The sequence below is a fragment of the Carassius carassius genome, chromosome 31 (genome assembly GCF_963082965.1).
Source record: "Carassius carassius chromosome 31, fCarCar2.1, whole genome shotgun sequence".
In the NCBI taxonomy this organism is placed as follows: Eukaryota; Metazoa; Chordata; class Actinopteri; order Cypriniformes; family Cyprinidae; genus Carassius; species Carassius carassius.
This window is the reverse complement of record NC_081785.1, coordinates 18,926,989-19,048,884: the sequence shown is the minus strand read 5'-3', so window position 1 is coordinate 19,048,884 and position 121,896 is coordinate 18,926,989. Positions and strand designations below refer to the sequence as shown.

Here is a 121,896-nt window from a genome sequence, read left to right as displayed (position 1 = left end):
GCAATATTGTAAGGCATTACTTTTAAAAGTAACTTTCCCCAACACTGCAAATAACCAACTGCATTTTATTTTTCAATTCGACAGGCACAATGCATTGTGACAGGGAAAATAAAAAAAAAAAATTTAAATAAAGTATTTTGCATACAGTTTTATAATTAAATTGTTAATCTGGATTTCATTTTTATAATTGAATTGATTTAATTAAAATCCCATCCATATTGGGCACCCTAGTATGTTCTTATTTCAAAGTTTCTCACTATTCATATACCACTTATAATGATCTTAATGTGATTTTCAGTAGATCAGTTTTTCAGTTCCCCTCAAATTCATAATTAGTCATTTCCTTCCTTTTCCATAGCACTTATTTATATATCTGTTAAAACCCCAAAAACTTGATGCTTTAAAAAAGCTTTTGATTGCCTTGAGAACTTACTGAATTACAAAAAAAAAAAATTCATCTAGTATTTTATTCATCTAGTATTTTACTTTATTTCAATTAAAGTTCACCCAAAATTTTGCTGAAAATATACTCACCCTCAGGCCATCAAATATATGGATGAGTTTGTTTCCTCATCACAACAGTTTTGGAGAAATGTAGGGTGCCATCAGAATGAGAGTCCAAACAGCTGATAGAAAGTAATCCACACAGTCTGTCAATTATCTTGTGAAGCAAAAAGCTGTGTGTTTGTGAGAAATAAATCCATCATTAAGGCATTTTAACTTTGTTCTGGCCAAAAATACAGATTTTAGTTAACAATAACAAAAATGGCTTTGAAATGCTGTTATCTAACAAATGAGATTCATACGCTTAAGTGTCCAAATACTTTCTGGGACCATTGCAAATACCCAGTAGGTTCATGGAGGGTATGACTAATGGTGGAATTTGCTCCTGTGAGCCCATTTGTAATACTTAACTGTGTGTGTCGGATCAAAACATGTCTAAACATACTCAAACAGTTAACATTGTAGGGGCTTGGAGATGGAAAAATTAACACTTCAAACATCTCTTAAACACCATTGATTCTTTTACAGAGCTGCTGGGCATCCGTGATTAGTGTTAGCTCCCACAATCTCCCATAAGATAACATTAAAATCACACCATAAAAATATAGTACAAATAAGCTGTAAAAAGAATGAAATAATATTAATATTTTTAATATTTATAAAAAAAATAATATAAATGATAATGTCATAAATATATTCTCTAATAATACCAATATTTTTCTTAAATCTGTATGGCCTGGGTTACTGAGTAAATACAATAAAAACATTTTTAAAATAAATAATTTCAAATCTTACTGGTGACCCAATATTTACAATATACCATTAAAAGGTACTTTAAAATAATATCCCGCAAAACTTGAATTTCCAGAATGTCGTTGCAAACTCAAAATAATTGTGTAATGCTACATCCACGCCACTAGGTGTCAGTGTAAGTCCATAAACAACATAGCCATTTTTGTGTAGTAGTTTACACTACTTTGTACAATAAGTGTACAAATTAGTCTTTGGCATCACTGTCTGACATTGCAATTGTTTTTTTTTCTGTAATGTTTTAACAAAATGTTATACTTGGACCTTCCAACAAGAAGTATACAGTAGATCTGTTGCTAGTTCTGTTTCATCATGACTTTAAAGACACATACAGTAGTAACTCTTTGGTTTGCATGCAGGTTCAAGGGGCATCCAGGCCCTGTTCTTGCAAGATGAGCTCCTAAAGGCCTGTCTTTCTCATCACCACTGGTTTCCCCACACACTACACGCACAGCCCCCCTGAAGAGACTGATGGCCCGCCTGGGGCCATCGCCATGGCAGCTATGCTTCAAGTACTCTGCAAAGAGCTGGTCATCGTGACGGATGGGCGTGCTTTGGAGATGAATCAGCACATCATGCAGGATGCTGTGGAGAAACGTGCCTCCATCATTGCTGATTTAGTGTTGTGGAGATATTCTTGGGTTATGCTAACCTGATGTGAAAGCGACACATTACTGTTTTATTGTATTTATTACATTTGTTTGGCTATGATTTGTGTTGATTTTGTAACAGGCGTAACAAAGACTGCAGTGCCAGTAATATGTTTCCAGAGTAATGGCCCTGACTCAGCACCTCACTTCCTGTGGTGTGATGGAGATCCCACTAAGCCCAGTGTAATTCCATCCACTGCTTTCTCATGTGCAGCATCCCAATTTGCCCACAGTAAACCCTAAAAGCATGCACTATTTTTGTGAAGAAAAACATACATTTGATTATGTAGCAGAATAATGGACATACCATTATTTTTTGGAGTTTTGGGACATACTACTTTGTCATAATTGCATCTTTAACAGACCACTCTGTCACTTAGTTACGTGCAACCCGTCACCATTTAAACTGCACTTTCAATCATGTTGTCACTGTCGGGAGAAAGCAGGCTGGATTCAGATGCGGGTAAACTCAAGGCTTTATTCACAAAGCGGGGACAGAGAAGATGAGTCACGTTTCACAGGTTTCACTCGCAGTGACAGGATGAACAGCAGATGAGTCACGTTTCACAGGTTTCACTCGCAGTGACAGGATGAACAGCAGATGCTACTAGGAGCTCTGGGCTTGTAAGAAATAGAGCAGAGAAATAAGCTAAACACACTGGAGCCTGAGGACTAGACACGACAGGGTGAGTACAAAGAGCTGCTAGATGATCGGAGCTATCGGTACGAATAACAACAGTCTGACAATAGACAGAGAAACACAGGGAATAATAAAGGGGAAAAAATTAGAAGGACATAGAGAACAGGTGGCGAGCAATTACGGTTAACAACGGGGAAACAAGGGAGGCGGGGAAAACACAAACAGGCAGACGCGGTGAGCTGTCAAACCATCCCAACACACACACACCCACACCAGAAAGACAGGTGATTAGCCCCGAGACCCGACAGTACCCCCCCTCCCAGGAGCGTCACCTGGCGCTCTAGGAAGGGGCCTACCTCGATGCCGCCGGAAGTCCTCAATCAACGAGCGGTCCAGAATGTCCCGGGCGGGCACCCAACACCTCTCTTCTGGACCATACCCCTCCCAGTCCACAAGATACTGAAACCCCCTGCCGCGGCGCCGCTCATCGAGTAATCTCTTAACCGTATAGGTAGGAGATCCATCCACAAGACGAGGGGGTGGGGGGGTGGGGCGACTGCAAGCAGGATTAAGGGGGAAAGAGAACACAGGTTTGACCCTGGAAACATGAAACACCGGGTGAACCCGACCAAGAGTAGGAGGGAGCTTGAGCCTGATCGCCACCGGATTAACCACCTTGGTGATGCGGAAAGGCCCAATGAATCTGGGTGCCAGCTTACGAGAAGGCGCCCGGAGAGGCAGATCCTTGGTAGAGAGCCAAACCCGTTGACCACACACATAGGTAGGAGGAGAGGACCGGCGACGATCAGCTGCAGCCTTGGTTCTGTCAGAGGCTTGGACCAAAATCCTCCTGACTCTCTCCCAGGTGCGACGGCAGCGCTGGACGAAAGCCAGGGCGGATGGAACCGCTGCGTCGGGTTCATGTGATGGGAACAGAGGTGGATTATAACCAATAGCACACTCAAAAGGGGACATACCTGACGCGGCCGCAGGAAGGGTGTTATGGGCGTATTCTGCCCAGGAGAGCTGCTGACACCAGGAACTCGGATTGTTGGATGCTAGACAGCGGAGCATTCTTCCTAGATCCTGGTTGGCCCGCTCACACTGCCCATTGGTCTGAGGATGAAAACCAGATGACAGACTAGCAGAGGCCCCAATCTGTCTACAAAATTCCCTCCAGAACCGGGAGACGAACTGGGGACCCCTATCTGAAACCACATCCACCGGTAACCCGTGGAGACGGAAGACGTGATCCACCACCAGTTGGGCGGTCTCCCGGGCGGAGGGTAGCTTGGGCAGGGGAATAAAATGTACCGCTTTGGAAAAGCGATCCACCACCGTGAGAACTACAGTGTTTCCCTTTGACGGAGGAAGCCCAGAGACGAAATCAAGGGCAATGTGTGACCAAGGATGGGAAGGGATAGGGAGAGGATGCAGTAGACCATCAGGAGGGCGATTGACAGGCTTACTTTGGGCACATGTGGGGCAGGCCAACACAAACTGTCTAACATCTGCGGCCATAGTAGGCCACCAAAAACGCTGTCGGATGGCAGACAACGTTGTCCGAATACCTGGATGGCAGACTAACCTGGATGAATGACCCCACTCAAGGACCTCAGAGCGCAGCGTAGCCGGCACCGGCAACCTGCCCGCCGGACACTCTCCCGGCACCTGCATCCCTCGACCGGCCTCCTCAACTCGCTGCTCGATACCCCACGAAAGAGCCCCGACCACCACCCCCTCAGGAAGGATGGCCTCGGCCGCAAACTCCCCCCCCGGAGCACCGAACAGGCGAGAGAGGGCATCAGGCTTGGTGTTCTTTGATCCCGGCCGGTACGAGAGGGTAAAGTTGAATCTGGCAAAGAAGAGCGCCCAGCGGGCCTGACGCGAGCTCAGCCTCTTGGCCGAACGGATGTACTCTAGGTTCTTGTGATCCGTCCAGACCAAGAAGGGCTGCGCTGACCCCTCCAACCAATGACGCCACTCACCCAAGGCCAATCGTACCGCCAGCAGCTCTCTGTTGCCGATGTCATAGTTACGTTCTGCAAGGCTGAGACGACGAGAGAAGAATGCACAAGGATGAACCTTCCCATCATGGAGGGAACGCTGAGATAGAACTGCGCCAACCCCAACGTCCGAAGCATCAACCTTGACAATGAACTGGGCCTCGGGATCTGGAACCATCAGAACAGGTGCAGAGACAAAACGGGACTTTAAAATGTCAAAGGCTACCTGCGCTTCCCGGTTCCACCTGAAGGACACCTTAGTGGAGGTTAAGGCTGTCAGCGGTGCAGCGATCTGACCAAAATTCCGGATGTAACGCCGGTAGAAGTTGGCAAAACCCAGGAAACGCTGCAGAGCCTTCCGGGAGTCAGGGACCGGCCACTGGGCAACAGCTTCAATCTTAGCAGGATCAGGCTTGATCCCCTCCGTAGAAATAATATGGCCAAGGAACGTAACAGACTCAGCGTGGAATTCGCACTTCTCCGCCTTGACAAACAACTGGTTCTCTAGTAACCGCTGGAGAACCCGTCTGACATGCTGGGTGTGTAATTGGAGAGAAGAAGAAAAAATCAAAATATCATCCAAATACACAAAGACAAATTGATTAATCATGTCACCCAACACGCTGTTGACGAGTCCCTGGAAAACGGCTGGAGCATTGGTCAGACCAAACGGAAGAACCAAGTACTCGTAGTGTCCCGAAGGGGTGTTAAATGCCGTCTTCCACTCATCCCCATCCCGAATGCGCACCAAGTGGTAGGCGTTGCGCAGGTCTAACTTGGTGAAGACCCGAGCTCCCTGTAATAATTCAAAAGCAGAAGACATTAAAGGTAGGGGGTACCTGTTCTTGATAGTAATGTCATTAAAACCTCTGTAATCAATACAAGGGCGCAGGGAGCCGTCCTTCTTCTGAACAAAGAAAAACCCTGCACCAGCGGGAGAGGAGGAATGGCGGATGAGCCCAGCCTGAAGTGACTCACGTATGTACTTGTCCATGGCCTCTCTCTCAGGACCTGAAAGGGAATATAAACGACCCTTAGGCGGAGAAGAGCCCGGGAGGAGATCAATGGCACAGTCGTAAGGGCGATGCGGAGGTAGCGAGGTGGCCCGGGCCTTACTGAAGACCGCCCGAAGATCATGGTACTCCGCCGGAACACAAGTCAGGTCAGAGGGATCCTCCTGAGGAACACAAGACACAGAGACAGGACAAAAAGCAGCACCCAAACATGACACGTGACAAGACTGACTCTAGGCTAAAACAGAATTACTGACCCAATCAATGTGGGGATTGTGCTTGTGCAACCATGGGTGTCCCAGAACTAAAGGAGCCATAGGGGAATCAATAATAAACAGTTCAATCCACTCATGATGACTGCCAGCAATATGGAGGTCTATCTTGGGAGTGACGTGGGTGATGGTGGTAAGGGGACGGCCAACTAACGACCATGCTGAAACGGGACTAACCAAAGGAACAAGCGGGATCTTCCAACGTTGAGCAGAGGCAGCATCAAGGAAGTTCCCCTCAGCCCCTGAGTCCACAAGGGCGAGTCCAGTGTGTGAATGACTCTGGAAGGAGAGTTGGCACGGCAGCTGAGTGCGTGTTGCAGGAGAGCTTGAGCTGAGAACCGTGCCCACCAGGACTCTCCGCCTCCCTGGTGGACCCTGGCCCTTTAATGGGCACTGAAGGGCGAAGTGGCCTCCCTTGCCGCAGTATAGACACGCCCCCGACGACAGACGCTCCTGCTTCTGCCGTGGTGTAAGCCGTAGATGACCCAACTGCATGGGCTCCTCCTCCGAGGGCTGTCGGCTGGCTGAACTGGCTGAAGAGGACTCTAGGTGGCGCCACGGGGCGGGTGTTTGCCGTTGTTTGCGGCGCCGGCTGAGACGACCCTCAATGCGGAGCGCGAGACTAATGAGCCTATCCAATTCCCGCGGGAGCTCTATGGCCGCGAGTTCATCCGAAATGGCGAAATCCAACCCCTCAAGAAAACGAGCGCGCAGCGCGCTCTCATTCCAGCCGCATGCCGCAGCTAAAGTCTGGAACTGGATAGCATAGTCAGTGACGGAGCTCCTCCCCTGAGACAGTCGTGATAACTGGGCCGCCGCTTCGTCACCCTGAGCAGAGCGATCAAACAATTTGGCCATCTCTAAACTGAAATCCGCGAAGGTGGCACAACAGGGAGCCCGCGATCTCCAAACGGCGATCCCCCATTCGCGGGCACGGCCCGAGAGGAGTGTAAGGACGTAAGCCACCTTGGTCTCTTCATTTGCGTAATGCCGGGGCTACAGAGAAAACACCAGCGAGGATTGGGAGAGAAACGCTTGACAGGCGATAGGATCGCCATCGTAGACCGGAGGATTGTTGGCATGGGGTTCGGACTCGTGTGACATACCGGTGTGAGGAACGGGCCCCCGGCTCGTTGCCTCTCGCTGAAGATCGTCCACCCGTGTGAGGAGTTTGGAGACTCGGGCACTGAGAACTTCCATCTTCCGCACATCCAGCGCGGTGGTGTTGAGCTGGGTGGCAGGCTGCCCGATCAACACTCCCTGTTGAGCGAGTAATTACGGTTAACAACGGGGAAACAAGGGAAACAAGGGAAACAAGGGAGGCGGGGAAAACACAAACAGGCAGACGCGGTGAGCTGTCAAACCATCCCAACACACACACACCCACACCAAAAAGACAGGTGATTAGCCCCGAGACCCGACAGTCACAGTTAACATCCTTTACAATTACACTTCATTTCCTATCGTATTGGAGAGAAATAAAAAGACACGTTGGTCTACCAGTCATGTGTCTTTAATGCCATGAACTCTCCTCATGTGTTTGCATGATGATGCATTTAAAAGTTAATGACCAAATGTATCTTTATAAAAGTTTCAAATTGTTGTTCTAGATGAGATATATTGCAGATAACATTTAATATAGTTTTTTTTCCCTCAGGTTAGATATTATTAAGAAAATACCATTACATAAACCTCTCTATACTTAATTGTGGGTCTTGCATATCTGCCATGTCTGTAGTTTTGTAACACTTTATATTCATGTTTGTAGTTCTAATCGAATCTGCATCCAGCAATATTAAGAGTGTGCATGGATCTGCACTTCAAATTGTTAATGGAAATAGTATACCATGAGGGTACCTTTTGGATACTCATTTTAACATAATACAATTTGGGACACACTCATTTTGAATTTTGAATACTATTAAAGAGGCCAATGATGCGATTTCAAGTTTTCCTTTTTCTTTGGAGTTTTACAAGCTGTTCGTGAATAGATAAGATCTAAAAGTCTCAGCAAAAGAAATATTCTATTTAAAAGTTAAGACTTGTCCAGGCCCTCCTAAAACAACTCATTTAATTAAACAGGCCCCCACATGTCTATGTCACTGTGTGGGACGATTTGCAAAACACAGCATAATTGTTCATGCAAAGACAGAAGGAGTAACTTTTATTCTCGCTGCATGGGAAGTCGTGGCAGTCGTAATGGTTAGAGAGTCGGACTCCCAATCGAAAGGTTGTGAGTTCGAGTCCCGGGCCGGCAGGAATTGTAGGTGGGGGGAGTGCATGTACAGTTCTCTCTCCACCTTCAATACCATGACTTAGGTGCCCTTGAGCAAGGCATCGAACCCCCAACTGCTCCCCGGGTGCCGCAGCATAAATGGCTGCCCACTGCTCCGGGTGTGTGTTCACAGTGTGTGTGTGTGTTCACTGCTCTGTGTGTGTGCACTTCGGATGGGTTAAATGCAGAGCACAAATTCTGAGTATGGGTCACCATACTTGGCTGAATGTCACGTCACTTCACTTCATTATTGCTGCTGCCGCCGTCATGTCGTGGAGATGCTGTGTTTTGTTGTGAAAGCGAAACTAGTTTGTTTGGCCTTCCAAAAGAGGACACGACTAGAAATCAGTGGTTAAGTTCCAGAACAGTTTAAACCAAATATTCATGTGTTCGCATTTTACGGAGGACTGTTTCCTGAACCTCTGAGAGTAGCCTACAGTGCCTGTTGTTCTGACTCACTGTAAGCCTGAAAGCACCTAATTATGTTTTCATATTTAAAGAATTTGCCACTGACTATTCAAACGTGAGTTTTGAGCAGTGTAGAATAGCACTTGTTTGTCGTTTCTCCGATCACAAATGCAGACATGGTTTTATGTTTATACAGCGGGGCGTGATGTGATGCAATGCAATGCATAAAAAGACAGTATAAGTCATTATAATTCATGATTATGTCCCCACTGGATGCCTCGTTTACAATAAGTTTTATCATTTTTAAGTTTTATCATTTCAGCAGGACGCAGCATCACACTATGGTAAGCAGTGGTGTATAAAGTACCTTAAAGTCATACTCAAGATAAAGTACTTTATGTGATATTTATTGTACTGGAATCTGCATCTGAAATAGCATGTATTTACACAGTTTATGTATCTCAGAGGGGACATGGATTAATTTAAACTGCATACAAAGATGTATAAAAATGTCTGTTTTGTTTTTAACAAAAAACGTTATACTGACATTTGAAATAATTTAAAACATAAAAAAAAATAGTCGAAATGTGAAATTAAAACCGCCAGTTAGGTGATAGCAAGTGTATGTTAATGAGTGAGTCATTGAGATTAAACCGATTCATTCAAACAGCTGATTCATTCAGAAACAAAGCATTTGACCTGATTCACTGAATCATTTATTCAACCGATTCGTTCAAAAAACTGATTCATTCAATAAGTTGCTCCATTGCTCAGAGATGCAAAACAGTGCTGTGACCTTAGGGGAAATGTATCGGAGTAAAAGTATACATTTTAATCAGGAAATGTAGTGGAGTAAAAGCTGGCTGAAATATAAAAACTCAAGTAAAGTACAGATACTCCCAAAAAATACTTAAGTACTGTAACAAAATATTTTTACTTTGTTTCATTACACCACTGATGGTAAGGGGCGTAACATTTCCGTCACAGCTTGAGGCATTCGGCCACAACGCACTGGATAGCTGGCCAATCAGAACACACCTCGCTTTTCAGAACGATGAGCTTTGTAAAAATTTACACGTTTCAGAAAGGCAGGGTTATAGAGGAGAAACAATAATGTAAAGTATTTGGAAAATATTGTTTTTTAACCTTAAACCGCATAAACACATTTAATTATACCAAATAATGTTCTTTTTTAGCAACGTCATATGACCCCTTTAAAGACAAATACATAGTATGTGAATTAGGTCTCATTACTGCTCTAAGATCCCACATAAGTAGTATGTTAAACAGAGCACATTATGCATCAATTAACATTTTAAGCAGTATTATTATAGTTCATGACTTCATCTGTACATAATTCATGAGTGATAACTGAATTCTGAAGACAAATATTTTTGTATGACGGCTGCTATACTGTATAACTGATCATTGGTATCTTGTCACTCGGTGGTCTCTTCTGTCTCAAATTTCATGGCCATTTATGTAGTTATTTGATGATTAGCCTAATAATAAAAGTGGTAATATAATGGTCAGGTAATCATTATCATAAAATAACTAATTTCAGGGTGATGTAGTTTTTTTATGATATTGACTGTGCATTATCCCTTACTTTCAGCATTGTTAAAGGAATATTGCAAATGCAATATCTTAAGCTCAATCAATAGCATTTGTGGCAAAATATTACCACAAAAAATCATAATGACTTGTCACACCTTTTAAAAAAATATATTAAAAAAATACAAGCAAAATTTGAGGTTACAGTGAGGCTGTGAAATGCATAAATGTGAAGCTTATCATTTTATAAAATCACTTATATTAATTATTCTTCTAAACTGTATATATTATTATTTAAACTTTAAACTCTTGTCAGTTTTACAGTCGTTTTAAAGATTAACATGTTATGTTACCACTATAACTAAATTTGTTAAATCAGATACTACTTTACACAGAAAAGGTTAAGTGATTGTGTCACACTAAAATAATTTGAACAAAGATATTGTTTAGATCCTGTCGCTAAGCTATTGAAATAGTGAATATTTTAATGTTCCTGAATAGGCTACATTCACTTTCATTTTATGTGTCTCACTGTAACAGACTGTTGCATTTCTTTAAAGATAATGATAGATAAGAAAATTAGTTCAACATTGTCACAAATGCTGTCGATTGAGCTTAACTACTGAATCTGAATTATTCCCTTTAATCAAAGAAAAAGATGTTAAAAAATTACTTTGTTAATTTGTTGCACAACTAGAAATGCAAGTTGATTGACAGTCCAGGTAATTTTATGCATTCAGGAAATTTACACATTGTGCCACATTATACATACTGGACTGCAGAAAGAAGGCTTGTATGCTATTCCAAACACAGCCAATGTCTTGTTTGCCATGTAGTTGAACTGAATTTTTTTATATGTATACTAAAAAGGTTTGACCACTTGGTGGCTATAGAGCGCAGCAGTCGGGCTACTGATGGGAAATACTACAACATGAGAGGGGTGAAAATCAACCATAGACAAACTCTTCACCACTGCCAGCAATATCACAGGCATCACTACCACAAACAACACAGCCAGAGCTTCAGTGTTTCAAACCACTGTGATTAACTTACACTAAAAAATGTTACTGTATAATAAAATAGAAGTAGTTTTTGATTGGATGGTTTTATCCAAACCTTCTCTGATGTAGTCAATGTCCTTATCTCTATAACTAACACAATGCTTAAATCGCCGAGTTTGTTCCCAATTGATGATACGTTCGTTGGCACCAGGGAGTGGCTTAATGAGATCTGTCAGCCCTTTGGTACAGGATTAATTGTGTGTGTGTGTGTGTGTGTGTGTGTGTGCAGGGATCAGGGATGGAGGTAATGAGCTTGGTATGGGCAAAGTCAAAGCAGCAGTTAAAGCATACATGCCTAATGAAAATCTGATTGGGTGTGACGTGGCAGCAGGTAAGCTCTCATCACAAAGAGACTGCATAATGTGCATTCATGCTTCCTGCTGGCTGGAAGAAAAAGGATGCTGGATCTCCAACATTTAATCAACATTTAGGCATGTTTACGAGTGAAATAGAATGGAAAATATTGAGAATAATAAGAAGAATACCTTAAAATTTACTTTTTGAATAATAGTTCATTTAGATACTATATTTGAATGAATTTTTCAGATTAAATTCAAGTTAAACGGTTAGTACACCCAAATATAAAAATTATGTAATTAATAACTCACCCTCATGTCGTTCCAAACCCGTGAGACCTCCGTTCATCTTCGGGATAAAGTTTAAGATATTTTAGATTTAGTCCGAGAGCTCTCAGTCCCTCCATTGAAGCTGTGTGTACGGTCTACTTTCCATGTCCAGAAAGGTAAGAAAAACATCATCAAAGTAGTCCATGTGACATCAGAGGGTCAGTTAGAATTTTTTGAAGCATCGAAAATATATTTTGGTCCAAAAATAGCAAAAACGACGACTTTATTCAGCATTGTCTTCTCTTCCGTGTCTGTTGTGAGCGTGTTCAACTGTAGTGATATCCGGTTCGCGAACGAATCATTTGATGTAACCGGATCTTCTTGAACCAGTTCACCAAATCGAACTGAATCGTTTGAAACGTTTCACGTCTCCAGTAAGCATTAGTGATGGGAAGTTCGGATCATTTTACCGACTCAGACTTTTGAGTCTCATTCAGCAAAATGAACGAATCCTTTTTCGAGTCATTTCGTTCATTTTAGCAAAATGTAATTAAAATGTTATGTGTTACTTCCCCAACACATCTAGTACTTACGCAAACGTTGATCACACTAAAAACAATACAAAACGAAAATGCTATAAGATACAGAAAAAAATATTAATTCTTTACCTGGGTCTTCAGTCTGTGATTAGCTCACCTCTTATCTGACAAGAAGTCTTCGGGTTTAAGTCCTTCCTTAATCACATGACAGCCACATACGCAAAACTAACACAGTCTTGAGCCGGAAAGAGAATTGATTAGTTCATCTCATGAGTCTTTCGGGTCTCGGGTCGAGTTTGACTCGTTCCTTAATCACGTGACAGCCCCATACGCTATTTCTGACATTTTCTGTTACTGTGTTTTTGTTACTGTTTGTTGAGGATCTGTGGTTTGTTATTATTTTATAAATAAATAAAATCCTGTTATAAATAAAATATTGATTAATTTGTCTTTTTGACTGTCTATCGGTAAATAAACACTAGGCTATATAATAATATAATAATCCAAGCTTACAATAAAAAGTTTGTATACTAGTTTGTTCATTTTTACTCCAATTTTGAGTTTGCTGGTATAATAATTGCTTTTCCTAGGCAGACTTGACATATTGGTGTAATATATGTATAAGAAGATTGCTCAAAAAAGGACATAATGACATACATGAAAAGCAAATAACATTTTGAATTTTAATTATTAATGTTAGTTTAAAACATTAAGGTTATGATAACTTCAGCTTTAACAGTTTTAACCCAGCTCAGAGTGAAGAGGATACTTCAGATCCTGGTGCGACTGCCAGTGCAGGGGCCATGTTTTGGGAAGACTTTGACGAGAGGGTAGCAAGCTTGAGGCCTTCTGCTACCTCTTCTAAGACCTCAGATGCTATAAAGGTGCAGGCCTACCTTGCAGAGCCACTCTTACCCCGCACATCAGACCCTCTGGCCTGGTGGAGGAGATGTTCACCAGTATACAAAAGCCTTTCTGAAGTCAAAGACAAGACTTTGCATTGTGGCCACATCTGTGCCATCTGAAAGAATTTTTCTAAAACTGGGCAGATTATCTCAGATAGAAGAAACAAAACTCAGCCCATCCAAGGTCAGGGAGCCTTTTTCTTTTTAATGCAAAATATAGTCACAGTGTGTTATTTATTTTAAAGCTTATTTATTTTTATTTATTTAGAAAAAGACTAGCTTGTTGTGCAATATTTTTGTTGTTGTTGTTGTTTTAAAGGTAATTTGTTATTGTTATTGTTTAGTATCTCTTTATTTTCATTTATTTTTTATTTAAATGGTTTTAAAATTATTTTGGGAATAGTTATCCTCTTTGATATAAAGTTTTTATTTTGGCACAAAAGTGTTATTTATTTTAAAACATATTCATTTTAAATTATAATATAAAAAAGCAAAGCTTGTTGTGCAATATTTAGTTTTTATTTTTGTATATTGTACTTTTAAAGTTCATTTGTTAAGGTTATTAGACCCTCTGGCTTTATTATCTTTTAATTTTAATTTCATTTTTAATTATTTACTTTTTTATTATTTTAATTTATTTTGGAATAGTTGTCCTCTTTGTTACAAAGCTTTTCTGGCACAAAAATAAACAATAAACAACAATTCAAAAGTATGTACACAGTGTTTTTAATGTTTATAAAGTGTCATATGTTACGAAAGTATGGTTTACACAGTCAGGGGTTTATCAGTCAGTAGGGCCCGTACGCCGACACCATGACCTATTCCAGTCGAGGCAACTCGGGCCCTCCCGGTCGGGCTATACAACCACGCCGCTCCTCCTCATCTGCCGGTAGGATTCACCATTCCAACGCTGTGAGCCCCTGTTGAGCATCGGCTCGAGCCCTACCGACCAGGCGCCTCTAACCACATAGTCCAGTACATGCAGCCGGTAGGGCCTACATTCCCAACTCTTAAGTCGCTCCCATTGGAGTACGTAGGCTCTTCTGGCCCGCCAACGAGATGACTTCTCAGAAAATAAAATCAGCCCCCACCAGTACTCAATGCTATTTTGGGGGGTGTCCTTAATCTGGCGGCTGTCCTCTTGTCCATTTGCTTTTTGGGGGGTACTCTAGGTTCGGGCCATTCCCGAGCTCAGAGCCCTTCCCCAGACAGCACGCCAAATACGCATACCATACCTTGGGAGGAGCGCGTCAGATATGCATAACATACCTTGGGAGGAGCGCGTCATATACTTAGCCTAATCAATCCCACAGTATAAATATCGCTGACTTACCTCTATCCATTGACGGTTAATCAGCATCCCTCCTCCACCCCATCTCCTCACTTCAAGTTCACTTTATAATTAGACGGGGAAGGGGGGTACTCTAGGTTCGGGCCATTCCTGAGCTCGGAGCCCTTCCCCGGACAGCACACCAAATACGCATACCATACCTAAGCTAATTATATGTAAGCGTGAACTCATGAAACCAATATCCCGGAGTAATTCATTTACTCAAACAGTACACTGACTGAACTGCTGTGAAGAGAGAACTGAAGATGAACACCGAGCCGAGCCAGATAATGAACAAAAGATTGACTCGTTCTCGAGTCAAGAACCATTTCTGTCCGACGCGTCCGATTTGAAAACCGAGGAGCTGATGATACTGCGCATGCTTGATTCAGCATGAAACAGACTGACACACAGAGTGTCAGAACCGAACTGATTCTTTTGGTGATTGATTCTGAACTGATTCTGTGCTAATGTTATGAGCGCGGGTAAAATGAAGGCTTTAATCAAGGGCAATCATAGCCAATGGCGTCATTACGTCGAGCACCATTTTCTTCAACCGGTTTATTAAATCGAACTGTCCGAAAGAACCGGTTCGCGGAAAAGAACCAAACTTCCCATCACTACTGGTGATCCGAAAACCGATGCAACCGGTTCTTGACTTGTGAACGAGTCAATCTTTCGTTCGTTATCTGGCTCGGCTCTGTGTTCATCTTCAGTTCTCTCTTCACAGCAGTTCAGTCAGTGTACTGTGAGTAAATGAATTACTCCGGGATATTGGTTTGTTTGAACTCAGAGGGAGTGTCAGCCATGTTAAAAAAGTTAACAGCTTAAGTCATTTATGGATTAATGCTTATTGGAGACTAGAACTGTTTCAAACTATTCAGTACTATTTGTTGAACTGGTTCAAGAAGATCCGGTTACATCGAATGATTCGGATATCACTAAACTGCATTTCTTTACATTTCCACAGAGACTGCATTTATCTAATAAAAAATACAGTTGTGAAAGAATATTACATTCTAAAATGACTCTTTTCAGGTTTCTTTAGTGTCACATGATCTTTCAGAAATCATACTGATATGCTGATTTGGTGTTCAGTTATTAATAGTGGTTCTTAATATTAATGTTGAAAACATGCTGCTTTATTTCTATTAACATAATACACACACACACACACACACACACACATATATATATATATATAAATATATATATATATATATATATATATATATATATATATATATATATATATATATATATATATATATATTAGGATTTTTAGATGAATATAAAGTTCAGTGAACATTATTTATTTGAAATCTTTAGTAACATTATAAATATATTTACTATCACCTTTAATCAGTTTAAAGCATCCTTGCTGAATAAAAGTATTTGTTTCTTTTTCATTTTTTTCTTGTTTTAGATCTTACCCCAGACTTTTGAATGGTAGTTCATAGTGAAAAATGCTGGATTAATGGCTGCTGAAAAATTAGCTTTGCAATTACAGGATTAAATAACATTTTAAAATGTATTACAAAACAGTTTCTTTCACTTGTAATAATATTTCACAATGTAACCATTTTTATTTTGATCAAATAAGTGTAAGCTTGGTGAGCATAGAGACTTCTTTCAAAAACATTTATTCCAAACTGTTTGATTGTTTGAGTGTATTATTGAGATGTCTAGAAAAGCTTGTATTTGCACCACAATGATTGTGTACCATGAACAATCTTTTCTTAGCATACTTAATGTCCACTTCCTGTGAAGTGTCCAGCTGTGGCTATGCTGTCGCCTGTGCCCTCTATGTTCTTAAACTCTGTCCAATACACTGGCGCTACCTCCAGGGGGGCTTGGGTCTGTCAGCCAGACCTGATCAATAGAGCACACTGTAGCCAAGGTAACACATTATCAAAAATAAAAGATGATGGCTGATGATTATGATGGCTAAATTCAGTCCTACATTACATTAAAGCATCTGTTCTTCTAAAAAAAGTATTGCATTGCAGTCTAAGGGTGTCTTTGGAAGTGTTTATGCATGTCACCTCATGATATTCACCTCACACTGTTAACTTTGTATCTCATTATATATATTTTTTAGTTGAAATCCACTGGTATAAAACTTGCAAGCGCGTCGCAGTGCTGCTTCCAGTCAACACTGGCCATTTTTATATTTGCGGTGATCTGCAGACCACTTCAGAACCTCTCCCAGTATACGATATAATTATCACGGCCACGACAGCGGGAACCGGCCCGTTAACCCTGTATTCACATTCCTTTCTGTTAGCCTAAATATTTTCTGGCCTCTGTGAAGTTTCTACTCAGTGGCTGCTATGGACTGATGATTTAATAATACTTTTCCTGTTTTTAAAGTTCCCACTCCCACATGTGGCTTAAAATAAAAGACCATTACCACTGAATGCATTACCAAAGATTAAAAACAAAAAGAAAATAAATAAAAAAATCCAGCTGCAAAGACAAAGATGACTTGATGTGGTGCTTTTATTCAAATAACAGGAGGAAGAGATGCTCCACATTTTGGTGAAATATGGCATCCGTAGCGGCAAAACGGCAAACCTAGGACTGGAGGTGGGTGGATTGACCTTTCACCCTTACCATTCTGACATCATACAGTGGCTTCGAAATCTCAATCTTGCTTCATGTCAGTGTAAAGTGCATCACGGACACGTCAGACAGCCACAGGAACCAAGACACACATCTGTGACCAGAGTCAGAGCCGACTCAAACTTTACATATTCTCACAGATGAATATGAGTATGGGAACGTAATCAAAAGGGCTGCCTTTGTTAAAAAATTTGCTAAAAAAAAACAAACAATTGATTTCAAGATATTACAAACATTGTGTCCATCAAACAAGGTAACTTACACATCCTACTGATTATTCAGTCAACAATATAGCAACTACGGTATTATAACAATATTAACAATTTATAACAATATTCAGTCAACTACAGACCGGTATCCCTTCTTCCATTCATTGCAAAGACACTTGAGCGAACTGTGTTCAACCAGTTTTCTATGTTCCTTGTACAGAACAACCTCCTGGACAGCAACCAATTTGGCTTCAAAAGTGGCCACTCAACTGAGACTGCTCTGCTCTCGGTTACTGAAGCCCTGTGACTAGCAAGAGCAACTTCAAAATCCTCGGTACTCATCTTACTGGACCTTTCTGCTGCTTTTGACACTGTTAATCACCAGATTCTCCTGTCCACCCTCAGAAAGATGGGCATCTCTGGAACAGCACTCCTGTGGGTTAAGTCCTACCTCTCTGACAGATCCTTCAGTGTGTCTTGGAGGGGCGATGTTTCAAAGTCACACCACCTTGCTACTGGGGTTCCTCAAGGCTCAGTACTTGGACCACTTCTCTTCTCCATCTACATGACATCATTAGGATCTGTCATTCAGAAGCATGGTTTTTCTTATCACTGCTACGCTGATGACACCCAACTCTACCTCTCATTCCAACCAGATGACCCGACAGTAGCTGCTCGCATTTCAGCCTGTCTGAGTGACATCTCTAGCTGGATGGTTGACCATCACCTTCAGCTTAACCTTACGAAGACAGAACTCCTGGTAATTCCAGCTAACCCATTGCTTCATCGCAACTTCTCTATACAGCTGGGCTCATCAACCATTACTCCTTCGAGGACAGCTAGAAACCTAGGAGTTGTGATGGATCATCAGTTAAGCTTCACAGACCACATTGCTACAACTACCCGGTCCTGCAGGTTTGCCTTATACAACATGAGGAAGATAAGACCCTTCCTGTCAGAGCAAGCAACCCAACTTCTTGTCCAAACTCTTGTTCTCTCCAGACTGGACTATTGTAATGCTCTCCTGGCGGGCCTTCCTGCATGTACTGTCAAGCCTCTGCAATTGATCCAGAATGCAGCAGCAAGGGTTGTCTTCAATGAGCCAAAAAAAGCTCACGTTACTCCTCTCCTCATCAGGTTACACTGGCTACCAGTAGCTGCTCGCATCAAATTCAAGGTACTGATGCTAGCCTACAAGACGACCACTGGCACGGCACCAACTTATCTAAAATCATTGGTTTAATCTTATGTGCCCTCCAGAAGTTTGCACTCTGCAAGTGAACGACGCCTTGTGGTACCATCCCAAAGAAGTTCAAAATCACTCTCACGGACCTTTTCCTGGACTGTGCCCAGCTGCTGGAATGACCTCCCAATCTCAATTCGTACAGCTGAGTCTTTACTCATTTTCAAGAAACATCTAAAGACTCATCTTTTTCGCCTGCACTTAACCAATTAACACTAGCACTTTTCCTTTTCTTGTCTTTTAATTTTATAAATAAAAAAAAATAATAATAATAATAAAAAAACCTACCTATGCGTTCTAAACTAGACTAACTGAGACTTGTCATGGCACTTGTATACTGTTGTTGTTCTCTTGTTGACCTGACTGCTTCTATTGTTCTCATTTGTAAGTCGCTTTGGATAAAAGCGTCTGCTAAATGATTAAATGTAAATGTAAATGTAAATGCAATATGGGGTTTAAAGCTGCGCTATGCAAGGTTTACTTAAAAATAATGAAATTCTATGATAAAGCCAGTACATAAAAATACTGTACTACAAATAATCTTAAAATTCAATATTTTTTTTTATTTCTGTCGGGTCAGATTCGGCGGGAACCAGGTTACGTCATGTCCGTGAGTATCCGGTTAGGCACTGCGTCGGACACTCCTAGGTAATGACTTCCTCTCCAGAAAAAGCAGGTTAGGTTGGAGCAGAGGGTGAACGGCGTAGGCAAACGCCTGGATTGTGATGGACTGGTGTAAGGATGGTAGGAACTGACGTAGATTCCGGAAGTGATCCGGGAATGGAGGAAGATAGAATTGAGGAAGATAGTGGGGGAAATTCAAATTTAGGGTGGAACATAGTTAAAACAAAGAAAAGAAAGAAAAGTCGTGATTTAATTTCAGACACAGAAAGCGATAAGGGAAGTCAACTGGCACAAAGGAAGAAGGAGGAATATAAAGTAATGATAAAGTTTGCTGCCGACTCTGTGAGTAATATCAACCCTTTGAAACTTACAAAAGCAATTAAAGAAAGTGTAGGGATTGTAGAGAATATAAAAACTATGAATGATGGAAGACTGTTGTTGTTTTGTAAAGATAGGAGGCAACAAAAAGCAGCTTTGGGAATTAAATCAATGATCGGACATTAAATAGAATGCTCAATTCCAGAAGAGAGAAACTGGATTAGTGGTGTAATATCTGGAATTCCTTTGGATGTTTCAGATGAGATGATTAAAAGAAGTGTAAAGGGAGCAGCAGTTAAGGAAGTCAAACGCTTGAAATGTTTCAGAAACAATGAGAAAACGGACAGTCTTTCAGTTATGTTGGCCTTTGATGAGTCCAAATGACCAGAAAGAGTATTTTTGGGATTTGTCAGCTATGGAGTCAGATTATACATTCCTCCTCCATTAAGGTGTTTCAAATGCCAAAAATATGGACATGTGGCTGCTGTATGTAGAGGCAAACAAAGATGGAGGGGATCATGAGTATGGTAAATGCGGACGAGGTAAAACCCCAAAATGCTGTAATTGTGGGGGGGGGGAGCACAGTGCAGCTTATGGAGGTTGTGAAGTAAGGAAAGATGCAATTAAGGTTCAAAACGTGAGAATGGAAGAAGGAATATCATATGCTGAAACACTTAAAAAAGTAAAACAAACCCCCAAAGGCATAGTAGAGGAGGCCCCTGTTAGCATACAACCACAACCAAGTAAGATGCCAACACCAAGTAAAGTAATTGAATTGTTTAATACAAAGTTTCAATCATAGCTTGTGTGGCAGAAGTGGTGAATTGTTCAGCGCAGACTGAAAGTAGATCTGAAAGGATTAAGATAATCATTAGAGCTGCAGAAAAATATTTGGAACTGGAGAACATAACAGTTGACATGATAAAAGAAAGACTCTTGACACAAGCAACAAACAGTCAGACATCATGTGGGGGCTAATAATGGCTTTTGTAATCTTGCAGGTGAATGCAAGAAGTTTAATTGCTAATGGGCAAGAATTTAAGCATTTTATAGCAAATTGTGATGTGTCCCCAGATATTTGTGTTCAGGAAACGTGGCTTAAACCACAGTTAAATTTTCATATTAGTGGGTATGAGGCAATTAGGAAAGACAGGAATAAAGGAAATGGTGGTGGAGTAGCAACTTTTATTAAAAAAGGTATAGGGTTTAGGAAAGTTGAAGATAATGAGTATGAGGCTGTGGTAGTGGATGTATGGGAAGGAAATCAGAGTATTAGGATAATTAATTTCTATAATCCATGTGATAAGCTAACTAAGGATATGATAGAAAATTTTGGAGGAATTGGGGATTTTAAAATGGTGTGGTGTGGGGATTTTAATGCTCATAGTACTCTATGGGGTAGTTCTAATACTGATGAAACACTATGGATTCTCTGCTGTGTTTGGAAGCTGACATAAGAAAGGCTCAGATAAAGAAGTTTTGGTAGGTGTCTTTCTTGATGTTGAAAAGGCTTATGATATGTTGTGGAAGGAGGGACTTTTAATTAAGCTGGATATGATGGGAATAAAAGGTCAAATGTATAACTGGGTTATGAACTTTCCGTTAAATAGAACCATTTAAGTCAGAGTGGGATGTGTGTATTCTCCGATTTATTCAATCGAGAATAGAACTCCTCAAGGGAGTGTCAGTAGTCCTATTTTGTTTAACTTAATGATCAATGACATCTTTTCTGAGATAGAACCTGGGATAGGGAAATCCTTATGCTGATGATGCTGCTATATGGAAAAGAGGTAGGAATGTTAAGTTTGTACAGGCAAAGGTTCAAAATGCTGTCAACTTGATAGAAAACTGGGCAAATAAATGGGGCTTTAGGCTCTCTATGGCAAAAACACAAGTAATTTGTTTTTCAAAAAAGAAGACAAACCCTACTATAGATATCAAAATGTATAGAGAAACATTGGAGCAGACATCAGTTGTTAGGTTTTTGGGAGTATGGATGGACTATAAAATTTTATTAAATTTTAGAGTACATGTACAGAGAATAATAGATAAATGTAAAAAAGTGATAAATATAATGAGATGTCTAGCTGGAGCTGAATGGGGAGCATATCGGCAATCACTCAAAAGTATTTACGTGGCACTAATTGGAGCAAATATAGATTATGGTAGCATGGTGTATAGTGCTGCCTCAAAAACTCAACTTGCTAAGATTGAGGCAATTCAGAATCAAGCATTAAGGATATGTTGTGGAGCAATAAGATCATCACCAGTGTCATCACTTAACATTGAGACAGGAGTAATGCCACTAGGAATGAGAAGGATTAAGTTAAGAATGAGATACTGGGCAAACATATAAGGTCAGTCAGAAAATCATCCAGTTAAGAATGTTTTAAGTGACTGTTGGGAATATAATCATTAAAAACTAACAAGTTTTGGATGGTTTATTAATGAGGAAGCAAGAGACATGGGGATTAGTGATTTTAATATTGCCACCAGTGTGGTTCTGCCAGCAATTCCTCCTTGGTTTTTTCCCATGCCTTCTATTGATATCCAGTTACACAAAGACAAACAAAATGCAGAGAATATCCTGCATAGCGTAACGGTACAAGATTACATAGATCATGTACATTATGGTGCCATCCAGATATATACTGATGGGTCAAAAGATCCAGACTCTGGTACAACATCTGCAGCAGTATTTATACCTCAATTTAAAGTCAACATTTTGGAAAAAACATCAAATCACATTTCAGTATTTACATCAGAATTAATAGCAATTATATTAGCATTACAGTGGGTTGACGAAGTTCAGCCAATCCTATCAGTTATATGCACAGACTCTCTATCTGCAATTGAAAGTCTTGCAAGTGGTATTTCTTTAGCTAGACACTTAATTTATGAAATATTAATGGTCTTTTTAGAACCAGACAACTGGGAATCACTATTCATTTTCTTTGGATACCGGCTTATATGGGGGTGGTAGGAAACGAAGTGGTGGATAGTTTAGACAGACAGACCATAAAATTTACTGAGATAAAAAGTATAATAGCAAAAGAAATTAGGAAGAAATGGCAGAAGGAGTGGGACAGTGGAAATAAGAGTAGACATTTATACAACATTCAAGGAACAGTTGGTTTTTGAAAGAAGAAACATTGGAAATAGGAGGAAGGATGTTTTAATTTCAAGAATGCGCATCGGCCATTGTCTATTAAATCAAATTATGGTCAAGATTGGGAAACACCAGACTGGATATTGTGACAAATGTAGTTAAGAAAATATGGAAACAGTAGAAAATGTATTATTAAAATGTGAGGCTTATGCAAGAGAAAGATTTAAATTATTTCAAGCATTAAGAGAAATGGAAATGGAAGTTTTTTCCATCCAAGCATTATTAGGTATTGGCCCAAAGCAATTTAAAATATCTTTATTAAATTAAATTAAATTAATTATTTAATTTCTTTAAAAAAACACTCATTTAATTAACATAATTTAGGTCACTACTACCATAACGTTATCCACACTCCAATCCAGTAGGTGGCGGGAATGCACCATTTAAGTTCGGTTTGCCAAATTGCTGTTAAACTTGAAAAGAAGAAGAAGAAGAGTATCCGGTTAGACAGCCACTCTAAATGGCGTATTGCAACAATAAATAGTGTTGTTTAGATTTTATCTGGTTTGCTAGATATCATTTAACATGAGAAGTAAAACTGCAAACCTGTGGAGTTTTGTGGGTTGTACTACTTACATATATTATATTCATTTAGGCTACCGTTCACGTTGTATTCTAAGGAGTTTTAATAAAAAAATATCATGGTATTACACAACAACTCTCGTGTATTGGGAAGTACAAGCAGCTGTTTTAGTTCAGATCCGTGTTACATAACACATTCATGTAATTTGGAAATTTGTATATTATCACTGACCTTTTTAGAGATAAATGTATTTCCCTCTTCCAAAGTTCAACCAAAATCAACACTGAAGAAGACCATCCCAAAATCCCTTAATCATTAAGTAAAATAAACTGCAGACTTTTAATAAGTCTGGCTCTGGTTACACCTGAAAGTTTTAAACATTTCTCTGGGACCGGATTAACATGCATGAAAATAAAATAAATAGGCCAATCTCTCAATTTCTTCAAAAAAAATTGTGCTGTATATATGTTTGGGAATCTGGATTTTATAATAATTAATCCCATATGTTTTTAGGCTTCCGTTTATGCACTTTTGTTTAATTTCACAGCAAAGAAAGAGCAGGCTTAGCTATATCAGAGACAGTTTATAATTACTGTTGTGCTATTTTTCACAAGCAACATATACATAGAATCTGCATGCAATTTGATTATCCATTGTAAACACAGTTTGAATGAGCAGGAATGAGAGAACATTTCTGTGGGTCTGTTTCTTTCAGTTCATGTCTAACTCCTGAGTCCTGGTATTACCTGTGATCACTTCCATCGTTAAAATGTAAACCCTGCACCAAACACTCATCACCTTTATTTACCTCAGCAGTTGTAGCAAAGAGAAGATCCGTGATTTCTGTAAGCAAGCAGCAATCACTTCTTCCTCATCTATTTTCCGAGGATATGAAATCACAGTAGGAAGCTGTCCAGGTTAAAATGGTCTGTTTGGAGGGTTTGACCCTTCACACCCACACTGTGTACCTTTTCTGCTTGTCAGATGTCTTTGTGCTCCATGTCTGTCCATGAAAAAGGTGAGTATAGGCAACAAAGATAACAACTTCATTGCTTTTGTTTTCTTAGAGAAAAGGTTCACCCCGAAATAAAACATCTATTACCATTTATTTCACCTTATCAATTTCAGTGTTCCAAACTTAACGACTTAAATTCTATCGGGGAACACAAAATTTCTTCTGTTATTTTCCATAAAATAAGAGCATATAGCAACCAGCAACTGTTAAAGGGGTCGTATGATGCAATTTAAATTTTTTATTTCTCTTTGTTACAAGCTATTGGTGCATAAAGAAGATCTGTAAAGTCACAAATCCAAAGAGATATTCTTTATAAAAGTTAAGACTTGTCCACACCCCCCGAAAAGGCTTGTTCTAACATGAGTCCAGCCCGGGGTCGTCACATGTGGTTGTCGCAAGCCCAACGGATGCTCCTACGTAGAATCAGCCAGCCGCGCCGTTTGTGTGATGCTGTTTCGTTGAGAAAGCGGAACTACTTTGTTTGGCCTTCCAAAAGAGGACACAACTAGAAATCATATTTATATCACATTTATAATGGGTTTTATGTTTATGTCTCTTCGCTCAGGCCGAACAGGGCATCACAATATGTTAAGGGGCGTAACATTTCCGTCACACGCTTGAGGTATTCGGCAAATAACAACACACTGGTTAGCTGGCCAATTAAAGCACACCTCGCTTTTCAGACCTCGCTTAGATGAGCCTTGTAAAAATCGATGCATTTCATAAGGCGGGCATAGAGGAGAAACAATAATGTACAGTATGTGGAAAATAATGTGTTTTTTTTAACCTTAAACCGCATAAACACATTTATTTACACCAAATAATGTTATTTTTAGCAGCATCATATGACCCCTTTATACACCAAAAAGAACATAAAAGCACCACAACAGTATCATCACATTTGTATTGTGCCTTGTTTCACATCAATGAACCAAACGCCACTGGTTCTCATGTTTTGTAACGAAATCTGACTTGCGAAGTTTGCATCTGAAAAAAAAAAAATTTGCAGTGATAACTTCAGACTATATTCATTAGGGTAAATTATGACAAAAATTTCCTTTTTGGGTTAAGTACAGTATTAAAGAAACTGGAAACCTATGAGGTTTGAAAGCAGGTGGTGTAGCAATCCCTGAGCATTACACCACGTAACAGTAGCATGCTAGTTTAGCAAAAGCATGAAATACTACTATTAAATTTTAGAACTAAATACTGGACTGCCTCTGACAAAGTCGAATAATGTTCAAACCAGTGCAAAATAAAAAAAAATATTATGCAGCTGTACATCTATGATGCTTCCTTTGTCCACTGAAGAGCCTGTAGCTAAACTGTACGATTTCCTTTGTATGGATAATTAATACAACAAAAATGTTCAAACATCAGTTTTGATCTGCTGCAAGAATGTCACTACTGAGGTACCTGTAACATTATCATTGGCGGCTGCAAGCTCGGTAGAGTTTGTGTTGAACCTTCCATGACTTTTTGAGCAACAGCATAAGACTCGAGTACAAGCTTCCTGAGCCTTCTGGATGCTCTTTTGGGCACTCTCACTGATGAAACAATAGAGCGCTGGATCCGCCACGCAGTTAAAACTAGTAAGCAACAGAGAGAAGTGGTAGTAGTTGAAAATGTTCTCAATGAAGTCGCAGTCCCGCTCAAATATGGTGCGTACCAGCAGAAAGATGTGGTATGGTGAGAAGCAAACCAGGAAGATGACAATGGTGCTGGTCACCAGGTACTTGATGCGAGTTTTCTGGGCAGTCTGTGTGCCTGCACTCTTGCCCACTGCTCGGAGGACTCGAAAGTACGACACAGAGAGGATTCCTAAAGGGAACAGGAAACCTATGTGAAAGCGGTAGTAGTTTATTGGGTACTCCCATGTCTTCATGGGGTAGTGCTCAAAGCACACAGATTGGTTGTTCTTGTCTCTGCTGAGCTCCTTGTGCCAGAAGAACACCACTCCTACTGCAAGCTCTTTGAGCCAGACCACCGCACTGACCAGCGATGCTGCTCGTACCGATCGGAATGCCTTGAAGTGGAAGGGGTGGACCACTGCCAGGTACCGGTCAATGGAGATACAACACAGAAAACCAATGCTGACATAGATGTTCTCGTAGAGCAGGAAACCACACAGTTGGCAGAGCCACTCAGAGCTGCTCCAGTTGTCCCCTTGGAAGATATACTTGAGCCAGAGGGGCAGGGAGGCCAGGTACAGCAGATCGGATATGGTCAGGTTTAACAAGTAGACCCCCAGCTCATTTCGGGCTTTCAGTTGCAGCCAGGCATGGTAGAGCGAGTAAGTATTGGCAGGAAGACCCACTAGCAGGACAAGGATGTACGCAACCGAAAACACGTACTGGTGAATCTCGTAGCTTATAGTGCAGTTTATTTGCTCCTCAGACATGTTCATCTTTCTAACCTCATGTTCACAGAGTCTAATTCAACAAGTGTAGGTATGTTTTTGTAATCAACTGAGGTCTCCAAGTAACATTCCATGGATTCTATGGGAAGCAAACAAAATAGGATTTCAAATGATTAGTGTGTCCAAATACCACCACAGTATTTATACAACCCAGAAAATGCCATGATAAACTACAACTTCCATTGAGATTCTGATTTACATTGGATGTTATGGAAAAGTGTAAAGGTTATCTTTAAAAAAAACTAAATCAAGCTTTTGATGTCTTTATGATACTTGTCAAAAACAGTTTGGGGTTTTTCTCCTTTCAAGCAGATGGAAGTTGTTATTCTGCATCCCTGAAAATGGCTTTTTCGGGATTTCATCAAGAGACTGCCGAGTAACAAAAGTGTAATTTAAACTGAACTATTTTAAGCATAGTGGAAGAGATATGAAGTTGAATAAAGTGTGAAACTCATCTACTGAATTTGAAATATGCCATATCCAATTGCACAATACGTCTTTTGCACTTGGCTTTGATACATGCGTAGGTGGTTTTCTTTTTTGCTGGGCAGTTAAACCATCTTGAACATCTTTTATATATCCTAATTCATGTCATGAATTTGAGGTAACATACGTTGCCCTTTTCAATTTGACTGTGGCCTGGTTCGCAGAATGTCTGGCTGATGAAGGAATGATAGCTATGATAGCTGGGACTGAGACCTTGAATGCAGTGAATACTGTGGAACAGATCAATAAAGCAGCGTGAACAACATGTTTCTTCACCTATCTATTAAATGCTTTCAAATGCATCCGAGTCATACACGCCCCCTTCAATAATACAAGAATTCAAGAACAGTGTATCAAGCTCAATTCAACCTGAAAAGCTGTTTGCCATAGAATTGCTTTTCTGTTCTCAGAGGTTAATTCAGATTATGTCTTCTGTAGGCTATTTGGAGCCAGCTTCAACATCTACCTTAAAGAGAGACTTCTCTCTAGAGTTGTCATTTCCCAATAAAACTATGGAGCTAATTTTCTCTATGAAACTTTGATTAAGTCTTATACTGTATATGATAATACAAGCGATTCACTTCCTGTTCAGAACAAGAAATTGTTTGGTCAGAGTAATCTAGCATTATGAGAGAGGCACTGTGTTGCAATGCTTTTAACCTGGAAAGGGGTGCTTTTAGGCGCAACACTTCGTCTCAATAGTCTAATAAATATATTAATCATTGCGAATTATTGTAACATAATTTTCTTTTTCTTTCAGCCAAACTGTACTATGATTGCGGTTACTGAACAACATAGAAACTAGAATTCGGTTGAAGTGTGCATCGGTCTACAACAGCTTCAAAACATGCCTCATCCAATCAGAATTCAAAGTCAGATCTGTTTTATAAAGCGCAAAACTTCACGTTGATTCATCATTTATGAAAACTGACAAATAGGCACAAGTAATATTACTGTTTATTATTAATGTAGTAGTCTATTGCTCTGCGCGACTCATTACCCCATTTGGAGTATGTAATTGATCACATCATGAAATTGGAACCTTATGGGTTAAACCATGTTCATTTATATTGGTAGCACATCTTAATAAACTTGTCAGAATGATTTCAGAGTAGCCTATGTTCGCTAGATTCGCACTTGTAGTAGCCTACTCTACGTAGCGTACTTGAGAAATGATACAATTAGAAATGATATAATTATTCTAAAAGTGTGTTATAAATAGCAGTTGGAAAGCTTTAAAATAGTAAGCAGCATCATTTGTTTGCCTAGTTAACTACACAAATATCATGATAACTAGGATATATTGTAGCAAAAATACCACAGTGATTATAATTTTTATTTTATAATAAATATAGGAACTCATATCATTTTTGATATTGTAATTCCTTATGTCCTACTGCCAATAAAAAAATATTATTAATTATTAATTAGTATGACAACAATTAGGCTACCTTTTCAGATATAGGAGAATATATACTATCAGATTTAATGAAAGTACATTACCTTAAACTTGTTGGTTTTAATCGTTCGCGACTCATTCGAAGGGTACTTCTCAATGTGATGAACATCATATCCTGAAGACAGCTCCACCGACTCTGTCATAGAGATTTGAATGCGATTCTCGCAGAAATAAAATAGCTCCCGGGTTTCCGGGGTTGTCGCGTCGGAAAATAGGGGGAAAAATTAATTGCGTCAGCAGTTTTTACGTGATGATGCGTGCAATTACTCAAAGCGAAACAATCATCTCAAGTGTCTTGGACACAGGATGTGTCTCGTATCCTATGACCTGCCTGCACAGAGAGCACGTTTGGCCATCACAGCTGCGCTCCGAGTCTGATAAACCGACATGAAACGCAGCTATAATGTCCGAAGTGCTGTCTAGGTTGGCAGTGCCACAGCATAATCGCCTCATTGTTCATCTGCCTTTTGGTAATAAGGGTAATTCTATATGTGACAGATGTAGAAGTAAACATTTAAGGTTTTTTTTTTTTTAGGTGAAATTGTTCACAGCGCCTGGACCGTGCGCAATGGAAAGGATGACAAACGCGTTTCGAAGTTACATTCCTTGAATACTCACACTTTGGTGTCCATAACGTTTTTAACGTTTGTGTGTGTGTGTGTGTGATTTACTTTAGATATGTCTGATATGACTATTATTTATCACAAATTTAAACTAGCATGAAGCAAATGTCCTATATTCCCCAGATTTTGTCCAAACTGTTACTGTATGCTTTCCTCAGTTACAAAAAAACGTCATAGAACTAATTTACTGAAACCTTAAACTCCAGACATTAAAAAAAAAAAAAAAACTTTATTACAAAGAGCAGTTTTTGGAAAACAGCTGTCTCTAAACAGGCTTCTATTATTCACAATAAACTTTACATTAAGTGTAAAAGGTTGTTAGGGTATCTACTCCTTACATTAAACACACAATATTTTACAGGTACTGATATATGTTCATGTGCAGTAGTGTATAAAAACAGTTGTATAACTAAAATCATTTAACCAGTAGTTGTGCACATTTAAACAGGACACTCTCCTTATGTTCACACACCCAATGTGAATTATGAATGCCTCAGCAGACCATAAGAAGTTGGAGATGGTGACACGAGATGGCAGAACAGCACAACTGACAGGGAAAAAAAGGCTGCTTGGTTGGTGACATGATTGAGGGATCCTGGGATTCCATAGGCTTTTTTACCTGCATGCCTCATTTAGGAGAAAAACATATGTATAATGAGACCACTCCATTCTTCCAACATCATCAGACTTAAGCATCAACCACGCAAAACAAAAAAGCAATTTTGGAAAAATTTAACACAAACACAAAAACAACCACAAAAAACAAGTGTCATTAGTTGGTCCAAGGACATTAATAAATAAACCAATAAAAGAACTTCTAGTCATTATAACAGTTGTGCAGTGTTATAAAATCAGTGTGTTAAGGAAAAACAAAACAAACACCAAACTGAGCTTCAATTTCTTTTAAGTACTACTCTAAATGCTTGTGTGAAACTGGGCAATATGTCCAGTAATCCAGATCCCCCCCAAAACCCATTCTCGATACATTCTTCCACCTTATATCATAAGGTGCTATCTTATTCTCATGTCCAACAGCTTTCTGTCTGTCTCTCTCTTTCTGGCTCAGTGTTGTGTACTTCTGAAAAGAGTCTGAGCCAAGCCCAGGTCCTACAAAAAATACATGGTCACCCACAAGAAGCAGAAAAGAGTAGATTGTTTGGTATGTCAGCAGGGAGTGAATGAGAGAGGCCACTTCCCATAATGGGTTCCTATGAGGCTGTCTCGGAGATGGACCTGTCCTGCGCCTCCTAAAGATGGATGCAGTCGCTACTCAGTAATTATCCTGGGAGTGGCTCCTAGCACACAGCCCAACGTTTGTTTTCCACATTCAGAATAGAACGTGAACTGGCCTGCCATGGAGCTGCGGAGAGCTGCAGAAATCAATGGCATTTGATTGGATACGAAGGGGAAAAATACATTCAAGTGCCCCATACATTCGTTTTCAGGTCAATATGAACATGTGCAAGACCCCCAAACACAACTGGTGCCTTTGAAGCACCTGGAGAGATGGAGAGAGGAAGGACATTACCAGTCTTCCCAGAGCTGCTTGGGGCCTTTATGTGTACAGTGTAGTTTCATACGTGTTTCTTTACAGAGACTGAGGTTCTACACACAGCCGTACTCATACCAAACAGTCTGAGGGTCATCGCTGGGGTCGGGAGAAGCAGGTTTACTGGTGGGCTGCTCCTTGGTGGTGTAGCTTAAGTTCGCAGTGTCTGCTTTCTTCAACAGAGGCGACTCTGCCTGCCTTTGCTCCCGAGGTTCCTCTTCCAAATCCTTCAGCCTTAATGCTGATACGGCTCGCACCGGAGTCACCATGGCCACCTCGCCTCGATGTGAAGCAGCTCGGGTTTGAGCAGGTCCAGAATGGACTGCTCCTGCCCTGCTGCTACCACTACCACTGTATTCCCGTTCAGCCTGCAGTGACACAGACGAAGAGTGCACTGGAGGCGGACTAGCCAGGGACAACTCATCTTTCGGTTGAGCGAGAGACAGACGGCGGGGGTCCACAGACACGTGCCCTGGGTCTCCGGGCAGCGGCGAAGAACCAGCCAGCCTAGCAGACATCGGTCTTTCTCTAGCGACTACACCAGACCTCCTCACCACCACATCATTTTGGCTGGGAGAACTTGCCTCGGTGCGGTAACTGTCCGGCCCATTGGAACGGAGGAGGTCTGCGGAGGCCAGGCTGAATGTACGGCTCAGGCTGGTGCTGCCGCTCACACTTCCGTGAGGACTGGACATCTGCGGAGGTGTGGAATGCAGTCCTGCTGCTCTGTTAGGAAGGGTTTGCGACTGAGAAGGAGGTGTTGAGGTCTCAGTGAGCCGAATGCTTGGTTTGACACTGTGTCCAGGTTTAGGGGCCCGACCATCTAGTTCTGGTGGAGTAGTCTTTATGGTTGGCGTGACATAATTGGTGGGGGTTTTAGCGTCATCTCGCAGAGGGACAGGTCGAGTAGATCTGGTGAAATAATCAGTCATCAGATCCTCTCGACTTCCTGTCTGCACCTGAAAGACATTTAAATCATCTTAAATATGTTTGCAAAACCATGTGGTTTTAACTGTGCACCGATTCCAGTATCACAATGGAAATCACTTGCAGGGTTCCCACACCACTTGTGATGCCTAGGACCCCCTCTTCTTGTAAGGAACTCCCTTTAGTATAACAAAAAATGCAGCTATACATTTCCATGTATATACTGCTTAAGAACAATATTAACTGCAATAATATGGAGCCTCGTTTTTATGACTTTTCCATTGTCATCATACAAAAGTGGAAATCTTATGCATTTGAAAAGTATTAGGAGAAATTATCAAATATTTAATGAAAATTGTATGGAAAATATGTAATTTATTCCAAATTTGACACGTGATATCAACCTCAGTTTGGCAACTAGCTGAAACTGTTGTCAGTGTCTCCATCATAAACGTTTCACACAGCACTCAAAGACATTATCTTAATAATCCCCAATTAGCAAACAAAATTCCATAGTGCAGGGTCAAACAGATCAAATATCAGGCATAATTTATTTAGGAGCATTAATGTCTTTTCTGATAATGAAATAAATTTATAAAGCTCCCTTTTCCTTTCCTCACTGCACAAGCATGCACCCAGAATTTTGATATGTTGAAAAAGATACATCGTAGAATGTGTATTTTCTCACATCAGATATCCTGTATGATTCACCACGCATTTTAAGATTCTTCTAATGATATGTTATTATTCATCAAAAGGTCAAACCATCAAACAAACAAGTCTGCCAAGAAGTGTTAAAACGTTGTTAGTGTTAAAACAACTTACAGTGGGTGGGGACAGGGCATTACTCTCCTGCAAGAACTCATGCAGGGTGACCATCTCACTGCCAGGAGAGGACGGCCGTCGAGAAGTGGGCCGCTGGGAAGAACGTGAAGCAGATGGGGCATTACAGGGTAGGGTAAAGCTACGAGGAATCAGAGACGACTGACTGAGACGTGAGCCTTCATGACCCAGTCCAAAGACATCGTCGCTTGACAGACTGGCAGATCGGCCCTGCAGGCAGTCCAGAGAACCTGGAGGAAGACAGGAAATTAAAACGTGAAATGTAAAATTTAAGAGTGTGAGATGTCATATTAATGGGCACATTAAAAGGTAGCTGATGGAGGACTGTGTGTGTCAATAGTGCTATTCACACAGTAAGTATAATCACTGTCAGCATTTACATGCATTAGCCTGTGTTTTTATTTCAAATCTAAATCTGAAAAGTGTCCTTCTCTCACAACCCAGAACATAAACATCAGACTTGACAAATTAGCCTCTGCTAAGTGCTGTTAGGCTTTTAGTTGACACTTTGCATGGTAATGGAATCTAATTTACTGCAGTGTGAAAGATCCTCTTTGTCACATTTTTTTAAATCATAATACTTTAATATTTTATAATAAAACCTATGAAATTTCTAATGGTTATAGGCTCCCTGCATGTTACCGTGTCACCCTATGGTTTAAACATATTTTTTCATCTTTTGTTAGCAAGCACCACAAACCATATAGCCACACCACACTGATTGTGAGAGAAAAACAAATGTCGCTAAGTGTGTGAACGGTCTTAAAGTTCGTTATAACTGTTTTCTCAGTCAGACTGATGACTAAATGACTGACATGTAAAGTTACTACACACACACACATATATATGTTTGTTTTTATGTGCCATTGTCGTGGCAATTGTCCATTTCAATTAAAGGTATGGTAATATTTATTTTCCTGCTGGAAAAGGTCTACATTCATACGGTCATTCAGGGTTGGCTGTAGATTGCAACAAAGAGGCAACACCCAAACTCAACTTAATACATTCATCAAATCCAGATGCTTTGATCACATGCAATCATAATGCACGTTCAGCATATATGTCCATTTAAGGTGCCTAACTATGCCCCCCCCCCGATGTGTTTTTAAGAATTTAATACAAATCATTTTCTAAGTAACCAGGACGTCTAAGAAAAGAACAACATTTTTGTTATCTTGCCCGGATGGACAAATAGATTTCCTGTTATCTCTCAGCTCATCAAAAAGAGAGACAGTCTAAAGAACACTCTTTAGTACAGTGAAGCAAATAATATTAATATTTAAGATAGAAATAAAATTTCCTCCACAGCCATTTATAGTGATTGTTTAATCTGAAATATACACTGGAATTGTATTTTCTGCATCATTACTCCAGTCTTCAGTGTCACATGATTCTTCAGAAATCATTCCAATATGCTGCTGCAGTTATGCTGTTCAATATTTTTGTGGAAACCATGATCATTTTTCTTTAGGATACTTTGATTACGAACAAAAATATTTTGCAACATTATAGGCCTACATACAGTATCTTCACGGTCACTTTTGGTCAATTTCATTTCCTGATGACTTTTTCTTTATAAATAAAATCTTACAGAGCATGAAATTTTGAACAGCAGTATTGTACCGCAATACAGACCATCCTAATCACAAAATTATTTAAACTCCTTAAATAATGAACAATCTGACCAGTTAAATAATTTATTATTTGATTAATTTAAATAAATGATTTATGATAAAATAACACTTGCTCAACAACACAGCGGTCTCTGCAGATGTTCTAGTAAAGACATTTGTTTCACTCTGAGAAACAATTATCATCTCAACAGTACTTGAGAGAGAGAAAGTGTGTGCAGGGGAAGTGGTTTCCATAGCTGGCTAATGAAGTGGCTATGCATGCATATGAAATAGACCACACACACACACACACACACACACACACACACACACACACACACACACACACACACACACCTTTGGAGCTGATGGGGGCATTGCTGCTGGAGGTGAATTCGGCAGAGCTTGGCCGGTGACCTGTAAAGGAAACCACATATCACATAGAAACGCAAAGAAATAAAGCGAGGCTGTAGAGGCAACATGTATTGATTTAGTTCATTCTCTTACCTGTGTTTCCATGGACACCGCTCCCAAAGCCAGCATCTGGGGAATGATGGCGCAAGACTTCCTCAGAGACCAATCCTGCAAATAAGAGAGTGTTGCCCAACAATGAGGCACTGAATATATCAGCATATACACAGCACTCTTAGTTTATCCCTCTTTCAACATTTCATAAAGACATCTGATTAATTAGTACCACTAATTATTACTAGCATTATCTGTATTTCACACAATTCGGTTTCCTTTTAAAGATAATCTCCTAGAACATTGTCACTATGGGACAAGATGGGCCTTTGGCTGCCTCAGTCTTCCTGTGTGCGTTTGTACGAACACAAATGCTTGTTTACGCAGTGCAGTAGTTATCTGAGAAAGCTTCAAGCACTTGAAAATAAACATTCATTTAGAATGAACGCTTTGTTATTACGCTGACAGTGACTTGATGAAATGAGCTTCGGGCTTTTTGGCTGGGAGGTGAGAGTCACCGAGAGGGTCAGTGGTGTTTAAAGCCGAAGCCCTCGTGTGTACATAGTGGTACATTACACATTATATTCTGGCTAACGGCTAAATAATTGAATGTGGCAGGGAAAACGCAACAAAATCACTTAATGAAAACTTCCAAGGACTGCACTTAAATATGGAAAAAGTAGAAAGGTCGACTGAGTATGTAAGGCCATTAAACTGTGTCTACCCTACAACTAGAAATCGATTTAAAAATTTGGCTAGTGTGATGCCGCTTTAAGGTCTATCTATGGCCTGCTATTCATTACCAAAGGAAAATTATTTCAACTCATCGCTCAATCTGAAAAATTACTGATGTTTATAGTAATTAAAACTGCGACTCCCAAGGCAGGCGTTCATCTAGCTAGAAAGCTAGTTCCATTTCAAAAGGATAATTTACAGAAGACAAATTAATAGCCCTAACAAACTTTTACTGAAGAACCAAAAACTTTTTAGACATTTTCTTTTATATTGTACACTACTTCTCAAGTCTGGGGTCAGAAACTTTTATTTATTTTTTTACTTAAACTTTTACTCAGAGAACATGTATCACATGTATCAAAAGCGACAGTTAAGGCATTAACAAACGTACAAAGTATTTATATTTCAAATAAACGCTATTTTTCAAATGTTCTATTCATCAAAGAATCCTGAAAAAATATATCTACAAAAATAATAAGCATATTAATTTACCTTTATTCCACACTGCTCTGTCCGTTCCCCTTTAGAAATGGGCTAATAATTTCCTGCTTTTATGAAGCCCCTCCCTCAGAAATAGGCGATGGGCTCTGATTGGTTAGCTACCCTAGTGTGTTGTGATTGGCCAAACCGCCTCAAGCATGCATCTAAACGTCCCGCCCCTCACCTCAGCAGCACGTGCTCCAGTTGTATTCTAAACGTCATTAATATCGCTTATCAATTTGAGCCCGATTCAGAAGCAGAGAATATTATCGAAGAGGACTGTGCAGAACCTGTGCAAGCATGGCTTTTAATGGTAGGCCTGTTTTTTGTTTGTTGTTGTCTCATACTTTTAGATACGCTGGTATTTGTAAATGCTGTAGCTTATGTTAGCTTTTAATATATGGTTTTATACTGATTAAAAGTCTAATACAGTACATTCTATTAGAATCATTAGAAGACAGATCATGATTTATATATGAACAGATTTTTATGTGCACCTCTAGTTTTCTCTTCCTTTTCTCTAAAGCAGCGCAGCATGACCTTGCCCACTTTGCATTTTTTTTTTTCAGAGGGTGAGGTTTATCTGGGTTTGTGAAGTCATGAACCCAGGAAGTAACTTCTGATAGTCCCTATGAGCCATTTTTGTAGGCATTCAACTGCCAGAATTTTAAAAGATGATATCTCTGTTTGCATTGAACTTTCAGCTTCATAACTTTGCAGATATTGTTTATGTTCAAAAAGCAACATTAAACACTAACTAAAGTTAAAAAAGTGAAATTGCAATCAACCAGCCCTTTAAGAGAATTCTGAAAAAAAAAAAAAAAAAAAGGCTTTTGACAAAAATCTTACCAAAAGCAAACTATTGAATGGTTGGTTATTGTATATAATTGTAAACTGTATAGAGCTGAAACAACGAATCGATTTAATCGATTAAAATCGATTATTAAAATAGTTGTCAACTAATTTAGTCATCGATTCGTTGCTAAATAACTTTTATTTCCCGTAAGCGGCTCATTTCGTGCATATTTCAAATCTGCGGTGACCAAAGTGTGGCAGTAATGAGCCACCGGAGGTTTTACTCAGCCAGTACAACAGGAGAAGTAGCGAATAGCCAATAGCTGGCCTTGTTTTATGTCACGTGCTTCCCGAACAGCGTCTCTGCAGCCATAGACATCATATGATGTCTATGTCTGCAGCATTCAGCGTGATGTGGAAGTACTTTACATTGAGCCTTTAAAAAAGAAGAGTAACCTGTAAACTCTGCACTACTGAACTGTTTAAGGGGACGTTCACATATCGCGTCTTTTGCGCGCTCAAGTTCGTTATTTCCAACACCGCACCGCATCGAGTTAAAAACATTTAAACTTTTCAGAATGCCACAAGCGCACCGCGGGTCATGTGACAAGAACTAACCAATCAGCTTCATCCTTTCCCGTAACAACGTTAAAAGCTCAGTCAAGATGAAAGGAACAGCTGATCATAGTTGTATATGGATTTCCATTTTGAAATAAATTTAGTAGCAGAGCTACTGCAAGCGATTTTTTGAGCTGCAAATCCATTTATCCTTTGCTGAAATTTCCGCGTCTTCAAGGAGAGAGCACGTCTTGGTTGCTTAGCAAAGACAGACGCCTCAGGAGCGCAACTGCCTGAGCGCTTTGGAAAGGAGGAGAAAGCGGTGCGCCTAGCGTTTTCCACGCGTTTTTAGGCGCGATTTGAGAGCGGCCCCTAAGACTTTCATTTGTGCAGATTCTCCAGTACAATGTTGTTTGCAAATGTTTAGTCGTAAAAGCTGATAACATTGCTTTTTAACAGTTAACATTTAAAGCTTTACAAACCTGTTCTGTGATCAGTTTGTCGTTTACCAGTTCAAAATTCAGTCGTGCAGCCTAATTATGACTGATTCTAATTATGAGCATATGTTGCTCTAAAACCTTTATATACCTTTCAGCATTCACAGAGCCTTCCAAAACATGCAAGCTGCCCATACCGTATGCACTTATGCACCCCCATACCATCAATGATGCTGGCTTTTGAACTGAACGCTGATAACATGCTGGAAGGTCTCCCTCCTCTTTAGCCCGGAGGACACGGCGTCCGTGATTTCCAACAAGAATGTCACATTTGGACTCGTCTGACCATAAAACACTATTCCACTTTGAAATATCATGTTACAGACCTGATATCAATTAACTTAATTAGTCACTAGATGTTCTCCCAGCTGAATCTTTTCAAAACTGCTTGCTTTTTTAGCCATTTGTTGCCCCGGTGCCAACTTTTTTGAGACCTGTAGCAGGCATTAAATTTTAAATGAGCTAATTAAGTGGATAAAAGTGTAAAATTTCTCAGTTTAAACATTTGCTACGTTATCTATGTTCTATTGTGAATAAAATATTGGCTCATGTGATTTGAAATTCATTTTAGTTTTCATAGTTTTCATTTTATTAAAATTTAAAAAAACGTCCCAACTTTTCCGGAATTCGGGTTGTATATATCCTATGTATATTAGTTGAAATGTTTTGTATATTTAAACTTTGATACAGAATATTAATTTCCAGGGGAACTATCCCTTTGTGTTGAGACCCAAAATATTCCTTTATTAGTGAAAACTAAAAGTCTGCTGCCATTTCAATACAATAAAACACTGGTAAATCATAAAGTGTCTCCGAAGATGAATAAATTTACTAGCAAACATGGTAGAATGAACATGGTTTGTCATTTGAGGCTCAAGGCTGCTGACATGTAGCCTACTAAACTGCATAATTTAGAGTTACCCTTTGGCCGGCGTCCTGGACGCATGCTAGAGGGCGACTTGTAGCCTGGTGCACTGTGGGAGTTGTAGCTCAGTGGAGTTGAACAGGTGGCTCCTGGCTCTTGGCCCCGCCACCGGACCAGTTCTTCATACCCGTTCATGCTCTCACTACTGCCCCCTACTGAGCGATAGCCCTCTCTTCCTCTCCCTCCACTGTCGTTCAACACTTAAACAAAATTATCAAGAGAAAAGGTCAGTATCTGCGAGTGCATACAAAACATGTGCAATGCAAGCGCTGCTGCTGGGCTCCAGTGACGCTGCAGGCACCTGCATAGGAGAAGGTGTCAGGGCAAAAGCACAAGCATGTGTTAGTAAAATAAATCAACTTCAAAAACACTTAAGCAGGAGTTAGACAGTTAAACGAGCATTCCAGGTTCAATACAAAGTCAAGCTCTATCAGCAGCATCTGTGACTCATACTTGGTTTCAGTTATACTCCTACACTGAATATTTATAGGGCAAGTGTTTTCTTATTAATTGTTATTTCATACAAAAATATGTTAGTTGAGATGTAAAGGTGACAAAATTGTCTTATTATGATCCATATAAATATTACAATTATATTCAACATCCAAAGGTCACTGGACTTGTCATGCAAAAGTTGAAAGATTGTACAAAAACTTGAATGATATTGAATCATATCTTAGGGAAGATGAAAATTTCATTAGTTTACTCACCCTCATGTTGTTCCAAACCTGTATGAATTACCTTCTACTCTCTGGTCTCCACTGACTTGAATGGTACCATCTCCATACTATGGAAGCCAAATACTACAAGCATCTGGTTTGGTTATCAACATTCTTCAAAATATCTTCTTTTGTGTTCAGTTGAAGGCAGAAACTCATACAGGTTTGGGTCAGGGTGAGTGAATGATTTTATCATTTTAAGTCTTGTGGCTATAGTCTAGACATAGCCACAAGTTCACATTTCAACATACAGTCTGGTGCAATGTCTTGCCCCACAGACACAGATATAACTGTAAACATGAATTTTGTTTGCTTTTACAAATTGAAGAACAAGTCATATTCTTTTTATTATTATTATTATTATTGAACTGACATCATGCCACAAATGCTATTGATAGAGTTCAACTTGTATTGCACCCCAAACATTCCTTCAAGCTTGACTGCTGTGGCCAAACTAAAACACCAGCTGGAACTCTCTGGTGCTCCGTGAGATTCTCTTTATTAGAGTCATGCTGGAAACGATCCCTCACATGATTTATAAAAGCAGAGTTTCTATGAAAAAGTCGTTTCTGTAACTGCCTGAAAAATCATCAAGAGTGGTTCTATATGTGTTCCTTTGGCTCAGTGGTAGAGCATTGCGTTAGCAGCACAAAAGGTTGTGGGTTTGATATAATGTGTAGCCTGAATGCACTGTAAGTCAGTTTGGATAAAATCGTCTGCTAAATGTATAAGTATATATAAATAAGAAGGGAAATTTTGCAAGCCAGACTCAAAGATGCATTGTCTGTATAAACATCATGACTCAATGTAGAGTACATTTACATTGAGTGACCTTGCAATTGGTAGAACACATTTCTCAATACATAGGTCACTTTTTCAAGAGTGTTTTGTTCTTTGTTCCACTTTTAATGTCAAAATGAAATGGGAAACGTCACAAACCAGACTTTAATGTGCATCATCTACTCTATATGAGCACCATGGCTCAATGCATCAAAATGCATGTGCTAAACTACTGATAAGAGTAATTCTAGATCATTTTTTAGGCTTTACATTTGCTAGGACATTTCTCAATACTCACTTTTTCCTAAACTCTTCACACATTTCTCCACACAAACTCTCAGCTTAGCACAGCAGTTAATTACATATCCACTAGGCACGAAAACTACCAAAACACTTCTCTCAAATCAACTTCTTCCAAAACTAGCAAATATAATTCAATATATTTCAGTATTTTAATTCTATAGAAATATTGCAAGCTGCTGCCTTTTCCAGTTTTGTATTCTGTCAGGTTTTGAACTTGGATTTTAAAAAGAATTTGTAAGCATGTGCAAAAATTGGTCTGTCTTCACTGTGTGAAGAGTTTTGTGGATAACTTGCTGATGTGTCTGGGTGCAACGTGTCGGAGTGCATGTGCAAACCACTAAGTTGCTTTTGCTCCTTTAAGCAACTCTATTTTCTTTTTTAATGACAGAAATGAGAAGGGGAAATGTCAAAAGTCAGACTCAAACACACATTGTCTATATGAGCATCATACTCTAACTCAATACCAAATTAGAACAAGCATTGTGTGTGTGTGCACCACATCTCAATATGCAAACTGCTAGGCTATTCTGAGTATTTCTGCATCATTTTTAGAATATATAAAACAAAATAGATGAGGAAATACAAAACCAGTCAAAGGAAAAAAAAGTTGTGAACATCCGTTTCACATCAGAAATAATTTTCGTTTTGGCATTGAGGTTTTCCTTCTGTATGTCGCACGATAAAGGCACTTTACATCTTCATGTAAATCTAAATACAATTAAGATACCTATTGCTGTCCTAAGAATGGTGATTATAGGACAAACCAACGTCCCGATCCCCAAGAATCGGTTTTGGAAGTAATGTGCCCTACATAAAAATCAATGGATCTCAGCCAAGTCTATCTGATTTGCATATAAACACTCCAAAACAGTCGCATGCACATAACACACAGTGGACTTACAGAGAAAGAGAGCAAACCTTAAGCAATTCAAGTTCACAAGCCACACATCAATACACACAGCATAAATCTAAGTTGTCACTTCTTTCTCATTTAATCTCTGTCTGTATGCATGCACTTCATTTGATTACTATTGACTGCAGGCAGCAACTGTGGTCACATCAGCCCACCTTATTCAGCGTGAGCAATATCACACACACATTTCTCAGGGCTTGAATTTCGTTTGGAAAATGGGGGGATTCCCCCTTTAGGTTGCTCTTATGGGGTGGGGTAATTTGAGGAAGGAGTTAGGGTCATTTTTAAACATACTTTTAACTACAATCCTCCAACAAAAAGGTTTCATCACCCAGTGTAACTGTTTTACAGTTTCTAATGTTGTTGATTCATATTTGTATTGTGAGGAAGATACTTAAAAAGAACTTTGATTTCAAACTCTGAATTGAATTTATTTTAACTAAAAAAAGACCAGTAAACAGTCAGTAATAAAATAAGAATAGATAAATGACAAGCAATGGCACAAACAAAAACAATATAAAGTTAGCTGTGTTTGTCAGGTAGGTATAAATTCAGAAATACCACAGAAACGAAAAAATATTTTTAACTTTAAAATAACACTGGTTGGTCTTCAATGTATAAATAAGCAGCAGGTTTATTTGGGTTGCTGTCTCTTTAAGACCTCGAGTACGGATCTAACTGTTATACAAGTGTTGTTTCCCAACTGTTTAGTATAAATCGACTGTTTACGTGAAGACTCATCGAGATGGGCATTTTGACAATTTTGAATGTATTTGACCGTTTACACTCAATGAGACGCAACACAACTTCATTCTGTAGTCACGCGCTCTCAAGATGCGCTCTATGTGCGCACGCTTTGGGTGCGAGCTCACAGAAAGAGGTCTCAAAGAGAGCGCGCAAGTACTGAATCGAGCACTTGAGTGTTTCCAATCGTAAGACTCAGAAGCACGTGCAAACGATGCACTATGTCAGCTGTCCCGAGCGTCTTTCATGCTGAAAGATTTGTGGGAATTTCCAGTTACAAGCGTGGAAACTGTGGGAATTCAAGCACCGCTGAAATTCAAGCCCCGTTTTTCATGGCAAGCACAAAGCTGACTGCATTTTGCTCGGTTAAATACACATTACTTACTGCAGGGTTGCATTCAGAGTCCAGCAGCCTGGTCCCAGAGCATTTATATGTCTTGCAAGGTGTGTGTTGTGCGAGTGTGTGTGTGTTTCTTCATTTTGATTTAGCACTGTGGGCCTGTGGTGGTGAGAGTGACAGGAAAATCTATTGTGTTTCTTTCTTTCAGCATTTAGATCAGAGTGATATTGGTACCTAATAAGACGAGCTTGATGCTTTTTTAAAAAGAAAAATTAATAATGGTCCATGGGAAGAGCAATGATGAGGTAAGCAGCTGTGATGATGATGGAAAGGATGAAGTGTTAGAAATGGCCAATATGTGAAAAAGGCTCGGTGGGGGAACAGGGAACAAGGTTGTCAGATGAGGCCCAGAAGCGAAGGCGTCTGGTAATGGATCTTCGAGAGGGCGACGGCGTCCCCTGAACTCGCATTTTCTCCTGGCTCTTGCTCCTGAGAAAGAGGAAACGCTTCGCTGCTGGAGGGGCTGGAGTGTGTGAGGGTTAATGTACAGACAGATACACAGACAGGGAGAGAGTTCAGAGAGTCAGTGGAAGAGAAGAAATGATGGTTCAGAGATTAAAAAAATGGCTAGATTTATGATTCATGAAGAATGAAGCCCCGAGGTTCCCTTTAAAGATTATTTTGGCCATGCAATGTATAGTGAAACTAGGAAAAAAAAGTATTATTACTTGGAAAGCTGAGAAATTATAGACTGAAATTGGAAATTTACAGTGGGATTAGTTCACTGAGTGGATGTCAGGAGGAAATAAAGTTGTAATTACAGTAACCCTGTAAAAAAGAGTCTCTTGGCGCCCCCTAGTGGAAAAGACAGATAGCTGATGCACACTAAAGCTAGTTTACTGCAACTCAGATGTGTTTGATTTGTGTTTTTGTGCTGATTTCAGCTTTTAGTGAAGACCTGAAGCCATTTGGTTGGTGTGAAAGTGGTTTTCTGACCTCGGGACCAAGACCCCAAAGTCACTTTAAAATAGGCATCTTGAGTATTGAGTTTCATATGGACTCTAGTGCAATTCACTATTAATATTATAGCAATTCACCTTATTCCACTTATCTATTATGGTACAATCTCCTCAGTATATAATTTCCAAGTAAAAAACAATGCAGTGCAGACCTAAAGAGATAGTTCACACACAAAAAAACTTGTCATTTCTTGTCATTCCAAACCTGTCTGAACTTCTTTCTTCTGTGGAACACGAAAGAAGATATATGGAAGAATTTTGGTAACCAAACAGTTTTGATACCATTGTATAAGAGGGGAAAAAAAGACAAGGAATTTCTCAAAATATCTTCTCTTGTGTTCCACAGAAGAAAGACATAGAGGCAGAGTAAATGACAGTATTCTCATTTTGAAGTAAACTATGCTTTATATAATACTTTAGCTCTGTGACAGTATTTCTCACCTCGGCCGTTGAGGGCAGGTGAAAGGGTTGGGGACTGTATATGATTCTCCTCTGCGGAGTGATTGTTCATGGAGTCCACGCTGAGGCGGGACTGTCTGGGGGGCAGTGGTGGTGTGCTCTCGGGACAGTCTATACATGTGGGGATCTCCGGCAGAGGGATGTCTGGAGCGCTTCGGATTCTCTCAAGTGGTGCATCAGTCCGTTCTCGTTGACTTTCTTTCTTAGGTTTGATGAATTTCACTATTGCTTTGGCTCCAGCCCAATGCCTGCTCCTGTGTTAGAGAAAAAAGAAATGTCAAAACATCCTTTTGTATTCAAACTTCATACGAAAAAGAAGTTACACTAGACAAATAGCCCTAAAAGTGCAGTTTATTCGGGCTTGATCAGTACAGATTCCTCACTTTTTAGGAGTCGGGTCATAGAACTTATACTGGTCCATGATCTTCTCCTCCAATTTCTCCTTCTGTCGTCGTAAAGAATTCAGCTTATCTCTATAAGAGAAAACAATGAAAAACAAAAGTATGACAAATTCATCCCAATGAGCTATTCTAATCAGCTAATATTTTATTTAGAAATTTCAGTTTTATAGCTTCAACAACAGGTTATTTTTTTCCTGTGACACACTGCTCACATGTACTGTTTCTGCTCTTCGTGGTAAAGTTCTTTGCTCTCCATGGTTCTCTCTAGAAGGGTCTGATTTTGTTGGCTGAGCATCTGGATCTGACTGAGAAGATGATGGTTTTCCTCTTCCAAGTTTCCTTTCAAACGAGTTAGCAGCTAAATTGAGAGAAAGAATGATATCTTAGTGCTAGATGCGGAAAATAATCAGTATCAGGGCCAGAAATCAATATCTAGTCTCGCCTGTCGACTGTATAATACATCACGGCCATAACAGTCATAGGTTCTCGGTAGAAGCAGACTGTGTTTCCAGTTTCAGTTATTTCCTTTTACAAGGTCTCTCTCACCTCACAGTGGTTGTCCAGTTTGGTCATGGAGATGTCTAGGCCCTGATGCTGCTCTTTCAGTTGGTCATAGCGCGCCTGCCAGCGGTTCAGGTCCAGCTGGGACTCGTTCAGAGAGGTCTTCAGTTCTTTGGTCTGAAGTTGTAGGCTGTCATACTCCTGTCTCAGCTGCAAGTGTGTCTGTGTCAGTCTGCAGGCACACAGACAGAGGCTTAGACAATATCAGTTGTGTGTGTTGCTTATTTTACCCAAATAAAATGTCTAAAATACTTAGGGTACAACCGGGCTAAAGGCACACCTTAAGAAAACTTTGCTTTTTTTCACTACTCTCATAATGAAAAAAAAAAAAAAATTAATATAAATTAATAATAATAATAAAAAAAAAACTATGTGTGTATATATATATATATATATATATATATTTTTTTTTTTAATATATATATATTTTTTATATATATATACATCAGACATACATTAAAAAAACAAATATATATATATATATATATTTATGTGTGTGTGTGTGTGTGTGTTTATTTTTATATATATATATATATATATAATATGTTTTTATTGAACATACATGGAGCCACAGATTTTGTGTGAAATCGTGTAAAAACAGTAAAGATTCTGAAAAGGATTGAAGGAGATATAATTTAATATAGCTTCACAGTAGCAAACAATAAATATGATTGTTCATTAACATTATATTTTAAAACATACTGGTTTCATTATAAATATAGTGATTATCTCAGAAGTGGACACCAACTCTAACCATGTCATGTCAATAAAAATGGAAAAATCAGCCAGCTTTTTATTATTTTCTTAGTTACTGTGCCTATACTGTAGGTGATTTCTTTTGTGCCATCTAGTGGTTTAAAGGAGTAGAAAGCCAAAAGTGCCTTCAGCCCCCTTGTACCCTACAGTATAAAAGTAATTGTTTATATATGTTATATTTACATCATTTAATCTTTTAGCATTAATGAATAAAAAGAAAACAACTATTAATAGTACCAATGAACAATGTCAATAATAAATACGCAATGATGTGGTAATGACATACTGTGCATCCATTTAAGCTTTTACTTCTGCTCTAGTGTTGAATGTTGTAGTCTACTCTAGCCAGCGGAGGGCAGTACATATTTAACATGAATACTTCACCTCATGCTGACTACTGAGTGTTTGTTGTTGCTAAAAAGAGTCTCTAACCTGTCTACTTCTTCTCTCAAACTGCGGTTCTCCCCCAGGATAAGAGTGTTCTTGTGAATTTCCTCTCCCAGACTCTCCCTGTCCCTGTGTAGAGATGCCTCCAGTGCCTCCATAGCCTCCTTCTGCTTCAGGAGAACCGTGTATCTGTGCAACACAAATGTACATACAGTGATTCTTACTAAACATTTCTCTAGAACACATTCAAGTCACATGATCCAGGAAGATAAGGAAACAAGTGTAGTTCCCCACTGATCTTCAACGAGGCCAAGAAAGACTATTTTTAATTTTATACCATTGTCAATGTAAATGAGGCTGACCAGCAGTACAGCCAATGAAACACTCAAAATGTCTTTCCAAATAAAATACAAAAACACACATTTTAACAACTAAACATGGCCTAGGACCTCAAACCAGAGAGAACTACTATACAGTACCTCTATCCATCAGAATATAATTTTAATTTCCATCAAATTAAAGATGGCATCTATCATGACAAAAGAGCATCGGGGCTTCACATTCACAAACCCCTAGAGAGTACTGATGGAACTGACAATGGCAAATTAAATAATGTATTAAAAACAAACAAAACCTATATTAATATATTTTATATTATAAGAAATTATTTAAAACGACTGGAAATAAATCAAATACATTAAATTCAATATAGTAAATTATTAAAAAAAATTTTTAAATGTAAACACTAAACCAAACACACACACACACACACACACACAAAACACACTTAAGAAGACCGTTTCCAAAATGAATTTTCATTATTATCATTTCACTTTATTTGATCATTTAAATGTGCATGTGTGGTGAGCCATTTTATTAATTTTTATGAACCAGAAAAGGTTTCTCATCACTTCTCCAGAATCTATTTCTTCTTTTTAATTATTTGTGGAGATGTTACATTATTTATTGAAAGATTAACATGATTAAAATCATAGGGGGTATTTCAAGTAAGTAATAAGTCACAGGGGTTTACGCAGACAATGAGTCTGGGAACCTGTTTCATATTCCAACACTCCTCCCAAAAAGTCTGTCTTGTAAATGGATGGTGCTTATTTAAATAAATAATAGTAATTAGGAAATTAAGTGTGTGTGACATGTGGAGTGCTGGAGATTACAGCTGATTGGGGCCCTGACAGCCATCTGCTGAACCCCTCAGCTGAGGCCCCCAGAGACACACTACTGCATTATTCATGAGTACAAGAGACTGTATAAAACTATATGAAGGCAAACAGAACCATGTTTTTCCTGTCTCTAACAAAAGGCACAATTTTCCACATTGCACCATGGGAAAATGAGTGTGACAGTTGTTGTGTTTGCGCTCATTAGTATCTAATGTGAGCAGCTAAAAATAAGGGCCATTTTCCATTGTGACCCACCTCTAAAGTCCATTCAGACTCCCAGTGGGGTTGTTTCTTTAGCAACACCACTGAAACCTTACATTCAAAAACTATATTGCAGGATAAGTCAGGCCTTAATGGCTATAAATGTTATCAAAAACATTAGCGTATAGTTAAAAAAAAAAATCCTAGTCCAGAATCATCTGTTTAAGACAAAGACTATTTTTACAAATTGTGTGACTTTCTTCTGTGGATTTTTTTTAAGGAATGTTTACAACAAAGCAGTTTCAGTTCCCACTGACTTACATTTTTGTCCATACAGTTGCAGTCAATGGCAACTAAAACTGTTTGGTTACCAAAATTCTTCAAAATATTATTACGCATAATATCATTGACAGATTTTTATTTTTGGGTGAACTGTTCCTTTAAGTGCCCTCTATCTCTCAAGGTCTCTGTCACTGTCAGCGGTCCTAATAGTGTGAGGGTCACTGTGGCGACTCCACTTAGACCAGACATAGTTCATTACTCTTTATTGTTACAACCTCCTCAGGGAGACAGAAAGATATAGAAGCTGCCACATGTGGAAGGGATCAATAACTCAACAAAGGTCACGTACTGTGTCAACTACTACAGAAAAAGAGGCTAAATGTGAAGGATTCTTATTGGATATGTCCTTCATTAGTGGATATGTTTTTCATTTTGGCATTTCCAATTGATGACGACATGCTCCTTAAAAGAAGTAGGTGATATGCAATATATTACATGCTAGTTTTTATTATATATTTTTGAAGAAAATCTGGATGGCAGAGGGCTGATTGAGCTGGAGAGGAACTGACTTGCTCTCCAGTGTGCGGTGTTCTTGTTCCAGTGCTCTCTGGTTGCTCTTCAGTTCTGCGTGTCGGGTCATGAGCTGCTCGTACTCCGTCGCCTGCCTTTCGTGCACAGCAAGCAGGCGCTCGTGGTCCTGCGTGAATCGGTCACGGGCCGCACACGCCTCCTCGCGCTGTTTCTGAAGGGTCTCAGACTCGGACTCCAGAGTTTGTAGCTGGGCCTGTAAAGCTCCGTACTGAGCCATGAGAGATGAGCTCTGGGAGCTTAGTGTCGAATTTTCCACCTGACAACAAAATAAAAGTGAAAACTGGAAGTTTATTGATTTTGTTTTGTATATTTTAAGCTTTCATAATATCGCATTAAACATAAATTTAAAAAGTATATATGCAAGGTAAAAAGGTTAACTCTACCTCTATTCTCCGATAAAATAAAATAAAAGGGTTATTTAACTCTTCCTCTATTCTCCAATTAAAAAAATAAAAAATAAAAGGGCTATTTAACTCTTCTCCTGTAAAAATAAAATAAAACAAAATATATTTAATTTAATTTAAATATTTTGTATTCCTTGTAGTAAAGAATTCATTAGGGGTTTGAAATGACATGACAGTGAGTAAATAAAAACCCAAATTTATTTTTGGGCAAACAATCCCTTTAAGCGATACAAAACAGCGATGTTTTGTATACTCTACCTGTAGTTTAGCGGTTTCTTTATGAAGAGAAGTGTTGTGTTCTTGTAGAGACGCTGCCTGTTTCTGCAGAGCTAGTGTTTGTGCGTTGAGCTGTGCATTCTGGGAATCTAACTGCTTCAGTTGCTCCTTCAGAAGATCTTTCTCTGTCTGCAGGGCAGCATTCTGGGAAGGTCACAGTTGAATTATGTCAGTGCACAAATAAACTAGCAGGTATTCGAAGTTTAATTTGTAAAAAAAATTACAAATAAATCCACAAGGCTGAAAGTAAATATGCCGTCTTACATTCTTCTCAACATCGATTAGTCGGTCCTTCAGTTTGAGCAGTTCAGCTGTGGCCTCCCTATGCTCCATCTCCCACTTCTCTTTATTTAGCCCCAATCTATCCTGCCCCAAAGACTGCTGGGAAATCTCAGAGTGAGCTGCCTCTTCCTCTTGCCTTTGCTTGAGGGCCTCCAGGTTCTTTTTCACCTGGTGAGGACAGATCAGAAAAAAACGGGCCTGATTTAAGATTCAACAAATCAGACACCTCCCCAACCTTCTTTGTTTTGACATGTACATGCATAATTGTGGTTTGAGAAAGCGTGGACGTACAGTGGAGAGTTCAGTGCGAAGTTGCTGGTTTAAGCTGCTGCTCTCCTCCAGCCGGGACTCCAGGCTCTGGATCTTCTCCTCTCTCAGATCCAGAGTCTTCTTCAGTGCGGACTCAATCTTTGTCTCCAGGATTTTATATTTACTAAAGGGTGAGAAAGTGGAATCTCTGTATATTAGATTTCAATCTTCAATCTAAAAAGAGTGAGATCTTTCTTGGATAATAGCGGCAGACAACCTAGTGAGTATTAAAAGTCTTTTGAGGAAACATGCATACACACACACACACACACACACACACACACACACCCCCTCTTGGATGGTTTACTGAGCACAGTGGAATGTGTCTCTTGGTAGTAAATTTCTTTAAACATTAAGTGATCAGCAACAGCTAGCGTTTTATGACACTATAAGCTGGTGAGAAATGATTCAGTTCACATTCTGTCACGTGTGCTTCTTTTGATCTAACTTCAAAAGAATAACACTCACCACAATAAAGGCGTTAGAGGTGGGGGAGAGAGAGAGAGAGAGTCTATTTCCTTGTTGCGAAAGATGAACACTTCACTACTAATCCCTCTTTAGGGAGCATTTCAGTGAAAACAATTAAAACTGGACTACAGTATATGTTAAGAGTCAGGCCTGTAATTACTTCATACTGTGGCCTCAATATAAAAAAAAACTATTATAAACACAACACTAAACACTGCAAGGCTCCTGCTTGACCACAACACACTAAAAATAGCATGCACTTAGACTCTGATTATAAGGCAATGAACAGTGTTGGGGAAACTACTTTTTAAAATTCTTACATTAGTACTTAACTCTCCTCATAAAAGTCATTTACTACATCATTCCATTACATAGGCGAAGTATGTTCGTTTTGAATTGTGTTTTCTCAAGTCTATTTTACAGTGTACGTTCAAAAAGCAATGTGTTACTTTATCCGTCACTTATAATCTGAATGTACGCATGTTACTTATAACATGCTAACCCCAACACTTGCCATGAGAGGAAGAACAGACAGTGGAGACAAGTGGTGATGACGTACAGTATAAGAGACGGAAACAAATATGTCTACAACTTTAGCAGCACCTCACCTGCTACAGCTTTGAGAGAGCAGCGTCCAGATAAAACAAGACACTTTATAGGATCTTACAACACTTTGTACTTACTCACTACCAATGATCTCTAAAGCTGAGAAAAGATATGACAGATCATTTTCTTAAATCTCACTCACTTGTCCTCCCAGCTGTGTTCTTCCTGCAGGAGTTTCTCTCGTTTCAAGCCGATCTTCTCCAGCTCGTGGCTCAACTTCTCTAGTTCATTACACTGCTGCTGCACCCTCAATTTCTCATTCACCAGCTCCTGCACAACAAAATATGACTAGATTTTTAAATCATAATGTCATAATTTGATCTTCAAGTACTCTACATCAACAGACTTGGTGTTTGGTGACCTATGCTGAAATTTTCCAATCATTTAGTACTTTGAAATCAACTGCAAGCTTGCATTTAGATCTGCAGATCTGATAGAAAACGCCCTACTTTTTTTGAACAAGTTTCATTAATCGGTTTCATACGACATAATACAGAAGAAATTATCTGTCACTAACGATACATCGCAAATTTTAATTAATATATAAGATAATTTGACCCTTTAAAGAAAAGGCAAGGTTAGTTCAGGTTGTAAAATGTGTGATGCAACTCCTCAAAAACAAGATTTATGATATTAATTCTTAGGGCTGTCAAATCGATAATCGCAATCAATCGCATCCAAAATAAAAGTTTGTGTTTACATGCCAATGCATGTGTGCTTTGTATATGAATCTGTAATATATAAATACATATGTATATATTTAAGAAATATACGTAATATATATTTATATATAATAAAAAAAGACATATATAGGTGTAAATATTTCTTAAAAATCATGTGTATGTATGCATGTATTTATATATTACAGATAAATATACACAGCATATATCATGTAAACAAATAACTTTTATTTTGATTATCGATGTGACAGCGTACCTACTTTTAACCTACAAATACATTTATTTTTTGATTAAAAATGTAATGATTATTAATAAAATAATGATTAATTTTTACTTGATGGTTACACCACATGACATTTTAAAGTCATTTAATTTAAACTGAAACTTTTCTTGAAAATAATATGTTTTTCAAAACCATATGAATCCAAAATGAACACAAAGAGTACACTTACAAGAACTTGGTACATTTAAAATCCAATTTTTTTCATATTTATTTTTTCCTTATGGACTATCTTTTATGTAATTGAGTCATACTAACTGTGGCATACCTCTCTTAGTGTGGCCAGAGTCTTCTTATCTATGGTGGCTTGTTTCTGCAGGTCTTTGTTCTCTCTCTCCAGCTCTTTGAGTCTCCCTGAAGCCTCTTTAAGGCGAACCAGCTCTCTATTGAGAGCTGTGCTTTCTTTCTCCATGCTGGCAAGCCTGAGGCAGTTCTCTTCCAGCGCTGTCTCCTTCACCTCCAACTGCTGCTTCAACCTACGTGTCTCCTTCTCCAGCTGCTTGTTCTCCTTCTCCACCTGGCCCAATTCCTGCTCCATTCCTCTCTTCTCTTTCTCCACTGCTTCTGCCCACGTCACCGTCTGCCTCAACCCCTCTAACTCTCGCCGCAGATCTTTCATCTCTGCTTCATTCTGCTTCAGCTCGCCCTCCAGACCTTGAATCTTGGTGGCGCTGTTGTCCAGGGTCTGCTGGAGCCGTTGGTTGTCCTGGCTCAGACTGCTGTAGTTTTTCTCTAGTCTTTCACTTCTCTTGGCTTGGGAGCGGAGCTCCTCCAACGTGCGGCACATCTCCTCATGTTCCCGCTCTAGTTCGACATGTTCCTGCTGTAATTGAGCCAGGCGAGCGGCAGCAGGTCGTAGGGTTTCCAACATACGTCGCTGCTCCAGGTTCTCCTCCTCAAGTTGCTGGTGATCCTTCTGCAGAACAGCCAAGCGCAGGCTGGCATTCTGCGCTGTGTCTGCCAGCTTCTTCAGCCGCCGATTGTCTTGTTCCAGAGTAGCGTTCTCACGCTCCAGAGCCTCGGCGCGTTCGCTTCCAATCTTCAAGGAGGCGGCTTCCCTCTGAAGCTGTTCTCGGACTCGCTCCAGACGTGCTAACTCCCTTTCCAACTCCTCGCAGCGCTCTCCTCTTTCACAGAAAGAGTCAAGCTCTTTAGTCATCTGTCGTTTCTCAGCCTCCAGACGAGCTAGTTTACTGCCTGTTTCAGAGATGGTCTGGTGGAGGACCCGGTTTTCTGTCTCCACATCTCTCACACGAGCCTCACTGTTGACTTGAGCACGCTTCCGGAGGGAGTTCATAGCCTGGGTCAGGTGCTCTTTCTCCTGCTCCAATTCAGAGATCTAATAGGCCACACATACAAACAAATGACATTTATTAATAATTAATCTAATGTTATGACCATCATGCTACACCATTGGCTAGGTCATCTTTAAATTTCTCACCTGTCTGTCTTTATCTGCCTGAATTGTCTCTAGAGTTTTTTCCAGTCTTCGTTTCTCCGTCAGCAGCTCTTCTCCAAGGTTCTCCATGTCCTGAGTTGTCTGCTTCTCTTGGTCCAACTGGGACTGTAGACGCTCCAACTAAAACACACGACACAGAAAATATCTCATCAGCATTTAATATTCTGGCTCTTAGTAAATAGTCAAAGGAAATGCAGAAATTAGATGTACCTTCTTGCTGAGGCTCTGATTCTCTCTTTCCAGTTCCAATGCGTGCTGCTGACCTTCTTCCATGTGTATGGAAGCCTCTCTCAACTCCTGAATGGTGCTCTGAAGGCACTGGTTCTCCTTCTCCAGCTTCAACAGTCGGCTAGACGCGGTCTCATTCAGCTCAAACACAAATGACTTACGGGCTGTAGTAAGACACGAAAAAAAAAAAAAAACAATGTAGCTCTTTATTAGTAAGAGTCCAGCATTCTGATCAGATCAGCTGAGGGGCATCAGCCAAAAATGGTGCCTTTTTAATAGAAGCACATCAGCGCCAAGATCTACCAATAATTTATAATAATTAATAATAATAAAAAAACATGGTCTGAGATTTTAACCCCACTGTAAAGGTATTACATCAGCCATTAGCAATCCAACTGTTCTCTTTGCATATACATTTTTTAAATATATTTTTTAATCAACTATAATTTTTACTTATCTTGTTTTATATATTTTGTATAGACTGTATTTATGTAGTAAGCATTTATACTCGTTTGAGATTTGAGCAATCTGAGTGAGTGGCAAACATCAAGCAGGCATATGCTGAGTCATGCAAGCGTTACCCTCGAAACAATACATATACACACCTAACGGCTTACAAACAGCCTGAGGGTAGAGATATTTCAGAAACCACTTTTTTCCAAGACAACTAATGAACTCCAAAAAAATCTCCCATTTGTGCTTGCCTTATGTTTTTAGAAACTTCAAATTCAAAAGCTCTATTAGCAGCAAATGAGCGTTTGTTCACTTTGCATGAAAAAAACGGCAAGATTCTCTGTTGGTAATATATTTGCATTGGGATGGGTCCTTAAAACAAATAAGCAACAAGCAGAAAATAGGCCAACAGTACATGACCCAAGTTTGACTCTTTATGCTGTATTTTCTAAAGCATATTACAAACTCAAATTCTAAGTTCAAGAGTAAAGTGAATGTCTCAGAAGGTTTCAAACTGAACTTCTGTGTAAAAGTGCTGTGGTGGACTCACTCTCGTTGACTTCATTGTTCTTGGCCAGTTGCTCCAGTTCCCAGCCAAGGTGAGCTGACTCATTCATGCTTTGCTTCTGAGAGATCTCCAGCAACATGTTCTCCTCCACCAACTCCTCTAGACGTTTCTTATCACTGTCCCTGTCCTAAACCACATCCAAAACAGGAAAAATTACTTTAGGGGCTATGAAAAAATACTGATTCACAGATTCATTTTGATGCTTTCTGAAATGTTTCAACTTCAAAACAAAAATGATCGAGCTGGCGAGGAGTGTGCCGCCATGGACGCTCTAGGCGGTGGGCTGGAGCGAGTTGCCGGGGACGGGCGAGCTCGCTGCCGACCGCCCACGATATGGAGGGGCGGCTGCCGTCCGTGAGGGAGCGGAGGAGTCGGCGCCGTTCGCCAGGGGGCCGGAGCCTGCTGCCTCCGTGAAGGTATTCAGAGGAGCAGGGAACGGGGGACTCCTGCCGGCTGCCCAAAACCGGAGGAGCCGTCGCCATTTACCGGGCGGCGGAGGGGTGTCGTGCCGTACGTCGAGGGCCCCAGGTTCCCGCAGGTTCCCGTGAGCGGTCCCCCCCGGAGGGAGGGGGGGGGGGAGTAGAGCGCAGTCTCGTGGGTACCCCCCGGCCTGCAAGGGGCGATGGGGGTATGTGCCGAGTGGGGCGGGGCCGAGGGACGTGGGAACAAGGAGTGAGGCCGGCAATGATTGGGCAAATCAGTGACACCTGCGACCCACCGCCGGTCTCGAGTCCCGCGTAGGAGATGGAAGGATATAAAACTGGAGCGACGACAGTGAAGGACGAGAGAGGACCAGGCCTGGGCTTTTAGTTGTGTTTAATTTTTATTTGAGTGCACCAGTCGTCCGTGAGGGGCTGGTGCGCTGTTTTGTGTTTATTTTGTAATTAAAATATTATTTGATTGTCCGCCGGTTCCCGCCTCCTTCTTCCCGATGATTAGGAAGTTTTTATCATTACAGCATGTTTCCACACAGAGTTGAAGGAACAATGGCATTCTTGTGGACAAATCCAGAGAACCCTCAAGTATCAAAACTTCTGCATACTTTGGAAATTAGTCAACTAGGTCTACAGGATGTTTTATTGCCCCTACGTTACAAAACAATAAGATGAACCAATAATTCGTTTATAATCACATTGTGAATCGAAACCAATTCTAATTGTAAGGTACATAAAGATTCTCAACACAGATGCATATACACACCACCAAAACAATTTCCCATAACACTTACAATTTCCATATCATGCAATTTGGAGCGCAGCTGGAGGTTCTCCTTCTCCAGTTCGTGTAATTTGTCACAGCGCCCCCTGGCCCCAGAAAGCTGCTCCTCCAGCATGGACTTTGTCTCCAGCAGAGTTATATTGTCCTCTCTTAGCTCCTGTGCACAAAAGAGAGGCAAGAGAGAAAAATGAAGTGATGGGCAAAAAGAAAAGACCAAAAGGGATAGAGAGGATGACGACAGCAGACTGAGAGAGTCAGGGGGCTGTCAGTGACAGCTCAGAGGCATTATATCTGAGAATTACAAGCAACGGGGGCCCTCAGCAGGCAGCTGTTCATCAGTCACATGCCAAAGAAACCAGTTCCTACCCTTCTATTTTTTCCAGGTAATGACAAAGATGTCCAGATCAGTTTTTTATACAATGCTGAATGCTGGCATTCTTAAAATGAAAATGAAATGTAACATAGGTTGGTGCGTGGTTACCTCAATGCGCGTCTTGTAGAAATGGATATCGTTTAGCTTCTCTTTGCAGCGAGCCAGTTCAGTTTCCAGGCGATCCACTTTTCCAGCACGTTCCCTCAGAGCATCCACCTCATCACGGTACGCCCGCACCGAACGTGCCTCTGCCAGCACCTGCATGTTCTACTCGCACACAAACACAACCGATGAGAGTTCAAGTTCACTTAAGCTAGAGTAAAGTGTTTCCCAGTTTCAGTCGAATGTGTGAAGTGTGAATTTAAGAAAACAAAGGTTTTTGAAGTTATACCTCCTGCCTGAGTTTCTGAATCTCTGCATCCAGACGCTCAATCTCATTCTTGGCATCGATCAACTGCTCAGCCTTCTCTTCTCTGTAGAGAGTACATACACAATACTGATACGCTCCACTACTAGACTACCAATAAATTGCAAAGGTCGATATTTAGGATATTTAATGATCACTGATAAGTTTTTCTGTTTGGTTGATAAGTCTGGGATTTTAACAGTGCTGAGGCTGTCAGTGAAGGTTGAAACAAGGCAAAACAAAAAGTGTTAACTGTACACACTTACAATTCTTGGCGTGATCGCCGCAGTTTGGCCTTTGTGTCTGCCAGCTCCACAGTTAAATGTTGTCGATCTTCTTTAGAAAGTAGGGTGACAGGGTACATGGACATGTGCTCAGGCCTAGGAAAGCCCAAGAGACTAGGAGGCTGCTGGGTCTGAAGATAGTCCTTCTCCTGGGTCAGCTCTATGATCAGCTAAAGACACAAACCAGATCTATCAGCATCTAATCAGTCATGAGGAAGTTCCTTGTAAATAGTTGATTGTCATTGCTGCTGTTAAGATCAGCATACCTCAGCAGACTCATCTCGCTCGTCTATGAGTTTGCGTAGGTGAAAGGCCATGGTTCGAGACAGAGGGTCCAACTGCTCAGCAGGGATCTCCCTGACCTCCATCCACTGCAGGTCCAAGACATTCTCCTGGTTGTGAGTTACCTGTAATCAAGAGGGATTTTGCACTTCCAATACATGTTCTATATACATATATGATATACTTAAGAAGTTATTTGGCTGAAATCAGGGAAGCTCACTTCTTGAATATGTGTCACGATGGCAGCTTGTGTTTCAATGTCAAGCAGCTTGATCTTCTCAATCATTTCTTCTTTACGATCACACTGTTGGGAAAAATGAAGAGAATGAGGAAAAAAATGGAAGGGAAGGATAGAGAAGGGAAAAGAGACGAGAAGAGGATGGCACAGGGGAAAGGCGAAGGAAGAGAAAAGGGAAGAGAAAGCAGAAGGGGAGAGGAAATGGGAAATTGTAAGGTAATAGGAAAAAGAGATGAATTATAAAAAGGGAAGGGAAAGGGAGGAGGGAAATAAGCAAAGGAGAGTTACAGTTTAAGACTACCACAGATGCTGTACAATTCCATATCACATATTTTTATGAAATCAGCATTGCCTAAGAATTCATTAGTACGCTTTGATGGCGATTAGTCAAATAATCTGCTGGTACAGAGGAAAGAGTGGGAATTAAGTCAGAGATGGAGCCCTTCTTTGAATAAAAGAATGCAGGAGATACTTTCAAACAGGATAAAGACTGAGTTGTGTGCCTCGTGACTGGAATGCAGGATTAGACAAGCTCGAAGAGACTCTGAACAGAAAGCAAATCAGCAGGCAAATGTTACGCTGGGAAGCTTAATGCTCTAAATCAATGTGAGCTGTTTATTCTCCATTCACAGAACAAGAAAAACCAGCTAGAGACGGGGCTAAAAGTGTGAAAGTACCAGCCTGCACAGAACAGACACTCGAGATCCTCAATCCTCAGGAAAAGGAGTAGACATAAAAACATCTTAGCATATCTAACCCAATAATCTGTGCTGGCTTCTCTGGGACATATCTGGATGAATGCTTTATTTTGTAGCATAATGAACGTGTGTTCTTTTTTCTTTGGAAAAGCAGGGGCATGCCCGGGCATGGTGATGTGGATATGATTTCCTGGCGCTGGTCTTTAAATGTGGGCTGGGGATCTCTGCTAGTTCATTATGTTTACCTGAACAGCACAGCCCAGTATCAGCAACAGCAGTCTCTTCACCTCCTCCATGCTTTTACCTGAGGGAATCAAACGGTTAGAAATCACAAGAACTGAAAGTAAGATGCTATAAATAAAACAACAGAAATGACAGAAATAAGCCTTCGTTTTAACCAAAAAAGAGGACGTTTATACAAAAACTTTAGCAGATACTGCAAGTTATGCCATAGGGATTTTGAATTTTTTTATTACATTTTTTTATAGTGCCACATTCTACTGTATCAAGTACTGATTTCAGTGTTGTTAGCTAAAAATAAAGCAAATAAAAAATAAATAAATAAAATGTTGCCTTGGCAACTAAAATAATATATTAAAACAATATTTTATAATACATTTTAAGTGTTTAAATTACTAAAACTGAAATAAAAAAATAAAGCAAAACATAAATATAAAAAAAACTAATAAGAATGTCAAACGTATATACCAAAATTACTCAAGCAAAATTAAAATGAGAACACAGAATATAAAAATAAAATCGATTTCAAAATATTAATAAATACTATAATACTACATAGATAATACTAAAATAACACTGATTGTTTTATTTCTCTTGTATAAGAGAAGTATGCTTTTAGTCAATCCTCACAGCTAAAGGGTCAATGCCATCACTGTTGCTCAATGTCAAAACAACTCGCTCTAACAGTTTGATTATTAACAAAATATTACATTTCTCCTGAGCCATAAACCTTGAAAAGAGGATTTGAGAAAAAAATTCTCTTTCTTCAACCATTAAATAAAAAAACAATCATTCACATGCAGTCTTAAAATGTTACAAAACACACTAACTCTTTAACAATTACACAAACCCTTTGAGAGAAAGTTATTTTTAATAACTATTTTGAAGCGTGTGTCTGTGCGCTGGTGAGTGTGTTTGTGTCTGGCAGAGTAACAAATACTCTGGAGAGAATGGATTGGGTGAAGGGGTGCCGTCGCCATAGCATCGTCACCCCACCCTACAGCGTACCCCCTTTACACACACAGCAGAGGAGGAGCCATGGGGAAAAGACTATTGTCCATTACAAGTGAAGCTTAATGTAAAAACACAAACATCAGAGAGCACAGGTAACACAAGATAAGAAACACATTCACCAGCAGCACACACAAAACCTCTATAAAATCTTACTTCTGTGAGGGGAATATATATATTTATCATACAATCAGTTTTTCCTGACAACATTACTTCCTTACATTATTTCATGACCAGAATTGGTTAAAAGTAGCCCACTGAACCAATATGTGCAGACGTACACTATAACAGCACCCAGGAGAAACAAAGAATCACAAACATGACACCATGGCTATGATAAGGGCCAGGCTATTTTTGTATATGCAAAACCATTATGTACGTATCCAGTAGGCAGCAACAATGAGCAGAGAAGGAAATCTTGTCTATGCACACTCATAAAGGTCAACCTGAAGATCACAATCACATCTCAATACAACCCGAATTCCGGAAAAGTTGGGACGTTTTTTAAATTTTAATAAAATGAAAACTAAAGGAACTTCAAATCACATGAGCCAATATTTTATTCACAATAGAACATAGATAACGTAGCAAATGTTTAAACTGAGAAATTTTACACTTTTATCCACTTAATTAGCTCATTTAAAATTTAATGCCTGCTACAGGTCTCAAAAAAGTTGGCACGGGGGCAACAAATGGCTAAAAAGCAAGCAGTTTTGAAAAGATTCAGCTGGGAGAACATCTAGTGATTAATTAAGTTAATTGATATCAGGTCTGTAACATGATTAGCTATAAAAGCTTTGTCTTAGAGAAGCAGAGTCTCTCAGAAGTAAAGATGGGCAGAGGCTCTCCAATCTGTGAAAGACTGCGTAAAAAAAATTGTGGAAAACTTTAAAAACAATGTTCCTCAACGTCAAATTGCAAAGGCTTTGCAAATCTCATCATCTACAGGGCATAACATCATCAAAAGATTCAGAGAAACTGGAGAAATCTCTGTGCGTAAGGGACAAGGCCGGAGACCTTTATTGGATGCCCGTGGTCTTCAGGCTCTCAGACGACACTGCATCACTCATCGGCATGATTGTGTCAATGACATTACTAAATGGGCCCAGGAATACTTTCAGAAACCACTGTCGGTAAACACAATCCGCCGTGCCATCAGCAGATGCCAACTAAAGCTCTATCATGCAAAAAGGAAGCCATATGTGAACATGGTCCAGAAGCGCCGTCGTGTCCTGTGGGCCAAGGCTCATTTAAAATGGACCATTTCAAAATGGAATAGTGTTTTATGGTCAGACGAGTCCAAATTTGACATTCTTGTTGGAAATCACGGACGCCGTGTCCTCCGGGCTAAAGAGGAGGGAGACCTTCCAGCATGTTATCAGCGTTCAGTTCAAAAGCCAGCATCTCTGATGGTATGGGGGTGCATAAGTGCATACGGTATGGGCAGCTTGCATGTTTTGGAAGGCTCTGTGAATGCTGAAAGGTATATAAAGGTTTTAGAGCAACATATGCTTCCCTCCAAACAACGTCTATTTCAGGGAAGGCCTTGTTTATTTCAGCAGGACAATGCAAAACCACATACTGCAGCTATAACAACAGCATGGTTTCGTCGTAGAAGAGTCCGGGTGCTAACCTGGCCTGCCTGCAGTCCAGATCTTTCACCTATAGAGAACATTTGGCGCATCATTAAACGAAAAATACGTCAAAGACGACCACGAACTCTTCAGCAGCTGGAAATCTATATAAGGCAAGAATGGGACCAAATTCCAACAGCAAAACTCCAGCAACTCATAGCCTCAATGCCCAGACGTCTTCAAACTGTTTTGAAAAGAAAAGGAGATGCTACACCATGGTAAACATGCCCCGTCCCAACTATTTTGAGACCTGTAGCAGAAATCAAAATTGAAATGAGCTCATTTTGTGCATAAAATTGTAAACTTTCTCAGTTTAAACATTTGCTATGTTATCTATGTTCTATTGTGAATAAAATATTGGCTCATGTGATTTGAAAGTCTTTTAGTTTTCATTTTATTCAAATTTAAAAAATGTCCCAACTTTTCCGGAATTCGGGTTGTATAATAAAGGTCTGTTTTGCGTGTCTGTTGTCAATGTGTATTTTGGAGTAGAACAGCAGACGTGCAGAAGTGATCATGTGTCAGGGTCACCTAATATGAAAGTAATTTAAATGCAACCTTACAATGAAAACAGAAGTTTTGTATAACTCAGTCACATTTTAAACCATTAAAGTAGTGATACCTGAACTACTAACAACTGGCCATTCTGAGATTAATCAGCTATATATATTTTTTGTTTTCTGATAAATCCCCAAAAAAATTCTACATCTCATTTCATTGTACATGTTTATATGAATTTGACATATCTTATTATAAAGCTGTTATTTCCTACATAACTGTTCTCTACTGTCAACAGCAGGATCCAAAGTCAGTGCACAGGCCTGGGTTTGGTCTTAAAAAGCTTCCTCCTGCCATTGCAAGGTCCACAACACACATTTCCTTCCCCAGAGAGACTGAACCCTGTCCACACACCATATAACAGAAGGTGAGAGGGTGTTTATGAAGGCTGGATTGTGTGTGTGTGTGTGTGTGTGTGTGTGTGTGTGTGTGTGTGTGTGTGTGTGTGTGTGTGTGTGTGTGTGTGTGTGTGTGTGTGTGTGTGTGTGCTTGAGGTGATGAATGAGGAGGTTTGTTCATTAGGGTGTCCATTTTGCTTTGGGCCACAGTTAAACATAGTAGTAGTATGTAATCTATAGTGAATATAGTGAGGATACAGCAACTGATCAAGATAAAAAGAAACTAAAAGTATGCTGATAGTGGGGTGAATCTACAGAATGAGTGTACATACATGTGTGTAAAAAATGAGCAATAAAATGAATTAATGAATAGCTGATGCCAACGTTTACTATATTGTTCTTTTTCAATTATTTTGAGATGGCCCAGTGCATTTTATTAACACATATGTCTGATAGAATTGAAAAAAAAAATTCACTTAAAATACTGGAAAGACACCGGTTTAGTAGAATGATTGAGTGGCTTATTTATAGTATTATGAATGGGCGATACCTGATAATGGGTCCTTGGCGATGGCCAGCACATTGGGCAGGTTCATGAGGATGAGCTGCTGAAGATGCTCCTGAGAGAAAAAAGAAAACATGCTCGTTGTAAACAGGTAGAACACTGTGATGGCACCTTAAACATTCGGCCTATGTCAAAGGACAACAGTGAGGGGCGAAGTAGGTGAGGTTCAAGATGGCAGCCAGCCTGAGAGATGGACAGGTGTCAATATTTGGGGCGAGGAACTAAAACATGGTCACGGGTAACGTGGGAACAGAAAACTCCTAGTTACAACAGACAGGCAGGAAATCAAACTGGAAATGGGAAACATTAGCAGCCCCAGACGAGGCATGTTTTGGGTGGGGAACATCAAATTCCATCATACGGGCAAAATATGAGCTAGACAATATATTAAAAAAAAAACCTCATCAGAAAAAAGCGTCATCCAGACCTGAGGGCATAAATGTCTAGAGTGAACTTGACTTCAGGCACAATGGCCTCCAGGGTAACTAAGTTCAGCGAAAAGTACACAAAGAACAAGACCAAACAGATCCAATTGACCAAACCCTTCATTCCAAAACACACTTAGATAAGAGCACTGAAATCAGTGACAGAATGACATACCTGATTTATTGTTTTTGTGCAACTGACAAGAAACTATTTTCAGAATCATTTCTGAAAGCTCAACTATGCTTTCCCACAGATCATGAGGGGAATCCATACATGTATATATAGACTTTTTTCTTCACATTAAACATTACATTTTATTTTACACATTACATTACTTGTATATTTTTTAAAAAATACTACTATCCCACTATCACAAAAAACATTCCAAGTTTTAAAAACACATGCAGAGTCTATTTTTCTTTCCATTCCATTGTGGCTCATCTGGCTGTTTCTGAATGGAAAAAACACATCTTGCATAAACCAGCCTGATTATACAGGCAGTCAAAATATGTAGTTCTGCACATCCCCAGCTTCAACAAACCGAAGGCATGCTGTAAGCAAATGGACACACACTCTCACCCAAGTGCATGGCTACACAGCTAATTAGAAAGTGTGCTATCCTATTTGACATCATCAGGCCCGGACCCCCTGCTGACAACTCCATCTCAGAAGAGTGACTCCCAGGGGAGGTCTTTGTGTGTAGAGACCCTGAGATGCGAGCCTCATCCAGTAGAATAGAGCCGGCCCAGCTGAGCCAGACCACACTGTCTTTGTCAAAACTGAGGCCTGCGAGCATTCCTTTCTTTACTGCTGTCCTTCTCAAACATGCTCATTCACAAACACTGAGAATACTTCAGAAGTATAACGAGCCAAAAACTCTACTTTATCTTCTTCTTTGTCCATTAGTATACAGAGCATGTAGCCAAAGGACTTTCAATGCATCAATTTGAATGTTTTCTAGTGATAAACCCGTTAATTGGCTGAAAAAAACTTTGAATTGTTATGAGACGAGAACTAATCGATTTTGTCATTATAGACATCATAACTGGTACAAGGCGTTTTCATTTAAATGCTTCATGGTAATTGTAGCTATGATGGAGGAATTTTCAGAGAATAATGACTTAAATTCCATTCTATTCCTGATGTCACTAGCAATATTAAATTATTAGTGTTAATATGTGAATATTATATTACAATTAATATGAACTATTAACTTTTTGAGATTAAGATGATAGGTGATGGCGAATGTAATCTAAAAAACATTAAATATGAGATATGATCATGTACAATACAAATACATGTGAAATACTGGCCAATAAATATAGCATACACAATATCAACTGATACAAACCCTAACCGATGCAAAATCTACATGTGGAAATACAGTGCCCTCACATGAAACTCCAGATCAAAATTCAGATTATTAAATCAACGTGAAATTATTATTGTTTTGCCTGCGGAGCAACAGTACACTGAACCACAGGTTCAAATGTGACACGTCAGTAGATGTATGGACTATTTTTTACAGTTTGGTGTCTGCTTTGCCCTTTGAAGAGTTTGAGAGCCATGGAGACAATAGACTAACATTGTTTGGAAAAGAGCAGCATCAACATTCTGCAAAACTTTTCTGTCCACAAATGAAACAAAGTCACACGGCTTTGTAACAGCGTAAGTGTGAGTTTTCTTTTTTTGGTGAACTACTCTTTTCAGAAATTCACTCTAGTACAAGTCTATTGTATTGCAATGCATTTATATATCGCCTTTACATCAGGTAATATGGTCACTGCATATCAACATGCATGTAAAAAAAAAAAAATGTATTTTCCCTAAATGCAAGAAAACCCTTAAAATCCACTTGAGTAGTCTTGTCATTCCTGTATTTTCAGGACCACTGATGTAAGACCACTTCTGCGATAACTATGCACAATGGAATAAGCTAAGCACTCTGGCATGAAACTTAAGTGTTTCTGACTGACAGCCAGTCTGGTGTGTATAATTACAAACAAGAGCACGTTTCAACCTGAGATGAAAAAAAAATGCTCTTTACGGTGTTTGATTCGACAGCTGCACTGCGATGGGGTGCGTAAAGTTGAGTCACGTTAAGCATCTCTCCATGAACACCTCATTCTTTATTTACCAGTTAACCTGATCATTTCTGCGCTGCTAAATTCAAGCAGGCTGATTACTAGATTTGAGTCATACGCAAGACGAGGAGGCTTTCGTGCCAGCGTTAGTATCTAGTTTCAACTAACAGCTGAGGACGAAAAAAACTATGAAGGATCAGTTAACACTTCTTGTCTGACAGAGATACCATGTCAGATACATTACAACTGTAGAAACTACTGCAAATACACACAACAAAACAGAGAAGAACTGTAAATGTAATATCACCAGATAGCAGATAATAACAAGACAACACAGGCCTGTACCTGCAATTGCACCATTACTGAAAATGACTTGCCTGAAGTAAGTTATTGATGGACATGTATCCATATCACAACATGTTTGTTAAAAGACTAACCTCACATATTCTCTCTAAAGCCCTTTTAAAATAAAAGGACTATTAAAGGAACAAAAAAATTACATAAAATCTAGGAAACTCAAAAGCAAATAGAGACAATTATGATTTCACACTGAGGAAATATTGGAGTGTTGGTTTTGTCCATCCAACTTCACTTAGTATTCAAATGGCATTTTCCACTGTAAAATCATGACAGGAAAGATAACCTCAGCACCTTCATACTTTGTTACGCTACGGGAACATCCACAAAAAAGGGTGGTTTGGCATATGTCTTCATGAAGCCATTGTGCAACTGGACAGAATAATTGGAAAGTTTCATAAAACATTCCTGAGTTCATTTCCTCTGTTGCTGCTTGGAACAATGCCTGAACAGTAAATTAGGACAGGAGACCTTTGGCTCTGGGGCTGTTTTCACGGAGGTCCACACTGGTATCTGCCCAAACCCTGCTGGGTTCATGATTACAGGCCAGTGCTGTCAACTCACGATCATTATCTATACACTTGGAGTGTGAGTTGGCATTCAGAACTCTTTTGACACTAATCAGTCTAAACTGATATTTAATAAAAACTACATTAACCGTATTTACTTTCTTCATAAACGTTCCTGCTCTTATTGTCCATGTTTCATCAGCGCATGTTAATTTACAGAAAAATAAAAATAATTATTAGTTAACAAAATGTAACTTTTCACACATTTCTGCTCACATAACCAAAGCTGTATGGACTGGAAACAATAATATTAACCAATTATATCATGACCTAAGATGATTCCATCTAATCATATCCTGATTGATAAAACCAAGTCCCACCCTACATTACGTTCTGCTTAAAATGTCAAATTTGCATTGCAAATGCAGTCATGTTATGTGTGACATTTTACAGTGTTCCATTTCAAATAAATGCTGTTCTAAAGTATATTCTAAGAAATGTTTCTTGAGCAGAAAATCTGCATATTAGAATGATTTCTGAAGGTGGCACTGAAGATGGAAGTAATAGCTGCTAAAATGTATTAAAAATAGTTTTTAAATTATAATATGTCAAAATATAGTTTTTTTCCCTGTATTTGATTAATAAAATAAAGGTTGTCTAGCTGAGCATAAGAAACTTCATTGAAAAACACAATATTTTACAGTAATTATCAAAAATATTTGACATTTAGTGCACTTCTTGAAAGTACTCGGCCCAAGAGGAGAAAGAGAAATAGACAAATATAAGAAGATAATGAGAGGGGTCAGCCTTTTCAAGATGGCAGACAAGATGGCAGACTAGAACTTCAGCTCCTCTCCCTCCAAATTGTTTGATGCAAACTTGTTCACTGTTAGGCTTTTGAATTTCTTCCTAAACTTTCATCAATTGAAAACCTAAAACTTGTGCTTTATGCTATGTCAAGACAAGGTCGAAACAATAGCAAATCTAGAGACGCTTTAAAAAAACCTGTGTATGAGGATGAAGAGGAGGAATCTGAAAGCCTCACAATGGCCTCTCTTGAAGCTGTTCTTATGAAACATTTTTCAATAAAGCTGAGAAGTATGCCAACAAAAGATTTGATCGCATAGAGACTCAGCTTGATAATATGCAAGTGACTCTGAACAAACACACTGAGGAGATTGACAAAACGCATCATCTCCGTTAAACTTCAGGAGCGCATAAAGAAAGCGGAGATTACAGCTGCAATACAATGCGATTCTCTGGACCAGATACAGTCCAAACTGGCAGATCTGGAGGACAGAAGCAGAAGGGACAACCTACGGCTGATGTTCTTAAAAGGAGGAGCAGAAAAGGGCAATGCCTTGGCCTACCGGAGTGCTAACATCCCGAAATGGTTCCCGAGACTCGCCGCCAATCCTCTGGAGCTAATGCGGGCTCATCGCGTGGGTAACCTGCGCCAACCCACTTCGGCTCCTAGAGTTTTGATCATGAAATTTCTCCGGTATATAGACAGAGATTGCATCCTCAAAGAAGCCAGGCAAAATCCAATTGAAGTCGATGGGCTCACCATTCGGTTCACAGCGGACTACAGTGACCACACATCGAAGCGGAGGCGCCCCTGTTTCCCCTGTGTCATGCACCAGGCCCGACAGCAAGGATACCAGGCGTTCTTGCTCTACCCGGCTGTCATCAAACTTATCCGTGGATCAGAACAACATTTATTTCGTGATCCATCGGAGGTGGAGAAGTTTCTGTGTCCAGAGGAGGACAATCCTGCTAACTGACTGGGGTAGGGCTCATGTTTTGAGCACTTATCTACTTTACTGTACCGTTCTGTTAAGTTCCTTATATGCTGGTTTGTTTACTTCCTGGATGACGCGTCAGAACTGATGGGTCGTCACTCTGGAATGGAGGGATAATGGTTGTGTAGGACAGGACCCAAAGGATAGAACTTTACACTTTTCATTTTGCATTCAAGGTGGTAGTTTATTGGTTCACTATTTTGATATTTTTTTTCTACTCAGACACTTATGACTAGTGTCTCTTTTTTTGTCGTGGAATGGGCGGGGTTTTAATATTCCTCATAAACGTACAAGCACTCTGGACTTTTTGCGGAGGATGAAAATAGATATAGCTCTTTTTCAGGAAACCCATCTTCTGGAAAGGGATGTTTCCAGATTTCATAATAAATTTTATCATGTCATTGCTTCTTCCTCAAATTAAAAAAAAAACTGAGTAGCAGCAATTGTTGCTAAACGTAGTTTTCAGTTTACAATTTAAGACACCGGGAAAGATTCTGAGGGTAGAGTTGTCTTTATTAAAACTCTAATAAATGATAAAAAAATAGCTTTTGTTTCCGTTTATGCCCCTAATGCTTTTGATAGGAGCTTTTTTGATTATCTGACTAAACTTATACTGGATTTATCTGATTTTGGTCTAATAATAGGAGGTGACTTCAATGCGGTTTGGTCACATTCATTAGATAGAACTGGTGTGGTGGAGGGGGCAAACCAACGTCTTGCTTCCACTGCATTAAGAAAATGGGCTTTAGACTGTGCCGTAATAGATGTTTGGCGGACTGCTAATCCCTCTCTAAAGGAGTTTTCTTGTTTTTCATCACGACACTTTTTCCCGCATAGATTACATTTTCATTTCTAAACATTTATTTGGAAAAGCCTCTGATTTTGCTCTTCTTCCTATGTCTCTTTCTGACCATAGAGCTGTATCTGGCAATCTCTCCAGGCCCCAAACGAGCGGCCCGTTGGCGGTTCAATTGTACTTTATTGCAGAATGAAACTTTTCTAAGGCAAATGAAAGAACAGCTGGACCAATTTTTTAACGATAAATAGATCCTCTGTTGATGATCCCAGGGTACTCTGGTCAGCTGTAAAAGGGTTCATAAGGGACAAAACAATTGGATTTGCCTCTAATCTAAACAAAACAAGATGGAAGCATATCGTATATTTAGAAAATAGAATTTCAACTTTAGAGCGTTCTTTGTCTCTGAATGCTACCTCTTACCTTATTCTTGAGCGAGATTTGTTGATGAAAGACCTTAATCAACTACTTAGGAACAAATCTGACTTTTTCATTCATAGGACAAGGCAACTTCATTACTTGTATAGTGCTCAACCAAGTCATCTACTGGCTTTGAAACTTAAAACCAATGAACAATTGGCCAACATAACGTCTGTTAAATCTTCCACAGGTAAACTGTGTTCTGATCCAAATGAGGTTAATGATGTCTTCTGCTCATTTTATTCTAATTTATACTCATCAGAGTTAATTTATAATTAGCAGGCATGCAAAAGCTTTCCGAACCCTCTTCAACTTTCAAAGCTTTCTTATGATTCTGCTCTTGAACTTGATGCTCCAATAACTCTGAGTACAAAGCCTTATTGAGCATGAATAAGAATAAATCTCCAGGGCTTGATGGTATAACCCCCGAGTTTTATCTGGCCTTTTGGCCCCAAATCGGTCCTCTTTTACTGGAGATGATTCATTCTACAATTACTAAGGGTTCTTTTTTTAACAATTCAAATATTGCTATTATTTCTTTACTTTTAAAAAAGGGTAAGGAACCTTCTGAGTGTTCGAGTTATCGTCCTATTTCTATTCTAAATGCTGATACTAAGTCTTAGCTTCCCGATTGGAACCACAATTGTCTACTCTAATCCACGTGGATCAGACTGGTTTCATCGAGAATCGCCTTGCCTCAGATAATGTCCGTCGCCTTCTTCACATAATAGAAGCTTCCAATACCGCAGATTTTTCAAATGGTATTTTGTCTCTTGATGCAGAGAAGGCGTTTGATCGTCTTGAGTGGCATTTTCTGTGGCAGGTTTTGTATCATATGGGCTTTGGACATAATTTTTTATCTATGATTGAAACTTTATATAATGATCCTACTGCAACGGTTTTGACAGGGATCACTTGTTCTAAGCAATTTCCCATATCTAGAGGATCTCGACAGGGTTTTCCTCTCTCACCTTTGTTGTTTGTCTTATCTCTTAAGCCTATTGCTCAGGCAGTTTGGCAGTCAGTTAGTCATAACCCTATTGTTATACATAATACCAAACATTTTATATCTTTGTATGCAGATGATATCCTTCATAATGTTTCTCATAGTCTTCCTCACATTTTAAATATTTTTAAGGACTTTGGTCAGGTTTCAGGATATAAAATTAATTGGGAAAAATCTGTATTATTGCCTCTGAATTCTTCTACCGGACAGGCCCCTGCCACCGTGGCCACAATGAACATATCAGTTGTTCAGACGTTTAAATAACTAGGAATCTCAAATTTCCCTACAGTATCAGCCATAGTGACTAATAATTACAATAAAGTACTTGTCGAGGTGGAAAATAGTCTTCAAAAGTGGAGTTCTCCAACTTTGTCTTTTCATTCCCGCATTTCAGTGATTAAAATGAATATTCTCTCCCGAATAAATTTTGTTGGTTCTATGCTTCCATTGGCACCTCCCAAAGGTTATTGGAAAAAAATGTATTTACTACTTTCTAAATTTATTTTGGCGGGTAAAAGACCCAGAATTAAAATCTCTGTCCTTCAAAGGCCAAAAAAGTCTGGGGGTTTAGGACTCCCAAACTTCCAATTATACCATTGGTCCTTTGTGTTGCGCCCTCTTTCCACCTGGTTTGACACGGCATCTTGTGTATCTTGGCGTTCTATTGAGGAAAATATTGTAAAGCCCCACCGATTACAAGATCTTATTTACTCTAAAATTTCTATTAAACAATCTAAGGTTAAATTTGGGTCCATTATCACTGAGCTAATTTCCACTTGGAATGCTGCCGAAAAATATTGTAAAATATCTCCAAATTGGTGTCTCCAGTCACCTATTTTCTTTAACTCTCGTCTACAGCTGGGAGGACGCCCTATATACTTTTCTAGTTGGGCAAATAATGGTGTATTTACACTATCTGACATTTTTGGGGCTGAAGGTCTCCGCTCATTCTTAGACGTTCAGAAAATCTTTAATTTACCCGGTTCCTCCTTTTTCTTTTATCTTCAGTTACGTACAGCAATGCGCACTTATGGGGTGCCTTGGAATGGCACACTAGGATTACATCCTTTTCATAAGGTTTTGACCGGGGGTAAGGGGTTGGTCTCTATTATTTATGCTGTCTTGTTGCAGGCATCAGACAAACCATTCTCTCTGGATAGAGTTTGGAAGCAGGATTTGCCATCTGATAATAATAATCTGGACTGGCACTTGATTTGGCAAAATTTGTCTTTCTCTTCCAGAAACCCAAACCACCGAATGATTCATTACAACTTTATATACAGGTCATATTACACTCCCCGCAGTTTGTTCAGATTTAAAGCTTTGCCCTCTCCTAATTGTACTCTGTGCTTGCAAAAGAGTTTGGGCACTTTTTTTCCTATGGTGTGGGAGTGCCCAGGTGTTGTGGCTTTCTAGAAAAATGTTTGTAGTGTATTGTCCACATTATTGTCTCAGGAGATTCCTTACTCGCCTACTCTCTTATTATTGAATGACTCTTCGGGTTTGAACCTACCTGCTAAATCCAAACGCCATTTTTTGGCTGGTCTTACTGCGGCTAAAAGGCTGATAGCAGGTAGATGGAAACCCCCTCATTTATTATCCTTAAACAAATGGCTGCTAGATTACAAGGATATCACCATTATGGAACGTTGGGCAGCAAACTTGCACTTGGCCAAACCTGAAAACATCTCATGTTGGGATGATACCATCTCTACGCTAAAATCTTTATTGTAGTCATCTTTTTTTCTCTCTTGGGGTCCTGTTGGGTGGGGGGTTGGGGGATGGGGGGGATATGTGGTATTCCTTGGATATACTCGGTCTATTTGATTTCATATGCTTGGTAGTTTTGCCATTGTTACGTATTTATTTATTTATCTGTTATGCTACACTACCATGTCAATTTCTCGGTTAATCTTGCTATTACTGTTAAATTGATGCTAGCTACATCTGTTTCTTCAGTTGCTTCGTTGTTGTTTGTTTTGTTTTTGTTTTCCTAAATGGAAAAACCAATAAAAAAAAAATTTATCACAAAAAAGAAGATAATGAGAGCTCTTCATCTGAGATGAAAGGATGGACTCCTCTCCAGTGGTAATAATCAATAACACAGCAGTGATGGAGCTCTGGCATCGACACACTTCTCCCAGACTTCTGTGGAGCAGCAAATCTCCTAGTGCCTCATAAAACATCCAGCTTCATCAACAGATTCTCGTTTGCTGAATTAGGCAACACCAGAAACCAAAATGGTCTCAGAAAGTTCAGTCCTCACTGGAATAAACAGGTCAGGGTCATGGAGTATGTACTTGCTCCCTGTGAGGATGTTATTTTGGATCACAGATTCAAGGAAATACTTGGAATGATGTGTAGAAATTCAGAGCAAAATGACCGTTCATGTTTATCACAATGCAAACATAAGCGGTTGATCGATACATTGCCAAGGCCGATATATTGGCCGATATTTGGCATTTTTAAAATATCGACATTGGCTGATACATTTTTCTGCTTGGCCGATATGTTCAAGGTGCGCATTTTGACAGCACACCGGACTTTTATTTTGACGGTGCAATTTATTTATTCTGAGTGCACACAGTGCTCACACTCTCTCTCGTTTACAATTGCTTTCATTAGTAATAGAAAAGCAAACATTATAATATTTTCTCGTTTGCCATCAGCATTAAGCAAATATGCATTTATATCATAAACAAATCTTTGATTGGCTAATGAACATTTAATTTCACAAACCTTCCAAACTTAGTCGAATCCAGCTGTGAGATCTTGTGAAGTGTGCATTTTTATCCAGCATGAGTGTGTGTTCTCTGTGTGACGGTCGGCCCATGTGAATTGAATGCTTTAATGCACACAAACTTCCCAGAATACTGAGTGCCCTGTTAGTTACAGTGTTTATTTCCATTTTAATTATTTTTCTTCAATATTTATTTATTTGTGAAAAATACTTTGTCATCTAAAGTATGTTTATTGTACACATTTATTTTTAATCCATTGTTAAATTATTTAAAATGTCTTAAAATATTAATACAAATTATATAATTCACCAGACCAAGTCATGCCACATGCTCACCTTGGGCTGTGGTGAACACTCTCATATAGAAAGTGTCTATGTCAGTTTATGCCTGTTTGTGTTATTGAAAGTAAAGGTCAATTTCACCAAACGTGTGGCCCAATTTCTGTCTCTTCTCAGTGACCTGGTGTTCTATATTCACACGCTGACTACAGTTCTGTACATCAACACTCACACACCCACATGGTAGCCAGATTTAAAATAAGCCCAGTCCACAGAGTTCCTGTCCAAACACAGAAGACAACATCAGAACCTACAAAGTTCTTTATATTGTCAGAATGGTGTGTTTTCAAAAGCTCAAAAATACTATGTAGAGCCAAAAAAAATCTAAGTATACTGATGCAAAATAGTTTTAAGCCCAAGAAACAACTACAATGCAAGAGATAGGATACACAACATGGTATCATATGGTTATGAGCTGATATTACAGATTTATTGTTGTCAAAACATACATTACTAGAGAGAGAAGTCTCATTTCCACCAAAAGATCGAGTTATAACATTTTTATTAAACATTACAAGTAGGAATGTAACTATTAAGTGCAAACCGGTTGAAAATCGAATCAAATATGTGACGATTCAAATCGTTTGAGGTGATAAACAAATCACGATTCATTTAGGGATAGGAGTTTATATGAAGCATGTCTGAGGGGAACTTACTGTCTTAAGAAAAGTTTAGATGGTATTTTTTTTTTCATCTTGCCCCTGTATAATGCATATTAAAGTTCATAAGTGCAGCGCTGCTTTGTTTACAGCAGAAACCAAGGAAACGCTTTAAGTGCCACCTGCTGGTAGAGATTGAATCTGTGTCTCGTTCAGCTCGTCTGCTGTTTCAGATTCATGCAGATATTTTTTATGTATGGTTTCACAAAACTGAAGTCAAACCATTCTGTTTTTTCTTCAAATTTAATTAATAATTTAGATAAAAACTGCTCATGTTGCATTTATGCAGCATCTTTGTTTGGATCATGATTACAATGCATTGGTTGGCTCTAATTTTAAATGGAAAGAGCACAGACAAAGCCTTATTTTGTTTATATGAAGAGTTTTCTTTTATTCGTGTTATTTATTTGATTTGGGGCTTGTTTTAAAATTTCGATTTAGTATTGTTATTTACATTTACATTGTATTTAAATTTTGGCATTTAGCAGAAACTTTTATCCAAAGCGACTTACAGATGAGGACAATAGAAGCAATCAAAAACAACAAAAGAGCAATGATATACAAGTGCTATATTAGTATGTTATATACTAGTGTGTATCAGAGGTGGTTAGTAACGAGTTACATTTACTTCGTTACATTTACTTGAGTAAGTTTTGGGGGTAACTAATACTTATAATAATATATAATATATATATATATAAAATATATATATATATATACTACATATAATATAGTGTTATATTTAAATTTCACAAAGAAATGTGCAGCATTGTTGAAGCAATAATAAAAGAAAACATTTAATTTATAATTTGTCTTGTTAAAAATCTAAATCGTGAATCGAATCGTGAGTTGAGTGAATCATTACATCCCTAAAATTAATGATATACATGGATGAATCATTAACAATAAGATTTATAATAAGCATCTACAAAAAGATAAGTTGAATTTTCATTTCATGCCAAATTTTATAATATAGTGTTAAATGTAATCTTTAGCGAATTTCAAAAATAATATTCATATTTATTCAGTATATTATAATGTTGTGATGCCTAAATTGAAATTTAAAATTACTCATTTTTGCTTGTAAAGTTTCATTTTTTTTATTCATTTAACATTTGCCAATAACCAATATTTTGTGCATCCGTCTAAAAAATATTTCAAAGGAATTCTGTTGTCCTTCATGTTTAGAACTGAACCTTTGGTTCTTCTTTTTTTTTCCACTCCAACACAATATAGATGACATCGCCAGTCACATTGTTTCTGATGTAGGATTTGCAATTTGAGTCACCATTCAAATGTCTATTGTAAGAATATGGGGAGTCATAAAAGCTGGAAACCACATAAAGACCAAGACGTCAACTAGTGTCCAAACAGAAGAGCATAAAGTATAAATATCAGCTGCTAACAAGTGAGCAAACCCAACACAAAGAGCCCAGGTGAGCACTGCTGTCACGTGACACAGAGGTCATGTCGCCACTTCATGTTATCAGAAATCTTACCGCCTTTGTGATACCTCCATAAAGCTCTGTAAGATCACAAAGAACAGCAAAGCATAAGGTATACATGATGTACTCCAGAAGTTGTAGAAGTAACTTTTTAAGCTCAAAAAACCCCTAAATTCTTGTACAAAACACAAGTGGCTTAGAAATGTATGCATCTGTATGCATGCAGGGGTGTGCCCGAAGCCGAATACCTTATTTGGAAAGGCACGAATAATGGCTTCAAAAATTAATAACGGATAACGTATAATTCTGCCCGAATATTCGGCTGAGGCTGCAGCACAGTCTGGTATTTACTAATTCACAGGTGAGCCAGGGGATCACTGCAATATTTTACACAAACCTTTGAATTCACTCAATAAGTGTGTGAAGTCAATGAACGTAAACTTTATGAATGAAAAGAGCGCAAAGCAAACACCGCATTGCTGTTGCCACACGGTACATCTCTCCGAAATCAGAGCTTGGCAAGAGTAGGGCTGATATTACCTAAAATATTACATCATACACGTTCTACTATTTGTTCTATTTAAACCTTATAGGCTACGGTATGATACACGAATGAATAAGCACAGCGCTATTGCATTATGACTGTTAAAAGATACTTTTAGATACTCATTAAATAGGCTAAATGTTATAATCATAAAATAATAATAATAATATTTTAGTTAAACACTGCATATTTGTTCAGTAATAACTATGAAAAAAAGATAAACCGTAAATCAAAACCATAAATCAAATACTGTGGGAAGTTCTGGCTCAAGCCCCACCTACTTCCGGTTTTATCTGAAAACAGATACAGATCCGAATAGTTTTGTGATTGATACAGATACAAATACAGATACAAATACTGGCTCCGCTGCACTCCCCTATTATGCACCAGCTTTCACTTCCTATTGACTCTAAGGGCAGCAGCAAGGACAGAAGGGGGAGAGAGAGGCATTCCAGACTCCCTGGTGACTCAAATTGACCTACAGTGCCACACCACCACCCCTTTTTCCCCCAATTCTCCATTAAATAAAAGCAGCCTAGTGGAACCTCCTCCCACTTCTGTCCCATCCCAAAGAGATAGAGTGACCACCAAAGCAGCTTGACCAAATCTGTGTAGATGTTCAGATGCTGAGATCTCGGTCTCCAAGAAGCCTAGACAAACAATACAACCCAGCGGTGGAGAAAGAGATTCTTGGCTTGACCAAGAGGATCTTGGTTAGGGGGCCTTCAGTCATTACCTTTTAAAAACAGCTTGATCTTTGACCAGAGGCCCACAGAGGAGATGTTTGCTACATGTGTCACATTTGGGAGCAACAGATGTCCATCAAAGACACATTGAAGGCTAGAACTGCTCCATATGGCAGCTAATAAATAGGGAAACGTTCAGTCTAGAGTTATCTTGAGCAAAGAAAAAGGACCAACAATAGAGAAACAGACACACAGATCTCCCTTAAAACTATACAGGCTCAGCCATGACCTCATTTATGCAAAAAAAGCATTATAGAAAACGAGTACTAGGTCCATAAACAACAATCGGATGATGACAAATAATGTGTATCAGCAACAAAAAAGTATGGTTCAAATCTAAGGGTCGTTGTCTCGACAGAATAATGATCTTTTCTGTGCAATCAGAGAAATTCCAAGAAAATACTACTCATTTAGCCAGGTTATAAGGCAACATATAACTAACTACATTTCCTGGACAAACATACTTGTTGCCAGAATCTTGTTGCGTCACACCTGGTCAGAACACAGTGTAATATACATCCTTTGCTCTGCACATTTTTTTTTTGCACTAGCACTAAAAATACAAATGACTAAAAAAAAAGAAAAAAAAAGAAAAACCTTAGCAGGAAATTCCCAGGACTTGAAGGGAGCATAACCGGGACTATTTGTCTGGGTTGCCTCATTAGGATTTTACTTTCCTGAGCCTAGTCTGCATTCTTTTGGACAGTGAGTGAACTTATGATCTCACTAAACACTTGAAAACATAGTGTGCCAATGTCTGCTGTTGCAAATTATCCTCTCTACAAGCTTGGAAATCCATGGGCAAGCAATTAGACTAGTGACTGTCACTTTTGTGTAGACAAAGTCTGTACTTTGTATCTTGTAACTGTTCAGTGCCGGCAGAGATGAGAAAGAGTGAGGCAGAGAATATGGGACAAAGAGGGTATGAGAGTAAATGAATGAAAAAAAGAAAAAGCTTTAAACAGTCCAGGTGTTTATTTTTTGGGTTTCCCACAGCAGCAGGTCTCTGGAGGGGGTTTCCTGTGTTCGGCGACAAGCATATGCCTTATAAAGGTAATGAACAAGGAACAGTGTGCGTTCATGCACTCTCAGAAAAAAAGGTACAAAAGCTGTCACTGAGGCAGTACCTTTTCAAAATGTACACTTTTGTACCTTTTGGGTACTAATATAAGGTCCCAATATGGACTGTTTAGGTACAAAGGTGCGCCTTTTGAAAAAGCACTGCTCCATTGACAGCTTTTGTACCTTTTATTCTGAGAGTGTGTGTGTCTGCGTAAAATTCTGAAGTGAAGCATATCATGCTGAAATTAAAGGGAAATTGTACACCTCAGGGAACGGCCACTGTACGTGAGCAAACAGTACAACAAAGAGCTAGCAGGCTAGCTCAAAGAGACACCTCCCTTCTTTCAGAGCCGTGGTGAAGAGAAACCTGTAAAAACCCGCCAAGCGTGTGAGGGACGCCAACTCAACGCACGACTGTCCTCGTTTACAGGGCTTCCGTGAGGGTTAATCTACAAATGAGTCTTAACCACATCCTCTGAGATAGCTACAACAGCGAACAGAATCAAACGGTGGATTTTGTACATGTGGCAACAGTGAAGAAGGGGTTTTGCTTTTACAATTTTGTATGTGGAACTGAGGAACTCAGCCACTTAAAGATCAGTGGGGAATGCTCAGACTGTCAGGCTAGCTGGTGAAGAGGGCAACCCTCAAAAGAGCTGGCGAAGTCAAATCTAATTGAGAACAGTTGGCACAACATTGTCTGAGACAAACACATTTTCAAATGAACCATATTGAGGGCAATTACATACAAACTCACAAAACAGCTTTGGTTGGATGTCCTAACATGATGTTACGTGTTGTTGCACGTCTGCTGCGGTTCATTATCCATGGGCTCTGGGCAGATCAAGGGCCCGACAAGGCCACATATCTCATGTTCCTACTCTGAGAAGAGTCGGCTTACAGGAGCTCATGCTCACAACGACTTGCTCTCCAGACAATAGGCAGGGAGGAACCAACATACTACCCCTCCCCTCCCCCAGAGGCCCATTGTTCCCACTGTCTGTAGCCCTGATCTCTGTGGTGGGACACTTTCTGGTTAGCAAACACGGAGTCATTTTAGAGCTAATAAATTGGGTGAGGGGAGATGTGTGGGGCTGACAGTGAGAGATGACACTGGGACTGTGTACCCCATTTTGCAGCCTGGCGGATTATTATACATTCTCAATTCCTTGATAAAACTGGAGTAAATCTGTTCTCGAGGTTCAGGCTTAAATCTAAATCTAGGCTAAGCTGGGAGAATGTATCATTTTGGCATTCAGCACTGGAAGGGTGTAATCTGGAATATCTTTCATAACCAAACATGAGACAGACATTCGTCTCATGTGCAAATATTTACTTTAATCCAGATCACAAGTCATTAGGAACCTTCCAGTGCCTATCATTGATCTGTGGGTTCCAGACTTAAGAGGATGACTTTTTCTTTCCAGACATTTTGATCTACATTTTGCAATAGTCCATGCACCAGAAACACCAGAAGTGATCACATGCCTATACGTTTATCCAAAGACCACCAATTAAGACCATCTTTAATTATTCCCACAATCTTGTCAGATCTGGTTAACAATACTGCTTCTCAGATAAATGAGTTACACCAACTTGTGCAAAACTTGGCGCCGCAGTGCCTGAGTGTGTTGGGTGGTTGCCAGGGACTTGTTAATCTATTGCTAAAATGTTCTGACACAGTTTTTCCACCAAAATAGTACTAAGTGCCATTTCCTGGTTAGGGTGATTTAAAAGTGAACCTGCATTTCCACTGACTTAGAAGCAGCAGTCGTGTGACTACAAAAACAGTCAAGAAGATTTTTTCATTTGAAAAAAATCACACTGGTATTCATATTGCTTGGAAAACTTCCTACTCCCCATTCTTGAATCCAACTGGTTCTGCCCTGGCTCCTATTTCATTCAATAGTCTAAGGGTTTTGGCTGCAAATTTTATTGGTCACAAGGCAAAAAATCAAAAGTATCAGGGATAAGCAAAGTAAGCACAACTCTACTCAATAAGCCTCATTAATTTAACTATAATTCATGTTCGTAGCACAAACAGGGTGGAACAACACTTTAATACTTAGGCTTGGGGGTGCTGAAACAGTACTAGCAGTAGTAATAGCAAGACTTGCCTTAGCAAACACCACTAATTAATCACTAAAATCATATGCATCTTTCTTTATCACACTAACTTCCTGTGCTGCTGCCACATAAACATGCTCAGAAAATGTGTTATTTTACCCCTCATGTCAACAACCATTTTCTAGTTTATAGATCCTTTTAGAAATATATGACATTGTTCGACTTGCTCAAACGAGCATAAAAAAACAGTCCACGGCCATCTGCTTATCTCACTGACCTTCTGGGCCCTTTCTGTTCACAGTGGCTGAGACCACTGTTGACACTCAGACACAATGTAGTTTATGGCTGAGAGAAAGCAATGTGTAAAAAGAAAGAATGTCATTTCATCTCAGATCTCTGTGATCGCAAATAGAATGCTTCAGTTATTTCTCCAAACCAATCCAAACTGATGGAACGAGGAAGACAACAAATTGATTAGTTCTATTCATGAATGGTATACTGTCACTAATATTGGTTGTGATTATATAAAAGTATAGATATGTGGCATTGATTATTGATATTCAACAGTTCGATTAGTGTTGGTATCATCTCATTGATGGTTTTCTAAAATGATTTTAATGATGACATCACAGGTAACATAAAAAAAAATAAAATAAAAAAAAAACAATGTGGCAGAAATTCACTCCCAACCATGTTAACAAGTGCAGAAGTATTTGCGAAAATGTGTTTGGAAGCAATCATTACCTTTTTGACTCCATTTGATGCATTAAAACTTCCACACCTTCTATTGTTTGTAAGTTGTTTTGATTATCAGAAAAATATAACATTTCAATTATGTGTCAAACAAGGCAACACATTTTCATAGCAGACGTATAAGTGATGCTATATTGCGTGTGAATGCAAATGTGTTGATAAAAAGATGCATATTACTTGTGAAGATAGTACTGCTAGGAGTACAGCAAGTCTCAACTTCAACTGACATCAAATTCATCACACTGCCGTTTAATTATTTTTCATTTTAATTTATGTGTGCATTTTTTGTTATTTAAACATTACAAAAATAAATTCTGTAATATAATACAAAAATTGTTCTCTTTTTAAAGAAACCTTAAAGAAAATTTCCTTATTGAGCAATTTAGTAACCTTATATTTCCCAAGTACATAACACACTGATAAAAAAAATTAATCAGGTGACTCAGTGTTATGGTTTGCATCAGTCTACTGTCTGTAATTTATTCAATTATCAAGCTTCAATAGTAATTGAATAAATCACCTGATTCATTTTTTTGTATCAGTGTGTTATGTACTTGGGGCCCAGGTTATCTGTGAGGGACCACTAGAGCTTAGAACGATGTAAGTTAGAAGATGTTAACCAAAAAGTTAATAACCGCTAAAGCATTAGAAGAAAACAAACAGGCCTAATTTAAAGCGAGAAAGGTAATGCATAGGAAAAGCATTTCCTTTGCCTGATGCCTTTAGGACTGCATTTCAGGGGATCTCGAGGCTTTCAGTTCTCACATTACAGTAACCCTTCCCCCATCTAGACCCCCATATGTGGGTCTCTCAGGGGGAGCGATTAACATGGGATAAAACAACACATCTGGTTCTGTTCACCAAAACGCTCACCCACATCAGATGCTCAAATGCTGTCTTTCTGAGGTCCATTTCTGGTGTCACATAGGACAGTTTCTCTAAGGTTGAGACTGAGCACTTTGAGTGTCTTGGACAAGCCACATGAGGAAATTGAGACTGCTGGCCAGTTTCAAACACCACAAACAACCCAAAATGAGTTTTTTTCCCCTCAGTGCAGAGAATATTAATTAATAAGAGTTTTACCTGGCTGATATCTGACAGACATCCCCTCTTCTATTTAAAGTCTAGTCAAAGTACTTTTTATGCCAAGGTGAGGGCACTTCTGTATGAACACAAACCTCTCAGCTACTCATTACTGAGCCCATTGGGTGACCCATAAAAAACGAGCTCCATCCAAGCCAAATATGTGGTTAAGGGGGCCTTCCATCACTGGAGGAATGTGCACTGTGTGTGTGATTTCTGTGTGATTCTGACACTCTGCCAAAATCTTGCATAAAACATAATAACACTAATCAGTAAGAGGTTATTTTAATATCTCAGCTGCCTAGTGCCTTCTGCAGAGTGTTCATTTAAACGGGACAAAAAAGAGACCTGGTGGATGGCAAAAGTAGGGCAGGGCAAAAATACAGGACTATGACCATCATAGATGTCCCCCTCAATATTCCCCCAATATTTAGTGTCATAACAATAGTTAACATGACAAAGTCATAAGCAATAAAAGTGTCCATGTATCCTAACAAGTCATGACAAGCAAAAGACCATTTTGCTGATTACTTGGTTTTTGATTTGGGCAGTTTTTTAAGAAATCTCTAAGGAAAGTAGGGGCAGTCATGGCCTAATGCTTAGAGAGTCACACCATATTTGGCTACACGTCACTTTCACTTTTTTCACTTTCAAATCAAACATCAAATATTTTCTCATTGTGTCATTTTTCCACACATAACTGCTGTGCAACATTTTGCGTCACGTTTGGTTAGGATTCAACATTAAACTTTTACCCCCAGTACAGAGTATTTGGTTGAATGTGTTTGGAAGAAAGAACATTCTTCAGAAATAATATATTTTAATTTGCAAACAAGAGTAGAAAACCCAGACAATTCCAATCAAATGACAAACAAACAAAAATCAGCCCTTTTTTTCTACGTTGGAATGGAAAGCAGTGAGGTCTGAGTAGGAATGCTTCCGAGATGCTCTGCGAAGAGAAAAGGGGCTCAGATGTGGCAAACACTTACTCAGATGGCGGGACACTGCCCAGAACCGACCAAACCAATCAGAAGATTTCAACTCCCAAAAGCAACAACATAAAAGCCTCCTTTCAGCAGTAATTTTGAGTGAGAACTGTTTTCTGTGAGACCAGAAATGATGAGTCAGTGCTACATTTTCTCTAACATAGTGTTGAGAAAGACCTTGTTTCATGTCTCCCTGTTTTCTTAATTACAATTACAATAATTACTATCATTATAACTACAGTCTCTCGTAAAAACTTTCAGCCTCTTATAGACCACCTTCAACTCAGGTCTTGCCAACCATTCTCACTTCTATTTTATCCCTATGAAGATCCATATAAAATACTTTCCAAAAATGTGTTCCCAAAACACATGAGTATGGTATATAAGGTTTTTAAAATCTGATATTAAAATCTTGTAGATACAAATAAGCCAATAATTATTTTTATGTTATGCTCATTAAATGGCTAATATTACAATTCTTCAGTATTTTGTCTAATACATTCAAAATAAAACACTATTAAATTAAAATACTACTAAGATAAACAGATTTGTGCCATTAGTTAATTTATGAATCACAACATTGTAATGTACAGTAAGAAACTGGATATTCATTATGAAGTTTGCCAGCTATAACATTTAAAAATGTTAAATTACTTTTTATACACAATAAGTTATATTTTATAATTTGGGCTTTGGATGATGGCAAAAGTTATATAAATGTAAAAAAATAATAATAATAATACTAACAATATTATATATATATATCTCCAATATTTATTTTTTTATTTGTGGATTTTTTCCAAATTATAACTAATAACATTATGCATACATGTGCCATATGGATAAGCCAGGAGGGTCAACCAGTTAAACAACTAACTGATTAGTTAAAGAGGTCTCTGATTGGTGGCTGGCAGATATGAGGCTAAACCAGCAAAACCAGTCATACAGATAACCCACCAACTGGCTGATTTTGAAAATATATACATTTTTCACATCCCTAACTGGCTGCCTTCACATAATAACTAAAATCAGAAGTTTAAACAGGCTTGACGTAACAGAAACTCCTCTATTAAGATAAAAACAATAAGGCACCCAGCTACCCACAATTTCAGTCACATCTGCAGACAGGTTTAATCCCCACGACACTAGAATCACCACCTTGTGTCTGCAGAGACCAGCTGCTGTCTGGCATCAAACACAATCACACACACATACACGACGCGTTCTTTAAAAAACAAAAAACAAAAGCCTACTAGTGGTCAGGAAGTACTTTTCCCACTACATGGAGGAAGAGATCTTACCTGATAGTAGTTTTTAATGTGTCGGATGACAGTGTTGAGGTTCTGTATTCTCAGGTTGACATCATTGTTGACTTGTTTGTTGACTCGCTGATTCATGGGGCTTGGGTCTCTGTGGACCAAGAGCAACACGAGTACATTTGAAAATCTCACATAAGCACATTTTTTAACAAGGCTTGGCATGATGTTTGACTATCATTCAACAACCTAGTTAATTAGTGAGGTCGATTAGTTTGGTGAACATAATTATGCATGATTTCCTAAAAACCAGTTGTTTAGACATTCAAACAACCCACTTTAAAGCCCCTTTCACACTGCCATTCCGGCAAATACACAGGTAAAGTATTCTGGCAATTGTTCCCGGGTCGCTAGATTTTGCACTTTCACACTGCCAGTGATTACCCGGGATATGTGCGTGCTTTCCCCCACAACCCGTAAAGATCAGGGCGTGACGTGTAATGTACGAGTCGAAAACGTTAGGCACGTTATACTTTCACTGAAGCAAGCGAACGATCTCGACGTCAGCGCGGAAAGTGAGGAACTAACTGATCTCTGCTTCATTACAGTTTGCATATATTTTTTCATCGCGAACGTTGATCTTCCTTCAAAACAGCCAGTAAAAGAGTCACGCGATAACGCGCGTCATCACTTCGACACGGCATTAGATCTGGCTTTTGTTCACACAGCGCTCGTCCCGGGTTGAACCCGGCAATGTTACTAGGTCCTCGACCTGGGTTCAATGCCGGAATCAATCCCGGGACGTGTTTGCTTTCACACAGAAGGCGACCCGGCAATGTTCCGGCAATTTGCCGGGTCCGACTTGCATTGTGAAAGGGGCTCAAGACTACACTACAAATAATCATTATCCATCACTTTAATAAACTTATCTGTATTATTATTCATTTTTAATTACATTATTTAAGTAATACATATATTTGTTCATATGTTTTATCTGATTAAAAATTCAGAAAGTCGTGTGCTGAATTTCTTGGCTTTCTTTTATTTAATATATCATGAATTATTCCACTTGGCTACACTTGGAATCACTCATTCTTCTTTCCAAATACAATCTCTCTCTAATTATTTTTACAGATAAACATTAAAACTTTATTTTTTGTTCATTTATTCTAATATTCGAACCCATATTTACATCCTAATGTCTAGGAATGTTTCTAATGTTATCTGAAAAAAAAAAGCATTTTGATGAATGATCTGTCATTAACTTTATTTATAAGATGCATAGTTTTGAACATCAATAATTTTACAATTTTAATGCACAGTGACCTGATCTTCAAATGTTGTGTATATAAAATCTTCCTCAAATTCATTGCATTAATTTACATACCGATTTTTTTTCTTGAATAACAAACAAATCTTTGTTCAGAATTAACTATATCCTTTACATCAACAAAACAATTTCAAGTTATTTTGACAATCATATCCGTAGACTGGATCAATGGATGTAAAGGTTGGAGCCACTGAGTGGGTCCTGGTCTTCTTTGTGTGTTCCTCATTTACATTTGTTTTGTTGGAATGGCAGCAAATTCTGCCAGCTTGGCCCACAAATTCCCGCTTGCAAGTGAAAGAACCTTAAAAGGTCAGTTTTCTTTTTTCCTCTGCTGTGTGGCTCAACGGTTTTCTATTGCCTGAAGCCAAGAACACTGTATTGAGTTTCACTTTGTGTGCTATTTTACGAGCATAGATATTGCAACTGACAATGAATGGTAAAAAAAACTATGATTTTGCAGTAAAAGTTGAGGAAAGACCAATAGGTGCATGCAGAGGACATCTGCCAGATGAGATGCGGTAGCATATGAGCTAATTAACTAACATTCATGATGTTTACCGGATACTTGGTGCACAAAAATACTGTTAAGGCTACCGGTTTGCTACCGGCATATGGGTGTGGGCACATAAAAAATGGATGTGGGTGAAGAGAAAGAAGCCGTGGGTACATTGCCCTCAACATTCCACATCTCTACTCATTTGTAATGGTTCAGTGGAAACACACTGGATACCTGAGTAAGTGAGTCTTCACAAGGAAATGTGTCACATTAGGAAAGCAGAATGGGTTGCAATTGCAAACACCATTTCATGTTGACTTTAAGACAACTACAGGAATGAAACTGATGCAGTCAGCTCCCTAAGTGACATGACACACAAAGAACATGACACCAGGGTACAATAATCTATCGAGGACAGCGAATGTAGTACATGTATCATCCTCCCATTGGATGTGACCCCCACCCCCATTTATATAGAAAATATTTCCTTTGTCGGAGGAGGTCTGCTGTTAACCCCCTGATTAAGGCAGAGAGGGTGGCAAAGCTTCTTGAGTAAAAGTAGGTTAAAGGGAAAAGCAGTGGGTCTGAAAGGTCGCTAACAGTAGTTTTACAAAGCTCAATCTACATGCACAAACTCTAGGTGTCAAAATGTGTAGTGAGCTACTTTGCATGATGCAAACACTCTCAAAAGAAGAGATTTCCTTGTTCATTAGTAAGACACACACACACGACAGTACTGCCTAATCACCTGTTAGCTGAGGTTTCATTAACATTCAGTCAAACATGGCTGACATTTATACTGCATTCTTGCAAACTGATGTTACACATAAGTACATTAAGTTTTATTAACAAACAATTATGGAAGACAAACAAAACTGATGGAGTGTGAAGATTCGGACTGAGTGTCTGCACACTTGTATGGCAGAAAAGGATAGGATGTGGTTTCTAATGAAAAAAGGTAGGCCTGTAACAGCTGCTAGATTACAGTCACACACACACAATTCTGCATCTGTCACTCACATGTGTGTCATTATCTTATGAAGGAAGACACCATCCACTAAATCCATGAACATGGAGAGCTTGTCTTCTGAACTGGACCCAAGGGGTCCAAAAGTCTTGACCTGTAAAAAAAAAAAAATAAATAAATAAATAAATAGATCAAATGAAGAAGGTAGTAATATTATGACAGGATGCACGCAAAGCTGCACAAGCATGCTTTCTGTTTCAGAACTGAACTGCAGTGCATAAAATTTTAAACACGGATATGCTAAATATCCTATGTTTGTCAAACAGTCTGTGCTCAATTTTAAATACTAAACATAACTGTCCTCCCCTTACTATGTGTGTGTTTGTGTTTCTTTCAATGTAATACACTTTAATGGAACAGCACACGTCAACATGGTAGGGTTGGGTTAAGATGGTGACATCTGAGTTAGAAACACAGTGGCCAAAGAAAGCACAGCCATACAGGACACAGGGGTCAGGGTAAGGGGGTCAGAGGAAGTTTCACAGGTTTCGCCAAACCATGTGAAGTGTCATCAGAGGTGGGTAGTAATGAGTTACATTTACTTCGTTACATGTACTTGAGTAATTTTTTGGGGTAACGAATACTTTTCGGAGTATATTTAAAGATGGGTACTTTATACTCTTACTTGAGTAAATTTTTGGGGGAAAATCTGTACTTTTACTTCGTTACTGTGGGCGACGCTCCTCTCGTTACTTTATCTTAATGCAATAAATGTTAGGTGCTTCAGTTTATTCCAAACGCGCCGTCTACTTTTCTCTGGGCAATGAGCGATGCCCTTTCGCGAATGATTCATTCTTTTGAGTCAATTCTGTTCAAAGGCTTGATCAAACCAATTGGCAAACGAGTGAATTGGTTCATGAATCAGTTTGAATGAGTCGTTCAGTTCCCTGCCGCACGCGCTGAGCGTCTGAAGTGGTTCACTCGGAGTTGTAACGTTTAAGAACAGAAAGAGCGTTGAAAACGTGGCTGGAACTGCACTGAATTGAAATCTGCAAAGGTTATTATTTGCTAGCGATGGAGATCCTTATTAGATGAACATCGCGTGTGCTGTCTACTGTTTAACAGGTAATAACTTGGGCTACATTCGATTACAGTACACGATACCACTGTGACATTAGTTTGTTGTACGTGTGTGGCTTATAACAGAGGGGAGTCAAGTTGAATGCAGCTTCCAAAAGACAAAAAATAGCCGATTAAGATTTTATTAATTTTAATACAATCACACCGGCGTGAGTACGTTCAGCAAGTCATATAATCACCTGCTAAATTCAGATCTGTTATCGCTTGCTGGCGCTGAGCCAGAGATAGATGCGTTTATACCGCGCTGCGCATTATAACCAATCACACATGATTCTTTTGAGCTTATTAAAGCATTGGCCAATCAGAGGTGTTCCGATGAGTCATCGCTAAAATTCCGGTTCTTCCTTCACTCGCTCACTGACTGAATACCTCTTTCTGGCGAATTCTCTCGTCAGAAACAACAAAGTGCAGATGTTTGTACGAATCTTTAATTAAATATTGATTTCACAGTGTTAACAGTTTCAGTGATTTTAATGGGAGTTTCTGAGAGTGATTGAAATCTAGACTGTCTGTGAAAATTATCTTTAATAATGTAAATGTTATTTGCTCTCTTTCTGAACAATGAAAGATTAGTAGCAATATTTATATCACATTAACTTTCAATGTTAAATTCACATTTAATATAAAGTCAGTCATATTAAAAATATGTTATGGTATGACACCTATATCTGTTACTTAAGTAAACAGACAGGGTTTTATAATAAATTACATAAATTGGAGTAAAGGCTGATGAAATATATACATTTATACACGCACACATACATTACATACATTTTATCTATATATCTAAATAAAAATAGGCTCAGTATATATGACCCAAAGTAACTAGTAACTAACTACTTGAGTAGATTTTTTATCCGATACTCTTTTACTCTTACTCAAGTAACTATTCAAGACTAGTACTTTTACTTTTACTTGAGTAAATATTTCTAGAAGTACTTTTACTTTTACTTGAGTACAATTTTTGGGTACTCTACCCACCTCTGAGTGTCATTAAACTCTTCAAGAAGTAGTACAGTGAAAATAAAGTAGTAATGTTATGCTCTTGTGTGTACAGGTTTAAAAACACATCTAACTGGGACTCGTTTAGAAAAACAAACAAACAAACAAACAAAAAAACAATACTTTATTTGTTAAATTGCATTTGTAGAAAACTATTAACAAAATATATACTTAACAATAACTATTACTTGTAAAACATAACTACCTTACATAAGTAGGCAAATAAAGAATAAAAACATAAAATGAACAAATAAATGCATACAAATTAAGCACTCAGGTAAATGTAGGCTGTTAAAAAACTAGGTAAAATTACGGTTGGGGTATTAATACGTTTATACACATCTGCTTAATGGAAAACACGTTAGTCACTTTACACTAGGTATGATACAAACATAAAGTATACAGCCCACATTTAGTACACCCAACCCACCTCAGGTTTGCACTGTCACTGGCCGCTGCTGAACAAACTACACAAGGCAAACACAAACACAGCAGGTGCCACCATGTCTTAGTGACTTAACGTTACTTACCCACACCACAAGCGGCGAATCCATGAAGTTAGACATGAGTTCAGACACTGTAATATCCATTTTGGGGTTAAAATAGTTGAAACAGAGAGTTAAAATAGTTTGCAACTGAAAATGCGTCTAAAGAAATAAATAAATTAAAAAAACAAAGTGCGTCGGCTTTATGTACTCCACATTACTGTCCGCCGCTGAACAATGCAAGGGACGCGAATCAAATCCATTCTGGCGATAAAAATGTATCCTTTGAGGTAACAGTTTTAAAACTTTTAAATGACTTGCAATCCAACTAGTGAACGGATAAGGATACATAAAACACGCTACAGTCTTCGCGGACTTGCGCGACTAAAGTTCGACCTCTCTCCATTTACTCTCAGCGACCGCTGGAGCTATTTTGTCGCCGAGCTTTCAACCTGTACCCGCACGACCAGCTCAGGAGATTGACGTGCTCAACAGCCAATCAGCTGCGAGGAATCTCAGGCGCGTGGCAGTGAATCGACCAATAACGGACTCGTAGGTACTGGGTTTCATTCAACATGACGTAACCAACAGCCCGAACTGTTGTCGGGACAACTAGACCTCAACGGTGCAGCTCGATGGCACCCTCAGCAGGTAACACGCATGTTTATGTACATTTTGAAAAACGAGACTTTGTTTGCCACATTTCCTTGCTTTTTATGAATCCTTTACCTTTAAAATGACACAGGCTGCACTAACATTACACAAACTGGGTCAAAGCATGTGCTCCTCAAGATTTTTTTTCGGAGGACATTTTAAAAAAGAAAACATAAATGATATTTTGGTTCCAGGATTATTATAGGTTTAACAATCGTTTTTGAATCCAAAATAGGCTGTGCCATTTGTTAATTATTGTTTAACAGAATCTTGAGTCTGTGTAACAAAGTATACTAACTTATATGTTCTCCTTATCTCATTTAAACATTCATATAAACTCGTTAACTTATTAATTAGTAGTATTAAGTAGCAGTGGTTTAAATATGTTCACATTTTTATTTCCATGAATGTCATATACTAAACACATCACTATTTTCTCACACTTCTTACTGAGCAGTGTCTTCTACAGAGCAGTATATTATAACAATCACAAACACTAAGTTTACTTGGTGAAAATTGTCCAACTTTACCTGATTATACGGTTTTAATAATCACTAAATTGGAGAGTAAACAAGGCTAATAAAGTTTAGACATAAACACACTACAAGTCCTTTAACAGACAACAAGGTGCAATGGTTACTGCAAACATAGAGTTTATTGATTCTCATTCTACTAAAATGAGTCATACCTTGCTTTCAACTTATTGAATGTGATTTAGCATTGAACATATAGATATAAAAGGAGAATAGAGAATGGAAGCATTCTGAAAGGGAGCTCATTCTAACATAGACTGCAGTGTGTTTAAACCAAAAAAATAAAAATAAATAAATACAATTTGGAGGTCCAAAATGTAACGGCAAAAAAAAAAAATCAACACCTTAATAAAGCACCACACTGACCCTGTAAACATATTCTGATAGTAGATTAAATGTACCCACTAAAAAACAACAACAACACTTGTTTTAGCTTGCAGTGCCTGGCAGAAACAGTAAAAACTACGAAAAAACTTTGGAAATAGGGCACTTAAATTCTAATGAGTAGATCAGACAATGTACTATTTTACTGTTTAAAATACAAGATATAAGTAAGCATAATGAAAATTGAAATTAGCATGATCTGAATATGGGCATTCAATTAAATGTATTTAGTTTTAGGGACTTGTTGTGGGGGATTTGTTAGTAATAATAGTAGTAATAAAAAGTAATAATAGTTTGTTAATAATAAGTTTTGTTATTGTTGTATTTGTTACAGGTACCATTTCTCCTTTACCATTATTTCTACATTCATATTTGTATGACACACTGTTATCCATGTTTTCAAACATTCATTGTCTACCAAGTTCAATTTACACTGCATTATCCAAGCTGGACACATATCTTTCACATTTTAATTATTGTTATGATGACGTGAGAGATAGTCTTTAGTGCTTATAATGGTTTTGCTATCCTTGTGTAAGGGAATTTATAATGTGATTTAGACCTACGACAGCCATAATGGGTTACCTGAGTCATGAGAGGATAAAACTCTTATCTTAAAGATATAGCACCATATTAAATAAATGAAGACAGTCTAAAAGCACACCAAACACTGTGCATATAGCATATAGTGCATGTTAACAGCATAGTGTACAGTGTTCATCACCTTCATCATCATCACCTCCTGCTAGCTGATGGCCATTTACAAAAGAAATACCTCTCCAATGTCAAACTCTATTAAAATTCTATAAGTTCCAATGCAAAGAGCACAGTATTACATTTGCAACCATTTTCAAGGAATAAGGCGGATTAACAAAACTATCCATGTTATTTATAGTCAAAATACATCCTGAAGCATGCCTAAAAAAATTAGCACATTAAAAAATCAAGACAAAAAGAAATCCTTTTTTTCCCCCACAAATATTTCTGGTTAAATTTGATCGGTTCCTGTGCTTTTATTTTTATACAGAGTGAATGTGGTATGTGACTCTAGTATAGGAAACATACAACAAAACATAAAAAAGCAATATGTGTGGACATTAGCAACACTTCATTAGCTTAGATACAGGCAGCAGTGTTATCTTCATTTCATATAGCTAAATTCTTAAAAAATTTATATAATGTTACATTTTTTTTATATATAAATCTGTTCCATTTCACCTGTCACACATTCTATCCAGGAGTTTATTTCTTCTTAGCGAACAGACTAAACCTCTTCTCCTTCTCCTTCTTGGTTGAGGGAACCTCTAGAGTAGTGGAAGAAGGTGGAGGCAAGCTTTGTGCCTTCACTCCTGATGGCCCTGCAACTGGTTCTTCTGTCACAGCTTGTGCTGCCTGTTCTATAGCCTGAGTCCAGTTCTGAAGCTCCTCCTGTGGTCAGAAAGACAAAACATACATCATTAATGTCACCGGCATGTTTCAAAGATTATGTTAACTATAAGGAACTAATTAGAAGCAGCAGTCAATAGCACACCTCATCTCTACACTGGAACAGATATTCACTTCCATCTTCAAGTCTGGCAAATGGAACAAGGATGAAACAAGTAAGTCCTACATGTAATATATCTCACAACACTTAAATACATTTTTATTTTAAACGTAATATCAAGATTGACGACCAAGACGCTTACTGGAGTTTGAACACCTGCTTCTTTTTCTTATAGTTAGTCAAGATCTCGCATGAAGCATTGCTGAGGTTCAGGGGCTCCTCGCCATGGTAGGTGACACTGTGACTAAAGCTCTTGGCATCCTTGTAGGCAGAGAGCTGCCCAGGTTTGAGCACACAGTAAAGGTTGTTCCAGGACCTGTGACAAGAGATGAGAGGGTGGGCCATTTTAAATTAAGCTCATTGGTAAAATGATGACTGCTTTATGTGATTGAAAACATGACTTGAAGCATTATACTTAATCAAGACAACTAGATTTCTTCTGTAATTGTAAATGGCTGCCCATGCAAAACACGCAGCAACAATGCTAGAGTATTCTGGGTGGTTTCTAGGGTGACCTGGATGATCTTGCCCATCCTGTGATATCCTAGTCAGTTTCTTGGTTCTCTAGTTCAAACTCTCTAACCACTAGGCCATGACTTTCCCACAGCAGCTCTAGACAGCAGCTAACCTGTTGGATGCCTTCTTATTAGGTCCCTCCATCTCATGTTTGCGGGATAGAGTTCCCTCCATCAAGACTTGTGTTTGAATTTGTGAGGATTCAGTGGGAAGCGTAGCAGCTTTTTCTGCCTCTTTGGTAAATTGGATGGATGTGGAAGGGTCCAGCTCCAGTGAGCCACTTTCCTGCATCTCTGAGATCAAAGGCACAGTGGAGTCCCCTGCTGTGCCATCAGCTCCCACGGAACTTGGCTCTATTACTCCTAAACCAGACTTAGGACCAGAAAAGAACAAAATTTGGATACAGATTCAAACAGCTATTACAGGCATTACAGACATTAATTTAACAAACATCTGCAGTACCATAAGTAAAATTGTATTTATAGGGTTTTGTATGCTGAATTTGCATTTCAAGATGGGAACATCAAATGTGAAAGAATATCTGTTTGAAGAAGAATGTAGTTAATATTATGACAAGAAAGATTCTTACAAAAACGTGCACTAAACTCACCAGAGATTGTTCTTCTGTGGTGTAGAGTTGTGAGGACTCCTCTGCAAACCCTGTGTCTTCTCTCCTAAGGTGAGAGTTTGAATGTCAAATTTTAGTATGGAATATGGAGTTAAGGAAGGATGGTGTTACCCAGTTCAGATATATACAGACCTGCTGTCTTTTTCCACCTCTTGTCTGTACTGTAGTATGTCCTGTTGTTGTTTCCGTACTTCCAGCAGCTCCAACTACAACAGATTATTAATAGTCAGTGAGTGTTAACTGTTAATGCAAACAATACACATAATTTGAGGTATCATTAATGTATTAATGGTGTGAGTTGAGTTTAATACATCAAAGTTAAAAAAATACATACTGTTGTAAGACGTTCCAGTGCTGAGAAACGCTCTTCCCATGTAGCAGTGGATTTCTCAAAGGCTTCATGTCTTTTGAGCAGTTTTTCGACCTCATCCACTGTTTCACCCAGATCCCTGCTGGCCACGTATGGCTCCTGGGCAATCAGCCAGGCCTCTGCTACAGATGCATCCCGAGCAAACTGACACACCTCCAATACTAGAAAAAGATATAATTATAAGGAGCTGTAATATGTGGTAGTGTGTACATTTGTATGACATTTGTGGACTTACATAGTCTAAGCCAATCCCATCTTTCATCCCATTTGAGCATCATCTCCTTCCTCTTCTCTACTAGATGCATAAGCTTCTCATTAATCTGTGAGCACAAGAAGTGTAAATGAAAATGGATGCTTTCAGGACACGTTGTGGCAAACTGCTACACCTGCTACCTTCCATGTCCGATTACCTCTGCAGAGTCCTTATGCCTGCGTTCTAGGAGGGCCCGACCCAGTTCCACACACTGATTCAACTTTGGCCCACGCGTCTCAATTTCAGCACGGATCCCTTGGTGATACTTCATCAGGAGCTCCATTGAGGAGACATCTCTTCATTGCACAACAAGAAACAAATTTCATCACAAAAAGGAACATTGACATCTCTGCTGTGTTGGCTCCAATGATATATTTTCATACCGTGGCTTTTCCTGTGTCTCTATCTGCTGAATAATGCTTTCCATCCAGGCCAGCAGGTCTCTCACCATGGTGAAGAAGCGGAATTTGTCCGCTGTATCCTCCAGCTGCTTCCTCCTGCCTGCACAAGCAGCCAGTAGACCATTCCAGGCCTCCACAACCTCTTTTTCAGTTACTTGAATAGCAGTGGCCTGTTCTCCTGCATACTGGACATATAGTCTAGTTGCAGTCTCCTGGAACTGTTTCACCTGCAAGGAAAGAGATATGAAAAATCCCTAACTTTTTGAGAAATAACTTTTCAGATTTTCTATACAAGCCACTGGCTAATGAATATGTACAAGCCATAAGGAGGTGAAAACATGAAACTTATTATGACAACCATTTGTTCATGTCATGTGTTTTCCTTGCCTGTTTGCCAAGGGAGCTGATGGCTCTTTCAAATGCAGCATGCATTCGGTGGAAGGACTCTGCTTTGCTGAAGTCTTCTCCCAGATCCTCAGGAAGCTCATTCTTCTTCTCCTCAATGTGAGCAACCAGCTCCTTCCCATCATAAAAATACCTGACCAAATTCACAGAATATTTTAGGTAATGTTTTCCAGTCGAATTCACCACCTCACACAGGTGAAGATAATGTTAAGTAATCATAATCTAGTTTCTTAAAGGGTTAGTTCACCCAAAAATTATGTCATTAATGATTCACCCTCATGTCGTTCCAAACCTGTGAGACCTCCGTTCATCTTCGGAACACAGTTTAAGATATTTTAGATTTAGTCCGAGAGCTCTCAGTCCTTCCATTGAAACTATGTGAATGGTCTACTGTCCATGTTCAGAAAGGTAAGAAAAACATCATCAAAGTAGGCCATGTGACATCAGAGTGTCAGTTAGAATTTTTTGAAGCATCGAAAATACATTTTGGTCCAAAAATAGCAAAAACTACGACTTTATTCAGCATTGTCTTCTCTTCCGGGTCTGTTGTGAGACCGTTCAAAACACTGCATTTTAGTGATATCCAGTTCACGAACGAATCACTCGATGTAACCGGATCTTCTTGAACCAGTTCACCAAATCGAACTGAATCGTTTGAAATGGTTCACGTCTCCAATACGCATTAATCCACAAATGACTTAAGCTGTTAACTTTTTTAACATGGCTGACACTCCCTCTGAGTTAAAATAAACCAGTATCCCGGAGTAATTAGTTTACTCAAACAGTGCACTGACTGAACTGCTGTGAAGAGAGAACTGAAGATGAACACTGAGCCGAGCCAGATAACGAACGAAATATTGACTCGTTCACGAGTCAAGAACCGGTTGCATCGGTTTTCGAATCACCAGTAGTTCTTTCGGACAGTTCGATTAAATAAACCGGTTGAAGAAAACGGTTCACCGGCTCTTTTGCGCTCGACGTAATGACGTCATTTGCGATGATTGCCCTTGATTCAAGCCTTCTGTTTACCCGCACTCATAACATTAGCACATAATCAGTTCAGAATCAATCACCAAAAGAACCAGTTAGTTTCAGACGCGCTGTGTGTCATTCTGCTTCATGCTGAATCACACATGCGCAGTATCATCAGCTCCTCGGTTCTCGAATCGGACGTGTCCGACAGAAACGGTTCTTAATTTGAGAGTCAATCTTTCGTTCGTTATCTGGCTCGGCTCGGTGTTCATCTTCAGTTCTCTCTTCACAGCAGTTCAGTCAGTGTACTGTTTGTGTACATGAATTTCTCCGGGATATTGGTTTGTTTGAACTCAGAGAGAGTGTCAGCCACATTAAAAAAGTTAACAGCTTAAGTCATTTGTGGATTAATGCTTATTGGAGACGCGAACCGTTTAAAACGATTCAGTTCGATTTGGTGAACTGAGATCCGGTAACATCGAATGATTCATTCGCGAACCGGATATCAATAAACTGCAGTGTTTTGAACGGTCTCACAACAGACCCGGAAGAGGATGAGGGTGACTCATTAATGACATAATTTTTATTTTGGGGTGAACTAACCCTTTAAGCTTGTTATTGTGTGAGATACAGTGAGTCAGAAGGAATAATATGATCTGATAAAAGCACTGCACTTAGTGACATTTAGTCTTTTGATTTCTTCTGTACTTACTTAAGCAGGTCATAGGAGGCTGTGAGTAGCTGGGAACGAGTGTCGACGAGTTCCAGCAAATCTGCCCAACTCTCATTGATGCCATCCTTCCACTCTGCCAGGGTCGCTGCCTCACTGTGTTCTGCTTCAATCAGATCATCTATGATCCGGTTCACAGTGTCTACACGTCCTTGACCCACTGTCCCTGTCTCCCGTGCAAACTCCCTGAACTTATCTCGCAGGATCTAAAATATTGATGTAATTAGAAACATAATGGTTGTAATTATATTGATCTAAAATATAAGTATTACTAAATATCTAAGTATCTTAATACTTAATATCTTATAAAGTCTTGCATTGGACATGTCAAAACATGCACATGCTTTTACATGAGAGATTGTAAATGTGGGGTAGGTTCCTATTTACCGTCACATGGTCAAGGTCTTGGCCCATCTCTTGTGAAGATGCCACCACATCACGCTCTGCAATCCACTGACCAAGATCCTCCACTTCACGGCTAAGTAAGAAATGATGATATGTGTGATCCAGCTTCTTTTTACGGTCCTCTGCCAGCTCCTTCAGCCCAGCATACTGCTTATCAACTTGTCCTTGTCTCCGGATGACGGCCTCACTTCACATACAGACAAATAAAGAGTAATACTTAAGTTTTTTTTTAACATACACTGGGGTGTCTTAGGATTCAGTTCAGCTTGGCCCACTCTATATACAATACATAAAGACTCTACCCATCTGGGTGCTCTTCAGCCAGCATGGTCTGGGCACGGTCTGCCAGCTGCTGGATGGAGAGTGCATAGTCATCCACTACCTGCTTCAGAAGCAGGTGCCGGTTCAACATGATCATAGCACTTTGTTCATCCTACAACCCAGAGAGATTAATTGTCACAGACAATTTTTTTTTAGTATAGCTTTTAATTGCACACAAAACTTGTAGCCAGCACAGAACTTGGCATTTTGAAGATTTTTAAGACAAACAGCATTTTGCAGTCTATCAAAGTTTTACCTTGGCCTTCTCATCAGAGATCATATAAAGTTCTTGTTCTCCTATCCAGGCCTCGGCCTCATCTGCATCATTGTAATACTGTTGGGCCTCATTAGAGCCATAGAGCCGTGCTCTCCGTTTGGCCATCTCATCCTGCAGCTTTGCCCACACCTCTTGAAGCTTCTGAATTTCCTCAGACATGTGTTCTTCTTCTGGACTGCCCTCTGCTGCTGTCACCATGCGCCGACCACGCTCTAACACTTCATCAATGCGTGGCTGGTGGCCATCAATCTCTTTTTGAAGAGACTGTGCAGGATACGAAAGGATTATATGAAAGGGGTGGGTGAGGTATATGAAAGGGGGTAATATCACATGGTAAACTAAATATAAATTATATAAATAAACCATAAATTGAATTAGTCCATGTTCTCAAGTCATGTTGTCCACGCTGGATAATTAGATTTTAGTGGGTAAGTGGAAAATATTAACTACTCACTTGGTTCTTCTTGAGCAGAAGTTGGACAGTCTGAAGATTGTTGCCATGATCTTCTGACATTGCCATTGGTAACCTCTCATTAACCCAGAGCTGAGGAGAACAAATCAAAGCTTTTATGTAAAAGTTCTTTCTTGCTGGAGTTCTTTAAGAAGAAAGATCAACAAAATCTAATGATGCATTCCGAGAAGCTGTTGTTTGGATTTATGGATAACTGTGATTTTGGTACATACTATTTCATCTGCAAGATCTCTGAAGAACTGGTGCACTGCCTTAGCGGCCTCCAGCTTGCCCCTGCGTTGAGCGAGAGGTGTGAGGAGCCTCTGGAAGTCTCTCTGAAGTGTCTGCTGCTGCACTTCAAGCTCAGGTTGGTCCTCTCTAAGAGAAGCATGCTGCTGTACAGTTTCTTGAAGTTCTTCGAGCTCTCGTGCACGATCCCGAACTTGATTCTCTGTCATCTAGGGGAGAATAGGGCAGATTTAAGCAGTATTCTATAAATTGCCACCAAATATGGAAAGACAAAGCACAGACAATAGTTGGCTTCAAGTAAAGTAATCTACTGAAAAAAAGAATAAAATGTCACACCTGATGTTTTTTCAGTAGGATGTTGGCACTGGTAAGATCCTTTACTTCTTCATCCACATCACCCTGGAGCTGCTGCTGCAGTTCAGCCAACCATTTCTTCAGGTCAGCCAGGCTCTGATCAAACAGCTCAGAACGGTTTGCATCAAAAAGAAGCCGAGCCTTCTCTTGTGTGGTGCTCTCCAGCTTATCCCATAGTTCATGAAGCTTAGCAAGACGATCGGTGACAATGGGCTCAAATTCAGGCTTGGATACCATCAGTTCCTGTCCCTCCTAATACGTGCATGGTTTAAAGTGCATATAAATTTTTCAATCATTTCAACACATTGATACTAGGGCTTCAGCAGAATCTTACATCATTTAATAAAAAAATAGAGCTCAAGGTAGGTCTGTTTTTAAATGTTTAAAAGTTTAAAATAGTAAAATATGTCCCATATGGAGATTGGATATGGGATTTTTACTTCGGAAACTCAACTGCTGTGCTTTATTAAGGTTCATTTAAAATGGCTATATATATATATATATATATATATATATACCTTATCAATATTATGAAGCCAATCCTTATTGGATGCTAGTTCTGCCATGAAGGCCTGGTGTTTTTGCCACTTGCTATGGAGGTTTCGAGCCTCATCATATGATGTATCCTGTGCAGTCAGCATTTTCTCATTTATCCATAGTGTAAGCTAAAATAGAGAAGTAAATGTTCATTGAATGAGAGAAAAGGTCACAAAGAACATTTCATTCATATTAGAAGCAAATCTGTGAGATCTTGCATATTAAAATTTTGAGTAAAGCATTACTCACATCCTGGGTGTTTTGAAGAAAGTGCTGAAGTTCCCTTTTGTCCTTCAGTTTCCCTGAGACTTCCTTGGCTTTGTCTCGATTCTTGTTGTACCTAAAGACATATACACACAAATACATGGGTTATTTACTGGTCGATCTCAAGTGGAAAGTGGTGTAAGAACTTTATATGGTAAAATGTGAACACTGACAGATATTGAAATGGCTTTTCTTAACAATTTTCTCACTGCAGAGAGAACACTTTAAAAAAGCAACATTAGCCAATGGATTAGGTATACTCTCACAAAGAGATCAATACCCATCAGAACAGGCGCACATCTTAAGGAGCTACAGACTGCCTGGGCTTATAGGGGAAATGCAGGCTACTCCTTTACAGTGTAATGCTTCTCTCACACACGGCTAATTAAGCACAAAGAAAGCACAAATTCATGAGTGCATTAACATGAACTTTGAGTAGAAAAATATGGTTGCTTTCTGAATTACACTGACATTGGGAGTTGACAAGAGCCAATTTAATGTAAATGTTCTTGTCATACCATTTTATATACTGGTCCAGAGGATACAGTAAGTAATAGTTAAAAAGCAATAACTTTTGCATTAGTTTTTTTCTTCTTTTTTTTTTTACACGTAGGATTGTGTGGGATGCTGGAATCTATTGAACTGAAAGAGACTTTAAACTTTAGGCAAGTTTATTTTAGTGGATAGTTCATATGCTAGGTCAATGTTGTATGTAAATTATGTTGTATGTCTGAACTTGGATGTAAAAAAGGCGAAATAATATAAAAAAACAGACCTATCTTCAATAGAGCCCATCTTGTCATTGATCCTTTCTGAGTAAAGGTTTCCACTGTCCACCAGCCTCTGACCAGTCTCCAGTGTGTTGAGTATCTTCTCCTCATTAGCATCCATGGTGGTAACAAAGTCCTCGTGTTTCTTCAGGGCCTTCTCTGCTCCATCCAGGGTGTCAGGCTTGTCTATGTGGGCTAGAGTGTATTCCTTTTAACAAGTACAGGAAAAAGACACAGAAAGAGACATGGCAAATTAAAGGGAGAAACAATATTATGGAACTGCAATTGAAGGTTATTTGGAAAAGAATAATAAGCAGGAAGCAATACTGGCAAGGTTTGGGTTTCCTCTTGTTTTCATTACAAGGATCATCAGATGAAAATTGTAGGTATGTATACCTGGTTATTTAAGATGGCCTCAGCCTGCTTGGCATCCCTCATGAACTGTTGGAAACCGAGACCCTGATCTAGGAAGCTCTTGCGGCTGTCCCACATTTTGTGCAGCTCATCCCATCCCTTATCAAGACCAACCAGCCTCTGCTCCAGCTGTTGGTACTGAGGATCATCTTCTTGGCCTTGAATGACAGCTGCTCCTGTGTCTCTCACACGGTGGTAATCTTCTTCATGGCCATCCATATCAGCCCTCACAGCATCATGAAGACTGAAATACTGCTCAGCCTCTGGTAACCCATCAGGCATATCTTCAGATGCAACAGCCTTCTGTGTCTTGAAGAGCCAGGCTTGAAAATCATCCATGTCCTGTAGGAAGGTCTGCAGCTTGCTGACCTCCCCAAGAGAGTCTTCTCGGTTTTTCAGGGTGCATTTCAAGGTGTCCCATGCAGCATCCAACTCTTTCTGTCTGGCAAATATATCAGAAGCATTTTCTGGGTGGTCCTTCACAAGCTTCTGGGCCTCATTACGTAGGAAATCCAACTTATCTTGGATGGCAGCAAGGTCTCTTTCCATTCCAAAGAGCTTCCTCTGAATGGTAATGACTGCATCCAGATCATTCCCAAGGTCCTGTGTTGACTCAATGACTCTTGTTTTGTCTTTTATCCATGACTCTGTCTCATCACATTCAAGATCATAGTTATGTAGGCTGAGGGCTGAATCTACTTTATGTTTCTTATCCTCCACCATTGCTTTAAAAGCTTCCCATCTTTGAGAAGAGAAAAAAGGAACATTACAGATTATTTACAAAGTATTATTTATTGGTACAGGCTTTCATATCCAGGATTATAACCCTTACCTTCTATTCAGACGAGTTTGACAGTCTTTCACTTGTTTTGTTTGTGGATGTCTGCTGTCTTCAAGTTGTTTGGCTGCTTTATTGATGTTATCAACCCGAGCCTGCATATTACCCATTTCATGAGCAAGAATGCTTAGCCTGCATACAAACACAACATTTTATGACAGTGGCATAAATTGGAATAGTTTCCCGGTTTGTGAAACACACTGTCTCTGGGTTCACAAAACCAACAGCCATACCTGTTTTGTACAACTTCTAGATCTTCCAAATTCTCTGGTGTCTCCAGCCCAATCAGCCAGGTCTCCTTCTGGCCCATCCAGAGCTCACAAGCATCCGTCTCACTAAAGATAGTGTAAAGAGCCATGGTGTCATCCAGCTTCTTCTGCCTCAGGTCTGAGAGGGTCAAAAGCTCAATATACATATCCCGGATATCATTCAGACGCCCCTGGATGTCTGGTGTGTGCCTTAATTCCTCAGGAAGTGCATTGGCCTGTTTGGATAGAGTGTCAATGATGGCTCCATTCTTAGCAGCCTCATCTCCTAAGTCGCGGTGTTTCTTGAGCAGTCGCTGCGTAGTGTACTCATCATGCCCAATGTCATCACTGCTCATCTGACGTATAGCATCAACCAGCCAGGCTTTTAGGTCATCAGCATCACCCTGAAACTGGAAGAAGCGTTGAGTGTCTTGCAGATTCTGTTTACGGAAGGCAGCCAGTTCCTCCAGCTGCTGCCACTGATTTCGCACTTCATCCATGCGCTGTTGCACTTTAGGGGAACCCAAGTGCTTGCCCTGAATCATGCTCTGCCCCTCGTCCATCACATGCTTCAAGTTGTCCTGTCTGGCAGCAAGCTCATCCTCAAAGACGCTGTGTTTGCTCTGCAGTACCAGCACACTGGTCAGGTCCTTACCATAGTCAAGAGAGGAGAAGATGTGCTCCTTTTCCCGAATCCAGCTTTCCAACTCTGCAATTTCCCATAAAAAGTTCCAAAGTCGTCGCGACTGCTCAAGACGGGCTTTTCTCTGAGCTGCCAGAGCACACAACTCCTGGTAGCACAGGTCCAAGTGTTGTACCCGATCACGGATCACTTGTGGGTCACATGGTTTATAACCTAGACAATTAAGAGCAAAAAATAAAAATAACAATGCACAGTTTGTGTAACAAATTAAACAAATAAAGATTACACAACTACATCACTCAACAGAGTCAACAGAAAATTACAAGGGTTCAACTGTACTCACTGTCACCATTGGCAAATTTTAGAGCAGCTGCATTGGCTGATCGTACTCTTTCTGCCTGCACTGCTATATCAGCTTCTAGCAACGAATGTTTTTGCAACAAGTCTTCCACTTCCAATAAGTGTTTTCCAAAGTCTGGGGACAAGAGTCGGCTCTGAAGAACAAATGTCACATAAGAAATTGATTGAATAACGTAATATATTTTTGCTTCAATCACATGACTCACAATGCAACCATAAAATTCAAGCAAAATATATAAATCAACCACACAGTTTACTCAATTGTCTTTCCTACCTTCATTTCATCCATCCAGCTGATGATGTAGAGCATCTCCTGGAAGATTCTCTGAAGGGTGAGGTTCTTGTCTAGACGACCTCTACGAGCTTTCAGGAGCTCTTGCAAGTAGTCCCACAGCCTCAAGATATTGTCTTTTCTAGCATCAATGCGTTTAGCATCATGGTATCGTTCTGCTTCCAGTTCTTTAGATAGGGCAACCAGTGCCTGAACACGTTCTTCATATGCAGCAATGTCTGTCTCTATGGCATCATGTTTCTTCTTAGCTGCCTCAACTGCTGGTAAGTCATAGCCAAAGTTATCCTTCAAAGTAGAAAGCAAAATAATGATAATTCATTTCAGTCTTCAGGTGTTGGCAATTACAAAATGATGGGTATCTAAATAAAGGCTCTGTGCACCTTTCATCTTTTAGACAAAGGCTGTGGATAGTGAGTTACCTGTGAAACCAGTCTCTGATTCTCTTGAAGCCAGGTCTCTCTCATAGCTGCCTTCCTGTCAAAGCGACGAGCCATCTGCTCCAGCTTCTCCTGTCTAATGAGTTCATCTCTTAGGACCCGTTCACGGTCATATTCTGCCTTCTCCAACCGCTCCCATGCCTGAGAACAAAGGCACACACACTCAAACAGCTCAGAGTCTCTCAGACCACTTGTTTTACTATTATGTTCAACCTTTGTCATTGTCCCTGCAGAAAATTTACCTGAAGTGGTTGGGACTAACAGGTGTCTGTTTGGTTCATAACAGTGTTTCTCATGAATTGATTGATACTATTGCTGGAGCTTATTGTGCCCCCATTTAAAGTCAGATATGGGATATTCCAACTTTATCTCACCAGATAACCACCATACTCTACTGTTCAATGTTTAGAACATAAAAAGGCAAAGTCTGTTTTGCCGATATATGTTCAAAAATTTCAAGTGGAATTATAATGTACCTTGCCTAATTGGAGGTTGGAAAATCATACACCCTGAGTTCAATGCAGCATTAACCTTTGCATCTCACCTTGTTGATATCGGACACAAGTGCACCCTCTTTAGGTGTGTAGACTCTCTGATTGTTGGCCCTCATTCTGCTCTGTATAGTAAACAGCAGTACTTCCAAGTTGCCTTTCTCCTGGAACCTGAAGAGTTAGAGTTAAAAAGTAATTCAAAGTTGGTTGCTTAGCAGTTGGTTGCGTACTACAAAAAAAGACATTTGTTCATAAATAGCCATAAATGAAATACTTAGGTGGTTTCTCCATGGTACGGTAAGAGTTGAAAGCCTGCAATTGCTGTTGGACACCTGAAAGGGAGTTAGCAAGCTTGCGGTTGTTCAGGACAATGATGGTTTGCTCAATCCATGTTAGCAAGTCTGATGACAATGTCTCATACTTCTCAGTCATCTTCTCTGTTTCAATGGCCCGGTCTAGCACCTGGAAAATATAAGTATAGATCAATGCAAATGTCCTCTTGCATTACACACATAAAATTCACATGGGAGTGGACTCGCTTAAATTTTGCACCTTTCCAACTCGCTTGCCCTCAACTGCCAGAGCCTTCATCTTGGAGAAGTAGTGGTAAAATGCAACAACATATGTGATTATGGACTTCTCATCTGGGTTCTCAGTGAACACATCTGTAAACAATAGAATATAAAGATGTTTCTCTATCCATCTTTTTCTTCAACGCGGAAGTAGGCCTATTGGCAAGACTTCCGGCTCATTAGCTGCTATAGGGAAATAATGAGAAGAATAACAATGTGCAGTAAACAGTAAAACTGTTTGCATTATAAACCAGTGTGTTTGTAATTAAGACAACACCTTCAAATAATATGGTAAGACATGCCCATTTTCAATATCAAGCACCAAAACGAGCGGTTCTGTACAGCTAAAAATAACTGGACATGGTCGAGACCGGAAGCCAGACCCATAGAATTTACAAATGGCTGTGCCCATTTTTATACGAAGACAAAGGTGGATAATGGGAGTATAATTCTTATATTTTTGGTTTAATATTCAGTAGGTGTTACTTACCTTCTGGGTCCAGGAGCTTGGTGACACCAAGGTTTTTTTCAGCTACATTAAAGGCCTGCTGAAGATTGTGGGTGGGATTGGACCTCTGTAGATTGCCATAGTCCACCAGATCTGGCCTGATGCAGTGGAATTAAGAAGTTATTTGGTTTATATGTGACCCTGGACCACAAAACCTTAAGTCCCTGGGGTATATTTGTAGCAATTGTCAAAAAAAACATTGTATGGGTCAAAATTATTGATTTTCTTTAATGCCAAAAAATCATTAGGATATTAGGGAAAGATCATGTTCCATGAAGATACTTTGTAAGTTTCCTACCGTAAATATATTATAACTTAATTTTTGATTAGTGATATGCACTGCTAAAAATTCATTTGGACAACTTTATAGGCGATTTTCTCAGTATTTAGATTTTTTTGCACCCTCAGATTCCAGATTTTCAAATAGTTGTATCTCGGCCAAATATTGTCAGTTCCTAATAAACCATACATCAATGGAAAGCATATTTATTCAGCTTTCAGATTATGTATAAATCTCAATTTCGAAAAATTATTTTCAGTTTGTGATTGGAAATGATACCTATGAGATTATAAAAAAGAAAGCTAATCTTATTTCTTAGAGAAATCATGAGATTACACAAAAGGTCTAAAGTTGCTCTCCATATAATCTCAGTGGTGTCTAGAAGAAACAAATGAGAATCTTTTCTCTTAATATGTACATTATATTTTTGATATTTATCACCTGTGTTTGTGAATGAGAGCATTAAAAGCCATGCCATCTTTCCAGCTTGTGGTGAAATTGGTGATGTTTACATTGGGGTACCTGCAGATACAAAACGACATAAGTCAAATACATCAGCAACCATAAATTTCTCATGAAGCTAAAGCTTCATTACTACTAAAGTATGACAACTGTTGTCCTACCCTGCAGTCTTCATCTGGCACCACAGGAGTAGTGCATCTTTGGCCGAGCGGGTCTCTTGCCGGCCTGTCTGATCAGCTTGTCCTGTCTCTACTATAATGTCTTGAATCTGTATCCACATGAGGAAAGAAAGAACAAAAGCTGAAATTAGTCCCACATGCACATTCAAATTATATTCATACTTTCGGTCACTATTACTGTATTTGTCAACTAGACATTCCTTCTGTTAATTGCAATAATAAAAGCAGTAAATTCTCCTGTCAGTTGACATTTCATGTACCATACTCTAAATCTCACATTAATTAGAAGAGCAATTTTAATTCGCCCTTGGACATTCATTCTTGGATATGCAGAGGCATTGTTACTTTATTTAGATCCTGACTTTTTATATCTCAATAGTTTGCACATTGCTGTGGGAACCAGGCAGAATAAAGAGCAGTCAACAATTCCCATTCCAGTCTTTTTCCTTTCATTTTTGAGGGTCTGAATTATGTAGCAGAGTATTTTGTTTGAAGTAGCTGGGCTAAAAATATCCTGCTATCAAAATAATAGATTTAAAAATAAATATAAGCTTTTTGAATCAACCAAATAAATGTAAGCTTTTCCAATTAGCCAAAGACACAATACAAAAACGCTGCTGTAGGTTTACTGTAATATCAGAAAGTCTGGATTGTTTTGTACTGTATGTTTTATAGCCTGAGAATTTTTTAGATTTAGTTTTTAATTTTTACATTTTCCTTATTGTTTGGTTTAAATTATATTTAGAGGCACATATTTAATAGATTGGTTAAAAAAAGTTGTCTAATCAGAATAATGGGCTGACCTGGAAGCGAAGAATGATGGTCCAGATAAGGCCTAGGATGAGCCGGTGGTTTCCATCTACAATATCATGTGATCCCATGTTCTCTAAGTGCACCCTCTGCTCCTTTAGAAACTGGAGAGCTTTGTCCACATTCTCAAGACAGTGGATCCGCATTCGGCCCTTGGTCGGCTTGGGCTAAATGGTGGAAAGATGGAGAATCAAAGATATTACTGCAATGACTAAATTACAATTAATTCTTGTTTTGTGGTCTGGACGAATCAAGATTTGACACTTTTACACATTAAACACACGTTATACTCACCAGTCTCTCCCCTGACAGAACCTCAAGTAGTTTGATAAGCATTCTCCCATCCCGAAGGTCTAGATAGAGATCTGAGATTCGGCAGCTGACTCTGGCTAATATTGAATTCACCCATTTTGTGAAGGTCTTCTTCTGGACAGCCTCTCTCTCATCTAGTTTTGACAGAAAGGGAAAAACATTCAGCTACTCTGATGTGGCCTTGTAGTTTCACATCTGATGTTTTATTTACATGAAAAATAAAGTGAATTGAAACACTGAAAAATACTTAAATGAATCAGAAATATATCAGATTAAAAATAATAAATATAAGAAATAATATTTTGCATAAAATAAAAAAGGACTATTTGAAGATCCCTTTTTTTTCTTTTGAATGGTGACAATTTAATGGCAGTTAAGCATTTCCATTTTCACATCATCTTAAATTAAATTCAGTACAATAAATACTGTAATGATATGTACTCAGAATTGTGCAATAATTTTAAAATGTTTAACATTGTTAAAAATCCCATTACTGCAGATTTTCAATGTGCTCCACTGTACTGAAAATAATTTTACAATTCATAAAATCTTACTGGCCATAAAAACACTGTAGGCTTAATTTTTATGATTTCTTGACAGTTTTCATGAGATTCACCCATTTAGATGGAGAACAGAAATTATATGGAATGAATGCATTATGTAATGAAATAGTTAAACAAATGTGTGGACTGTAAAAATGCCCTAAAGCCGTATTTTTAACATCTCGCACTCAAACTTTCAAAAAGCCCTTTTTAAAAAACCAAACAGATTTTTGTCATAATCATACAGTGATAATAGTATATGATCTATGTACAGTATGTGTGTTCTTCATAGTGTAGTTATCTATGTTCATGTGTTTTTCCTGAGCATGTCTTTGCAGCACCACATTTAAGTTTCTAACAAAAAAATAAATAAATTGTGCATTCTTAGTTGAGTTTTATAAATGATTCAGATCCTATGGCTGCAGAAAACTGGAAAGATGGAGGGACAAAAAGAGAGAGATAGAAAAAAATGAGTGAGTGAGAGAAAAGGGAGAAAAAGACATTAGAAAACATTAGAATGTGCAATGGGTAGAGAATGGATACATGCTTCTAAGCCGATCTAGAAATATTACCTTTCCATTTATGCTTAAACTAAAGCTTAACAGTCTCAGACTTGACCCTCTTCTTGTCTCAGCCTTGAATCATACTCAGCTTTCTCAGGTCTTGGTCTGTACTTGGACTAGAATGAACTGGTCTCAACTAAAACACTATTAAATTAGCCTAAAGTGTGAAAACGTGTCTCCTCCATCTGGATCACAAAGCAATGAAAAAATTATGAACATTCAAATGTGTAATGCATGAATTTGGAACTATTTTTGAGCATGTGCAGGAACAATCTTTCAGATGTGTTAAGATTAGTGAGTTTTATATCAAATGTTATTTCTGTACAATGGACATGAAAATACAATTACAACAGCAAACAGGTATAAAAGAGTAATCCAATAAACAGGCAAAGGTCAGGGTCAGACTGCAAACAATCATAAAACAAGGAACAGCCCAGGGTCCAAGGCAAGAAGGAACACGGAAACACAGGAACTAGGGCTAAACAATACTGAGTCATGTGAAAGAAAGAAGGCTTTAAATAGGGTGAGACAGATGAGGTAACAAGACACAGGTGAATGCAATCAGTGATGATGAGTCCAGGCGAAGCTCACGGGCACTCCAGCTAGAGATTGTGACATTTAGAACAATGTTGGGCCAAAAGCACACTTTTTTGGCAGTAAATCTGTAGAGAGACAAAATAGCTTTCATTTTGCCTTAAATATTTAAATTTTAAATGTCATTAAAAATTATATTATTAATGGCAAAGTTAATGTTTCCACACATCTGTATCCCCAAGCCATTAGCCTTTTCCCATTAATTTATTTAAAGAGTTGTAATAATTGTTTCTTAATGTTGGCACAATGTGAAAAAAACATTTCTTGATTTTCCTCAAACATGTATTTTATGTCATAACTAAATCTATCTATATTTATATCTAAATAAAATGATTTTATTCAAGTAAAAAAATACTAATTTTAAATTGCAAATGCTTTCAAATGTCATGGCTAATTACCCTGGAGCCAAAGGAAAATTATGTCACAACCACAGTGATTGCCAATCAGTCCCAAGCCCTTCATTCGTGACTATCCTTAGTTTTCATGAAAGGTAAAACATCTACTGCAATATAATGAAATATAAATGTGTTGTTTTGCAAATAAATTATTTGAACAACTGTCAACAGAGATTTTTATTTTTTATTTTTTGGTCCAGATGGTATAAGTTTGACTTAATGGGTTACACCAGAATAAAAATAAAATAAAACTAAGGGACAGGTCATGTAGGTGAAGCTCTATAAGGTAACAACTGCACCGTTTCACTTTTTAAAGTGCAATTGACCACGTTCCTTCCAGATTTAGCAATGCTCCAGATGTGCTAAAATATAATAAGAGATCTAAGCTTGGCAACACTACATATTTCATGATCAAACTACTGCCAAATGATTCCTCTTCCTGTCCACACTTTGTACAGCAGGGCTGTAGTCTAACCTCTACTAAATGCTTCTCTCTCTTCTCTCTCTCTCTCTCTCTCTCTCTCTCTCTCTCTCTCTCTCTCTCTCTCTCTCCATTAGAAAAGTAGTGAGTCTAAATAGAGTTTGTTTCACTAGGGTCCTGCTGATCTCTGTTATTCTCTCCAGCTCACATGAAATGTCTGTGAAATATTCATATTGATGGATTTTTTCCTGTACATAACAAGCCAGTGTTTTTCCCATAGTCAGCCTTCACTGGATGTGACCTGCAGTCTCACTAAATTCTCATACCTTAGTCATTGTTTGGATGGCTCTGGACCTACAAGCTTAGGTACTTACCAACACAGATTCACAAGTAACAGAGAGGTTGTGATGGGAGGACACATAGAAGCAATGGATTTAGATAAAATATAAGTGGTTCTTTCCCATTTAACACCTGTAGCCATTGTGGAGGAGATTTTTTTGGGTGATTTTTATGATGTTCTTGTCCTTGTTGAGTCCCTCCTTCAATCTAGATCTGTAAGATTTTTCCACAGGTTTACCCTCCGCAGACAAAAAGCTGTTTTAAGTAGGCGTCATGTCTTAGGCACTTGCAACTATATTTCTCATAATTGCAACTTTAAAGTCACCAACTATATTTCACTATTGCAACTTTAGATCTTATAGTGTGACTTTATATCTCACAGTGTTACTACAGTACATTTCTTATTTTAAACTTTATCTTACAATTACTTTTTTTATTTAGTCTAAAACGGGTTTCCATAAAACCCATAACCCTAGTTATGAGGATTAGCATTAGTGATGCCTGCCTTAGAAAACACCTCTAACAAGAGCAGTATAAAAGTAGAATGCAAACTAGTCCATGTCTATTTGTTTTTATGCTAACCAAGTTTAATCCCTCCCTACGTATTCCTACTATACATGTAAACATTAGTGATAGTTATAGAAAAAAATTGTCTCTCTGAACTATTCTCTTTCTGTTCCACAGCATTAAAAGAATGCTTTCATCAGAGAGAAAGAGAAAGCTCAGTTTTACGCAAATTAACAGTGACAGTCAGCTTATCTCTAAAAATAAAGAGCTGCCAGGAGAGAATAAGTGAGATAGGAGACCTAAGTTCTGAATACCCCAAATCAGAGAACAAGACAGAGACAATATTTTCCTGTAAGAGGTAAGAATAGCAGAAGACAAGATGTACGTAGATGGGAGGTAGCCTGCCAGTGTACCTATCACTTTGTACTTCAGCAAGAAAAAGACAGATGTGGTAGGGCACAAGAAGTATTTTTTCCACGGAATGGCCTTGTTATGAGTTTGTCATTAAATATTTAGAGGTAACGCAGTGAGCAATTGGGCCGTATATACGGCATAAATAATAAAATTAATAAATACTGCACATAAAAAGACAAACCTGTTCCCATAGCACCCCATAGAAAACAATCTAGCTTACCACCTTAATGCCCTTCCCATTTTGGATCTCTACCTAATCCTGTAACTCCCCTGTGGCATGGTGGAGGGGTATGCCAGGAAAGACTGCCCCCTCCTTGAGGATGGGTGGAAAAAACTCTAGCAGGACACTACCTTGCAGTTGTCTGAATCGCCCATCCAGAATAGAGTTGTTGAAGCAGATGTTGGAAGCACTGTAGCTGAGCCAGCATGCTCGTCTCATACTCCGGGACGGGGACAGGGGGCAAGATGGTGAGGAGCGTGGAGGTGAGGGCCGATGGCCCCTTGGGGTGCAGGAGGAAGAGGATGATGATGTTGAGGAGACTGAAGTAAGAGTCATGGGTGCTACTTTAGGTGTGATGCCCAGTAAAGTTCCGTTCCTCTCCGGCAGGTGCTCAGGTTCACGAATGTGGGGACTTTTAGTTTTGCCCCCTCTCTTGCTTTGGGCTCTGTAAACTGGCGGGGTGCTTCTGCTCCGACTGCCTGGTGCATTGGTCCGGGTCGGGACTTCTTTTACTGTCGTATATTGCCGGCTGCTGACCTCTCGGACGACAGGGGTAGGGCAGATCGCAATGGTCTCTCTGCTGGTCTTCAAGCTGAGTTTGACCTCCCTCAGCCGGGTCTGGCTCCCAGGCACCGTGCGGCACAAACAGGGGCTGCTCATCCTCACCACGCTAAATCAACACGCAACGTTGGGAAAGAGCGAGAAAGACAGGACACTCTTCTTCTCTCCTTCTGTCTCGAGTCCTGTTATCCTGCCCGCCCTCCCTCCCTCACTCTCTCTCTCTCTCTCTCTCTCTCTCTCTCTCTCTTTCTCCTTTCCGCCCTCACTCTCTCTTCACTTAGCAGTGACGCTGTTGTGCCTCTCCCCGGTAGCACTAGGAGTGGTTCTCCAGCACCCCAGCCATGCATATAATATGCCCCCATTCCTGTCCGCCCCACAGCATGCACACACTCATCTAAAATGTCATCAAATGCCTGTACACGTGTTTGTGTGTGTTTTGATTTGTTCCAAATACAATGTGATGTCAGACTGTAAGTGCGTGCATAAGCAGTTTGGGCCCTGATGTAAATACAAACTAGAACTGTATTAATGACTGTGTACTCAAAGTGTACTTAGTATACTCAGAGGGATTCGTGTCTGTTCAGAAGCCGTAAATCAACGGTGAAGAACGGGAACCACATCTCTCTTTCTCGCTTGCTCTCCCTCAATTCTGAACTCTCTCTAATTGCATTACAGAAAGAGCAGAGCACAGACACAACGACAGAACACATCACACTCCCCCTGGCTCAGCAACTTACACTTGGCTCAAAGAAGCAGGCCAAATTTGAGTACACCATCGCTAATGCATTTCAAAACAGAAAGACCCCTAGCCTTGAATATAAAAAAATCATTACTTATTCTGAGATGTATGGTTTATGAAGGAATCATTCTTTTGAACCGGTTCTTTTTTGTGAACTATATGGACCAGGTTCACCAAATAAGACTGAACCGTCTGAGCAGCACAGATTTACAAGTTAATGAATCTCAAAGGACCACGGTTTCAGCTAAAAATCTTCTTTACTCTATTACTGAAGAAAAAAGTCACGTACATCTTGGATAGCCTGATGTTAAGTAAAATAAAAATAAAAAGAGATTTGTATTTTTTGGGGTAAACCAACTCTTTAAGTGTCAGAAAACATCACACTTTACTGATTCATGCCTTGTTTTTAATCCATCCGCCCATTCTCCTTATTTCTCCTGCCTTTTGCAGTGTTTTGTGTAGAAAAGCACATACTGTAGAAGTGTGCTCCTTTATGAAAAATTACCATCAAAAACTTGACATCTCATATCTCCAGAAGTAGTTAGTGTAGATATGCACAGCTATAAAGCAATTTCATAGGCAGAGTGTGTGTAAGGCTTGGGAAGGCTTAGCCTTCTCCTGGCCATGGGGACTTTGGGCAAAAATGCCCCTAAATTGAAAAAAAAACCACAAACAAATTAAATCTATTAAATCTGTTACTAACAAAGTGAAAACAAATAGTGTTGATGGCGACATTAAATTAAAATCTGCTCATGTTGCACAGTTTTCTTTTTACAATTTACAGTGTTGCGCATTTTAACCAATCACACAAAATTCGGTTGAGCTTAGGAATGCAGTGGCCAATCAGAGGCGTTCAGATGAGTAATCACTGAAACACATTAGTTTTGTTGAGTGCGCGTTCGTTCTGAATTCTGACTCTTTTTCGCTGATTTTATTAGATTAAATAAAAAAAATTTGAGTGCTTAAACTCGCGATGTCTCAAAGTTAGCGATAATGTCACTTTCTATATATAATTTATTAGCTGTTTGAATAACCATGGAAAGGAAACGTTATATAATCATCTTTCTATTGGTTTTATTAAATTGTTATCACATTAAATACAAACTCAGTCCCATTAAACATATTTTATTAGCCTACATGACACCAATGTCTGGTTCTTGCCTTAAAAGACGGGTTTATGATGTTTAATACATTGCTGCTTTTAGCCTTACCCTAGAGTTGGTTCACCCTCCGCCTATGGTTACAGAGGATATCAATGATAAAATCTGCAAGAGGAGAAATGTCCCAAATTGGATGCAAAAAAAATTACATTGAACAATTGCTCTTGCTATTTAGATGCATGCAACATAGTCTGCACCAAAACCAATCATTTAGAACTGGTTTACTCTTTTAATGCAGTCACAGAGGTCTTTGTGTGAAGCTTTTTTTTGACTTAGGCCAGTAAACATTCTCCTAACTAGGGTTGGGTACCGAAACCCGGTGCTAATATAGTACCTATGAAACCGGTATGCACTGAACCGAATAAGAGCGCAGATTTCGGTGCCTTATTTTGGTGCCTCTTAAATGTCTGAGCGATCGATTGAAATATTTGTCCTGGTTCTCCGAAATGTACACAAGAAGCACGGGCATCGCTATGCTTTTTTAGCGGGGCTATAGCATTTAGCTCCAAAAACAGTACACAAATTTGCGATCGCCTCAGAGTCAGTCCCCTTAAATTTCATATGAAAATGGCAGTTTACAAAAAGATCACGAGGGAGCAATCGGTTTCTAACACTTGTGAACGCATACTTTAATTACACTTATCTAAATATACTTAATCTAATTATACGTACTTTGTACATACATTACAGTGCAAAAGTCTTAGTTTTAGGCAGTTGTCAGACTGCTTGTGCATTCAACTATCTCACTAAAATTAACGGCAAAATGAATGTTTGGAAATGTAAACTGGTATTTTCTAGTGACCTATTACAGCAAAAGATATAAATAACTGGCTTAAAAACCCTACTTGGGGTGAAAACACTAGTGTGACTAAGACTGTACTTTACAAACATTGTTGCTACTTTATAAAGAATGACCATATAGTCATTCACTGTATCAACTGATTAAAGACAATGACAGACAGCACTCATTTTAACTAAATATCAGAGTGATTGACAGAGATACAGTAGAAACATTATGTGTGGTTTTCTATTAAACATGACCTAGATCATGAAATAGGCTACATTTATTAGGCTTAGAGTAAGGGAATCTTGGGAAATGAGAGCACCCAAGGAGTGTGTGAATGCTATGGATTTATTTTAAATCTTTTAATGTTCTTTAATGTTATCCTTTTTAGGCTTTATTTATTTATTTATTTATTTATTTTTATAGAAGTATCGGTTCAGGCACCGTTTAGGCACCGGTACCGTTTTAAAAGTATTGAAATGGCATCTAATAAAACCCAATCGATACCCAACCCTACTCCTAACCATGCCCCAGAAACCACACAGTAACACCCTGGCATTGTGAAGCATTACTTAAATTTTCTTTCAAAAAATTATGATACTGTGTGCTGTCACTCAAACGATCATGTGTGGATTATCCAGTCCCTAGAAAGGATCTTGTAATTCTGGTCATGAAATCGCTATTTAAAACTTGCTGTCTCTGAGAGCAGCAGACCACACAGGTGTGCCAAAAATTACAAGCTCCTGCAACCATCCCAGAGATCTAAGCTATGGGCATAGACGGGCAGGGCAGCTGTCCAGCTCAGTCATACAGAGGCATGCTGGGTATGTGCAAATGATCCTGGCTGGTCAAGGGGGGCAAGAGAGGATAAGGTTCAGCTGCCTACATTTGTGGGCCTCTGTATATGTAAGCCAAAGCAACATGTGCTCAGTTTTATGTCACTTGAGACAACTCACCTGCAAGTGCCTTAATGCGCGAACGCTCAAAGAGTCTGGCCGAGCTGTTGTCGTTGTCGAGCTCTCCATCAGGCAGTTCAAAGCGGGTGTTGATGCGGATGTATTGCTGAGTGATTTCAGCATTGTCAAAGTCTGTGGTGGAGGTCATAGTTGCCATTGAGATGAAGAGGAATGAGAGAGACCAAACACCTCACGGTGCCACACAAAGACAAGGCAGTGGAATGCCAGAGATGGATGATCTGAAAGGTTAAATAGATGGAGAAGTAGTTTAACTGGACATTTATCTTTGAAGAAGTCATTTTAGATTTTGCACTGAAGTGACCTTTATACATTTTGAAATTTCTGTTTGCACCTCAATATATTTAGATATTCAATTCTTGTGCCCAAGGGACCATTCACACAGAATGCATTTTTGCATTGAAAAATGCAAAACATGAGCAGTGGAATGGAAAAAAAAATGTCTTGAGGTAACTTCTTTTAACTTGAGTCTGTTTTAAATTGCTTTGTCGTGAGTCACATATGCACATTTGTGGTGGTTCTTACAGTGTGCCAAAAACTGTTTCACAGTTGCCCATCCTCCTATCATTACCTGTTTCCCTCATAGGATGCCCCCCCCCCAGGATTCCAAAGGCCGCCATTTTCAGCACATGTCCTCCAACCGTCACACTTAATGAGGGTGTGTATGTACGCATGCTACTGTGGAATGGCGAGTGAAGGTTAGCTGCTAAGATAGTTCTATCTTTGTGAGGCATGTTGCTCATGTGTAGTCTTATCGCTCTAAACAGGGGGCTGGGCAACCCCTCTGAGTAAGAAAATGTGAAGAGCACCCTTCACAAATATTCCTACTTCATCACACGCTACGTGATAAGATATTTGCTTGTGGGTTTCTTCTCACAGTTATAAAATTAGGGGGAAACTCCTATTTTCAGGGTTAGTGTACTGTAACAATGCTAGGTGTGAATATGTCTGTTGTAAAATCTACAAAATTAAAATCAATGACACAATCAACATCTGGCTCAAGAACTGAGGGAAGAGGAGAATCTAACAGGTGTCAGAAAGAGGGGTGATGGTGGTTCTCTCTCTCTCTCTCTCTCTCTCGTTCTCTCTCTCTCTCTCACTCTCTGCGTGTGTATCAGGCCAGTGCAGGGGGGATGTTATCAAAGAACTATTCTCCACCCATCAGCGGGAAACCCGTTATCACAAGAGTCACAACTTTGCTGCTCTCTCTGTCTCTGCAATATGCTCACGTGCACACATACAGTTTATGACGAAGTATCAACTATCTCAACCGAAAAAGAGGGACATTTGGGACAGTTTGAATCTAAAACCTAAAATCTAACACCTAAAAAAGAAAATCATGCCATAACGTCATTCCAAACCTCTGACTTTCTTTCTTCTATAGAACACAAAAGAAGACATTTTGAAGGACATTGATGCTGCTCTTTTCCATACAATGTAAATATACAGTAAACAAACTGTCAAGCTCCAAAAATTAAATGAAGTCCTATTTAGTCCAATTAAATGTTTTCTCAACCCATATGATTAAGTAACAGACCAAAATTTTATTTGTTCCCTAAAAAAACATTCTCTTGCGGTATCTCTTAAATCTCTTTACATATGCATACTTTATTTTTTTCATTTTTGTGTGAACTATTTAAATGTTTATAAATTTACATATGATAGATTATTGAATCTGAAGTATTTTTAGGTCATTTTCATTATATTTGGCAATAACTGTAGAATAAAAACTGTAGTTTAAATACTGCAAGAGCAGTATCTCTAGCTAATAATATCTATCTCTGCCATGATAATGTCACCGTGTGTTTACTCTCAAATTCTGCAGCCGAAGCGGTCTACTGTCCAGAAAGCCGACACAGCAGGTTATTTCTCACATGTGTGAGGGGAGAGGCCACACTTAGGTGTGGTATGAATCATGATGTACTGTGTGTGCCATATTACTGTAGGAACAGCTGAAGCCTGGCACTATGGCACCAGAGTACACTGTGTTTAAATGAGATTAAGTAAATTATGGGTATAATCACTGCCTTGAAGAAATAAGTTTACCCTGAAACTTAAATTCTGTCACTATTTATTCACACTCGTCATTCCAAACAAAAAAGTCTGACGTGATTTCAATTTCTGAATAAACTGTTCCATTAAAGATGCAGCAAGTTTTAAACACTGCAGTGGTTTTGAGGAAAGCAGAGCATACAATTAGCAGACTCTATGATGCAAAACTATTCCTGGAATCAACTTTATGGTCATATTATGAAGTTCTGGGCGGTAAATAATGGCGTGTACACCACAACGTTTCTCCCAATAAGGTGAGCTTGAAACAGAACATGTCATTTTATTATTTCAAACACTTAGTGACAGCTGTTTTTCATTTGCTAATACTTTGAAACAGCTTTCTGAGGAACATAGAGGCCAGCCGAATGTGTGTTGATCCTCTGTTGGAAAGTCCAGTTGATAACTGTGGCAGTTGGAACATGGTGGCTAGTTTCTAGGTGCCCAAACTGGTGTATGTTCCAAAATCCAGCTTGACTGCCTTAAACGTACGACAAGCTGGTTTGTTTCAGGTCCAAAGTGGTCTACCTGTTTGGACCAGCTTGGACCTTATTTAGAGTAACTCACAGAGTCAAATTAATGATCATATAGAAGAAAGATGAGAGCTGATGGTTATTAAATGAACAAAGTAACTCAATTTAACTGTCAACTTAAAGTTCTCAAAGTGAACAGCACATAATTATATAGGGAAATGAACAGTTCTTACATATTTGCATTGCTTTGTATCCAGTTTGTTTTCTCCAAGGCCTTTTTATCTGTACTGATCACACAAGCCAACATGAATGTGTTCACACTGAGCATTCAGTGCTCAACAGGTCACTGCGCTTCTCATATGCCTGCAAAAGGCTACTTTTATGAAAAGAACAATCATTGAACCGGTCATTGCGTTATTTAACATTCTTTAGCTACTCAGAGATACACAAATATATAGGCTATAATGTGATTAAAATGAAGCAAGAAACAAACTCTTCTACTACAATAATATATAATGACATTGGGAATCCTAAACTGAAGACAGGTCCTCTCTAACTGTGAGCTTCAAATAACAGTACACTTACCTATACAAATGAAAAACAGTCCGGGAGAATGACACGCTTCTTTGTCGATGTCTTTATAATAAAGTCCGTTATTTGAAGGGCTGTAATAATCCCATGAGAGGCACTGAGGTCTAGGTCACGGTGGGGGAGAGCTGCTGCAGGGTCGTGGCGTACAACTCTCATTCTCCTCAGTCCTCAGGCGCTGTTTGACCCACCCAAAGTGTTAAAAATAAAGTAGGAGCAGCGGAGTGGAGCGGAGCGCTGCATGAGCGCATTCCTGTCAAGAGTCACTGACTTCAATGGCGTCCCCCACCCTTCCACTGCCCGCCTCTACTGCAATATCACAAGCCTTGCATAATAATAATTAAAAAACGCACATATTTACAATCTGCAACTAATCGAGAGGGGCTTGTGCCAGTGTAGATAGGCTACAAATCGCTTTCTTTCCAGAGCAGCATTTTATGTTAAACACTTGTTGCTTGTTTGTGGTTTTCTAATTCTCTCTAGAAATTATTTGTTTTAATTGTGTGTAAATAAAAACCTACTACACGAGAACAATAAAATAATTTCCACTATACATTTTGTACAATATATATATATATATATATATATATATATATATATATATATATAGTATATATATATATAGTATATATATATATATATATATAGTATATATATAAAAAAAAATTTGATGATAAAGGCAGAGTAGACGTAACATCTACTGAAGTGTTGCTGAAGTCTGCTTATTATAGGCCTAGGCTTTTTCTTGCCCAGGTTTAGCCTATGTTTATATAATTAAAAGTAAGCCTTTCTTCAATCTATATGTGTAATTTATAGATTATTTAATACGTACGATTTCAATGCAAAACAACCTCGGGGTTGGAGATGTTTTCACAAATGCAGTAATCCTTTTTAGTTTCAATAAAGGATTTAAGAGGATTTAACTTTAAAATAAAAAAAAGGTTTTAAAAATATAATTATTTACTGCAAACTATTTGCGAATCAATAAATAAATCTGTCATTTTAATAAATCACTACCTAAAAACACACTAGAGTCTAAGCCACGTTTTACCTTGTTCTATAGTTTTAGGAATCATTTACTTGAATTCACGGCAACACTTTCTATGAAGCCCGCATTTATAATACATTATAAGGTTATTCTTAAGGCATTATAATGACTGAATAATGTATCATAAAAATCTTATAAATAATCATAAGAACAGTTTTAATGTATTCTTCCTACTTATTTGTGGTTATAGCTTTTAAGAGTACGATGATTTATAACACAATGAACACATTGCATCCACTTAAGTTACAATGCATTATATTTCCCATAGTTATAGTGTATTATAATGTACAGGTATATCTTCATAAAAACATCCAAAAGACTTTATAATTTGGTCTTATTATAAGTGGTCTTTGTGTGCTTTAAGTATCTTCACCTTACTTAAAGGAACACTCCGACTTTTTGGGAATTTAGCTTATTCACAGTATCCCCCAGAGTTAGATAAGTCCATACATACCTTTTTCATTTCTGTGCGTTCTGTAAGTGTTATTTGACGCACACACCGCTAGCCTAGCTTAGCACAAAGACTGGATGTAAATGGATACTGGTAGCATAGTAATCCCAATAAGTGACAAAATAATGCAAACATTTTCCTATTTACATGTTGTGATCTGTATAGTCACAGCGTGTACAAATAACAAGGCTATATGAGACAGAGACCATTTTTAATCGTATAAATACTGGGAACTATATTCTCACTAGGCGTAGTTTGTGTTTGTGCACGTATGACAGGATCTTTAGAAAAATTATTACAAGACGTAGTCAGCCAGACAATGAACATTATTAATAATATTAATAATTAATAATTATTATATGATGCAGTCACACTTGTAACAATATTTGTTAGTTCTGTTGTTGATTCAGGGTTAGCATCATCTGAGGTCCTCTGAGGGTCAGCATCATCTCTTCTCAGGTGTTCTGGATCCAGACTGGAGCTTGTGTAAATCCCTGTTACATCCCGTGGCAAAACATAGAAACAAATAGAGACATTATTAGCATATCTGCTGTTCCAACAAAGTAAAATTAATTAGTTTAACCCAAGCCTAAGAATAAGAATGTGCATTTGATCAGATGCAACTACACTCACAATTTAAGATAAATTATTTGAATGCTTGCCGAAAGAGATGCATTTTTAATCTAGATTTAAACAGAGAGAGTGTGTCTGAACCCCGAACATTATCAGGAAGGCTATTCCAGAGTTTGGGAGCCAAATGTGAGAAAGCTCTTCCTCCTTTAGTGGACTTTGCTATCCTTGGAACTACCAAAAGTGCAGTGTTTTGTGACCTTAGGGAGCGTGATGGGTTGTAACGTAGTAGAAGGCTAGTTAGGTACACATGTGCTAAACCATTTAGGGCCTTATAATGTAATGATAATTTGTAACTGATACGGAAATTAATAGGTAGCCAGTGCAGAGACTGTAGCATTACAATAGTCCAGTCTAGAGGTCATGGATGCATGAACTAGCTTTTCTCCATCAGAAACAGATAATACTAATATATTTTTTTCTCAAACAGCTATAAGTATTAGTATTAGTCTACTAATACTCTAATGAGTTAGTTGTCATGTAGTTGCAAAGTTGCTTATAGTCATCAGACTAAGGGGGCCATCAAAATAAAATGTAATCTAATATACTATAAATATTGAAAAAAATTTTTTTTGAGTAGGCCATTACAACTCCGCTTAAATTAGTTCACAGTAAAATTTACCTCACTGGAAACCCTCAAAAATACTCAACCACTCCTAACCAGGCACAAGAGTAACATAATGTGCAGATCTTAAATAAACTATGTCAAGATATGAGATAATCCATTATACATTAAGTGGATTTAATATGGCATTCATTAGGTTTTAAATAATCATACTCTTATAGCTATAACCACAAATGCATAAGTATTATAATTGCTGTTATGATTAATTATGAGATGATACAACATATTATAAGGTTTTTATAATGCATTATGCATTAATTGTAATGCCTTTAGAATACCCTTATAGTGTATTACAAATGCAGGCTTCGCTGAAAGTGTTGCCGAACTGACTAAAAAGCTTTCAGGAAACCATGTAAAGCCTTGCAGCTAACACAGGACATAGCAACCTGTTCAAAAATGCTAGCAGTGCTAAAACATGTTAGCCACGTGCTAGGAACCTGTTAAAACATTAGCTATATCTAGCAAGTCTGCTAAATTATGTTATTAACACCCAAGTAACATGCTAACAAGTAATGACACTTATTACGATCCAGATTGGGATCAAACTTGGGTCTGTGGTGTGTATATCCTTGGCTCACTAACCTCACTAACCACTGCTCCACTGAAGCAGGTCAAAACCAATGCAGATGAAATAACCAAGAGGCTCAGAGTCTGACTCTTATAGTTCTTTACAAAAAAAGCAAAGTCTTTGCGGCATTTAACTGGAACTTGCCACGGGGGAATTCAAGAAGGCACTCCTTGGAAGGAAATACAAAAAGGGTCCAAACAGAAAACCTGTCCAGAAATCCAAAACAACGCTCAACAGAAGACAAATCTTGAACCAAAAATCATTGGCAGCATCATTCTCAAACAGACTTTAGGACTGAACAAGAACAACAGACACTGAGGCATTTAAATAAGGTTGGCAATTAGGAGAGATTCAATACAGGTGTGCTACAAGTCTCTAATAAAGATGTGATCTGGGGTTGAAAGTACGCCATTCAGCGGTGAAACCAGGGAATATCAGGCAGAACATTACAGACACTATTAGAAACATTCCTGGAAACATGGTCTGATGTGGTTTCTTAGTGATCTTGTGAGGTCTTAAGGAGTCTGAAAAGGTTAACTGGGATACCAAACTGGTATGCTATGGTTCCTTTGGGGTCTAACTGAGGTCACATGTGGTCTGAAGTAGTGTAATATGGCTTAAAGCCTTCATTTTATTTGCTTTTCTGTCTTCATTTGACTTTGTCTCTGTCTATCTGACAATAAAACATATAGATTTGTCAAAACCAGCATCCAAGTTTGTTATCATACTTCATCTACTCGCTTAAATTGTGACTCTG

General features: G+C 39.0%; 3 protein-coding genes and 1 pseudogene across 4 annotated transcripts; 1 reads left to right on the top strand and 3 right to left on the bottom strand.

Moving 5' to 3' along the window:
- The first annotated feature begins 857 nt into the window (after window positions 1–857).
- Window positions 858–19,262, top strand: LOC132111934 (D-glutamate cyclase, mitochondrial-like; annotated as a pseudogene).
- Window positions 19,263–25,384: 6,122 nt separating this feature from the next.
- Window positions 25,385–29,123, bottom strand: LOC132111713 (ovarian cancer G-protein coupled receptor 1). Its single transcript, XM_059519271.1, has 2 exons — window positions 28,668–29,123; window positions 25,385–26,757 (listed from the first exon to the last, which is right to left on the bottom strand). The coding sequence occupies exon 2, from the start codon at window positions 26,664–26,666 to the stop codon at window positions 25,629–25,631; it is 1,038 nt and encodes a 345-aa protein (XP_059375254.1). The 5' UTR covers window positions 26,667–26,757; window positions 28,668–29,123; the 3' UTR covers window positions 25,385–25,628.
- Window positions 29,124–30,842: 1,719 nt separating this feature from the next.
- Window positions 30,843–89,117, bottom strand: LOC132111712 (protein Daple-like). The gene is made up of 30 exons (XM_059519270.1): window positions 88,674–89,117; window positions 86,055–86,155; window positions 83,254–83,362; window positions 62,114–62,183; window positions 58,028–58,086; window positions 57,067–57,150; window positions 56,831–56,971; window positions 56,547–56,734; window positions 56,266–56,347; window positions 55,983–56,141; window positions 55,512–55,658; window positions 54,266–54,410; window positions 53,245–53,426; window positions 53,017–53,154; window positions 51,844–52,914; window positions 50,758–50,885; window positions 49,524–49,665; window positions 49,215–49,400; window positions 48,933–49,094; window positions 48,249–48,526; window positions 46,061–46,204; window positions 44,858–45,044; window positions 44,524–44,669; window positions 44,294–44,383; window positions 43,893–44,164; window positions 38,630–38,833; window positions 34,686–34,760; window positions 34,536–34,595; window positions 32,548–32,795; window positions 30,843–31,754 (listed from the first exon to the last, which is right to left on the bottom strand). The coding sequence occupies exons 1-30, from the start codon at window positions 88,731–88,733 to the stop codon at window positions 30,852–30,854; spliced, it is 5,961 nt and encodes a 1,986-aa protein (XP_059375253.1). The 5' UTR covers window positions 88,734–89,117; the 3' UTR covers window positions 30,843–30,851.
- Window positions 89,118–91,400: 2,283 nt separating this feature from the next.
- Window positions 91,401–118,057, bottom strand: LOC132111709 (spectrin beta chain, erythrocytic-like). Of its 2 annotated transcripts, XM_059519268.1 has the most exons (37): window positions 117,815–118,057; window positions 114,690–114,928; window positions 106,477–106,628; window positions 106,176–106,349; window positions 105,355–105,461; window positions 105,173–105,253; window positions 104,434–104,549; window positions 103,924–104,036; window positions 103,646–103,833; window positions 103,425–103,542; window positions 102,863–103,021; window positions 102,426–102,728; window positions 102,135–102,285; window positions 101,134–102,004; window positions 100,895–101,032; window positions 100,045–100,804; window positions 99,654–99,856; window positions 98,864–98,954; window positions 98,596–98,742; window positions 98,060–98,329; window positions 97,708–97,932; window positions 97,478–97,567; window positions 97,003–97,287; window positions 96,728–96,858; window positions 96,408–96,612; window positions 96,003–96,226; window positions 94,301–94,451; window positions 93,896–94,140; window positions 93,670–93,808; window positions 93,495–93,579; window positions 93,224–93,420; window positions 93,022–93,095; window positions 92,872–92,935; window positions 92,374–92,633; window positions 91,888–92,061; window positions 91,731–91,773; window positions 91,401–91,627 (listed from the first exon to the last, which is right to left on the bottom strand). In XM_059519268.1, the coding sequence occupies exons 2-37, from the start codon at window positions 114,844–114,846 to the stop codon at window positions 91,442–91,444; spliced, it is 7,077 nt and encodes a 2,358-aa protein (XP_059375251.1). In that variant the 5' UTR covers window positions 114,847–114,928; window positions 117,815–118,057; the 3' UTR covers window positions 91,401–91,441. The 2 variants fall into 2 exon arrangements, with proteins under 2 accessions (XP_059375251.1, XP_059375252.1); XM_059519269.1 differs by lacking the exons at window positions 114,690–114,928; window positions 117,815–118,057 and adding an exon at window positions 110,621–111,165.
- Window positions 118,058–121,896: the final 3,839 nt, after the last annotated feature.

What these genes read in the sequence shown, in the direction of transcription:
- LOC132111713 (XM_059519271.1), bottom strand. Translation starts at nt 26,666, where the DNA reads ATGAACATGTCTGAGGAGCAAATAAACTGCACTATAAGCTACGAGATT.
- LOC132111712 (XM_059519270.1), bottom strand. Translation starts at nt 88,733, where the DNA reads ATGGATATTACAGTGTCTGAACTCATGTCTAACTTCATGGATTCGCCG. An exon ending in TCGTGACACATATTCAAGAA is followed by an intron (nt 56,972 to 57,066) that starts GTGAGCTTCCCT and finishes TCTTGATTACAG; the next exon opens with GTAACTCACAACCAGGAGAA. An exon ending in TGCCCCCATCAGCTCCAAAG is followed by an intron (nt 32,796 to 34,535) that starts GTGTGTGTGTGT and finishes GTCTTCCTCCAG; the next exon opens with GTTCTCTGGACTGCCTGCAG.
- LOC132111709 (XM_059519269.1), bottom strand. Translation starts at nt 111,149, where the DNA reads ATGAGCAGCCCCTGTTTGTGCCGCACGGTGCCTGGGAGCCAGACCCGG. An exon ending in AGGGCAAGCGAGTTGGAAAG is followed by an intron (nt 103,834 to 103,923) that starts GTGCAAAATTTA and finishes TATATTTTCCAG; the next exon opens with GTGCTAGACCGGGCCATTGA. An exon ending in TGTTCCAGTGTAGAGATGAG is followed by an intron (nt 91,628 to 91,730) that starts GTGTGCTATTGA and finishes TTCTGACCACAG; the next exon opens with GAGGAGCTTCAGAACTGGAC.